The following is a 118,669-nucleotide window of genomic DNA, read 5'->3' as shown; positions in this document are numbered from 1 at the left end:
TGAGGAGTCCGTGTGGTTCGGGGATAGGGACTTTTGGAGGCAGGGCCTGCCCCTAACTGTGCTGCTCTGGAGTGAGAGGGGGGCACCAGAGAAGGGGCTGCAAAGAAGGGGGTAGGAGAAAAGAGACGAAGCAGGGATTTCTTCCTTTGCTTCTGTCACTTAACTCACCTTTTGTGCCTTCGGCGTTTAACAAAAACCAACTGAGCGCTCATTCTTGCAACATACACTTATTACCTGCAGGGCACTGGTGTCAGCACTGGGGGTGAAAACCAAGAAGGAAGACAGTGCTGCTCCCTGGGGAGCAGAAAGTCGAGGGCGGCAGACATGGGGCATGGTGGTGCTCTGATCTGTGTGGGCCCCTGGGGACAAGAGGATGTCAGGAGGCCAAGTCAGAAGCAGGAATGCATTTCCTTTCTTCTAACGGTCTATATAGAACATTGTCCGATAGAACATCGGTGATGCTGGAAATGTTTTATATTGTCTGTACTGTCCGATGCTGTAGCCACTAGCCACATGTGGCTATTATCGAGCACTTGAAATCTGCCTAGGGCAACTGAAGAACTGAATTTTACATTTTATTGAAGTTTAATTAAATGTAATTAGCCTCATGTGGTTAGTGGCTACGTTATGGGACAGTGCTGGCCAAGGCTCTTTATTTCCCCTCCGTTACACAGTATAGACCAAAGGCCCCTTTGGGTCAAGAACATGTTAATACTCAGCTCTTTCCTTCACCATATAAACCCCAATCTACTCTTCTAGTTACCCTATTCCCTGCCCCCTATAACTATGCTGAACCATCTCCTCCTGGAGAGTTCTAATGTCCAGTCAATAAAACAAACCTGTTTTGAGTACCTACTATGCGCAAGCAGCCCTGCCCTAAGTCTGACCATCCAGCAGTTGTTTCAGCCAATGCTAGGGGGAAGGGCCCCATATCTCTGTTGGAGTCCTAGTTAATACGACCTATTGCCTCTGGATACTATCTTTGCCCAGGGCAGAGATCCAGGGGCTTGGGTGGGAAAAGCCCAAGATTTGGAGCAAGAAGCTCTGAGCTGGAATCAGGTTTGGTTCCTGCACCAGCTCAGTGACATAGTCATTCAGCCTGTACTTATTGAGCATCTCCACCATGCACTGTGCCCAGTGCTGCGGAGACAGCTGGGAATGGGACAAGTTCCTCCCTTCATGGAGCTGACGTTCAGGTGGCGGCTGGGAGAAAGAGAAACAAGTAAACACATACATAACAGCTTCAGATGGTGATTGGTACTATGAAAAAAATAATGCTTCGATGATAAACAATATCATCAAACAGATGATATTGTCCTGGAGATGCGGGCCGCTTCCTATGAATACAATCTTGAAGATGTCACAGAAGCAGGGGGAAGGTTGAAGAGGACTGAGACACTAACGTAAAAACCATGAGAAGCATCCTCCGCCTACCTCCTTGGAGGCAGCAGGTGGTTGGGTCGTGGTGTGTGGGAAGGAAGCAGAAGCCCCTTGCAGATGAAGACTGGGTGCCATGTATGAGAACAGGCTGAGTAAACACCTTGTCATGTGCTCTTTTCTCTGCCCACATTGGCCTTCATAGATCATTGCCCAGCCCCAGCTCATTCCCACCTCCACCCCCACCACCATTGCCATGATGCTGGGAGGCAGAAAACAGCTGTGCCAGCCAGTGATGTTAACATCAGGCTGAGGAAGAGGAAGGAGGAATCATTATTTCCCCTTCACAGCTTCATGATCTAAGGTGGCAGCTAAAGCTCCAGCCATCACATCTGTTTTCCAGGCAGCTGGATAGTAGAAGATTGAGAAAGAAACAAAAATCAAATTGACTTCAGATTTCTTAATAGCAACACTGGCTTTAAGAAGACAGTTAAATAACATTTTCAAAGTATCAAAAGAAAGAACTTTGAAACTAGATTTTTATTTCGAGCTAAATTGTCAGGTATGTAAGAGATCAGAGGGTCCATCATATATAGCCCTTCTTTGAAAACACTGTGAAAGGAGACACTCCAACCAGAAGCAAAATAAAAATAGGCGTGCTCAACAGCAGCCAGTAAGAGGGATGAAATCACCTGTATAAATTATTCTCGTCTAAGTGAATGGCACAGGGCAATGCCAGCAAATCACAGCCGGCGTGGGCATAAGCTGAGGGGGTGGCAGAGCTAGTGGGAGTCCTACCAAGTGAATGGAAAGGAAATTTACCTCATCTAGGGCATCTCTTTGAGGAAAACATAGCAGCTGACTAGAGAAGAACCCTCAGATGGCTGGTATTTTTGTACTTTCTTACAAGGCTTGCCTGAAAGTGACATGCTCTGCCTCTTGACCTATTTATTCCGGGGCTCTAAATTTCCAGGTAACAATTCCAAACTTTCCAGTGATGGGCTGGAGGATGGATCAGAGAGGGGGCGGGTGTTAAACAAAGGTCAGAGTCCAGGGCCAGTGAAGTTTATCTTTACCTGTGTTATTTACATGGCAAAGGTTCAGGTATTAAATTAACAGGAAACTACGAAGACCATAAAAAAAGGCAGGGTATCAAAATCTTTCTTCCTCTTCTCTGTCCACACCCTAGAAAATATCATAAAACAAGTAGGCTTTTTCTTATTTCCCTGGTTTTCTATGGAGATATAAAGTGAAACTAGGATTTCTGAAACTATTTGCTTCTTCACGTTCGCTCAAAGCCCAACTTGGTAGAAAGAGTGACAGAAAAGTGCTGATTTGGAAAATAAGGAGTAAACCTGGTCTAGTTGCTGGTACGCCCTTTCTCTTCTTTTCTCCTTCTCTTTCATCCTATTCTCCTTTCTTTCTCTTCTCTCCTCCCCTCTCCCCTCTCTTCCCTTTCCCTTCCTCCACTGACCTCTTCCCTTCCCCTCCCCTCCCCTCCACTTCCCCACCTCTCCCCTTTCCCTTCCTCCCTCATCTCTTCCGGTCCCCTCCCCTCCCAGCACTTTTCCATTCTCCTCCCCTCCCCCACCCCTTCCCTTCCCTGTTCCCCTCCCCTCCTCCATCCCTTCCCTCCCCTGACCCTGACCCCACCTTGGGCTTTTTTCCTTTTCCATCACTCTTTTCTCCCTTCTTTCCTTCCTCTCTTGTCTCCCTCCACACTCTCTCTTCTCCCCTAAGACAATCGTTTTGGGGGCGACGAGGAAGGTGGGATCTGGGGAGATTTTATGGGCTTCCTGGGGAGCCAGATAGAGAGAAAAAGATCTTAAATGTTAGGAAGACTATGGAGGGGAAGGAAATTGGGGGAGCCCCCCAGGACCCACAGAGCAATGAGGTTAGGGTGGGAGGAAGTTTTAAAGACTGGGTCTGACCAGGGGCTGTTATGTCTAATAATTAAATAGACATAAGACAAATTCACAGGAGAAAAACAAATTTAATTGTGTACATATGGGAGCCCCACAAAGACATGAGACTCAAAGCAGTTGGGCAATTGAGGATCCCATGCTCTCCTGAGCTGAGGAAAGGGATAGGGGCCTGGGGCTTCTAAGGGGAGGAGAGCCTTTCACTGGAAGACAGAAGAGCAGATGTTCTGTAATCAGATGTTTACCCTGCCTTGCAGGCAAAGTCTTTCAGATAAAAAAAAAAAGTTATTTTTGGTAATAGCTCTCTATCTGGTACAGGCCCCTTATCTAAATTCCTTTGGGCAGCTAAGGGATGAGGTAAAAAGCTTTTCCTAAATTTGCTACAGCTTGACTGCCTTCTGCTCAAAATAATCCTCATGCCAAAGTAACGCATTTTGGGGTGGCATATTCTGTTTCCCCTCATCATCTACTTGGCCGGGGCTGGTTCCCACCAGGACACTGGGAATGCAGATGTCCGTGACAGCGGTCTTCTTATGAGGGTCAAGGATCTCAGTTTCACCTGCATTTTAGGGGGTCTAATGAAGATTTGTTAAGAAGGCTGGGAGGAAATGCTGTGAGCCAGAGGCATTGGCTTGAACCCCTATAGTACCCCTGCTGGGCCAGGATGGGTCAGCAGTGTTGGGAGGAGCAGAGGGCAGGTCCCCCAAGGCCAAGGGAATCCTCCATCAGCAGAAACTTGTACTCAGATTGCCCTTGAGCCATCCCGCCAATATCGCAACCCCACCGTCCACTGAGGGCCACACAGGGGAGGACCTGGGAGGATGAACTGAAGGAGCATCTGTGTGAAGCAGGGGCCCCAGCCAGCTGTGCTTGGCATCCAGGAGCAGGTGACAAGCTCACCTGAGGAGAGCCAGCACATCTGCATCTTCAGTCCAGTGCAATATTGGCAAAGTACAGCTTCAGTATGCACCTCGGAGAGAGTGTCTACACCTGCTGTGCCAGCCATGGCTTCCAGGTGACTTCATGAGATCTGTCAGCATCTGAGCCTCCAGCAGGGCAGGGAGGGGAAGAGCAGCTGATCTGTCCTGTAAGGACATATGGTGACTTTGAAGCCATTCAACTTGGTCATCCTTTAAAATCCACCTGGCCGGATCAAGTAACGCTTGAGCACGAGTCTCCCAAGATCCACCCTCGCTGGAGAATGGCGCTGGCCAAGAGGAGCCAGGAAGTGGCCAGGATCTTTAAGAGCTGGATGGGGCCTTTACTGCCCCCAGGACATGAATGTACCAACCTCACCCAACTAGGCACCCTTAGCTGTCCGATCCCTCGAAGTTAGAGTGGGTCAAAGGACAGCTATCGTGGGATGCATCCCCATCCATCAGGCAAGGCTCAGAGCAAGCACCCCTTTATAGACTATCAGATACAATGTCGGCTGTGTCCATGGGGGGAGCTGAGAGCCAGTGCTCACCATGGACTCCCCGGCCCTGTACCTAAATGTCTCATTCTGTGCCCTTTCTGCAGTCCCTTAGTCCCCGGCTGATGAGATGCAGGAAGTGTGTTTGGAGAATATGGGCAGTGGGTGACGTCATGATCGCTGTTCACAGGGGGCCTGGTACAGGATAAGGTGGCCATTAAATATTAATCTTATGATAGCATTTCTTGCTCAGTCCAGCTCCCGGCCGGCACTTCTCCTGCCCAGAAGGATGGATCAAGGATTTAGTCAGGATGGGCTTAGTGAGTGCATGGAAACACAGGTTTCATTGCCAGATCTGTGTGTTCAGTGGCCCCCACAGGTCAGAAGGCTTCTGGGATCTCTGGCTTGGAGGCTGCTCAGCTCACCAATCTCAGGCTGTGCTGGGTGAAGGCCATGGCAGCGTTGCCAATGACGTGATGGTGGCATGGCACTGAGAGGACAGTGACACTCTCACCTCATAACTTTCGGAGAAGCCTCTTAACCCTGGTAGTGGCAGCTGGAGAAGCAGTGCACGCCAATAGAACTTTCTGTGCTGATGGAAATGTTTTCTGTCTGTGCTGCCCAAATCGTAGCCACTAGCCACATGTGGCTGTTGAGCACTTGAAATATGAGCAATTGTATTTAAAATTTTATTTAATTTTAAATTAAATTTAAATAGCCACATGTAGAAGATACACTATCACCATTTCGTATAAGGATGATTTCCATGGCTTTATTGACAACTGGACTTAGATTGGTTTTCAACATTGGACGGTGAATGGATGGGGTACTGGCTGTGACAGACACTGTTCGTTCCCTCCTCACTGACACTCATGCTTATTGAGCCCTGATTTTGTTACAAAGGCAATGGGCCCAGCCTCAGAGGTTGAATCACAAGTAGATTAAACCACCTAGGACACTCCTGTTCCTATTTGCCAGTAATTGGTCTCGGGGTGGGCATGTGACTCAATTCTAGCCAATCCAACACAAGAGGAAGTCCCCTGCGGAGACTTCTGGGAATGATTTTCTTCCCTGACTGTGGAAGGTGAATAGTCCTTTTTGGCCCCTCATCTTCCTCCTTGCTTGGGACACTGTTGCGTGGATTTCATATTTGGAGCTGTGGCAGCCATCTTGTCATCACAAGATGATCCACATCTTTCTAAAAGTTGTTGATGATCTTTCTATGAACTGTTGATGATCTCTCTATGAATTGTCGATGACTGACAACATTGTAGTCAATGGTTGATGACAATATTTGGCAAAACTCAGTGAATCCATGTACTCAGGGTGTCTGAGGCACCTCACCAAGTCTAGGCATGCAGCGGGCCAGCATGATGTCCTGTAGGATGGTGAGGTGGTCAAGGTCCATGCAGCACAGAGGTCAGAAGCAAACCAGAGGAGATGTGCTGCTGTCATTTCCCTCCCCACCCTGCTTCTGCACAGGCCCAGTGGGAGAGTTACATAGGGCACACACACAACTTCACCTTGCTCACAGCAACACTAACACCTGGGCTCCCTCCTGGGACGTGGTTTTGCTTTAGATTTGCTCTTTGTTGGGGAGGGGGGCTCGGAGGGCTTCCCCCTCACCTTTCCTGTCCTAACAGCCTTTACTGTGTTGGGTCACAGAGCCAGTGTGGGGATTCTGCCTGAGGTTTAGGGTATCTGTTCCAACCACACCCAGGCCCTGGAGAAGAAGTGGGTTCAGGAGTCTGCCACTCCTACACTACCAGCAGGACTCCAATCACAGCTCCGTTTATCTCCCAACCGGTGGTGTTCTGTCCCCCAGGGATGAGAGTTAGTTCAGAGCTAGTATCTCAAATCCTCCTAAAGGTCTGGATCATCCCTTTCCCCAGGGCACAGTTTCCCTGACACATGGTCACATCCCCTGCTGGAAAAGCAGGAGTGAAACAGACAGAATATATGATGTTATCAACTGGTCCTTTCCTAAGGGGACCCAGTCTCCATTCACTGCAAGGGGCTGTGAACTGACACATCACAGAAGCCACTCTGCCGCTCTGGGATCTTCTGCTGAAATCAGAGAGATCATTTTGAGGGTAGTGTCTCCCCAGGAACATTCGGCTTAGGACGCTGGCCCTGGCATCATTGCTGCTGGCCCCCCAGGATTAAGCTGTTGGACTCTTGACTCTGCTGCAGCCACTGTGTATATTCTCTGATTGACCACAGGGCCTTTGTATCACTTCTTCACGATTTGAAGTTCTTGGCAAGAGCACCTAATTAGCTAAGTTTAGGTACCTGACCACTACGAGTTATAAAGAAGCTGGGAAAGAAAACATTTGATTCTCTTTTGGCTTCCACAGAGGGGACTAGATAAGAGCCTTGCCTTCCACCTGCCCTAGGGGCTGGGCAGCCAAAACATTGGTGACTTTTACCTTCATTTTTTGCTTATCTACATGGTTGGGTTTTCCTTCTTTTATTGAGGTATAATTGATATATAACATTATATTAATTTCAGTTGTACAACATAATGATTCAACATTTGCATATATTGCAAAATGATCACCACAATAAGTCTAGTTAACATCCATCACCATACATGGTCACAAAACTTTTTTTTCCCTTCAATGAGCATTTATGATGTGTAATTTTTAGAAAGGAGTCTGCCATTTTGTATATTTTTCAATCAACCAGTCCTAAAGTTACAATCATTATACACGTTTGGGAAGGGGGCATTAAAAGTGGTTCTTGGACCTGAAAAGGTCAGAAATACTAGCCTAAGAATTTGGAGCCTCAGGGCCGGCCCTGTGGCCGGGTGGTTAAGTTTGCATGCTCTGCTTTGGCGGCCCAGGATTTCGCCGGTTTGAATCCTGGGCGCCGACACGGCACCGCTCATCGAGTCATGCTGAGGTGGTGTCCCATATGCCACAACTAGAAGGACCCACAACTGAAAATATACAACTATGTACTGTGGGGGGGTTGGGGAGAAAAAGGAAAAAATAATATCTTAAAAAAAAAGAAGAATTTTGAGCCTCAGTCATTTGTGTGTGGGGGGGTGAAATTGAAGTGGCCTGCATGGGTCCTGCCTGACCCCCCTCTGGGGGGCCTTCTGGTAGCTTCTATTCAGGTTTCTTGACTAGAAGGGGTTGTTAACCCAGCTCCCAGCTGGGCTGCCTGTTCAAACTTTGGGGTCTGCACTTAACCAGCAACATAGAATATTCTGGGTTCTTGTCAGCTGGAGCCACAACCTCAAACTCACTCTTGTTTGATACTTAGCAAACATTAGGTTGAACTAAAGAATATTTAGGAAGACTTGTCTGAATGGCAGTCACACATTCATCCATGCTGAGAGCTCTAGTCCTTGTCAGCATTTATTTTGGGATTGAATGCTACATCTTGGATGATCACACGCTTTCTGCCCCATTGGATTGTTTTATTTGAACCCAGGTGGAGTCATGCCGTTGACTTAAAGAAGGGAGATTATCAACACCAACCCTCTGGCACTCATTGTTTTATTTGCTATAAGAATGTTTTTAGGGCCTTGTTCATTATATTACACAGGCCCTTTGGATGAAAACACATGGAAGAACTTCCTTTCTGGTCTTGGAATTAAGCACTTGATTTGTTTTTATCTAATGGACCTTGTGAGTAATACAGCTGGTCTTGTTTCTTTCTTTGCATGGGCTGCTAGGAAGCTCAAAGTCAAATTGTGGCCCATATCTAGCAACTATGGAGAACTTTCATGTATATTAATCTCATTGTGTATTGTATAAACTTTTTGTGTATTAATCTTATTCCTGGCTTCGCACCATTTCTCCTGACCTAATTTTCCCTTCTTCCTAATGTCCTCTGGGACTTTTTAGAAAGTATTTTATTGGTATATTTTGTAAGCAAGCTTAAATATTTTTTCTTTATTTTTTTAGGCAGGGCGAGATAAAAGTAAAGATACACACAAAATATTTAAAATGTTATATTTTCACTTGGACTCTTGAACTCTATGCTATTCTCTAATCTGGGAAGCTTGAGGGTTTTATTGGGTTTAAAGTTTTCACTTCAGTCTTTGGGAATAATCATTTTGTCACCACTTCTGTGATTATTGTGGTGGAAAGAGTTTGCATCCACTTGCATTCTTTCAAAACTCCTCTTCTGCCGTCTAACGTTTCTTTGATACTTGACGCAATAGTTGTGGACTTATCTTTATTCTCTGGACAGTGGAATGAGACTCAGAAACTCATAACCTTGCACAGTTTTAGAATCCTCTAAGAAGAATTCTAAGAATTTTGAGTTTTTAAGCTTGTTTTTTTCCTTTTGGGCATGGATCTGGGACATCAGAAAGTCACTAGTTTGTCTTAGAGGCAAAACTGAGAAGACCATCTACAGTCAACGTGGCTCAACAGAGCCTTCATTGGCCTCCAGCTCCCTCAGCCACCAACAGATACAATAGGGACCTAAAAATCCAGTGCTTGCTTACAGAAGAATTTATGCATTCATTGTGGTGTAATTCTGAAGGCAGCATCATAATCCTCTTCTCAACACATTTCTTGTAGACAAAAAAGAAAATATAAACAACAACAAAAAAGAAAAAATATTACCCATCTTCCTATTGTTAGCAACCAAGGGGTTAACCTTCTGGGTTTTAAACAAAGTATTTATTATATTCAACAAATCCTTGTCGAGAGTCTACGAGGTGTGAAATTGCTGTGTTATGTCCTGAAATAGAGCAGAGTTCAAAACCAGACACAGTCCCCGCTCTATGCCTCCTACATAGATCTCACAGCCCACAACACATTTACAAAGGGCACCACTCAGTACATAGTGTTCTGACACCTGCTTCTCTCCCTGGACCATATATTCTGGATATCTTTCCAATGTCAACACCTACAGACTGACATCGTCATTTCGAAAGGCCAAATAGTATTGTGTATATGATTAACCCTACTTTATTTGAAGGTACCCTAATGTTGTGAACTTTTATGCAATTATAAAAGGCACTTCTGTGCACAACCTTACCCATACAGACTTGGGTACCGGTCTTATGATGTCAGGATGTTCTTAAATCATCCTCAGATGCACCAGTGTGGAAAATTGGTCCCAAGTCTCCCATAATCTTTCTGGCTTTTCTAGTTCAATGACTTCAGCTGTCCCTGGGTAATCTTTTTGTGCAAGAAGCCCGACTTGCTCACATTCAGGTCTAGCTGACCAGGACTGATTGTGAGATGATTGGAGAGAGTATCTGGCTTCATCTCTACAATGACCTTCCTTTCTACAGTGGCAGCATCATCTCACTTTGGTCTTATAGTTAACGATTGCATTGCCTCGTTGCTTCTGGTGGTGGAAGAAGCTGACTCCCTTTCTATTTATGCCATGCTTGAGACCTGGCACCCTCTTCCTGCATTATCCTGGTGCTCATTAAGTGTGTATCTGATAGATGAAAGCAAGAATGAACAGAGTCCAGGACTGGAGAAACCATGTGGGTGAGGGACAGACAATTCACAGGTGGGAGGTGACATGTGGGGGTGGTAGACAGTCTTGAATGTAATAACATGGATAAGCTAAAGATGCATGTTTCAATTTCTAGAAAAAAACAAAACACACTAGAAACAACACCAAGAAGCTTAGCTAAAAAGCTAATAGATGAGGGGCTGGCCCGGTGGTGTAGTGGTTAAGTTCGCATGCTCTGCTTTGGTGGCCTGGGGTTCGCTGATTTGAATCTTGGGCACGAACCTACACACCACTCATCAAGCCATGCTGTGGTGGCATCCCACATACAAAATAGAGGAGGACTGGCACAGATGTTAGCTCAGCGACAGTCTTCCTCACCAAAAAGAAAAAAAAGTTAATGGATGAAATAAATGACATACTAAATGATATTCAATTCACCCAAAATATAGCAAAGAAGGATGAACAGAGAAAAAAACCATATGGGACAAAAAGAAAACTAAACCAAGATGGTGGACTTAAACCTAACTACCTTAATAGTTATTTAATATCAATGAACTAAATACTTTTATATAAAAAGCAGAGACTGCCAGATTGTATAAAAACGCATATGGAATATTCAGCAAGATAGACCATGTGCTGGGCCATAAAACAAGTCTCAATACATTTCAAAGGATTGAAAACATAAAGGCACTTTATCTGAGGTATTAAATTAGTCATCAGTCACAGGTGTTAAATTAGTAATAACAATAAGATATACAGAAATTCCTCAAATATGTGGGAATTGAGCCAAACACTTTCTAAATAATCCGTGGGACAAATGAAAACATCACAAGTGAAATCGGGAAATGTTTTTAATTGAATAAAAGTGAAAATAAAACACAAAAATTGGTGAGATGCAACAAAATCAAGATGTAGGAAGATTTGTTTGTTATCACTATGGACTAAAGATTATTCTGTGCCCCCCTTTGCCCTCAAAGCTTTGAATGAGAGAGTGTGTATTGCTTTTTCTGTCTCTGTCTCCCTAGTATTTGTCACCGTTCACAGGCCTCTGCACCTAAGGAACCATACCCCAGCAGGTGCATCTGAGTAACCACGCCTGGAGAGCATCATGCCCACCTGGATCCGGTTTTGATGGTGAGATCCTGGACTTCAAGCCTGAGTGTGATGCTAGAGTGGAAAGATACTTTGGAAGTTTTCTTTTCTTTTGAGGGGCGACTCTATTTTGCAAGTGGATATGAATCCTTAGGAGTTAGAAGGCAGACTGTGGCAGATCGTTACACTGACGGCCCCCAGTGAGCCATGCCTTCTGGTATTCACCTCCTTGTGGAGTTCCCTATTGACTCAGGGCTTGGCTAATGTGACATTAGCAAGAATGATGCAAGCAGAGACTTGATGCGTGCCTGCGCAGTGGCGCTTGTCCTCGGGGAAGGCTCCTTGGATTCAGCTGTCACGTGTAAAGAAGCCCATATTAGACTCCTGAAGGGGGAAGGCAGTGTGGAGAGAGACCCAGAGGATGAGAGGCAGTCTTGGTGCTCTAGCTCCCACCGAGCTCCCCGCTGAATGCACCTGCATGAGTGACCTCAGCTATACCACGAACCACCCAGCTGAGCTCCGTCAACCAGAGATTCATGAGAAATAACAATCATTGTTTTAAGCCACTTTGTTGTAGAGAGGTTTGTTACGTGGTAATAGATGACTGGAACACATAGGAAGCTTTGAAGCTGGGATGGTCTTTCAGAGTTGTCTCAAAATGAAACAGGAGTCCAGGTCCTTTTACCCCCGCATGGACCTGAGTGGGAACAGAATATGCTACCCCAAAGTGTGCCACTTTAGCATGTGGATTATTTTGAGCTGAAGGCAATCAAGACCCAGTGGACTCAGGAAAAGGTTTTCCCCTCACTCCTTAGCTACCCAAAAAAATACAGATAAGGAACCTGTACCAGAAAGAGAGCTATAACCAGAGAGAAGTTTTTTTTTTAACTGAGAGACTTATCCACCAGGCAGGGCAAACATCTAATTGTCAAACATCTGCTCTTCTCATTTTCCTGTGAATGGCCCTCCTCCCCTTAAGCCCCAGGCCTCTCTCCCTTTCTGTATCTCAGGATAGTATATAATCCTCAATTGCCTGACCATTTTTGAGTCATATTTTTATGGGGAATCCATTAAGCACAAAATTAAATATGCTTTTCTCTTGTTAATCTGTCTTATGTCAGTTTAATGATTAGACCAGCCAAAGAACCTAGAAGGAAAGAAGGGAAAATTTTTCTGCCCTTACGGACCTGTCATCAGGTTTATGTTGCCTCTTGGGAGGTGATATGATCTTGGTTGAGGCAGCATTTTTTTAGCCAAGGGCAATTCCTGGAGATGGATACAGCTGTGAGCAGCCAGCAGCCAACACCTCTGAAATCTGGGGAAATGAGTGTTTGGATATGGGTAGCAGAGAAGAGCATTTACTACAGTCATATTTCTATAGACTTCCACTGTTTTCCCACTGGTGGGATACAGGAAGGGGGCTACAGATAATTTATTTGATGCCAAGACAACCTCCTGGCAGGATGTGCCTGGCTTAAAAGAAGGAGTAAAGAATTAATCTAAAGACACATGACAGGTGGGCCAGTGAAGGTATCCGACCAGGATTTCTGGCCCTAGGGGAATATTCTCCAGCTGTAATTGGCTGCTGCGCAGTGAGAATTGAGTATCATATTTCCCAACCCTAGAAGGCCATCCTGACTCATTTTTATCTTCATTATTTTGGCTGTTGAGGTCATGATAAGTGACAATGTCAGGCAGCTTGTTCTTGGGACCCCAAATATGGAGAGAGAGGTGTAGGGCAAGTCTGAAGAGGGGATTGCGGGCCTTGGAAATCAGAGAATGGCATTGAGAAGCAATCCTATGTAAAAAGGTGTGTATGTTTAAGGATGTTCATTGCAGCACTGTTTTTTTGTGTTTATTTTTTAGGAAGATTAGCCCTGAGCTAACATCTGCTGCCACTCTTCCTCTTTGCGCTGAGGAAGACTGGCCCTGAGCTGACATCTGTGCCCATCCTCCTCTATTTTATATGTGTGACACCTGCCACAGCATAGCTTGCCAATCGGTGCCATGTCCGCACCGGGGATCCGAATCAGTGAACCCCGGGGCACCGAAGCAGAACGTGCGCACTTAACGGCTGCACCAACCGGGCCGGCCTTGTAGCACTGTTTATAAAAAGTGAAAGATTGGAGAAACTTATATATCCATCAGTAGGCAAACTTTGAAAAAGGAAAAACCAAAAACTTTAAAAAAGGAAAACCATCAAGGATGCAAGTGTTGATCACCTTCCCAGCATTCCATGCTTCCTTAGTAAAATTACCTAATTTTCATTTAGATATTCTGCCTCCCTCAGGCAGCCTACTCAGGGGAAGCTAACCCTAACCCAACTCATGCATGGGCCCTGGGTGGTATAAGCCAATCAGCACACTCCACTCCCCTGGTCTTAATCATTGGTGGTCATGTGACCTGGGATGGTCCAATCAGAGTGAATCAGAGGACTCTTGCTTGGAATGCTGGGAAATGCACAGATTTGTGGGCACTCTCTCTGGACGTGGACAAAGACTCATTGCAACTCTAGGGGAGGAAACATTTGCCTTCTGTCCTCGTAGGGTTTTTCAGCTGGGCCTGAGAATTAAACTGACATAAGACAGATTAACAAGAGAAAAGCATACCAATTTATATCAATTTTACATAACATGGGAGCCCTCATAAGGAAATGAAGACCCCCCCCTAAGAAATGGCAAAACCTACATGCTTTTATATTAAGTTGAACAAAGAGAGGCAATTGGGGGAAAGTTACTAAACTGTGTGGGGAGGCTAAAGAAGAGGAGAATTATTTTAACAAGGTCTGCTTGTATAGAATTCTCTTACTCTCAGCTTCTTGCCCTTGGTGATAAGAATTTACTTTCCTCCTGGTACAGGGAAGGCATCTTCCACATGAGAGTGTTTATCATGAAGAAAGGAGGAGATTAGAATGCCCTTCTTTCATCTGCTGTTTTTAAAGTGCTGTTAGCTCAAAATAATCCTTGGGCCAAGTAGCATATTCTGGGGTGGCACATGCTGCTACTCTTCATAGCCCTGGGTGCTGTTGGCAGGCATCTTACACCACAAGCAGAGTCAGTCTTAGTGATACCAGCTCAATTAAAGGTTGACATAAGGGAAGCCATATTGTAGGAAAGAAACTATATTGTAACTTTGAGTGACCTCTGATTAACCAACCCTGACATGCTTTGTAGATTTTATGGCCCTTCCCAGCTGCTATAAGTTGATAATTTTGTTGTTTTGAGTTCCTTAGGAATGTGATGACCCCCAGGCAGAGAGTCTATGCTGGTAGCCATCATCAATGACAACTGAAAGATCAGGGTGTGGGGCATTGCTCCAGTCTCTGATGCATATCCAGTAAAACAAAAGACTATCAGGAACTGAGACCAGATGTCTGCCCCCTCCTGGAGATCAGATAAGGCCCCACTGGGATTAGGCCTATTTTTCAGGGACTGTTAAAATTTGGGTTGTCTGTACTTCTTATCCTTCTGGTTGGATACTTGGTTATAAAATGTGCCTTTAGATGTTGTTCCAAAGCTGTTGAGCAAGGTACAAAATTCTAATAATGCAAAATGTCAACCTGAAGCCAGGAACAAGAGAAGATTTCCAAATGAGTGCTAAATGGTTTTATTCCTCTAACCCAGATCTACACTCCAATTCAGGAGGAAGTAGCTAGATCAGTCATCACCCTGAATCCCTCAAGAATGAGGAATGACCAAAGAATTGGGGGATTGCAACTGGAAAACAGCCATTGATGATTAAGCAGCTAGGAACTAAAGTTTTTTTTCCTTTTTGCAATTATCAATTTATAGCTTTTAGCTGTTTACCCACCAATTGTTAACTGCGCTGTTTAGGCAATATGCTATCTGACTCCCACTAGGTTCCTATAGATGACACCTCCCTGGAGCCTGGATCACCATGGTGATGGGTTATGAGCTGTTTTTCAGGAATTAGAAACCCTTGTCCACTTCAGGCCAGTTGAGACCACCAACTCATCAACTGGGCCTATGCAGATGTCCAATAAGTGACCTTTTGACATCAAGAGGCTAAAAACTCCACACTCAGATCATATTAACATCACCATTTTGTGAGCATGTGCCTTATAAGAGCCAGGAAGTCTGACTGCACTTGCACAGATCATCGATTACTTTACCTCTCCTCACCTCCAATCACCTATCTCCACATCTCAGACCACCTTGTCCCCTATCCCACAAATATCTCTGAGTCCCTATTTTCAGGGAAGCGCATTTGAGACTCATGCTCTTGTTTCCTCACTTGGCTGCCTTGTGAGTATACCCTCTCTTTGCTGCAATCTTGTCATCTTGGTGTTTGGCTTTTCTGGCAGTGGGCAAAATGGAACCTGGTGCAGTAACACCTGCAGAGACTCATTTGACCAACTATGAAACAGTCACATGATGTGACATTACGCAGCTATTAAAAAATGAGATCTCATGTGGAAAGATTTCCATGAGAAGTGAAAAGGGCGGGTATCAAACACATGGCATGAAATCCCATATAATCAGGGGAAAAAATATGCTTTTTAAACAAGTGATCTCTTGGCGGGGGCTGGGGTCAGTAGTGGCAGGAGAGAAGGAATCCTGTTGTCCTCAGTTATCTCACCTTGAATCCCACCTGATGCCTGGGGGGGAAGACCACCTCTTCCTCCAGGGAAATCTGACTGGAGGTTGAGCTGGAAGCATGGGGAAGGGACCTAGTCTTTGAAATGCCAAGGTAGGGGAAGCATAGGTAGAAATACAAGGCTTAAAATGCCCAACACTTATGGACACAATGTTCATTCCCCTGGGGATCTGCTTCTCCGGGGAGGGGTTGAGACCAGAACCTCCTGGTTCTATGGGGTGGAAAGGAGCAGGCAGGCCCAGGGCCACTGCAGAGGGGAGAGTTGGCTCATTTAGAGGCTGGTCCAGCACCCTGGATTTGAGCCTGCGGTGGGCAACAGCTCTCTTGCTGAGTCCCCAGTCACCCGGGACTAACGGGGGCACTGGCACAGGGCAGTAATGAATGAGGAGGCAAGGCCAAGGTGGGGGTGGGGCACAGACAGCAAAAGTGAGGGTCTTCACACCTTTGCACTCCTCAGTGAGATGAGCAGACTCCTGCCTTTTGTGGTCAAACCCACAGTTTCAGAAGTTTTTAAGGAGCCTCCTGCCACATGGAAGTCTGCTTAACTGCTCTCAGTGGGAATATGCAACTTTAAAGTGCTTGAAAAGAATCCGCTTCTGAGGAATTTGCATTTTCAGAAAGCTTTCAATAGAGGGCCAAGCCACAGAGCCTGTGAATAAAGTCTTTCTGTGTTTGCAGCTCCATGTGAACAGTACAGGAGGAGTAAGAGAAAGGAGGCACATTGCATTTCCCCCAGCGGCTGTGGCTGAGGGGGTGGGGGAAGGCGCATTCACGGAGAGCTTGCGAGGATTCTGGAATGCGTGTTGAGTCACCTCTCCCCTGCAGGTTTCCAGGGAGCTGGTTTGCATGAGGTAGACACGCGACCTGATTCCCAGTTCCAAGGGCCACTGTTCATGCTCTGCAGCCTCCTCTTGCCTCAAGGATATGGCCTTGAGGGGAGGGGCAGGGCAGCCCAATGGGCAGCGCTGAGGGGGATGGAGCTGGGCTGTATGATATTTGTATGGGATTCAGCCCCACACTCAGAAGGGGTCCTTTTCCATCCCTTCTCACTTCAGTGAGGTCCTGTGATGGCCACAGCAGTCATGAGATTGCGCCTGTGTGGTTTGCTAATGCTTTTTTTGGCCCCATCTCTCATTTGCCTTCAGGCTCAGGAGGTGGAGAAAGCCTTGAGAAGGAAGGAAGCTTTAAAGCCCCACCCCGCAAGAGTTGGCCAAAGCCTTCAGGTCCTGGTACAGGAGCCCAATGTGGCTCCTTGGCTCACCCCAGGGAGCTCCCCCTAGAGGTCACAGTGAGAAAGATGGAGGTGTTTCATCTGTTCCTCCATCTCCTGCCTCCCTGATATCACATCATTTCATCCATGAGGGTTTCTGTATGTATCTCTGAATGATAAGCACTTCTTTCAAGCCTAACATAAAATCATTTTCACACCTAAAAATTACAAGAATTCCTTAATACAATGAACTATCCAGTCATTAGGTCATTAGAGGGTTTTGTAACCGCAGGCCCTCCAGGACCAGTGCAACTGACCCCATCTTATCAACAGAGAAATTCAGAGTGGTTTCTCAGGAACTGAGACCCCTTGTCCAGTTCAGGCCAGTTGAGACCACCAACCCATCAATTGGACCTGCGCAAATGCTCGGTAAGTGAGCTTATTGACGTCAAGGAGCTAAAAACTCCACCCTCAGGTCATGGTAGCACGCCATTTTGTGACCATGCGTCCTAGAAGAGGCATGAAGCTTGACTGTGCTTGCACAGATCATCAATTACCTCACCTCTCCTCACCTCCCATCATCTATCTCCACACTTCAGACCACCTACCCTTTATCCCATAAGTTGTGCTGCAAGCCCTGGATCGGTGAGACAGATCTGAGATCATATGGCCCTGTCTCCTTGCAGATGGGTTTCGCAAAAAAAAAAGCTGATTTCTTTTCCCAAAAGCTGATGCCATAATTATTGGCTTTTTTAAGCGCATCAGGCAAGAGAACCCCAATTTTGTGCAGTAACAGTTTCTTGCAGAGGAGTGACATGCTCTGATTTTCTTCTTCAAATGGTCAGATTGTGTGGCGCACCTGGAACTCTCACCCTCTGGTGCAGGAGGGTCAGATGGTGCAACCGCTTTGGAAACCAGCGTGTCACTTTCTTATCAAGGTACACATATGCCTGATGACGCAGCAATCCTCTTCCTAGGTATTGACCAAAGAGAAATGAAAGCTTCAGTCCACAACATGAATCACACAAATATACTCAATAGCAGCTTTATTTAAAGATTCCCAAACTGGAAACAATCTGAATATCCATTAACAGGCAAGTAGACAAACACATGAAGGCATGGTCACACAAGGAAACACCATTCAGAAAGAAAAAGGTATAAATGGTAGATATTTATGGGAATAAGAATTAGGTTCAAAACGTTATGTTGAGCAAAAGAAGCCAGACACAAGAGTGCATGCTGGTTGATTCCACTTCTGTGAGTTTCCAGAGCAGGCAAAACTTTGTGTCTATCTGTCTACTCCGACAGAAATCAAACCAGTGGTTGTCTTGGGTGTGGATATTGACTAGAGAGGGGCTGGTAGGTGGGGAGACTTGGTGGTGAGTCTTGGAAGTCTTGGGCGGTGTGTGGGAGGTTTGAGGACAGAGAGGAGTCCTGATGAATGCCAGGTGATTCGACTCCCGCCAGCATTGAGGCCCCCTTAGAGTTCGAGGTCATGAATTTAGAGTGAGGCCATGGCCATGGCATGCATGGCTGTGCTTCCCCAAGTTCAGCTGCACAAGTGCACAGGCGTAGGATGCAGGATTTAACCAGGGTGTGGTTTTGCCAAGTGAGTAAGAGGAAGGGAGATGGGCGAAGGAGTTGAAGTTTCTTATACCAAATTATTCCTTATTCCCATCAGAAGGAAGACTTTCCTTTTGCTGCCATAGAGAAAGCAATGTCCCCGAATATGTACGAAACACTAATAGACCCCTAACAATCTTTCACCCCACTTCTCCTAGTCAGCTCTGTCCAGCTCCAGGGGTTCAGCTGGGGCCGCCGGGAGCCCTGGGCTCTTTGAGCAACTGGAGCCTCTGGGAATCTTCATACACACTACCTCCTTGAAGATAGCTCAGCAGCACATTTAAAGCACCTCCTACCACACCCACAGCATAGAGCACCGTGAGATAAAACTAAACCCCAGTGCTGTTCTGCAGCCGACTGCAATCCAAACATCAATGTCTCAGCTACATGCGGATTCCCCAGAATATGGCACAAGCAGTTCACTCTTGACCACTGGAGGCGAGCAGGCAAGAAAAGGGTGGAAAAAGTGCAGGGAGAAGAGGAGGAGGGGATAAAGAGCAGTCCTAGGGGTTCAGCGTCTCCATGGGTTTTCCTACTTGACAGTCAATGATGTTACATTCCTAGCAAGGAGATGCCTCAAGGCTCCTCGGTCCCAGTCCTTTTGCCAGCTCATGGCTCAGTTCCTCCAGGCTTTGGCCAGCAATGCATCTTGGGATGCTGACAAGGGCACTTTACCAGTTCAAATCCCTGCTCTGACTCTCTGTGACTGGCCATGTGAGGTGTGACAATGTATATTACCTGCATATTATTAATGCATATACTGTCCCTATATACAGACAGGAGGAGTTGTCTGGGGACAGATGGTCTTCCTGAGTCTCCTGGTGAAGCCAGAACTTGCAACAGCAGCAGGAAGAGCTGTCCTACCTCTGATGGGTTACCAGTGGCTGCAGGCCTGGTTTACTGCCCTGCCCAATATGGCACGGAGCCTGGGACCCAGGCAGGAGACAGAAGAGGCTGCACTTAGGTGTTCCACCTGAGTTTTATGACTAGATTTGTCAGCTCAGTTCCCTGAATCCTGGTTACTCAGTCTACCTGTAACCCACCAGCCTTCATGGTCAGTGGGAGAGTGGTTGTCCTCTGGAGGTGGGGTTAGGAAGGATGGAGACCAGCATCATATCTGAAAAGCTCAAGACCTTTCAGCTGGTCCTAGGCTCCCAGCACCATTGGGCTGGGTGGACCAGATGGGCAACTGCAGGAGGATGGGGCATCCTGGACTTGGCTCTGCCCTTTGTCTCTTGTACCCTCATCCTGTGTACCTCTCCCACGCTTGGATGGACTGCTCCAGTGGGACAGACCTGACTTTCTCAAGAATAACCAATCTATGGTCTGGAGACCACGTTCAGAGGCAAGGTTGTAGTCCAGCCTGATGAAGATGCTAGACATGCAGGCTCAGCCAGTCTGTCGCCAAACTCACAGCCATGGAAGATTTAGTTATTGTAAGGTGTTCTGAAACATACTTGGTCATGCTTCTTTCTAGCTCTAAACTTTCCCTCAAAATCACCTATTGGGCTATAGCTTGAAATTGGTTGAAATCAAAATAGTTCAATCCAATGATCACATTTATAAATCATTCTGAATACAGCAGCCCAACCTAAATCTCAACTTATCCAAAAATCATCTCCATGGTGGCAGGCCTATTCATTCCTAAGATTCCATTATGTGCTGGGAAGGATTCGAGAAAGGAAAAACACCTGGTCTCTGCCTCTGGGACCTAACAACAGAGGGGAGAGGGGGACACGCCAACAGAACTGCACACAGCAGGATGAAGAATGATGAGGGACTCTCGGCATGTGACCCTTTAGCATGCACGGTTTCCACTCTGCAAGAGGGATGCCTGTGGTCCATGACAACTACTGTGAGACCTGCTGCAAGGCCAGTGTAGCAGAGTATCCACAGAAGAACCCAACAGCAGTGGTTACTAACCAGGATGCTATTGGCATTTGGGGTGGGATGATTCTTTGTGTGGGACCGTCCTGTGCATTGCATTCTAGGCCTTCACCACTAACAGCCCATGGTAACTCTCAGTCTCTGTGACAACCAGCACCGCCTACACACTTCCCTGGGGGTGGGAAGGTAGTACTGACGAGGTCACCACTGCCCTGGGGAATCCAACCACCAGGGGTCCATGGCTCAAGGCAATTGTGAATTCTCGGCTCCTAGCTACTCGGGCTTTCATTCTGGTGAAGTGGTGGGGGTGGAGAGGAAGGGGGCAGAAGTGGAGGACAGCACCCAGGCCCTGGTTGCAGGCCCAAACCCACCTGGAGTGGACCTCTGCTGTCTTTAGCCGCCTAGCCATGCACTCTCATTTCCTCTAGCAACAGGTTACCAAAATTGCCGTTTGTCTCTTCCCTGCTCTCAGTCCTCACACCTTCCGTGGACTTGACCCTCAATTCCAAAGATGGTTGTGCAAGCCAAAAGTGGCCAATCAGAGCTGCATTCCCCTGCACAGAGCCTGAGCTCCGGGAGGGACACAGCACCTAATCAGAGCCCCATCAGAGGCCTTTCACCGCTGGGAGACAAGCCGCCTTCCCTGCCAGACTTGACCTTCAGAGGCTGGAGGGCTGTTGCTGCCGCAGCGATCTGGTGGGAAGAGCCTGAGTGAGAAGGGAACCTGGGCTGCAGAAGCAGATGGAGAGAAACAGGTTCTGGGGGCGTGGCCTGCGCCCCGGAGCAAGCCGCGTCTGAACCGGAACTTTCTCTTGACTCTTACAGGAATCAAGACATTCTCCCTTCGCTCAGGCCGGTTTGGTTTAGGCTGTCCAACATTTACAACAAAAGGGGACTTGCTATGCCGGAAAAAGGAGCTAAGCGTCTTCAGTCAGAGGAGCCGGGCTGACGGGAGGCAGCAGCCATGGCCTGCCCCGTCCCCTCGGCTGTGTCTACGGACCCCATGCCGCGCCGGAGGTCAACACTTTTCCTCAGAAGGCTGGCTTCCCAGAGAAGGTTCCTGTCAAGCCTGTTTAGGAAATTCTGGGATTGGGAGGTGATAGGTGGGCACTGGGGTTCCTGGTGACTGATCTGGCCCGCCCTGCCCAAGCCCGCCTGCCCTATTGCAGGTAGGCCAGCTCCCTGCCTCCCCAGGGGCTGTCCTGCTGGGTCCTAGCCTGACCAGCTCTTGCAGGCACAGCAGGTCACCTGGGCATGGCTCTGTGCACTCTACTGCGTGAGTTCAGGGCTGTCTTCACCCCCCTGTGACCCGCCCCCTCTTATCCTCTGGCCATTACTGCTGCGTCAGTGCCTTCTGGACTCCCAGGCTCTGCCATCTGCACTTCTTTGCCTGGGGGCTTTCTCTCTAGAGTGGACAAAAGTGCAAGGGAATTAACCACCTCCCTCCCAGCAGCCCTTAACCCATGACTGACAGGCTGGGTGTATAAACACCCAGCTTTCCCCCTTCAAGTAGGATTACTCTGAGATGTGTATTCTGTTTCCCAGAGTTGTCCCAGCAGGATTAAACTTCAGTTGCCCTGGGTGGCCACTGGACCCGTATTGACTGTGCTCCTTTCCCTGTTTCATACCTCGTTCCTCTACTGGTGTTTCCTGGAATCACTTGGAGTTAGGATCTTGGCTGCTCAGGAGCTAGATGTCAAAACCTACGAGGCTCTGGCTGGGTGAAGCTAAGTCATCGAGGCAGACCACAAGCTTGCAAGCCATGCCTTGCCCTGCCCCTCCTCCATCACAGGTGAAGCTAAATGAAGCCATTTCCCAGAGCCAGAGTGTTCCTGGGCACACGGCCTCAGTCCTCCAAGGTGCAGGCCTGGAAAGGAGCCAGCGTGTGCCTCTTGTTCCCACTAACTGGGATCGCCACCTGATGGAAGTGCAGTTGACTAGTCATGTTAGGTAATGAATTACGTTGTATAATTCCTGCTTTTAAAGTGGGAAAATCTGAAACAATTTGTTCTGCGAGCATGTGTGGAGAACTTTGCCCCCACCTTGGATCCCAACAGGAACCAGGGCAGGCTCCCACCCTGGTTGACCTGGGGCTCACAAAGTCACCAAGGTCCCCCACACTTACCTCCCAACCCATTTGCCAAGTCCAACTTTTGTGTCTCTGGGTAAAACACATTAAAGAAACAGAATTCTTTTTTTTTTTTTTTTTTCTATTTTGGTGACAAGAGAGATCCTTGATGGAAACTGGATCTGTAAAAAAAAAACGAAGACGGAGTCATTAGTTCAGACAATACTTCACAACCCCCGAATTCTGGTGGCTATGCAGTTTTATGGCCTCAGGGGTGAGGGTTCAGCAACTAACATCCTCCTGTGGAAAAATAAATTATTTAGGATTCAAATTTCTCCTATTCTCATGTCTGCTCTTCCTTTCTCCCCAACACAGCCAGACAGAAGCTGTTTTTTCCCTTCAGGCTGTACTGCGTTTATGCAAAGTGCCTGGCTTGTACTTGGCTCAGTCAGTGTTGGCATCTTCTGCTTCCTCTCCCTCCTCCAGGGCCCCCGGCAGCTAAGATGGAGCCTCGCTCCCCAAGAGCTAGGCTGTGGGGGTGAGTTTTATCAGTTCAGTGCCCAAAAGGAGAGGGGAAGCAGCCTTTTCCTTTTAGTGTCTTCTCATTTGCTGGTAGGATGCTGGGAAACCACGTTTTAGAAAAGAAAATTCTAGAAACGTCTTTTCCCAGAGAGGAGGCTTTGCCATTGTCATCAGATGGTTCTTCCCTCTCTGAACTGAGGACACCTATCTGTCTGTTTCCCTTCCACAGGGTCTAATTTCTGAGCCTATGAAACTCAAGATGACCTGGCATACCCCCACAGTGTGTACCCCCGCAGCGTGCACGCACACGGACCCACACACACCCTCAGGGAGGCTTTCAGTGGCTAAAGCACTTCACAAACCTACAGGTCTGTGTATTGGAGCTCATCCTGCACACAGCTACCATATCCCCTTCTAAACCCATTCCTGCCCGTTGTAGTGGGTGCTACTGGCTGCTCCCCGCAAGTCCACTCTCATTTCTTCCTTACTTGCAGGGGCCCCATTTGGTTTGGATGCCCCCACTCCTTTGCCCAGCAAAGGGAAGCAACCTCAGCCCCAGCCCTGGGGGAGAACATAGGGATAGGTCTGGAAAGGTCTGATCCAGTCATGATAATTTAACCCCCCTATGCTATTAATTTGCTTCGGAAGGCCCATGAGACCCAATTCAGGGGCATGTCACCCAAGTGAGAGGGCAAGTATGCCAGGGGAGGGGGCTTCTGGGAAAAGTTTCTTAACTCAAGAAGAGACACAGGAGGAGGTGGGCTTTTCTGTGCTTCTGGCTGTCAGGGTCTGAGGGTGTGACTCTGGGAGCTCCTCCAGTCATCCACCCAAGAAGGCAACTAGCCTCCCCCATCTGCTGAGGATGGCAGAGCTGAACACTGGAAAACTCTCCAGGTCTCTGATGACTCTGTTGAGTGAACCAGCCCTGACACTTCCCAACTGTTCTGTTGTCACGTGAGATAATCTCCTTATTGCCATTTTGAGTTAGGTTTTCTGAAATTTGCAGCACCAGGTAGTCTAACTCATAATCCACTTATCAGATCAAGTCTTCAAGTGCCTGTGGCGTTTGGAAACCTACCAATTCATTCTTTCATGTTACAACTGAATTAAAAAGACAGGAATCAGAGTAAAACACTTTCCAGTTTACAAAGCACCTTAACCATGGGAGGGAGGTAAATTTCATTCAGCTGTCAAGCTAAAGACTGTTTCTCAGGAAGCAGTGAAAACTCTGTGCACCCGGAAGGGTTGGCATTGAGAGCAGTGATCGCAAAGGCAGGATGCCTGGGAAGGGGGAGCTCAGTAAGCACCTGGATCTGCCCATCCAGTCAAAAGCTGATGAGGCCATGAACCTGGGTGCTGGTGCAGGGTCCTTCCTCTGTTCACTTTACAGATGGGTATGAGTTCTGGCACCAGGAAGGGGAAGCACACATCTGTCTGTCCACACTCAGCTGGAAACAGAACAACAAGCAGAAAGGAAGCAGCTGGATCCTTATGTTCAGAGGCCACAGCCCTGCTCACCAGCCCTTACCACTGAGATACTTGTCTCTGGGTGGCCTTTCCCTACCTGTGGACGCCACCTGTTGACCTGAGCCTATCTGTTCTCATCACCTCCGGGAATTTCCTGGGACCCCGTGTGCTCACCTAGACCCAGAGTGGACCCACAGTAGGTGTCTTCTCTGCATGCACCTTCCTTCACTACCAGAATTCTCAACACTGGCACCTTCCAGGCCTGGGTTCCTGGCCCTTTGCTCTATCCATGCTCTCCCCGTAAGTCATCTCAGCCACTGCCTAGGGCTTTAAAGCTCAGCTATTGCTAATGACTTCTATGTTTATAGCTAAGACCTGGCCTGTCCTGTGAGCTCCATATATCCACCTGCCTATTTGACATCTCTGTCTGACTAACATCCCAATATTAACAACAAAACAGAATGCTTGATTTCCATCCTTTCATGTATCTTGCTCCTCCAGCAATGAGGCTTCCCTTTCTCTCATCTGTCTCATCCAATCTATCAGCAAGCCTTGCTGGTTCTACCCCCACAGTATACTGTTCACTGTCCCCTCCACTGCCATCACGTGTTCCCAGCACCATCTTTGCCGGCCTAGATAGAGCAAACCATTCCTTACCCCTTACCCTGTTGTCCTCCCCACCTTCCCATTCTCAGCCTCCTGTGATTGTTTTGAAATCTAAACCAGCAGTTGGAGATACTCCCCCGAGGCGGGGATGAAGGAGTTCATTTATGTGAAGCACCAAGAACAGCGCCTCCACACAGGAAGTGCTGTGTAGGAATTTTCTATTGCCCTGCTCCAGTGGCTTCCCACTGCAACTAGAACACAATGGGACCCCCAAAGCCCTACCTTACCTGACCTTGCCCTCCCCTCCAGTGACATCCCGATGACCCCAGCTCTAGCCATATTGGCTGCTTCTCTGGCCTCCAAACATGTTAGGCTCCTTCTTGCCTCAGGGCTTTTGGATTTGCTGTTCCCTCTGCATAGAACACTCTTCCCCCAGATTTGCACCGTCTGGCTCCTTCTGCCACCTGTGCCTCAGTTCAGAGAGGCCTTTGCAGACCAGCCTGTCTCCTGCAGCATCCCCTCCTGATCCCCCCTCCCCCCTGCCTGGTTGCTCTTTATCAGATCAACGTTATATCGTTATTTCCTTGATCACTTTTACCACCAAATCAAATGATCCCATTTATTTGTGGACTTGCCAGTTGTCTATCTGTGCCCACTAGAACCTAGGCTCCCTCGGGGGAGGGCGCTTGTCTGTCTTGATTTACTCCTGTAGCGCAAGGGAGGTGCCCAAGAAATATTTAAGGAATGAGTGCATAATTTAATCAACAAACACTCCCCATCTGGATTCTGCCTCCTGGCTTCGCTGTCAGGTAAGTGTTTATGTCTCCATCGGGGTTATTACCCCATTCCTGTGCCTGGGAGCCTTGGCTACCCTAGATCCACAGACTCAACCAGACCTCAAAGTCCCAGCCTAGCCTCAGCCTGTCGGTGGACTTGGCCGTCCACTCCCCACTGGCCACCATGTCTCACAGAGTCTATTGTGGTGTGGTTGGTACTGACATGTGGCAGCTGGGCTGACCCGCTTGTCCATTTACATCTTCACAGGGGTGTGGGGAGATGGGGGAGTTGGGGTGGGAGACACCAGACTGACCAGTGTCCAGGAACTGCGACTAAAACTTCTGGGCTTCCAGAAAGGTCTTCACTGACCCCTGCTGGTGGTGCCTTAATTAGACCTCAGACCCACAGGGTCCACTGAATGACGTGGGGAGATGACACAGCAGCCTGGGCTCTGGCAAAAGCAAGTCTGGAAGAAGTAGGGCCTGGTCACTTAAGACACATCCAAGCACCTGGATGTCAACGAGCATCCATCCCCACACTGGTTCCCACACAGTCTCCAGAACAGCCATTCAACAAAAGCAGTGGGTCACGTGGGGAAAGGCCATCTCATCAGAATCTCCGGGTGTGGGCTGTGGGGCCTGGGAAGGACCCTGCCTCAGGCCACAACATGGGGGCGGGGTGGGTGGCACAGTCTCCCTCTCCTTCCAGGGAAACCAGAGCGGTTAGAGGACAGCTCGGTGTGGAGAGGCAGTCTGTTCTGGAATGACCCGCCTGTCAGGATGAAGTTCTGTCCCTGGGTGTTTTCGTTTGGCCCTGAGAAAGCTGCACCCTAACCCTGCAGCAGGCAAGGGGTCCACCCTAAGGAGACAGAAGGGGTCACCCCCAGCGCAGAAGAAAGAATCGGAGCTGCGTGAAATCCGCATAATGCACGGGTTTGTAAGCGGTGTCAGCGATGCTGAGGCCCCAGAACAAGCCCCACCGGCCACTTGAACTGCCACCCCCAACACACACAGCTTTGGGGGATGTAGTGAAGACTGGATTCAGTCTCTGGGGAGCCTTGTTGACTTAGCCACCAATTCAGACTCTCAGCTAGTCCCTGAGAAGCAACCTACTCCAGGCCCAGGGCTTTCTGGACACAGAGAAAGTTCAAGGAAAGGCCCTGAGATGAGTAGCAACCTCTGGCCCCACTGCTCCCACTGCCTCCTGTCTGGTACCCATGACTAGGGGAACCTCCCAGGTCAGTGGGGGTTTGGGGAACTCTGGGTTGACAATCCCAATAATGAGTCTGGCATTGTCTAAGAGCGTCCAGGGATGCCCGAGAGAGCCATGCCGGATGACCCTGCATCCAGGAAGGAGTCACTCAGTTCTCAAGCTTTCCCTGAGAGGCTGGGGGGCTTGGTCCACCAGGAAGACCTCTTCCGTTCAGAGAAGGGACAGACACTCCATCTGCCCTGCGCTGCAGGGATGGCACGTCAGTGGGCTTGAGGATGGCTTCCGCAAAGGGCAGTGGGCACGAAGCGGGGCCACATACCTGCCGGGCTGCGGGCCTGGGGGTTGTTCACAAGGATTCAGTGATGTAGTAGGCAGCTCCCAGGGCCCCCAGAGCCACAGCAACAGTCCCGAGGGCTTGGAGCACGTGAATTGCGGTGAATGGAGAGTTTTCTTGTAGGTCTCCTATAAAGCAAAGCAGAAAGCCCAGAGCTTGGGAGAAGTTGAGTTGCAGTGCCTATCTACAGGCAGGGGAAAGCAGAAATTGTGGGGTCCCCTCAGGATGGCAGGAATACCCATCTCCCCCTACCAATCCTTCTCTCAAGGGAACACAACTCCCACCACCCCTTCCAATAAAGCTCTCCCACAAGACCCCTCGAGATCTGAGAATGGGCCAGCCTGAGATGCCCGCTCCCCTGGACAGTCAGGGAGCAGGTTACCAAGGTGGTCAGGGCCACTGTGAGCCAGGCCCTGTGCTAAACACCTCCCACTCAGTGTCTTCCTCAAGCCTCACCACAACCCCGTGAAGGAGGGTCTATCACATAGTGCCATTTTGGAGATGAGGAATCTGAAGAAATGACATATTAAACCCCCGACAAAGGCAAGGAAAAGATATGATTGTGTTAATAATTGTGGAGGCGGCTTTCACAAAATGTAATATCCATTTTGACAAAAATTCTACTAAAGTAGGGATTCTTATTTAATGTGAACGTGTATTTAAAGCCAAGAGCCAACATGCCACTCCACTGAGAAATGTAAAATTATGGAAGCAGGAGCTAAAATTTGAACAGAAGGAAGACTACAGGTCTTACCCTGGCCACACTGGATCTCTGCACCTTCCCCCCGACTTTCTGAATTCTGAGTCTTGCTTTTGCCATCTCCTCCACCTAGAATGTTCTTTCTTTTCGTGTTAAGCCATGGAGGGTCACAAGATCTTTCAGACTCAGCACGGATACCACTGACACTCTAAAGTTTACCTGGACCCCAATTTAGGAGACAGCACTCTCCTTGTCTGAAGCTCTGTGAACATCCCCTACAGCAACATCACCTTCTGGCTTACATCTTAGTTTCTAAATGTACATGTTTTAGCTTACCACATAGCCTACACTTTTTAAGGGTAAATTTCCCTGTTCTGGTTTCCCTCACAGCGTCCTAGGCAGAGTAGGGTTTCCCACTTGCTGGTTTTAAAGTCATACGAATCCATGGCACAATTTGGTACAGATGGATGGATACACTAAGCGCGTGGAAGGACAGTCGGCAACGGTGAGTGGCGGGCAGGCCCTTCCTTGATGGGACTTACCAGGTAGTGGAGTATTTTTAGCTCTAAGTATGTTCTCCCAACACACCTGGGTATCTGTTTCTCTTCCTTTGTCTGAGAGATGGTGCTTTTCAAGGATGGACAGGAGAGGAGATTTGGTGGGGGAGGGGCCGGGAAGAGGAGCAAGATGGGTTTGGGGGATGGGTGGGCTCTGTTCCTGGGTTAGGGGTCTGAGATCCCCAAGTGGAAGGCCTCTTCCGTGGACCTTGTGAGACCCCGAGTGCAGGTGGAGCTGCTCTGGGGCCCAGAGCTGGGGGTGGGCGGAGGCCCCTCTCCCACACTTGCCCCTAGCCCTGCCCCCCTGCATAAATGGAGCAACATCTTCACTCCAGTTCCCCCAAAAAGAGGTCTTCTTATGAGGGGAAGTAGCAGCCACCAGGTTTCTCCTGGTGGCTTTGTGGAAGAGAAAAAGAAGGACAGATAGTGGGGATGATTCTGTGGGGGGCTGCCCTGCCGTGGACAGACCAGCCTGGGGACATCCTTGGTGGGGACTGCCAGAAATAGCCTGAGACCCTCTGAAGGGGGTGGAGGTCTTGCTATCACCAGGGGGCATGTGAGTTACAACCACATTTATCACTAAATTCTGAGGGAAATTCACATGCAGGTCAAGAAGCTAAAGCGCATAGCTCCAGGATGGGCCCCAGAAGGAGCCCAAAGAGAGCGTTTCAACACAGAGCTTCCGAGTGACTCAGAATTTCTGAAGGCAGTGTGCTCTAAGGAAGGAGGGTGCCTACAGAGAAGAGTAAAGTGGAGCCCCTGAAGAAGCAATTCCCCATAAGGAAGAAAACCGGCACCTCTCTGTGCAGGTAGGGACCGTGGGGGGTGGGTCTGGCCAGAAAGGGCCAGGCACCAAATCCCAGGAAGTGGCCTCCCCGAGGGAAAGCCTTTCCTTTCAGCCCAGGATTCCCAAGAGGAAGTTACACACAACTGCTAACGGTGTCTCGAGCAGAGCCTGGCCCTGGGAACCGCGTGCCCTGAGCGTCCAGCCCTCCACTCGCTCCAGAACCTGTAGAACGTGAGGAGGTTTGGGAGTTCTCTTCCTGGGATGGTGGGCCAGGCCCGAGGCAGAAGGACATCAAAGATGTGGCTGTGACACAGGCCCAGACGACGCCAGCAAGCAGACCTGCTGGGGCAAGCAGCACAGGAACAGAAGGGGTGCGGGCCCGCACGAGTCAGAGGCCCTGGGAGAAGAGAAAAAGAGAGAGATGAGGGACCCAGCTGCCCCCAGGAGGTGTCGACAGGAGAGGAGGCGTGTCTACAGGAGAGAAGACTAACTGCCTGCAAAACTAGTTGTTTGATAGGCTGGTGCTACCTGAGAGTCATAAAAATCATCATGATGTCATAGCTCACGCTTGTGCGGTTCTCCAGGCTTCACGTCATTATCCAGCTTATTTGTCAGAACAATCCTGTGAAGTGGAACATTGTTATTCTCAGTTTACAAAAGAAGGAAACTGAGGCTCAGAGAATATAAAGGATATGCCCTGAGAGCAAGTAGATTGAAGAAGCCAGCTTCAACTCAGGATTTTTTTTTTAAAAGATGGGCACCTGAGCTAACAACTGTTGCCAATCTTCTTCTTCTTTTTTTTTTTTTATTGCTTTTTCTCTTCAAATCCCCCCAGTGCATAGTTGCATATTTTTTTCAGTTGTGGGTCCTTCTACTTGTGGCACAACTCGGGACTTCTGTCAATTTGGTGCTCTTTCCATGGAATTCTCAGGAAGCGATGGCAGCAGGTGACTGTCTGCCCAAAGAGGCGACAAGGAGATTCCTGCTACTGGATCTGCCACGTTCCATTTTTCCGGGATTCACTGATTCATTCGGAAGACAACCATTGCTCCAGGTTACAGTCCTTGAAATACTTTCCCAAACTTATCTCCCATTTCTGCCCTCCTGTGCTGTGGATCCCAGCAGAACTCGCAGATGGCGCCCTCTGCTGCTACACGAGAGGACATCTTGCTGGATGATTCGCTCTTCATGCAGCCTCTTCTGTCCTGGCTTCTTGAGAGAGCTCTAGATTCTTTTCCTTTATTTTTTTAAAGTATGCTTTTTTTTTTGTTTTTGGTAAGGAAGATTGGCCCTGAGCTAACGTCTGTTGCCATAATCTTCCTTTTTTTTTTTCCTCCCCAAAGCCCCAGTACATAGTTGTGTATCCTAGTTGTAGGTCATTCTAGTTCTTCTATGTGGGATGCTGCCACAGCATGGCTTGATGAGTGGTGTTAGGTCTGGGCCCAGGATCCAAACCAGTGAACCCCAGGCCATAGAAGTGGAATGCGCAAACTTAACCACTCGGCTACAGGTCTGGCCCCAGAGCTATATATAGATTCTTCAACCAAAGCTCCATGAAGCCAGTGACCAACCTTGGCAGACTCAGTACACTTCCTGCTTACACCGACCCATGACAAATATTCTTCTTGAAATGGGGAAAGAGGAAATTCTAAAGGCAAGACACTTTTTTGTTTTAATTAAAAAAGTGTTTTTAAATGGACATGTAATTTCCATACCATAAAATTCACCCCTTTAAAGTGCTCAGTGGTTTCTGGTATATCCTCAAAGGTGTGCAACCATTATCACTCTCTAGTTCCAGAACCTTTTCATCTCTCCCCAAAAGAAACTCCATACCCTTTAGGAGTCACTGCCTCTTTCCCCCTCCTCCCAGTTGCTGGAAATAGATTAGCCTACTCTGGACATTTCATAAATGGAATCATACAATATGTGGGCTTTTTTGGGAGTGCCTTTATTCAGCCTAATGTTTTTAGGGTTCGCCCATGTTGTAGCATATGTCATCTCTCTTTATTGCCAAATAGTATTTCCTTGGGTGGATGTATCATATGTTGTTTATCCATTCATTGGTTGATGGACATTGAGTTGTTTCCACTTTCTTTTTTCCCCCTAACATCTGTGCCAATCTTCTTCTACTTTGTCGCTGCCACAGCATGGCTGACAAGTGGTGTAGGTCTGTGCCCAGGATCCAAACCCACAAACCCAGGCCGCTGAAGTGGGGTGTGCCAAACTTAACCACTATGCTATGAGGCTGGCCCCCAATGCTTCTAGTTTTTGGCTATGATGACTAATGCTGCTGTGAACATTTGTGTACAAGTTTCTGTGTGGATGTATGTTTTCAGTACTCTTGGGTATATACTCAGGAGTAGAATTGCTGGGTCATATGGTATTTTCATGTTTCACCCTTTGAGGAGCTGCCAGACTGTCTTCCATGGCAGCTGCACCATTTGACATTCCCACCAGCGGTGTATGAAGTTTCGATTTCTCCACAGCCTCACCAACACTTGCTAGCCTCCGTCTTTTTGATTATAGCCATTCTAGTGGAAATCATGTATTTTCTTGAGCTAGAATATTTTCTGCGTACAAAAGGGTTTGGATTTTAGAACACGGTGTCCTTTATTTAAAGGCCCTCATCCCTTATCTCCAACATTCCTTCCCATTCTGGCTCAAAGAAAGAAAGGTCCTTTGGAAGAAGAAGAGTAGGGTCACCATTGATGAGCCACCACTGTTTTCCTGTCTTGTTTCCTCAGTAAGCAGAGCTCCTCCCCATGGTGGGAGCCGCATGCGTTCATTAAAAGATTTGGGAAGGAAAGTTTTGCATTCTTTAGATGTCAGTTCTGAAGGCCATAATCCAGAAATGTTTATCTCAGTGGTTGATAAACATAATATACATAATATATAGTAAAACACTCGAATCCATTGCCGTATATTAATAACAGATTGATTCCTAGCCGCAGAAATATGGTTGTCACTGCGATAGCATGGATTTAACACTCATGCTCACACCTCTCATTTATTTTATGTCCATACCATCCCAGAGAAATAAGCTATGGCCTGGGGAGTGTGGCCGGCTCCAGACCACAGAGCCGCGGGTACCGGCTCACGGTGGATCCAGGAGAAGCTCAGAGAAGGGTGTTCTCCTCCTGGGGAGACCCCCAGACCTCTCGGGATGGGAAGGTCAGTGCTGCAGTTAAGAGCAAGGATTCTGGAGTCAGAATAGACTGAAGATCCCCTCTTCACGCTACAGTGCCTGCTTGAGAGGGAGCTGTTTGACTTTGAGCCTCAGTTTCCCCATCTATAAAATGGAGATGATGAGACTAGTACCTCCTTCACAGGAGTGTTACATGAGCTCAACCTAGATGGCTGAGTCGGAGGCTGGGGGTGCAGCAGAGGCTCGGTGATAAATGTTGGTTAGCTATGCCCACCATTATTGGTAGGAGGATTAACCAGCCCTCCACTCTAATTTCCTCTACACAACCCAATGCTCATTCAGACTGCCTACCTGAGGAGATGGGACCACTTTTCCTGGACAGCCATTCCATTTTCAGACAGAGCTAATTGTTGGCAATTTTTTAATGTTGAGCACAAATCTGCCTGTCTATAGAGTCTTCCATGGGTAAGGTTGCCAGATTTAGCAAATAAAAATACACGACATCTATGCAATATTCAGGACACACTTATACTAACAAAGTATTTATTGTTTACCTGAAATTCAAATTTAACTGGGTGTCCTGTATTTTATCTATCCATGGCCCCTAGTCAGACATCTGAGTACAACATGGAACAAACCTATTCACATCTTCCAACTGATAGACAGATATCCTTCAGTTCCCTTGACCAATTTTCATACACCAGATGGTTATTGCCTCTCCTCACCCCTCTCATCCCCCATTAACCTGGACTATCTTCTTTGGACTAGATTGTTTGGCATCTTTTACAGCACACAAGAATGGCCTGATGAGGACAGACTATGGCAGTATGATCACCTCCCTTGTCCTAAACCACATTCTTCTATTAATGCATCCTTTTTTTTTTTTTTTTTTAGGAGCAGCCACATGGCACTTCTGACTCCTAATGAGCTAGTATTACCACTGAGCCAAGTTAAATGTTAATATGTATGTGTGGCTGTCTTCTTCAGTGAGACTCAGGATGGTGAGGAGTGACAAAACCCAGGAATCCTGGTCTCTTGGGTAAAAACAAAATTCTCCCACGCCACAAGCACGGTTCCAGAATACACATTAACCACGCATCACTACCCGATGAGATCCAGCCACTGCGGTAGCCCTGGGACTCCGTCAGCAAGAAGGCTGGAACCGCTTGAGCTAGAAGATGCCAGCCCACCTGTTTTCCTGGACCGAGAGGATGCTTTTGCGTCAGTGTCCTGAGGCACTGGGCCCCGAGCCGAGGTGTTGACTTCAGGGGCTGGGATAGCCTGGGGTGCAGGCTGCGCTGGGGTGGATTCAGAGCTGGGCTGCGGAGCAGATGCACTGACGGGCTGCTGCTGCTGGGGGGCGGCCCCGGGGGCGGGCTGTTGCAGCGTGGCTGCAGAGCTGGGCTGTCGGGGGCTGGATTCAGAGCTCAGCTGCTGCGGGCTGGATTCAGAGGAGTGGCTGGTATGGTGGGAAGTGGAGCCATGACGCTTGGTCTCTGTCTTCTTCCTCTTGCCCTTCTTCATGGTGGACCCTCCCTACCTAAAGCTGGACCTACATGGAGCTGCCTGATCTCCCGGCTCCCTCCTGGAGGAGCCGTCTGCCCCTGCCCTGGGGGAAGGCTCCGGCCTCTGGCTGGACCCAGGCCCCCAGAGAACAGTCACTCACACCCCTCCTGTGAGGTCACAAAAGCCAGGTGGCTCCCATGGTGGGGCTCTGGGGACAGTCTCTGCCAACCCCAGCCTGCTCCTCCCTCCTCCCCAGCTACTGGGATGGGCAGAGGGCCGCTGCCGGCCCCTCACGGACCTGGTTAAGCCCGGCCATGGAGCCTGTGACAACCTGGACCCCCGTGATTCTGCGACCGGAGCGCCTGCTTCAGGCACCTCTCCGCTGGTGTGTTCCTGGGTCCCTGTGTGCCATCTCTTTCACTCTAAGACACCCTGGTTGTGACACTCAGCTGTGTCACCGGTTTCCACATGCAAAAACCAAAAAACCCACAAGAAACTGCTTCACCATGTGTTCTGTGAGTTTTAGGTAACTTTACTGAAGATTTAGGGGTCCATGGAAGACCCAGAAGCCTTCTGCCATCTCAGCTGTCCCCCGAATCTGGTTATCTTATATAGAGTGGCTTCCCCCTTCTCCCAAAGCCTGCCCTCCTCCACTGTGGGAAGGGACTTGGGGGGCCCCCACTTTGATAAGAACCCTTGCATTTCACAAAAGAACTTCCCCCCAAAATATAACAGCTCTTTGCAAAGCTATACTTTTTCTCAGACTCATTACACTGGCAACAACAGACCACCTCTCCAACCCCAAACTCTTCGGGTCAATTAGGGGACTATGCGTCTTTCTCAAAGTTAACCAGGTGATTTTCCTTTTAGGATGGAAGAGGAAAAAGCATTTGTAAAAGACAACCTTAACCTTCACGCTTGGATTATGACATAAAATGTTCACCTTAGAAGACTCCACTTCCGCCACCGCTGCCTCACGAGGTGGGTGAGTATTAGACTGTTAGCCCCATGCGCCTGGGAGGTGATACTCCTGCCCTAGGATAAGATTTAGGGCAGACCCAGCTAGAAGGAACCCCCATGCAAGGCTAGACGTGATGTGAATTGTGAAATGACAGAAAACATTTTAGGGATCCTAGAGCCCGGAAAGACCTAAATGATTCTCTTTTTCCAGAGCAGAAACAGGTTCAGAGAAGTTAAATTACTTTTCCAAGGTTACACAGCTGGTTGGAGGCATGGACAGGGTTAAGTTCCAGTTCAGGGCTCTTTTTTTTTTCCATGACTCCAGAAGGCAACTGGGAGTCAGATCGTTATACAGGCCTTAAAATGAATGAATTAAAAAAAAATCCCTCCTGGGGCTGGCCCTGTGGCCGAGTGGTTAAGTTCACCCGCTCCACTTCAGCGGCCCGGGCTCGCAGGTTGGGATCCTGGGTGGGGACCTACGTACCGCTCATCAAGCCATGCTGTGGTGGCATCCCACATACAAAATGGAGGAAGGTTAGCACAGACGTTAGCTCAGCGACAATCTTACACACACACACACACAAATTCCTTGAGTGAGAGGACTGAAGAAAAAAAAGGCATGCAGGATTAGAAGCGAAAGGAAGCTCAGCTCAATAAAGTCAGATTGAAGTTGGTTAAGCCCTGGAGTCAGGAGGTTCAGGGAGGAGGTGAATCTATGAGAAGGTGGTCATTCCACGAAGTCAAGAGCAACAGACCCCTCGGGGGATTCAATTTAGAATCAAAGAGACTGGAAATCGGGTCAGGAACGCGGTCCAGAGTCAGCAGTCGGGTCAGGAACCCCTAAGACGTTTGTCTTTGCAAAATCAGATTTTCAGGCACCAATGGGCTTTTGACTGAGGGCCTCAGGATTTAAATCAGAGTTTCTCAACCTCAGCCCTATGGACATTTTGGGCCGGATGATTCTTAGTTGTGGGGCTGTCCTGTGCACTGTGGGAAGTTTAGCAGCCTCTCTGGCCTCTGCCCACTAGAGGCAGTAGCAACTACCCCTCCCCTCAAGTTGTGACAACCAAAAATATCTACAGACATTGTCCGTGTGTGTGTGTGCGCACGCGCTTCTGTGTGTGAAAATTGCCCCTGGTTGAGCACCACTGGTTTAAATGAATTAGATGAGGCAGACACACATGGGTAGGATTTCCTGGTAGCAATGAAGGAAACATTCCTTTTCACACCAAGGAGCCAAACAAGGCACAGAAAACAGGTCCCGGTCCCCGGGAGAGCGATGGAGGAAACACAGAAGGTCAGGCTTCGGGAGGAGTGAGTTTTCTACGGCAGTGGAGAAAATATGTGTGGGTCCTTTAGTAAGGATGGTCCTAAGAAGCACAGAAGGGCACTCGTGGAGTGAGAGCTTGGCCCAGAAGGATGAGGAAGAATGGACTGCAATGGTTCTTGGCTAGAACATCTTACCTCTGCCTTCTGGCTTGAGCACAAGTTCCTAGCCTGGCAGTCAGACCCCTCAATTACACTTCAGAGCCCGCTGTCCCAGCTTCTCAGCCAGCTCACTGCTCCCCATGCCCAGCTCCAGCCAATGGTGAGCCCCGGAGGTCTGAACATGCCTCACTTTCCTACATTTGTGGAAGCCCTTCCCCTCAATCAAGCCTCTCTCCTCCCTGTCAAAACACATCCCATCATCAAGATCCATGTCATGTGGAGCCATCTCCTCATGGAGCCTTTCTTGAGATCCCCAAGTGGAAGCGATCTCTCCCCTCGGAGCCCCGGATCACACTCGGCATGGCATTAGAACGATTTCTATCCTGGTCTTCTCTCGAGTTCCCCACTCCCAGACTGTGGGCGCCATGGAGGCCCAAGTCTAGAGAAGGGGCCACACAGAAGATGCTTGACGGGGAGGGTGGGAGGACAAGGAAACCAGGAAACTGTTGGAGGTGGGGTGGGTGTGGATGATGGGGACAAGGATCCTTGGAGACTGCGTCACTAGAAGTTTCAAAGAGGAACTGAGATTTTTCTGGCCTTTGCTGAGGATTGTGGTTGGAACAGTCCATAGCCAAGAGGCTTTCCTAACCAGGCATGCCAGCCGCGGGCAAATTTCATGGACTATTTAGAAGAGCAAGGAGAATGAGTCTAAGGGGATGCAAACTCAGGTAGTCAGGATAAGGGCCTGAGGGTGTTAATAGCCACACCTAGAAGGTCCCTGGTGGTTCTGGCCCTCTGGATGTGTCCTGGGCACCCAGAACAAGTGTGTCAACCTTTGCCCTGAAGCTAGCATCTTAGAGCCGGATGGCGCCTCAGACACTAGCTGGCCCTTGGCCACCACATGTCGGGAGGGCTATTAGTCCGCAGAGGGGACAACTTGCTCTGGTCACCAGCAGGAGGGTGGCAGTGCCCAGAGTGACTAGCCTTTGAGTTACCTGGCCCAGAGCACTTTCTTCTTCCTCACTGCCGCCCCAGGAGACAGAAGGCACTGGGTGCTCATTTAGAGCCCACTGCCCGGAGCCCTAAGACCCATGGATTTACCCTCTGCAGCCACAGGCCTGGATTCCCCCAGGAAGGGTCTCAAGGGCTGTGAATAAGAATTCTGCAGTGGGCCAGCTGCTTGAACACAGTCCCTCCCTCCCAGGGTTGTTGTGAGGATGGGATGTGAAAAGCCCTTAGGACAGTGCCTGGCTCACAGTAGGCAAGTTTTTATTACAATTATGATTCCCTTGCAGGAGAAGAGTAAACAATGAAGCAAGGAATAAGTTGGTGAGGAGAGGAGGGGGTGGGCCCCGGTCCTACAAACTCCCAAATCTGTCCCTTGCAAAAGCTGATTCCGAGTAGTGGGCAAAGGGGAAGAGGTCAGGTGGCTGGGGGGAAGGGTAACCCTCCGAATTAAGTTAGCTCGAACACTTCTGACCCTAGATTGCCCCAGTGAGCACCCCTGGGGGGAAGAATCTAGTTCATTTTCACCCAAAACGGTGTGAGAGGAGGCGCTAGGGGAGGGGTCCTGACATCAGGGATTTGTCCCCTACTCGGGACCAGCAGGGCCAGGGCAGAGGACTCCCTCCGTACTTGACGTTTCCCCACCTGGGGACGCCCCCGGCAGCCTGGCGTTCCCACACCCCGCCCTGGGGCCCCTCACCATCCGTCTGGGTCTCCCGATCCACGAAGGGGACGCAGCCCCGCGCCGCGCCCTTAAGCCCTCGGCAGGTGGCGCGCTGGACGTCCAGGGTGCCCTCGGGGCGGCTGGGGCAGAACACGGCCGTGTGCACCTCCACGGTGGGGCTGTGCGGCGCGAAGGCGCTGCAGAGCAGGCTCTCCATGCGGCGGCGCGCGTCGGCCTCCTCGTCGCGCCGCGGCTGCACGATGATCCCGACCAGCGCGGCGGGCGGGCTGCGGCCCCGGGCGTGCACCTGCTGCAGGAGCAGCTGCAGCCGCGGCAGCTGGGAGCGCAGCGCCGACGCGCGGCACAGCACCAGGAGCAGGCGCGCGCCCTGCTCCGGAGGCGCCGCGCATCCCGCCGCCGGGTCCTCTGCCGCCCCGAGGCCGGGAGTCCCGGCCGGAGCCGGAGACACCTCGCGCTCGCGCTCGCGCTCGGGCGGGTCTGCAGCCTTGCCCCTGTCGCACGGCCGCCTCTGGGTGGAGCGCTTGGACTTGGCGGCCGGGCAGTCAGCGTTGTCCGACGAGATGTCGCCGGAGCGCTTGGGCCGCCGCCTGGCGCGGTTGCTGGTGCTGCTGTGGCTGCTCGTGGCTCGGATGGACGAGGGCCCGGCGGGCTGATCGGTCGAGGCCTGCTCCAGAATGTTCTGCAGGGTCAGGCAGCACTCCTCCTGCTTCCAGAGCTCGCCCAGCAGCAGCACCTGGCCATGTCCCTCTGCGCACTGGGTCGGAGCCTGTTGCTGTGGCTCGGCCTCCCCGTCCTGCGGGGCCACGAAGGGCTCGGCCCCAGGCTCCATGCCCGGTCCGGTTCTCTTGCCCCTCTGGGCCTGAGCCTCCGTTGGCCAAGGGAAAAGCTGCCCTTCCCTGAAACATGTCACAATACCCCTGCGCCCTACCTCTTCCTGTCCTGACCAAAGGCCTCCATGCCGGTTATTCCTTGGAACTCTTCCAACATAGGGAAGTTGCTGGTGGGCGCTGGTGTTTAGTTTCTCTATCATTTTGAATGTCTTTGGTGTTAAAAGGACAAATCCTTTTATCCCAACGATGGACCATTATGCCCAAGCCTCCAAGTAAACTGGATTTTTGTGTTCCCCAGAGCATTTAAAAAGGAGTGGACCCAGATGCTCATTGCACCTGGGACCTTTGGAAATCAGTGAGGAAAAGAGAGGCTGGTCCCAGACGGCTGCTGTGGGATGCAGGCCTTACCCAGCTCAGGCGTCTGCTCCCTGGGTGGTCTGGGAGCCAGAGTCCTGGGCTGTTCTAAACTGATGGGGCTTCAGGAGACTGTCTGGGGTGCCTTCAGTTCCAGACTTTCATGAGCGTGGGTGTGAAAAATCGCTGCATCCTCTGTGTCTTCTTTACTACTCAGGCAGACCACTTCACTTCTGACGCTTCTGGTCACCAAATGTGGGCGGGTTTCCCCCACACCAAGCAACTCTGTGACACCAGCTGGGTGTCCTACAATCTCTACCTGGCTAAGGGCAGTGTCCCATAAGACTGCCAATTGGCTATAAACCTGAGGTTCCCATGACCGCCTCCTAGGGTTTGATTAATTTGCCAGAGCAGCTCACAGAACTGAGGAAAACAGTTTACTTACTGTTTATTAGTGCATCGTAGAAGGATAGGATAAAGGATACAGAGGAACATGCAGATGGAAGAGATGCAGAGGGCAAGGTGTGTGGGAAGGGACATGGAGCTTCCATGCCCTCTCTGGGCACCCCACTCTCCCCCAGCCTTCACGTGTTCACTAGCCTGGAAGCTCTTGGAACCCCATCCTAGTGAGGTTTTATGGAGGCTTCCTCACGTAGACTGATCAATTATTAACTCCATTTCCAGCCCCTGTCCCCTCTCCGGAAATGGGGGATGGCGCTGAAAATTCCAAGCTTCTTATCCTGTCTTGGTTTTTCTGGTGACCAGCCCCCATCCAGGAGCCCAGCCAGAGTTGCCTCGTAAAACAAAACATACTCTTATCATCTGGGAAACCTGAAGGGGTTTAGGGGCTCAGTGTCAGGAACTGGGGGCAGAGGCCAAACATTAGAACAAAAGATGCTCCTAGTGCTCTTATCACTCAGGAAATTACGAGGGTTTCAGGAGCTCTGTGCCAGGAACCAGAGGCAGAGAGACCAATATATATATTTTCTGTTATTTCATAGGATACCGGAGGTCTGTCAAAGTGCCAGAAAGATCCTCAGGAAAACAAAATGAAACAAAAACATAAAAAAACATAAAAACTCCTTATCTTCCTGGCACACAAGATGTGCAAAGAGAGCTCTGTGGAGGGGGGACAGAGGTACCCAGGACAGCCACAGTAACTGGGAACTCAATGGTGGGGAAGATTTCTCCCTTTGTTATTATTGTTTTTTTAATGAGCTGTAGCAGGTTGTTTAAAATGATTTTGAAAAATACAAAATTTAAAGACTCTGGAAAGCAAGCCGTGAAGCAGAAATCCCCGTGTTGGAATCCCGCTAAAAGCTCCAGGAGCCCCAGGCCAGGGAGCCTCAGGAAGACCAGGTAAAGGCAGAAGGTCCCAGTGGCTTTGCAGAGCCAGGATGGACAGTGGTGGGGGACTCTGTTCCTCTGTCCTGGTTTTTCATCCTTGGCCCAAAGAGACTCAGCTCACCCTCCATCTGGACCGTGTCGCTGGGAACACTTCCAGCCAGCTCCCCCTTTCTCAGCAAGTCTGAAAGGTCAGAGTCAGAATTCATTGGTGGACTTTCTCTTGGGCACAGGGTCACTGTATTGAAAAATGATGCTAATTTCATCCAGGATGAATGAGACCTGCCAACCCCACCGCAAAGGTGGACCCGAGTGTAGGAGTCTCGATTTAGATTACCTTGGGAAGTAGGGACCCCTACCTGGGCCTGGGCTTGACCTGTGCTTTCTACAGCAGCTTTTATCAACAAGTCTTGAACTGGCGAGTACCAGTTTAGGAAGGACTAGAGGTTCCACACTCCCCAAACACAGATGAACTGACCTGTAAGGAGGGCGGGGTGCTTCCCTCTCCTGCTCTGTCCCCACTGACTGGGGGCAAAAATGGCTCAAAGCCCGCCAGTGGTCAGCACCGTGTTCTTCATCGTCAGTTCTATCTGATCTGGACAGCGCTATCAGAGGACCCTCGTATTAAACTGTGTGACATAGTGGACTGCTCTTCATCAGAGGGATAATTCAAGTGCCATGGACAAAGCATCCCACTGAGGCCACGCCCCTGGGCACAGTGAAGCCACAGCATGGGGAGAGGAGCAGGGAGGTGGCAGAGCTACCAGCTTCCGTGGGACCTTACGGAGTGGGAGGACAGAGGCTGGAGTCAAGCCATCTCTAGGTTCTTTGAGCTTTTTGTTGGGAGAGAGAAACTTAGGGCAAGAAGTGGCCCTAAAGTCAGGAGCTCTATGAGCTGGTATTCAAAAGTGAGTGCTGACTCCTGAGCATATACTTTGAAGGGGAGCAGAATATGCCACCCCAAAATGTGCCTTTTTTGCATGTGGATTATTTTGAGCGGAAGTCAATGAAGATCCAACAGACTTAGGAAAAGCCTTTTTTCCTCTCTCTTAACATCCGTGAAGAATTTAGAAAAGGGACCTGTACCAGAAAGAGAGCTATCACCAGAGATAACTTTTTTTTTTAATCTGAGAGACTTGTCTGCAAGGCAGGGCAAACATCTGATTGTCAAACATCCTCTCCTCTCATCTCCCTGTGAATGGCTCACCTCCCCTTAGAAGCCCCAGGCCCCTATCCGTGTCCTTAGCTCAGGACGGGATCTAAGCCTCAATTGCCTGACTGCCTTAGAGTCTCATGTTTTCATGGGGCTCCTGTATGTGTGAAATTAAATTTGTTTTTCTCCTGTTAATTGTTCTTATGTCAATTTAAGTATTAGACCAACCAAAGAACCTAGAAGGGAAGAAGGGAAAATTTTTCCTCCTTGAAAACTTTAAACTCCTTCGCAGCTCATCTAAGTTGATTTAATTAAGAGACTCAGATATATTGGCTTAGAAATGGCATTTATTTCTTCTGAGGTCAGTGATCCAGGTGTGGTGGGGAGGCTCTGCCACCCTCAACAGGTGGCTTCCTTTCCTACCTCCAGGGCAGCTGGCCCAGGACCCTTCATCTCCTAGCCAGAGGGAGGACGGAAAGGCAGAAGGGAGGGGAAGGCAGTGTCTTTTCTTGACTTGGAAGTTGGGCACGTCATTTCCACTTACATTCCATTGGCCAGAAGTAGCTATGTGACCACCTTGGCTGCAGAAGAGGCTGGGAAATGTGGCCTCTGCTTGGGTGGCCAGGCACCCAGTTAATCCTATTACAACGAGGAAGAAGAGGTGAGCAGATATTGAGGGACATTTAACACTCTCTTTTGTGTCTAATAATAATCACTCCCACTAACTGAGGTCCTTCTGTGTGCTGGGTCTTTACATATGTCATCTTTACTGCAACCCAGCAACAGAGAGGGCACCATCCCCAAGTTATAGCTGCAGAAACTGAGGCTCAGAGAGGTTAAGTAAGCTGTCCAAATTCAATTAGCTAGTGAGTGGTGGTTTGGGATCTAAACCCAGGCCTGACTGGCTGCAAATTGTAGGTGTCTGCCAGGACTCAGTAAGTACCACCATATCCTGAGGCCGAGAGGTGGGGCTCATGCTCAGTCATACCAGCTTCTGGAGGCTAATCCTGGCTGGGATTGGGGTGGGGGTGGGGGATAGAGAGGGAAGCGGAAAGGTGGGTGAGGGGAGAAGGGAGAACCTGGGACGAGCCCCTCACCTGTTTTAGGCTCTTGGGTTGCAAATCTTTCTGGGTACAATTTTTTTGTTTTTATTGCGGTCATGATAGTTTATAGCATTGTGAAATTTCAGTTGTACATTATTATTTGTCAGTCACCATATATATGTGCTCCTTTCCCCCTTATGCCCACCCCTCCCCTTCCCCTCTGGTAACCACTAATCTGTTCTTTGTCCATGCGTTTGTTTATCTTCCACATATGAGTGAAATCATATGATGTTTGTCCTTTTCTGTCTGGCTTATTTTGCTTAACATAATACCCTCCTCCATAATACCAGCTCTCAGCTACGACTCCAGATTTTTCTTTCTCTCATTCATTGTGTTTTTCATCTCCAATATTTCTGATTGGTTTTTCTTTATAGTTGCAGTCTCTTTTGTGAAGAATTCTCTCATCCCTTAGTTTTATTCATGATTTCATTGAACTGCATTTCTGAATTCTCTTGTAACTCGTTGAGTTTTTTTTTTAATGATAGCTATTTTGAATTCTCTGTCATTTAGATTGTAAATTTCTGTGCCTTCGGGATGAATTTCTGGGTGTTTGTCTTTTTCCTTCTGGTCTGGCGTATTAATATACTTTTTCCTATTATTTGATGGGGTGGATTCATGCTTTTGCCTAGTGATAGTATGTGGTTGCAGATTCCAGTTTCCGCCATCGGGGGTTGGGCAGAAGCTGTGTATTCTGAGCCCACTGTGACCCCTGTCAGTTGTGCCTGTCCAAGCCTGGGTCACTCCTTGGGACCACAGTGGTCCTGTGGGCTGCCCAACCAAATGGGGAAGCCATCATGCGGGGGCTCATGGCTGCCACTGCCTGCTCCCACAGTCCTGCTGAGACACACTCCCCCTGCAGGGCTGCAGTGGTAGTATGGGTGTTTGTGGCATCTTGGAACTCATTTGCCTTGGGGCACAGATCTGCTGCCATCTCCTCCTAGGTCACACCAGCCATTGTGCTTGGTGGGTGGGGCCTCCCCACTGAATCTGACCCTGGATCACTCCCCGGGGGCTGTGGTGGCACTGTGGGCTCTCCAACCAGGTGGGAAAGTGACCATGTGGGGGCTCATGGCTGCTGCTGCCTGCTCCCACAGTCCTACTGAGACACGCTAACTCCTTCAGGGCCACAGAAGTGCTATGGGCATTTGCAGCAGCTGGGAACTCTTTTACCCAGGCATGCAGATCTGCCACCATCTCCTCCTGGGTCATACCAGCCACTGTACTTGGTGAGCAGGGTCTCCCCACTGAGTCTGAGCCTGGGCTGCTCCCTGGGTTCTTTGGTGCTACTGTGGGCTCTCCCACCAGATGGGAAAGTAATCACACGGGGGCTCAGGTCTGCCATCACCTGTTCCCACAGTACAGCAGAGGCGTGCTCCCATCCTTGGGGTTGCAGTGGTGCTGTGGGCGCTCCAGCTGGGAAAGCAGTTGCATGCATGCACAGGGCTGCCAGGGGGCTGGAGAGTGCTCACCCAGCTCCACCACCTCCCCAGGGGTAGTCCATCCTCCTTCAGATGTATAGCTGCCTGGGTCTCTCAGGCGTCCTGTTGTGCTGTGTGGGTGTCCTCCATTGATCCACGAATATCTGCTTAGTTGTAGTTTGGAGGGGGAGAGATAAAGGGAACAGCTCACTCCACCACGGTGCTGATATCACTGGGTACACAGTTTTAAGGGCACTGTGAGAAAAAGTTGAGAATTTCTGTTCTAACCAAATGACTAATTCTTCCTTCCTTCCTCTGAAGGTTGGTAACTCTCTGACTAAAAAATTTATAAAATGCAATGTTTTCATAATAAAGGGACATTGAGAAGAAAAGACTACAGGCAGAGGAGAAAATAGTCTTTTTACCGTTTCAAATCTCACGAAAGCTCTTATTTCCAGCTTTGAAAAGTCAGGAAGATCCAGCTCAGAGAAATGCTTAAATCGAGAGGTTTGTAAACTGAGGAGTGAGAGGTGCATAGACGGTCCTCAGGCCTTGCCCCCATTGGAGACACTTGCCCTTGTATCTGGCTGCTATATTGAGATTCCCTGTAAAATTTCAGCTCGGGAAAAGATTCTGCTGATACTGTTTGGAAACTTCAGAACTAGACCAAACTGAGTAATGTTGTGGGCAATTTTTATTTATTTTGAAAAATTAGCTAATTACTTTAAAGATTTTATTTTTCCTTTTTCTCCCCAAAGCCCCCCTGGTACATGGTTGTACCATTTTTACTTGTGGGTCCTTCTAGTTGTGGCATGTGGGATGCCTCCTCAGCATGGCCTGATGAGTGGTGCCATGTCTGCGCCCAGGATACGAACCTATGAAACCCTGGGCCACTGAAGCAGAGCGTGCAAACTTAACCACTCAGCCACGGGGTTGGCCCCAGTTAATTATTTTAAATAGGTAATGTATGTACATGGCTAGGTAAGACACTGTGGCTTCTGTTTTCCTCTCTTGGATCACTCTCTCTAGGGGATGCCAGCTGCCACATCATGAGGACACACAAGCAGCCCTGTGGAGAGGTCCACGTGCGAGGAACTGAGGCCTCCTGCCAACAGCCACTGAGGGAACCATCTTGGAAGCTTTTCAGCCCTGGCCAATCTTTCCAATGACTGGAGCCTTGGCTGGTATCTTGACTGAACCTTACGACAGTCCCCGCACTAGACTACTCAGCTAAGCTGCTCACTAATTTCTGACCCTCAGAAGGGGTGTGAGATAATAGCGTTTTATGCCACTAAGTTTTGGGGCAATTTGTTACACAGCAATAGATGACTAATATAATCACTGGCCCTGATCCCTGCTCCCAACATTGAAGGAATTCAGCTTTATAAAGAAATGGACTCTTGGGGGTTATATAACTACTCTGGATTTGTGGTAGGCAGCATAATGGCCTCCCAAAGGTGCCCATGTCCTAATACCTGCAACCTGTGACTTTGTTAGGTCACCTGGTGGAGGTGAATTAATGTTTCAGAGGGGATTATGGTTGCTAATCCCTGACTTTAAAATAGGGAGATTATCCTGGATTATCCAGGTAGGCCCAACACAATGATAAGTTCCTTAAAAGGGAGGGGAAGGAGTGAGCCAGAGGGAGATGTGACTGTAGAAGCGCGTCAGAGTGTTGGCTCTAAGGATGGAGGGAAGGAAAGCGGCTGTGAATCGAGGAACGTGGGCAGCTTCCGGAAGCTGGAAAAGGCAAGGGAACTGTTTTAGTCGGCTTGGGCTGTGATAACAAAATGCCATAGACTGGGGGCCTTACAAACAACAGACAGTTGCTTCTCACAGTTCTGGGGCTGGGAAGTCCAAGATCAAGGCGCATGCAGATTCAGTGCCTGGTGAGGCCTTACTTCCTGGTTCGTAGATGGCCATCTTCTCGCTATGTCTTCACGTGGTGGTGGGAGAGGTTGAGGGTATCTCTTATAAGGGCACTAGTTCCATTCGTGAGGATTCCACCTTCATGACCTAATCACCTCCAAAGGCCCCACCTCCTAACACTATCACCTTGGGGATTAGGTTTCCACATGTGAATTTTGGGGGACACAAACATTCAGTTGATAGCAGAAATGGGTTTTCCCCTCGAGCCTTCAGAAAGGAACACAGCTCTGCCAACACCTTGATTTTAGCCCAGTGACAGCTGTGTTGGACTTCCAACCTTCAGAACTGTGAGATAACCCATTTGCATTGTTTTAATTTGCAGCAATAAGAAACTAATACAAGGTCAACAGCCAGAAAATGGCAGAGCAAGGATTCAAGTCTGGTCTGTCTGACCGGAAGCTCATCCTCTCCCCTCCACCCCACCCCCGCTTCACCCTGGCTCCCAGATATCGGAGAGACTTATCTTTGTTGCTGCTCATGACGCTAATGACTGAATTCCCAGAGCAGCAAGTGTGGGGAGCTGTGTTACTGTGGGGAGAGGGCAGGCAGGCTGATCTGGCTGCTTAGGAGCATGTGGTTAGAACCCAGATCGGATCTGGTAAATTAATTAAACAAGGAAACCATTAGATGAGGTGGCTGTAACTGTGGTGGCCTACGTAAGCAAACCAAAATCTAAGCCCACAAATGCCCCAGGGTTACAAAATCAAAATGCTAAGGACATGCAGTCACAAGCAGCTAACTAGGCTTTAAGCTACAGTCAACCAATGATTTCCTTTCTCTGCTTCCACACGGCCTCCATGTGTCTTTCCCCTGGCTCCTACTGGCTGAGCTCTCCTAAGCACTTCCAGTTTGGGGCAGCCCAACTAGAATCCATTTTCGCTCAAATGAACTCTTAAAATCTTTAATATACCTCAATTTATTTGAACAGATCCTGACAGCGCTGCGCTATCTCCGCCAAAGTGGGCAGTCTGTGGAAAAGCATCCATCATTTGGTCATTTCGTCAACAAGTATTTCTGAGTGCCAGTGATGTGCAAGCATTGAGCATCTTCTATAAGGATTTAATGGCGACCGTGATAGACATGGAAGCTTCTTGCCCACGTGGAGGTTGCAATCTAGCAGGGAAGAGAAAGTCTAATCCTCACAATAGCTCTGCCATGATCGCCAGCCCCATTTGCAATCAAGAAGGCTGCGGGTGAGCAGTTACAGGCCATGTCCAAGGCCATGAAGCTAGGGAGCGAGGAGCAGCAGAGAAGGTGTTTGACCATGCAATCTAATTCCTGGGCTGGAGCCGTAGTGCTTCTCCGAAGAAAGTCTCAGTCATTGCTTACTAGTGTTGCAGAATTCAGAGTGGTACCTGCTCCATGTGCTACCAATGGCCTGCCTGGTGGAGAAGCACCGGAAGCCATGAAGGATTCCAGGCAGTCAGGCCTGGAAAAAAAGAATAGGGGATCAGGAAGCTGTAATAATCTCCAGATGTTTAAGAGTCTTACATGATGTCGGCATGGAAAACGAGGCTATAAAAGAACATTCGATGCCATGAAAAGATGTTCATGGGATGTGGTTAAATGGAGAAATCGGGTTGCAAAAGAGTCTACCTTATGAGCCTCTCCTCCTTTTTGGGTAAAAAATATACATGCAGGGATAAGAAAAAAAAAGCCTATATAAATACACTTCAATGTGTTAACTAGAGTGTAACTAGGTTGTGGGTATAGAGTTGCCAGATTTAGCAAATAAGAAGACAGGACTTCCAGTTACATTTGAATTTCAGATAAACTGCGAATAATTTCTTAGAACAAGCAGTTATTCGTTGTTTATCTGAAATCCAAATTTAACGGGATGTCCTGTATTTTATCTCGCAACCCGATATGGAGGATTTTTCTTTTTGTTTGTGTTTTTGATAATAAATGTATGTTAGTTTTGAAATAAAAAGGGGCACCAACTGGAGTCCTGCCTTGTGTAAGAAGGATTAGTTATTGGTGTGCACGGTGGTCCCACCGGCCAAGTCAGCTAAAGTGGAGCATAAGTCTGCCCTCCCACTGGGACCCTGGCCCGGGCCGTGATTCCCGGCGCTGGCTGAGCGACGCTGGCTGCCAGGTGGCGCTGCCGGGCTGCTGGTCCTAGTCGCCAAGGCTCGCAGCGTCAGGGGAGAGGGACAACAGTGCCCCTCTGGGATCCAGCTGGCTTTCGGATCCAGATGGCCCTCAGCAGTCCCCAAGGCCAGAGCCAGAGGTGCAGGAAGAGCTGGGTGCAGAGTTGGAACTCTACCTCTAAAACACACCCCAGGCCCCTTTCCTCTGCAAAGCTCTGCAGCTGCTGGGACTGTGCATGAGTCCGCACAGGGCTGAACAGCGTGTCCACTTCCCTTTCCTCCACCTAGACCCCAGGCATCTCCTCTTTGACTCAGCGCATACTCCTCCCGGGACTGAAAGAGACTCAGTTCCTGCTCTGGGACGCTCAATTGTGGGCAGACTCCGGGAGCGAGGAGGGAAGGTGACTCCTGTCCTCGTGGAAGGGAGGGTCTAGCTCCCAAGGAGAGAGAAGTGAAGTGTATTCGGCAGGTGTTTGGAGATGCTCTGAAATTGTAAATTGCCCGCTGAGTTTATGCCCACAGCTTGGCACAGCACGTGCTGAGCAAAGGAGAAGTTCCATAAATGTTTTTCATCCAGTCAACAAATTCTCTGAGCCCCTCTGTGCCAGACGCTGGGCTAGGCTCTGGGGATGAAGTCCCTGTCCTTCTGGAGCTTATGATTTGGTGGTAGAGAGACAAACAATAAACAGGTAGAATAATGCTATAATTTCACATGGTGTTAAACTCTAGAAGAAAATAAAACGAGGTATTAAGCTCCTAATCTTGTTTCCTGCTGGTCCAGGCTGGCTGTGATGCAGGGGAGGGAGGAACAGGAGGAGGGGGCCAGGGAGAGCCACTCCCATCCTCTGGGCACAGCCGTCAACCCTTGATTCCATCTGGAGGGACTCTTGGGGAGAATATTCTGGGAGCTGCCAAAGTGGGGGGGGGGGTGGGGGGGAGGGCTGCCTGGCTGGAAAGAGAAAGATCCAGGAAAGAGGAGTTCAGGTTGCTGGGGCCTCTTTGGGTAGAACAGGGCAGGGGAGAACCACAGGGTCAGCCCAGCCTGGAAGGGAGCTGGCAGAGCAAATGCGAGGGAGAACCTGACTCTTCAAAGAGCCCCAGAGGGCCTTGGTTGGGCAGGGGTGGGGGAGTGTGATGGCTAATTTTATTTGTCAACTTGGCTGGGCCATGGTACCCAGATGTTTAGTCAAATAGTACCTTAGATGCTTCTTTGAAGGTATTTTTTTGGATAGGCTTGAGTTTAAATCGGTAGACTTTAAACAAAGCAGATTGCTCTCTACAATGTGGGTGGGTCTCGTCCAATCAGTTGAGGACCTTAAGAACAAGACTGACCTCCCTCAAGAGAGGGGGAATTTGTCAGCAGACTGCCTTTGGACTCCAACTGCAGCATCAACTTTTCCTTGGGTCTCCAGCTTACTCTGTGGATTTTGGACTTGCCAGTCTCCAAAATCATATGAGCTAATTCCTTAAAATAAATCTCTCTCTATATATACACATCCTATTGGTTCTGTTCCTCTGGAGAACTCTGACTAATACAGGAAGCCCCAGGGCCCCGGCTGAGATTGGCAGACCTGAGAATTCTCTGAGGCAGTCAACATTGAGTGAACATCTACCACGTGTTGAGCTGTGTCAGGCACTGGGCACAATGACTCTCTGCACATGGCTGCCACCTGAGACTTCAGAAGTGGACGGTGTGGCCCTTTGTCCCTGTTGTGGCTTTGGATGGATATTTGGCCCAGAGGAAGTCACTGGACCTGTGCAATGAGGTGAGAAAGTCCTGTCTTAATAGCTCTGCCCAGAATTCCTCTTCTTGGGAACAATCTCTTAGAGTCACTTGGAGGAGTGAGACCCCCGTCACTACTCGGTTGATGGCATCACTCCCCCTTCCAACCCTACTTTCCCTCAGCGACTTCATTTGGCACCTGCTCTGCCCAGCCTTGCGCAGCCTGCCCTGTGGCCCCCTCAACGGGAGGTGAGGGCATTTCCTTCTGCTGTCAAGTAGCTTGTTGTCAGGGTGGCTCGTCCACGAGGAGAACAACACACAATAGGTTGGCACACACGTGCCCATAATTTAGGAAAGCCAACTATACAATCTGGAGATGGAGAAAGAAAAGAGGAAAGCCTCGATAACTCATTTCCCTCTCCTCCCCAACCCACGTTTTCACACTGACTCTGCCGCAGGGCAGGGACACCTCCCTACATGTGAGGGAGCAGGCGGAGTTTTGCTTTTGAGCCTCAAGACCTGCCTCTTGGTGCTTTAACGGGGATCTTTGAGGGCGATTTTGGCTTTAGGGAATTTAGCTTCTTTACTGCTTTTGAGCCTCCCACTCACCCCCCAGGAATCTGGGATGTCCCAGAACCAGTCCAAGGCTAGCATCCCAAAGCAATTAGCAGGATTAATTGCCAGATGTGTTTCCCCATAAGCCTGGGGTCCAGCATAGAGTAGGCAGGCAGCAAATGCTTGTCGAGGGGTTTAAACAACATCAACATCCAAGGTTGCTGAGTCTGATGGAGGGTGGGATAGTGGGGGCCTGGGGTGGCCAGCCAAGGGACCTCAAAGCAGGGGGCTTGGAACTTGGCCGTGAAGAGAGGTATCATTTGCATAGCTGGGAAGGGGTTTGGGGCCCTCCAGCATTTCCCAGAATGCCTTCTGTTTTCTTGTTGAGAAGCGGTGAGTGCCTGCGGGACCGATGGGTTTCTCAGCGCAGTTCTGGTATGAGTGGCCCTCACCACAAGGAGCCAGCGCCGAGTCAGAAGGAAAGAGAGCTGAACCGCTGCCTCTGTCCCCCATGTTCTGTGAAAGTTGCATCCTGCAGTGGGTTGAAAGGTGGCTCCCCCCAAAAGATATGTCCATATAAGAATTCTTGGGACCTGTGAATGTGCCTTATTGAAAAAAGCAGTCTTTGTAGACATAGCTGAGAATCTTGAGATGAAGACATTTGTGGGATCATTATCTGGGTGGACTCTAAATCCAGTGACAAGGGTCCTTAAGAGAGACACACAGAAGAGGAGAAAGCCGCGGTAAGACGGAGGCAGAGGCTGGAGTGAAGCAGCCACGAGCCAGGGGACAGCTGGAGCCACAGAAGCTGGAGGATTCAGAGAACACAATGTCCCCTAGAGCTTCTGGAGGGAGTGAGACCCTGCTGACACCTTGACCTTGGACTTCTGGCCTTAGAGCAGTGACAGAGTAAGTGTCCATTGTTTTGGGCCACGAAGTTTGCGGTAATTCATTGCAGGAGCACCGGGAAATGAATGCACATCCAACCCACATTTTCTACTAATTCCCAAGGGTTTACACTCCTGGAACTTCTTCCACACATGCCCTGTCTTGCTCAATGTTCATCTGGAAGTGAGGCTTAGTCCCCTTGTCTCGTTCCACGTAAAATGCACTTGCACCAAGAATTTCTTGTTTTTAGGAAATTGTGGGTGATGGCGGTGGGGGGAGAAGGGTAGCAGAGAAGGGCTCCATTCTCCAGCACAAATACTGGGTTTTCCCCTAACCAAACCCTGGCAAATAAAATGATCTTCAGTCTTTACAGAGCTAATCAAACACCTGAGAGACAGAATCGTGCTTATGAGTGTGTGTTTGTGTGTGTAAGAGAGACGGAGAGAATGTTCGTGCTTGCATGTGTGTGCATGTGAGCTGCTTCCCTCCTCCACACCGCCCCCTCCTTGATTTCAGGGGTGAAAGGAAATGCACCATCCGCTCCAGCAAGCCAGAGGAGCCTTGTGTCCTGGGATGTGAGATGCTGCCCAGAATCATCTTCTGAGAACAAAGAAGAGCAAAGTAGAAGGAGACTGCCCAGGATTGAAGACTTTCATGGGTGGCCTTCTGGGAGTGATGGAAGCTTCCAGAGGAGATGGGCAGGTTCTGGCCACGTATGGCCTCTGTGACGACTCAGAGACCCACAGCACAGCGCAGGCCTCTCCTCTGTGTGCCTGACTGTCATGCAGTGGCCTGTGTGGATTTCTGTCACCCCCTCCACTGCAGGCCTCTTCCAGGATGTCCCGCTGAAGGCCAACACTGTCTATCCAGTGACACAAGCCAGAATCCTGGCAGCATCCCTTGACACCCCCCTTCTCATCGCCCCTCAAATCCACCCATCCCCAGAGCCTGTCGATTGTATTTCCTGCTTGTCACTCATATGTCACTCCAGCAGTTTCCTCCGCTACCAGCTCTGTTGGCACCTTGTTCCTCCCCTTCGTGGCACTTGTCACGGTTGCAATGTGCCCATGGGCTCCGCAAGGGCAGAAACCACGGCTGCTTGTTCATCAAGGTGCCCCTACTGCCCAAAACAGTGCCTGGGACTCAAGAAATACTGGTCACATAATTGAGTCACAGTTTTGAGTCAGGATGGTGCTGGAAAGGAATAGGGGGCCTTCCTCACCAGAGCCCAAGGTCCACTTAGAAATAGCCCCCCGTGTCCTAGAGGATAAGAAAGGAGAAACCTTGGTATGGTAGGTGGACCACTCCTCCCAGTCGAGCATAGGCCTGGGATCAGCCAGAGGCCTCACCAGCCAGGAACCTGGCCGGGGCAGGGGGTGGAACCCCGTCCCAGAGCTTGGGATACAGGAAGACTCTTCCTCTCCACCTGTGTGGTGTTTGCAAGGTGTGTTTTCCATTGATTACACTTTTCCAGTGGGTGTTTGGTTCAGAGTGTCTGCAAGTGACGGGGGTTTTACCAGGGGCTGAATGGGGGCCCGGGGGTCCAGGGAATGCGAAACGTAGGCCTTCCCCTCTTTTAGGAAGACTCAAAGGAGGTTAGTCTAGTGTAACGTGGGGAGCCGTTCTGAACTTCCTGTGTGGGTGGCGGACTGCCTCGGGCCTGGCAGCAAGCTCCATCACACCTTCTCTGTCCACCCTGCAATGACCCGCTCCCCACGTTTTATTCTGAAATTGTCAAACCTACAGAAAAGTTGAAAGAGGAGTGCAATGAACACCCCTATACCTTCCCCTAGATTCTCCAACTGTTGGCGTTTTTGCCATGTTTGCTTTCTCTTTCTCTCTCCCTCTCTCTGTATATTTTAGATACTTTTATTTTGCTGAATGATTTGAAAACAAGTTGCTGACATCTTGACGCTTCGCTTCGAAATATCTCAGCATCTCCTGATAAGGATGTTCTCCCACAAAACCACAAGACCATTATTATAACCATAACAGCATCCAGCATACCAACTGTACTCAAATCTCTAAATTGTCCCCTCAATGTCTTTTATAGCTGGATTTTTTTTTCCTATCCAGGATCCAATCAAAGTTCATATATGATCATTGGTTATGTCTCTCTAGTCTCTCTTAATTTAAAACAATCTCTCACCTTTTTGTTGTTTTCATTGCTATTTGTTTTCGTGACATTGGCTTTTTTGAAGAGTCCAGGCCAGTTGTCTTGTAAGATGTCCCACGTGCTGGATTAATCTGGTTGTTCATTCATGATTAGATTCAAGGTTAATATTTTTGGCACGAGGACTACCTGGTGAAATTGGGTACTTCTCGCTGTGTCACCTCAGGGCAAATGATGGCAGGTCGTGGTCCTCTTGGTGACGTAGTTTGATCACCAAGCCTCTCTACATTTTCCCCTTTGTAATTAGTAAGTCATTTGTAGGATCGTTACATGGTCACAGGATCAGCTGCCTATCCAGTTCACCCAGCAGCTTTAGCAATCATTGATGAGATTTGCCTGAATCAAGGACTACATTGGGGGTTGCAAAGTGGTGGGTTTTCATTCTTTTATTTCTTCCACACTTACTAGCTGGCATTTTTCTGTAAGAATTTGCCCCACTCACCTTTTTTTTTCTTTCTAAAAATCACTGTGGATTCATGGATTTTTTAAAAGTGTGCTATAATCTGATACTATCATTATTCATTTGGATGTTCACATTGTCCCACGTTGAGCAGTGGGAGCTCCTTAAGTCACCTCCTGTGTCCCTTTGACATGGTCACATTTATCTTTGTGTGCCTTTTTGCTTTGTGGTGTGACAGATAGTCCAGGCTCATGCTGTACACTTTCAGCCCCAGCCTGAGAATGAACCATTTCTCCAAGGAGTCCTGGTTCCCTTAGTGGTGAATGATATCTAGAAACAAGAACCCAGTGTTACATATGTTCATTGCTACCGGGGTGCAGCTGCTTCTAGACTCTTCAGGGAACAGAACTAGGAGACTCAGTTTTTAAAAAAAGAATCATGTGTTCAAACTGATATTTCCACCTCAAATTTAACATTATAGGGTTTTTCTTAACTCCTTTTACATATTACTAGTATTGTTTTTCTTTTACAGTAAACTATGTATTTGCTTAATTCTACATTATACATAAAAGAGTTTCAGAATTACAAGGCCAATATTACTACTAACGGCATACCTACAAAGTCAAGAATAAGATTCTTTTTTGGAGTTGTTTTTGTTCTCAGAACAGATCTCATTAGGGATGTACAATCAGAATACCGGATTAATTCCTTGTTCTGTGTGGTTGTGTTATCAGTGTGATATGTAATCAATTTGTTTTGCTCCCGTTTGTACTCTATTGTAGGGTTTGCTTTATCCTATCCTTTTAAAATTTAAATTTTTTTTTTTTTTTTTTGCTGAGGAAGATTTGCCCTGAGCTAACATCTGGAGCCCTGTTGCTAATCTTCCTGTTTTTTTCTTTTTGTTTTTTTTCATGTGGGCCACTGTCACAGCATGGCTGCTAACAGATGAGTGGTGTAGGTCTGCACCCGGGATCCGAAACCTGGGCTGCCGAAGCAGAGCATGCCGAACTTAACCACTAGGCCACCAGGGCTGGCCCCTAAAATTTAATTTAATTTTTTTAATGCATAAAACATTCATGCGGCTCAAAGTTAAAAGGATATAAAAAGGTATACAGGAGAAGTCTCACTGCCACCCCATTCCTTCAGGGCTGTCCCTCCCACCTCCATAGTTAACCCTTTTCATTAATTTCTATTATCTTTCCTGTATTTCTTTGCATGAAAATAACACACTCATATTCTCATTTTCTCTTCTTCCTTATATAAAAGACAGCATAATGTATATCCTCCTTTTCACATTATGCTGTGCTTTATTACCCATTTAATCGGATCTCTGGTGCTCACTTTCATTTCTTCCTGTTTCACATTCTGCCTTCACGTGAAATCTGTTCAGTGTTGGCTTTTGTCTAATCTATGGATGCTGGCTATTTGGGAGGACCATGGGACACTCTGGATGCCAGGGCATCGGGAATACCCGGGTCCTTCTGGGGCTGGCGTGACCTCCAGATGCGAGAGCGATGAGAAGGCCATAGGACTAAGGTCCCAATTAGGGGGAAGATCACACTGCAGGCTGTCCTCTCCTGTCTGGCTTCTAGTCCGTGGGCATCTCTTGGGATGCGGGTGACTTTGGAGACGGGTTTTGGAGGAGGGGCTTTGACGCCGGAGGGTTATGAAATGCTGCAAGGAGAGAAGCAGTTTCTGTGACAAACATTTTCCTAAGTCAAAGCACACAATTTTTAAAAAATTCAGGTAAAATTCACATAACACAGTTTAACACTTTAACCATTTTAAAGTGTACATTTAGCGGCTTTTAGCACCTTCGCAATGCTGTGTAACCACATTTTCATCACCCCAAGAGGAAACCTCAGGTGCATTAAGCAGTCACTGTCAATGTCCCCTCCCCCCAGCCCCTGGCAATCACTAATCTGCTCTCTGTCTCCGTGGATTTGCTTATTCTTGACATTTCAGGTAAATGGAATCATACAATATGTGCCCTTTGTGTCTGGCTTCTTTCGCTTGGCGTATGTTTTTGAGGTTCATCCGTGTTGCAGAGGTATCAGTATTTCCTTCCTTTTTATGATGAGATATTCCGGTGGAGGGATACGCCACAGCTCACGTATCCGTTGATCAGCTGATGGACAGCTCGGCTCTTCCTCCTTTTGGCCACTGTGAACGGTGCTGCTGCAAACATTTGTATACAAGTCTTTGTTCAACACCTGTTTTCTATTCTCTTGGTCACAGACCTAGGAGTGGACTTACTGGGCCGTGTGTAACTCTACGTTTAAACTTTTTGAAGAACCCCCAAACTGTTCTCCACATCAGCTGCACCCATTTGCATTCTCGCCAGCCATGTATGAGGGTTCCAACTTCTCTGCATCCTCGCCAACACCTGTTATTTTCCATGTTTTGATTATAGCCATCCTAGTGAGTGTGACGTGGCCGAAGTTTATACCTTTTGACACAAGCTTCAGATGTCAGGTTAAATGTTCTAATGTTGCCCTGTGGTTTTATGAGGCTACTTAAGGCTTCCATTTTCCTATCAATAAGATTAGCCTTCGTTGTGTTTGCCTCGAGTTGGTGACCCCAGGGCTTCACGGCCATAAGAGGGGAATCCTGGTATACTAAGCGTGATGTTAGTTGAATGTTTGCAAAAAACCTCAAAGAAATCAGCTTCTTATAGCAGGTAGCCGCATTCACAATGCACTAGGGAGTTTAGAAAAACAGAGGAGATATTATTAACTGGGGGAGGGGTGTGAAACACTTAACGAGACAGGCGACCTTTAGGACTCTTTTTAAATCTACGATGGTGTGTGTGATCAAGAGAACATGGCCCAGGCCTACGGCCTTCAGTCATCCTGACGAAACCACATGAATGGGAGAGTGGTCCTTCTCACGATTAGCCCCCTAGGGGAATTTTCCAGCCACGTACCTCATTGAGTTGCTCAGAGACTTAGCAGCACAGAGGCCAGGCCCTGGGGTGTGGGGACCCCAGTGAGTCAAAACCTGAGACCAGAGAGGTTGAGAATTACCACTTCCTGTATATGAAAAACATTGAGAGGAATGTCGATTCCCACCACGTTCAAGAGGCAAATCAGACTCTTTCTCCACGCCTCAGCCTTAAGACCCCCAGAAAGTCCTGGAAAACCCAAGACATTGCCCCTGGAGTTTACATGTGGAGGTCCAAGGGAATTTTTTTATGGCTGGTTAATGATTTTAATTTGGTTATTTTTCAGAGTTAGCAGCTAAGCAGATGTCAGTAACATTCATTCAATAATCGAGGTCTTATTCAAGTTATCCTCACGTCAAGTAAAGTACCACTGAAGTTTGGAAGTGGAGGAATTCCACTTGGCGGATCAGAAAAGGCTGGACAGAGGAGGGGGCATTTGTAGGAGACCTACTTGAAAGGATGGATACGATTGAAATGGAAGTACATAGGGAAGAAAGATGGGGACAGAGGCGGGAAGGTAAAGATGCATCCCACGTATACGTACTGACGGCTGAGCCTGGAAACCAAAGGTGACTGTCCCAGCATAGAATGGACTTCTGAGATAAACCCATAAATCTGAAAAGTATCCAGAAATTATCATGATAATTTTATCTAAAAAGTTTGAACCATCAACAAAATGAAAAGACAACCTAAGAATTGGGAGAAGATATTTGCAAATCATAGATCTGATAAGGGGTTAATATCCAAAATATATAAAGAACTCATACAACTCAACAACAACAACAAAACAACCTTATTAAAAAATGGGTGGAGGACCTGAACAAATATTTTTCCAAGGATGATATACAGATGGCCAAAAGGCACGTGAAAAGATGTTCAGCATCACTAATTACTAGGGGAATGCAAATCAAAACAATGAGATATCACCTCACGCCCGCGAGAATAGCTATTATTAAGAAGACAAGAGGGGCTGGTCTCATGGCGTAGTGGTTAAGCACGTGTGCTCCGCTTCAGTGCCCCGGGGTTCGCAGGTTTGGATCCCAGGGGCGGACTTACATACCACTCATCAAGCCACACTGCGGCGGCATCCCACATAAAATAGAGGAAGATTGGCACAGATGTTAGCTCAGGGTCAATCTTCTTCACACACACACAAAAAGACAAGAAATAAATAAGTATTGGAGAGGATGTGGAGAAAAGGGAACTCTCGTACATCTCATACACTGCTGGTGGGAATGTAAACTGGTGCAGCCACTATGGAAAACAGTATGGAGATTCCTCAAAAAATTAAAAATAGGACTACCATATGACCCAGCTATTTCACTTCTGGATATTCATCCAAAGAACATGAAAGCACTAATTTGAAAAGATATATGCACCCCTATGTTCATGGTGGCATTATTCACAATAGCCAAGACTTGGAGACAACCTAAGTGCCCATCAAGGGATGAATGGATAAAGAAGATGTGGTATATATATATACAATGGAATGCTACTTAGCCATAAAAAAGATGAAATCTTGCCATTTGAGACACCGTGGATGGACTTTGAGGGCATTAGGCTAAATGAAACAGGTCAGACAGAGAAAGCCAAATACTGTATGATTTCACTCATATGTGGAAGATAAAACAACAACAACAAACAAACACATAGAGACAGAGAACAGATTGGTGGTTACCAGAGGGAAAGTGGGGAGAGGGGAGGGTGAAAGGAGTAAAAGGGCAAAGGTGTACAGTGACAGATGGCAACTAGGCTTGGGGTGGTTAACACGATGTGGTCCACACAGGAGCTGAAATACAATGATGTACACCATCTTTTAAAACTGTTTTAGCTTGCGAAATTCAAATTCTGTGCTCATTAAACCTAATTCCCCATTCCCCCCTCCCTCCCAGCCCCTGGAAACCACCATTCTACTTTCAGTCTCTATGAATTTGACTACTTACCGCATGTAAGTGGAATCATAGAGTATTTATCTTTTTGTGACCCACTTATTTCACTTAGTGTACATAACGTCCTCAAGGGTCATTCGTGTTGTGGCATGTGTCAGAATTTCCATCTTTTTTATGGCTTCTATCCCTTTAATCTATCTGTATCTTTTATATTTAATAACTTACAGTTGGATCTTGGTTTGTATCCTCTATGACAGTCTCTATCTTCTAATTGGTCTATATAGACCATTGACCTTTAAAATAATTAGTGCTATAGTTGGGTCAATATCTGCTGTGTCCGTAACTGTTTTCTATTCATTGCACTTTCTCTTTGTTTCTTTTCAAAATCTTCTGCTCTTTTTCTACCTTCTCTGGTTTTACTTGAGCATTTTAAATGATTTCATTTTCTTTCCTCTTTGAATGTACATCATACTTTTTTAGCGGTTGCCCAAGAGTTTTCAATAGATGTTTATAATTAACCTACGTCCACTTTCACACAGCGTTATATGCCTCACTAGCAGTGCAGATGTCTTATAACACAGTAGTTGTGCGTCGCTTAACGACAAGGATACATTCTGAGAAATCTGTTGTTAGGTGATTTCATCGTGCAAACATCATAGAGTGCACTTGCACAAACCTAGATGGCATAACCTACTACACACTCAGGCTATATGGAACTAGTCTTATGGGACCACTGTCGCATCCGTCACTGACTGAAACGTCGTTCTGCAGAGCATGACTGCATTCCCAATTCCTCCCTCTTGTCCGGTAATAACATCTGTCGTTCATTTCACTTACCCACAAGCTATAACCACCCAATACATTGTTGCTGTTATTACTTTGAACAATGATCTACTGGATCAATTTAGAATAAGAAAAATAAAAGATTTTATATGTCTGTCATTTATTCCTTCTCTAACTCTCTTCCCTTCTTTACATAAGTCTGAGTTTTGACCTGTATCATTTTCCTTTTCTCTGAAGAACTCCTTTTAACAGTTCTCGCAAGGCACGTCTCCTGGCAACAAATTTCCTCAGTTTTTCTTTGTCTGAGAAAGTTTTTATTTCTCTTTTTTGCGTGTGTGTGCTTTTTCTTCCTGAATCCCCCCAGCACATAGTTGTATATTTTAGTTGTGGGTCCTTCTAGTTGTGGCATGTGGGACGCCACCTCAACGTGACCTGATGAGCGGTGCCATGTCTGCGCCCAGGATTCGAACTGGCAAAACCCTAGGCTGCCAAAGTGGAGTGCATGAACTTAACCACTCGGCCCTCTCCTTAGCTTTTGAAGGATAATTTCACAGTATATAGAACTCTAGGTTGGTGGGGTTTTTTCTTTCAACATCTTAAATATTTTGTTTCACTTGCTTCTTGTTTGAATGGATTCTGACCAGAAGTCCAATGTAATTCTGATTCTTCTTCCTCTCTTGTTAAGGTATTTTTCCCTCTGGCTTTTTTCTCAAGATTTTCTCTTTGTCTTTGGTTTCTGGCAGTTTGAATACAATATGCCTAGGTTTAGATTATTTGGTATTTCTCCAGCTTGTTCTCTGAGCTTCCTGGATCTGTGGTTTGGTGTCTATCATTAATTCTGGAAAATTCTCAATCATTAATACATCAAATATTTCTTCTGCTGCTTTCTCTCTTCCTTCTCTTTCCAATAGTCCCATTATGCATATGGCACACCTTTTGCAATTATCTTTTTGTTCTTGGATATTCTGCCCCATTGTCTTTATTCTCTTTTCTCTTTGCATTTCAGTTTTGATTTCTTTTATTTTTTTAATTAATTAATTTTTTTTTTAAAGATTGGCACGTGGGCTAACAACTGTTGCCAATCTTCCTTTTTTTTTTTTAAGGATTGGCACCTGAGCTAACAACTGTTGCCAATCTCTCTTTTTTTTTTTTTTCTGCTTTATCTCCCCAAACCCCCCTGTACACAGTTGTATGTCTTAGTTGCAGGTCCTTCTAGTTGTGGGTTGTTGTGGGATGCCGCCTCAACGTGGCCTGATGAGCGGTGCCATGTCTGTGCCCAGGATCCGAACCCTGGGCCGCCGTAGTGGAGCGCATGAACTTAACCACTCGGCCACGGAGCCAGCCCCTTATTTTTTTAATTTTTATTTATTTATTTATTGAGAAAGATTAGCCCTGAGCTAACATCTGCTGCCAACCCTCCTCTTTTTGCTGAGGAAGACTGGCCCTGAGCTAACATCCATGCCCATCTTCCTCTATTTTATAGATGGGATGCCTGCCAGGGCATAGATTGACAAACAGTGGGTAAGTCCTCACCTGGGATCCAAACTAGTGAACCCTGGACCACTGAAGTGGAACTTGTGAACATTACTGCTGTGCCACCCGGTAAGCCCCTCAGTTTTGATTTCTAGTATCTCCTTTTGATTCCTAGTTAGAATTTCCATCTCTCTGCTTTCATCACCCATCTGTTCTTGCATGTATGTACTTTTTCCATTGGAGCCCTTAACGTATTAATCATAGTTATTTTCAGTTCCCTATCTGATAATTCCAAAATCTGTGTCACATCTGAGTCTGGTTCTGCTGGTTGCTTTGTCTCTTCAGACTGAGTGCTGCCTTTTAGCATGCCTTGTAATTTTTTTTTTTTTTTGGTGAGGAAGATTGACCCTGAGCTAATGTCTGTGCCAGTCTTCCTCTATTTTGTATGTGGGATGCCGTCATAGCATGGCTTGATGAGCAGTGTGTAGGTCCACACCCGGGATCCAAATCGGCAAACCCCAGGCTGCCAGAGCGAAGCACACAAACTTAACCACTATGCCATTGGGCTGACACCTGCCTTGTAATTTTTTGTTGAACCCTAGATATGATGTATGTGATAGTAGGACTTGAGCTAAACAGACTTTCAGTGTGAAGTTCTATGTTAAGTTGACTAGGATCTGGGCTGTGTTTAATGTTTGCTGTAGCTGTAGGTGCCAGAGACTTCAGTTTCCTCATTTTATTTTTTTCTGTTTGGTTGTCTTGAGTTTTTCCTAAGAGCTCCACCTTAAATGGCTTCTGTGCCTTGCAGCTCTCTCACTTGTAACCTACTTTTGGTGGAATCTATTGATGTGGTGGTAAGTGTAGTGGGTTGAATAAAGTCCCCCCAAAATTCACGTTCACCTGGAACCTCAGAATGTGACCTTACTTGGAAATAGGGTCTTTGCAGATGTAGTTAGTTACATTGACATGAGGTCGTCCTGGATTAGGGTGGGCCCTAAATCCAATGACTGATGTCCTTATGAGAAAAGGAGAGGACAGACAGGGATACACACAGACACACAGAAAGGCCACTCAATGATTGAGGCAGAGATTGTGTCTGAGTAATCGCCCCAAGGAGCTCAAGGGAGGTTTGCGAAACATTTGACTGTTTAAAAGATGCAATCTGCAACCACTCTGAGCCAGACCAAGCCCCACCACAACAGCAGCACCTCCGGCCTTGGCCTTATTTGTAATGCTAAGATCTCCTCCCTGGGAGGAGCTTAGGCCTTATTACCAACACCTGCAGTGTATGTGGAAGCGTGTTTTCCAGCTGAGTCTGCACAAGCAAATGCCCACCTCTCCCTTTTGAATATTCATTCCCCATCCCAAATGAAAGGCCCCTGCTTGCCCGTGTTTGGGGACACCAGGACTTTGGCAATGATTTCACGTGGCCTCCTATTTGCTGCAAATAAGTTCTGCTTTGTGTGACAACTACTTCTGGTCAAGAGTCTGAGTTTTAGCTCTTCTAGGAGACGAACCCACCTTTGGTTCAGTAACCATCGGAGGGAGGCAGTCACAAGCCAAGGAATGCCAAGGATTGCTGGCGACCACCAGAAACTAGAAAGAGAAGGAAGCCTTCTTCCCTCATGCCTTCAGAGAGAGCACAACCCTGCTAACACCTTGATTTTGGACTTCTATCCTGCAGAACTGTGAAAGAATAAATTTCTGTCGTTTAAGCCACTCAGTTTGTGGTGCCTGCTTACTGCAGCCCCAGGAAACTAACACAGTAAGGTGTTGGGAAGGGGAAGTATTCCATAATCTTATGATTAAATCTCAGTGGGCCTGAGACCCTGGGCCTGGCCTTCAACAGTTTTCTTGGCCTTTCTTCTTCTCCCCTACAGGCGACCAGAAGCTGGAGAGGTTTGGAGTTGGGTGGCCGCCCTTCCCCCACAGCAGATAAGGTTCTGGTGAAACAGCTTTCCTTGCAACAGGCCTTGACGACAGGTCTTCGGTAAGGGGAACACAATGCTCTGGGCTTTTAAAATGGTTACATTCCCCCAAACTTATTTTTAAATGGTTACTTTTCCCCCTCCCCTTCTCTGAAGCGTGGGGATTTTTTTTCCCACCTCACAGTAAGAACCTGGTGGGGCTCCTGGAGGTAAACTCCAGGAAAGTGTGGGGCCTCCCCAAGACTGAGACCCCAGGAGTTTTAACTCAAGCTCGGCCGCCCTCAGCCTCCAGCAATCCATCACACTGTGTCAGTGTTCCCACCAGTTGCTGGCTTCAATGGCGGCTCCTGCTCCCGGTAAGTTGTGATTTCTCCGTGCTCCCGTCTCTCCAGATTTCAGGGTGGTGGTTTGCTCTGTGACCTCAATTCTCCAATGGATTTAAGAAAAGTTGCTGATTTTTGGTTTGTTCAGCTTTTTCTTGTGAGGATGGAAGTAATGGCTTCTGAGCTCTTTACATGTAGGAGCTGTCTGATGGTGACTTTTGATTTTTGATCAGAATTATGTTTGGTTTGGTATTGTGATTCAATCTCCCTACTATTTCTTCTTTTTCCTTTTTTTTCTTTTGTGAGGAAGATGGTCCCTGAGCTAACATCTGTTCCCACCCTCCTCTACTTTGTATATGGGTCACCACCACAGCATGGCTTGATGAGTGGTATGTATGTCTGTGCCTAGGATCCGAACCTCTGAACCCTGGGCCGCTGAAGTGGAGCACATGAACGTAATCACTATACCACGGGGCCGGCCCCTTCTTTTCCTTTTTAGAGGCATTTTTTTCTTTCTCTGCTGAAGACTATTGGGAAACAGACATGGAAAAACAAAAATAAGAAACATGGAAAAGTTACCAAGGTCCAAAATCTTATAAAATCTCTTGGAGCAATGACTTTCTGGTCTGTAATTCTTACTTCCCTTCTAGAAATTTCTTTTTTTTTTTTTTTTTTTTTTTTTTAAAGATTTTATTTTTTCCTTTTTCTCCCCAAAGCCCCCCGGTACATAGCTGTGTATTCTTCGTTGTGGGTTCCTCTAGTTGTGGCATGTGGGACGCTGCCTCAGCGTGGTCTGACGAGCAGTGCCATGTCCGCGCCCAGGATTCGAACCGACGAAACACTGGGCCGCCTGCAGCGGAGCGCGCGAACTTAACCACTCGGCCACGGGGCCAGCCCCTGCTTCTAGAAATTTCTTGAAGCCTCATAACCTCTCCTGTATCTGACCTTCACAGATGATGGTCACTCTTACTCTGCCACCAAGCATTCCTTATCTTGTCATTCTCAGAAATTGTTTCTTGTGTGTTTCCATGTCTTGCTGTTACTTTGGAAACAATTTGAGGTCCAAGGCTCGGCCTCCTCTGTCCTTGATAGCTACCCGCAATCTTGCACAAACCAGTCTGCGATTAGGACTCTGGGAAGATGGACCATTAGTTGAACTGGATTCTTTCCCCTGTTGGTTTGGTATAGAATGAATCATATGTATCACTAAATGGCCACTTAGTAGCACATAGCCCAGGCATGTGCCCATGTGTCCATCATTATAAGCCTGGCTCTAATAGGGACAGACAAACCACAGGAAGGGCCTCTCTGAATCTGACAACTGGAAATTTGCCCAAACCATCAATGCATGTTCATTGTAGAATACTTGGGAAATACAGGTAAGTATAAAGAGGCAAATAAAAATGATCCACGATCCCATAGTTACTATTTTAGTTCAGTTCCTTTGGGTTTTTCACTATGCACTGCTCATACTCAGGGGGAAGAATGAAAGCTCTCTAGGGATCCATAAAAATTCAAAGATTACTATCGCTGTGATTGGTATATATATCCACAAAAAGGGATAACACAGGGGTTTAGGAACGTGATTGGGCAGGAACGTAGCCTCTTCTGTCAAATGTGTCTGTGTTCAAATCCCAGGTCTGTCCCTTACTGGATGATCTTGTGGAGGTTGCTTCTCTGCATTTCAGTCTCCTCCTATGCAAAATGAGACTAGTACCACCCACCTGCTAGAGTGGTTGGGAGTAGCTGAATGATCCGATGTACATAAAGCCCTTAATGCTGTGCGGAGAAGACAGTGCTCAATAAGGGGGGCAGTTGGAGGGAGAGAAGCATGCGAAGCAAGTAGAGACCACATAGGGCATTGTGCTCCCCATTGTACTGCTAGTGGACGATTCCTGCTGTTGTAAATGTGATTTATGACAGTTCAAAGCCCAGGTTCCAGCTTGTCTTCACAGAAGAATGCCAGCTAGTAATTAAAGAAGGAGTGATTAAATTGGATCATCACGGTTTTGCAAAGACCCCCATAATAACTATTTCAGTCAATGTCATCAACAGAGGCTCAAGTCATTGGTTGGAAGGTTGTTGAGTACAAAATATTCATATAGTATCAAAGGATCACTTTGCAGATGGTGTATTAATTAGAGTGGAGACATCTGTCAGACATCACCCTAACTAAATGATCAAAATTAGACTCATAAATAACAGGACAAACTAACATTATGTGTCTCCTGATGTGACATATTAGGAAGGACACATCACTGACTAGTATTCTTGCCAAAAAGAGTTAATCTGAATTACCTCATGAGGAAGCAATTAGGCAAATAGAGATTGAAGAATAGTCATAAGACTCTTAAAAAATGTCAGTGTTGGGGCTGGCCCCGTGGCCGAGCGGTTAAGTTCGCGCACTCTGCTGCAGGCGGCCCAGTGTTTCGTCGGTTCGAATCCTGGGCGCGGACATGGCACTGCTCATCAGACCATGCTGAGGCAGCGTCCCACATGCCACAACTAGAGGAACCCACAACGAAGAATGCACAACTATGTACCGGGGGGGCTTTGGGGAGAAAAAGGAAAAAATAAAATCTTTAAAAAAAAAAAAAAAAAAAAAAAAAAAAAAAAAAAAAAAAAATGTCAGTGTCATGAAAGACAAAAAAAGGTGGGGGGGACAGCTCTAGATGAAAATATATTAAACAGTCAAATACAATGTGTGAACCCTGATTGGCAGGGTAACAATTTTTTTAAAAAAGGATATAAAGGATACTTTGGAGATAATTGGAGAAATTTGAATAAGGACTGCATATTAGATAATATTATTGTGTCTGTGTTAAATTTCATGGGTGTGATGGTGGTATTGTGGTTATATAAGACAATCTTCTTTCTTTTAGTAGATGCAGGTCAACTATTTAGGGGTGGAAGTGACCTTATGTCTGCAACTGACTTTCAAATGTCTCAGCAAAAAAGATGTGTATATACGTAGATATACACAGGTATACGTATATACATAGAAATATATAAATATACACATGCATTTATAATTGGTAAAGGGTAAATGAGTATTTATTTAATTGTCTTTCAACTTTTCTGCAAGTTTGATATTTCAAAAAATGGAAAGTTGGAGATAAAACCCAGCTTTCAGATGAAAGCTAAGACAAGACCTCCACCAGCCTACGCACTGGGACTCCCTCCCAGGGAGAATTAGAGAGCCTCTGGCTTAAAGGCACTGGCGTATTCTTTTCTGGCTGCATTTTACTGTCTGGGTCTCCATTATGGACAGTTGGCCTACCAAGGGGAAGTGTAATTATTTTCTACACTTCAATTGTATTTGGTTTCGCTTTACAGTTCTATGAAAGTGTCCACTGAGCTGATGTTTAATAGGCCCCTGAGTAGTGATACTACTAATGTGAGACTAAATTTAGACTCTGGGTCTGTCTTGAATAGGCTCAAGAGAAAGTGCAGTGAGAAAGAGCTTGTGTTCAGGTTGTTGGAATTTCACAATTATGTAAGGAGAACAAGTGACTTTCTGTGTGCAAGCCACTTTCTTTCCTAAGAACATCTGATCCATTGTCACACATGTCCACAACACAGACCCAGACCTGTTGTCACATCAAAGAAGTATAGACAGGAGGAAGTTAAGATCTTTTTACTGGGTGATCCCTAAAGAAATAATGTGTGATCATTAGACAACTAACAGTGCAGGATGGTTTGCATCACCTTACATAGTCTTGGTAGAGGACCGTGAATTATTCTTTTCTTTGCCACTCAAAGCAGATGGAGATTATCATTTCACAGAAGGATGAATGAGTTAGGATGCCAGCTCTTGCTAACAGAGCAAGTTACTGTCACATAGTAAATGGATGAGAACAGTGGGGGGAGTTGAAAAGATGAATCTGCCCTTAATAGCAATTATATCAAGGGATGGCATATAAGTTTCTTTTCTCCTGCCACTTCCAATTGTTTGATGCGTACTGCCTAGAGGACTGTCTCTCGGCTCAGGGAGAGAGTGCAGTAATTGATTAGTGATGTCTGTTACAGTTTTTGGAGAGAGCACAATAGCATGCACGCCACATTTGCCGTCTTTGAGTTCCCAACACAAACTAAACTGGATGCTTGAAAAACAGTAGGGCCTTCAAAAAAGCATTTATTAAAGTAATGATTATAACAATAACTAATATTAATTAAGCACTTACAATGGGCCAGACAGTAGCCCAAGTGATTTTTATGTATTAACTCACTGAATCCTCACAACAATTCCATGAGGTAAATAATATTATTATTGTCCCCACGTTACAAGCGAGGAACTGACGTCATCTTCCTCAGGTCTTTGCTCACCTTCTCCCTATGGCTGTTTCAGGCTATTTCAAATATTCTGGCGTTGCAGATTTCATCCCTGTCCCTGTTCCTCCTGGTCCCCCTTCCCTGCTTTAATTTCCTCCTGGGTACCTGTCACAACCTGGCCTTCTGCGTATGTTAGTTATCTGTTTATTGCCTGTCTCCTCCCACTAGCGTGTAAGCTCCGAGGGGCAGGGATTTTGTTCATTTTGCTTACCGCTATATTTCTAGCAACTTTCCCAAGTCACGGCTTGGCACTTAGTTGGTGCATAGTAAATACTCGTGGAATGAAAGCACGAGGCTTAGAGGAATCAAATGTGTCACCAAAGATCAGACAGCTACTTAGTGGTGGAAGGCGGGTGTGGAGGATCTCGTGGTTGTCTTTCTGTTGGGAAGTTGAAAGGATGTCAAATATGACAAAGTGCCCCAGAAGCCACAGAGAATCTGAGGGTTACAGATTTTGAGAGTGAAACGGAAAGGGAGGAACTGGTCTTCAAGGCAAATAGCCTTCCAAACTGACAAAGTAGATGCAACCTGGGTCTGAGGTGCCAGGTCATCCACACTCGTGGGACTCCCATTGATGGGGGATGAGGTGGGTAATTGCAGCCTGCTGGAATGGAGACAAAGAACCAAAGGCTGCCTCCCAGAGGGGTACCCAGACCTATTTCGGGGCCCAGGCTGGTCACAGTCACACCCTTATCTCCAAGGATGTTTGGTCTCGTGAACAAATAAGTTGCAAGATGTTGTAGAACGTCTACCAAGATGTAGAGATGTTTGTTTTCAAGAACAAATAAGTTGGTAGCACAGAAGCTCCTGGAAGCTTTTGCCAATGACATGGAAAGAGGGGACATAAGACTGTTGTCTGAAAGCTAAGCTTTAAAATCAACAGATAATGGACCAGAAGATTGATAAGCTGAGTCCCCTTCAGGAGACAGAATGGCTCCCGGGCCAGAGTAAGGGCTTGGTTGTCATTGTGGAAACACTGAAAAAGAATTGTCAGGGACGGGGCATTGGCAGTGCCATCTATACTGTGTCAGGGGCTGGGGCTGGGGAGGACAGGCCCCAGGACACAGGCAGCCTACCTGGTGCTGGGAGCAGCTGTTGTGGACACAAGTTGGGGACTGTGTAGCAGGGGCTGTGAAATATTCGAGTCACAGAACTTGCTCTGAAGCCTTCTGGTTACGATTTGGCTCCCTGGGTATCTAAGCTCAAGTGAGACAAGGTCCTGTTGATAAGAAGCTGGCAGGCCTGCAGCTGTGGTTCTCAGAATGAGCTTGGCGAATGGGAGATCTCTCCACGAGACCCACCCATGAGATCTCTGAGCCTCCAAGACGAGGACCTGCCCTGGGAATCCCCCGAGGGCACGTGGTTCTGGGAGTCCTGGGGGACTGCCAGCACTCTCTTCCTGCTCCTGTGCAGATTCATACTCATCTCCTCATGGTCTTTGACAAGGTCTACACTGGACGTATGTATCCTGGATGTTCCCAGCGTCTACAGCTTCCTGGGTGCTCCTTCCCTTTAATGTCCTCGTTACGATCGTCTGAGGCCCCATCCCAGGGTGCCAGGATGTGCAGACTTTTACCAGGTTCTCTTCCCCTGATAGCATCTGGGAAACTATATTAGTTTCCTGTGGTTGCTGTAATAAGTGACCACATATTCAGAGGCTTAAAATACCACAAATTTATTAGCTTACGGTTCTGTAGGTGAGAAGTCTGACATGGTCGCACCGGGCTAGAATCATAATGTTGGCAGGGCTGCGTGCCTCCTGGATCTCCAGGGGGGATCCTGTTTCCTTGCCTTTTCCGGCTTCCAGAGGCTGCTCTGCCAGCAGCCCTTGGCTCCTGGCCCCTTCCTTCATCTTCAAAGCCAGTTACAGTGGGTGAGTCCTTCTCACATCGGATCCCTCTGACTTTCTCTTCTGCGTCTCTCTTCTACTTTTAAGAACTCAGGTGATTGCATCCGGTCCACCTGGATAATCCAGGATTATCTCCCCCCTCCTTTTTTTTTTTGAGGAAAATTAGCCCTGAGCTAACATTGGCTGCCAATCCTCCTCTTTTTTGCTGAGGAAGATTGGCCCTGAGCTAACATCCATGCCCATCTTCCTCTGCTTTGTGTGTAGGATGCCTACCACAGCATGGCTTGATAAGCAGTGCGTAGGTCTGTGCCCAGGATCTGAATTGGCAAACCCCAGGCCACCAAAGCAGAGTGCACGAACTTAACCGCTGTGCCACTGGACCAGCCCCTTTCCCTATTTTGAGAGCAGCTGATTAGCAAGCTTGGTTCCACATGTAACCTTAATTCCCCTTGTCATGTAACTTAACACATTCACAGGTTCTGGGGATCAGTACGTGGACATCCTTCGGGGGGTGGCTGTTATCCTGCCCATGCTAGAAGCCCTGAGGAATGTTCCAGGATCCACAAAACCTTACTGGTTGCTTCTGGTCACCTGGTCACTGACTGATTGCCCTGTGGAGCTCAAGGGTGGGATCAGAAGCATTTAACTGTCTAAGAGATGCAGTCATCACCACCCTGAACCAGACCAAGCCTCACCACAAGAGCGACACTTCTGACATTCGCTTCATCTTTAATGCTAAGGTCTCCTGTCTGGGAGGAGCTTAGGCCTTGTTACCATAACCTACAGTGTATGTGGAAGCATGTTTTCCAACTGAGTCTGCGCAAGCAGGTGCCCGCCTCTCCCTTTTGAATATTCATTCCCCATCCGAAATAAAAGGCCCCCGCTTCCCTTTGGCAATGATTCCACATGGCATCCTCTTTGCTGCAAATAAGTTTTACGTTGTGTGACAACTCCTTCTGGTCGAGAGTCTGATTTTAACTCTGCCAGGAGACGAATCCACTTGTGGTTTGGTAGCAAAAATGGCGACCACGAAGGGACATAACCTCTTCTTGGTGCTTGTGCCGCCGGCCTGGTGTCGTCGCTGCCCCATCAGGAGACCCAGCGGCCACCCTGAGGACTTTGCTTGGAGGATCTTGATGGAAGTGAGTGGTGCCAACCCTCCGGCACAGCTATAAGAGTTATTTTTTTAAAGTTGTCTCACAAAATATGTTTAAGCCTGGCTCTGTCTTTTAGGGGTTCGAGTCCCCTCTGGTGTCATTAAGGGATTGCACGACCTGGCCATTGGAGAGGCCCAATGCTTTGGGTCTGGCGAAACTGGAGCAATCCAACCTTTGGCTAGTCGTTAATGGGGTTTGAGTCCCACACAGAGTCACTGAGTCTGTCTTTTGAGGGTTCAAGGCCCCTCTGGAGTCACTGAGTCTGTCTTATGTGGGCTTGAGGCCCTTCTGGAACGTCTCAATTTGTGTAGTCGTCTGTGTCTGTGGGAAAAGGAGGGGTACCCGTAGGTGGGGTTAGAGTCTCTGTGGCATTGCTGAGTCTGTCTTTGTGGTTGGGGACACCTGACATTTATCTCTGAGTGTGAGTTCGAGCCCCTTTTGTGTTTGTGTTGTGTAGCACGGAATGTGAGTTTGAGACAGATGGAGGGGTCCCCTAGGTGGGGTTAAATTCCCTCTGGAGATGTAGCTGCATGGCTTGGGTCTAGTTTCAGGCTACTAGGTGCTAAACCTTCTCTGGGCAAAATCTTGATGAGCTGCCCCTGGGAGGTTGGAAACAGACCCTAAGAAAAGACCTTAGAATATGGGGGAGGATTTCAGCCTTTCTCCAGACTCTCTCTGGCCGTGGTGCTCTTGGTTGGGGGTGGTGGCAGCAGCAGAGACTCAGCACCCAGTCGCTTTGCTGTGGGCTGGACGCCGAGACCAGGCTGGAGCCAGAAGAGCAGTGGGCATTGTGCCAGTGCATACAGGCTTCTAAGCCAGGGATGGTGCTGGCTCTTTCATTTACAGTTGGAAAGCACACCCTGGAGGATTGAGGGCTGACCCAGAGGCCTGTTATCTACCCTCCTCACAGTCGAGGAAAAGCCAGCCATTCCGTTAAAAGCCAGGAAACAAGCGGATGATGAACAAATGCCCAGGTCAGAACTTTGCAGGCCTAGTGCACCGGCTGTGCTGGGCACTGACCCTGGATGGAATCCCAGTGACCCTGATGATCGAGAAAAGCTGGGATATTTTCAGGGTCTCCTTTTGAAAGCCATGCAAATAGTAAGCCAGTCACCTCTTAACTGGTCTAAATTCAGAGAGATCTAACAAGGCCCTGAGGAAAACCCCTCTGGTTTTTTTTAGAGGCTACAACTGCCTCATGATATACAAATTGGGACCCTGAGGCCCAGGACAGTACAGGGGTTCCTAACACCTATTTCATATCTCAAAGTGCTCCAGACATCCTCAGGAAGCTCCAAAAGTTGGCCACAGGTCCTGATACTAATTCTGCACAGCTAGTAGAGGCTGCCTTTAGGGTACTTAACAACTAGGATGTAACTGAGGATGAAAGAGAAGACAAAAAGATGAAAAGGCAAACCGCCCTGCCAGCTGTGGCCCTCTAGACTGCTCAAGGGAAAGGAAGACACCATGGGTTAGTGACCCTGGTCACCACCAAGGGACCAGAAAGCCACCAACAGAACTAGGGGCTAATCAGTGTGCATACTGCAAACAGGAAGGGCATTGGCGGTGGGACTGTCTGATCTTTCCCCAGAGAGGGAGGGGATGGAGCAGGACCAAGCCATGGCAACTTCCCTTGACTACAGATGAGATGTGACAGGGCCATGGTGCTCCCCATTGGCTCTAGGAGCCCTGGGTGATCTTGGCAGTAGGAGGAGAGCATGTTGCAGTCTTGCTTGATCCTGGCACCACAGTCTCTGTGCTGAACACTCAAAAGGGAAACATTTCTAAAGGAAAGCGTGACATGAAAGAGGTATCAGGAAGAGGAGAAACCAAAAGGCTTCTGGACCCCTTGATCTGTGAAATAGGATCAAAAATGCTGAAGCGTTCTTTTCTTATGTCCCAGAACGTCCTGTTCCCCTTCTAGGGAGCGACGTGCTGCCAATGCTTATTGAGGGGCCTCAGTAAGCTGAGAACAAGATAAAACAGAGATGTAAGTCCCCAAAAGTCGAGGAGTTGAGCTCATGGCACTAGGCTCTAGGCATGTGTGAGGTACCAGGCTGCCGAGATGAACACAGACAACACGTGTTCAGAGCCAGAGCTTCAAGGTTATTTGGGGTGCATGGCCGTGTGCAGATGTACACATGGCCTGCTTGTCTGGGATAGTCCTGACTTATGCCTCTCATTCCAGAACGATTACTAGTAGCAGCCTGTCCTTCTGTTCACTCTTAAGCATGCAAGCTTTGGAGTAAATTAAACAATCAACTTGTTTAGGGCGAGTAGAGAGAAATTAGGCTGGGAAGGTCCCAGGGGCTTGACCCTGAAGTGCCTGGGGTGAGGGGGGGGGGGGTTCTCCCTACAGTTGGAAGGGCTGACTTAGAATGGAAGGAAGGGAGCTAACAATTTAAAGAGAAAGAAAGAAGAGAAAGGCAGAGACAGAGACAGAGAGAAGATAATGATGCATGCACGTCATTGTACATTTATCCAAAAGCATAGCGTGTGCAACATCAAGAGTGAACCCTAATGTAAACTGTGGACTTTGGGTGATTATGATGTGTCAATGGAGGTCGTCAGTTACAGCAAATGTACCCTCTGCGTGGGGATGTTGATAGTGGGGGAGGCTGTGCGTGGGGGGGGACAGTGGGTGTATGGGATACATCAGTTATCTTCCTCTCAATTTTTCTGTGAATCTAAAACTGCTCTAAGAAATATAAAGTAAAAGATGCTTTTTGATCCTCATCCCCCACCCCCACCCCCAGGCGGTGTCTGATCACCCTGCCCTGCCTTCAGCAGGAATCCTGTTAGGTTGGTATAATATTGTGATTTAAATATCTTCATTTTGTTTAGGCACAGAGCTCCTAAAACCCTTGCAATTTCCGATAGAAAAACCATAGGACCATCTTTTGTTATAATTACTTTTGTCCTCAGTTCCTGAAATAACTCCAGACCAATAAAGGTGAAATAGACCTCTTTCTTTATTAGTAACAAGCTCCTTACAACTACACCTGAATTTATGTGAATAAAGTGACTTTTGGAAAGCCCCTATGGGTGGGGGCTGGTTGCCAGGGAAACCAATTGTGTGATTTGAGGATTGGAACTTTCAGCCCCGTCCCGTTCCCATACCGCTGGGGTGGGGAGAGGGGCTGAAGATGTAGTTCAATATGTTATATGTGTGTGATATTTTACCTCCGGATGGTATAATTTCCAAAAAAAAAAAAAAAGAGCTATGTTCAGTTGGCTTAAAGTAAACGCTTATATAAATTATTACCACATGTAATAGAAACTAACCCAGATGTCTTTCAAGTTGGCATGACGAAAACTTGTTTAGGTTTATTGGTTTGATTGAAATGGGCGTGTCCTCATGTTACCGAAACCAAAGTGGGTTCCCTCTTGGTGAGTTAAATCTGTCCTCTCCACCAGAAGTAGTTGTCTCACAAAGTAAAGTATATTTGCAGCAAATAGGAGGCCATGTGGAATCATTTCCAGAATCACGGCGTCCCTGAACAAAGGGAAGCAGAGACCTTTTGTTTCCCACGATGGTAATAAGGCCTAAGCTCCTCCTGGAGAAGAGATCTTAGCATTAGAAATAAGGCAAAGGTCATAGGCATAGCTCTTGTGGTGAGGCCTGGTCTGGTTCAGGGTGCTTGGTGATTGCATCTCCTTAACGTAACAAAAGGAAACAAAAACAATTTGGAAAAACAGTTAAATGCTTCCAAACCCATCCTTGAGTTTCTTGGGGCAAGTAGTCGGTGACACTCGGAGTTATCAACATTGTGTATAACACAGACATGCAGAAACATAATTATTGGGAGCAAATGATTTAGATGTAAGTGAGAGGAGAGTTTGTAGATATACTTTTAGCAATTATTATGTTTTGTAGCATGTGTTTCTGAAGCGACTCCCAGAATCAATTTGGTGACTTGAAACTTTGAAATTTTACTAGGTTAAAAACGATGAAGGATTCATTGAGTATCTGCATCATCTCTAAATAAGGTAGAACATTGGATAATAGTTGATAGATATGGGTTTGTCTACTTTTGGCTTCTTATTACAGAGAAGCTAAAAGACGTTTGGTTCTATTGGTAAACATGTCTTATATTCTATTAAAAGATTGTACTATGAAGTAGCATGTTTCTAGAAATTTATGAAAAGTATTTAAAATTTGCCAAGCCACAGAATGCTAATGTAAAAGATAGTTTATAATTGCTTACTTCTTAGTTTTCACTGAAAATTAAGGAGTTAAGAATTATGATTAATATATGTGATTAAAGCTACTAAAAATTAATAAGGAAAACATCTTTGTATTCAAGAAAAGTAAGATGTATGTTTTCAGTAAAAAAGGTATAAAGAATGGGAATATTTTTGTTTGTTAAGAAAGATAAATTCATCTTAAAGCACTAGAAGGGAAGAAAGAAGGCATGGGACCAGATTCTGATTGCAAAAAGAAAATTATAGAAGGTTTGTGAAAGAGAAACCCTGAGGAGTTTTGTGCATGGCCAAGTTGGCCAAGATTAAAATGAATTTAATTAAGTGAATGAGTTTAAATGTCAAAAGGAAGCTGGTAAAAATTAGAATTTGGTTTCTCCCCTCTCTTAAAAGGATAATTTTCTTAAACTTTTAGTCTGCTCTTGACAAAGAGATCATGATAAGTCGCTCCTACTCCCAGTAGGAACGTTAAAAGTTAGAATGGCTAGCTTACTGAGAATGTTAGAGATAGCTATGCAGTCATCGGTGCTGTGTGTCCTTCTGTCCCCTCATGGCAGACCAGGGAAGAGTCTGTGCCTTGGCCAATACATCTTGCCATCTCTGTGTTAATGCTAGTGGCACTATAGAAGAGAGTGCAACCAGGGGAGTGGAAAAGGCCACTTGGCCAACGGAAAGGAGCCAGCCGGACCTCCTGCTCTTGGGCTTCTTAATAGCCATTCTTCTTCTCTTGCTCTTGGGATCCTGCACGTTTAACTGTCTGGTACAGTTTGTGACTAAACACATTGAGGCTACAAAATTGTAGATGGTTGTTACACGAGGACACGAACAACTCGGAGCTGTGTGCCTGGTGACCCACAGACCTATCTTAGATCAGCTGGGGAAAAATTCTGCTTCTCTCCTGGTCCCTGTGATGATAACCATGCTCACCAGGAAGCAGCCACAGAAGATGGACTTTCAACCTTTGCCTCACAAGAAGGAGGAGCAGGAGGAAACTAGAGCGGGGATGTTGTCACCGATGGATTGCCCCGAGGAACTCCAGGGTGGGTTTGGAAGCATTTAACAGTTTAAGAGATGCAGCCACCAACCACCCTGAACCAGACCAAACCCCACCACGAGAGCTACGCCTGTGACCTTAGCCTTGTTTTCAATGCTAAGATCGCCTCTCTAGGAGGAGCTTAGGCTTTAGTACTGTAACCCGCAGTGTATGTGGAAGCATGTTTTCCAGCTGAGCCTGTGCAAGCAAATGCCCACCTCTCCCTCTTGAATATTCATTCCCTGTCCAAAATAAAAGGCCCCTGCTTGCCCATGTTCAAGGACACCAGGACTTTGGAAATGACTCCACATGGCCTCCTGTTTGCTGCAAATAAGTTCTACGTTGTGTGACAACTGCCTCTGGTGGAGAGTCTGATTTCCCCTCTGCCAGGAGGGAGCCCACTCTTGGTCTGGTAACGGCCTCAGCCAGCATCTCTCCTTCCTCACCTCAGAACTAGCCTCCCTGGGTGCGCATTCTCCCTGAGCCACCGCGCTCCAAGCCTGGGCCGCGGTATCACACTTATTCCCCAAGGCCAAGTCGAAACAGGATGAAGGCATCATTGTCACACCTGGCAGTGGAAGTCCTCTTAGCCGGGGAAACATCTCGGTAATTGTTAGGGCAGAAGGCGGAACTGAAGGCTGTGGGCGTCACCATGAACCTGGGCCACATCTCAGAGGCTTCAAGTGCTCTGTGAGAGGTAAGAGGAGAGGAGAGAGAAGGGTCGGGAAAGCAGTGGGGTGAGAGGAGCCTGCCCGGAAAAGACTAGACTCCATGTGGGGTCAGGCCAGGCTGTTCCCTAGGGACAGGGTAGCTGTGGAGATGCCTGACTGACAAGCCGAAGTTTGTGTTTCTGTGATGTGAATCTTCTTGTCTCCCTGTAGCCCCCTAACTTCAAAACTGCCCAGGACACTCTTGACTGCCTGTGGGCAGGGGGTCCTGGTGGAACTCTGGGAAGAGGCTAACGTGCAGGGTGGCCAGAGGGAGCCAAGGAGATATCAGCCAGCCCTGCCCTGGGAACTCGCAGGAAATTTGGGAGGGCTTTGGCCGTCCCCGGTCCATGGAACAGAACATCCCAGGAAGGGCTTTGTCCTTCTCCAGCCCCTTGAGGTCCAGATAAGCCATCTTGTCTAGAGCTCAAGGGATGGCAAGACTCCAGCTAACTTCTGGATCTCAGAGCTAAGACCAGGCTGTACCTTTTAATCATAAATTGCTAGAGGCTTGGGGATAACAGGGGAGCATTCCAACATGGAGAACACTCAAAGTGGTCCCCATGTTCGCATGCTTCCAGTACCCAAGCTGTGCCTCCCTTGGGATCCCCCTCCCTCAGGCCCTGGCCTACTGCCCACTGGAGGATTGGCCTTTGACTGTGTCACCTGCAGTCCAGTAACCCCGTCGTCCCCAATTTAATCTTCCCTGGGCCCAAAAAAAGGGAAACAAAATTCCTTCTTAGTCTCTATTCTCAGGATCCCAGGCAACTCCAAGTGGAACTCACAGACATGTCCCTTCCTCTGGTCAAAGGGTAGGCTATTTTTAAGCCTCTTCATTGATGGTGCCAAATTGCCTTCTAGAAACCGCACGAGGATGTCCTTCTCCCTAGACTTCTGCCAGCACTAAGAATTACCATTTAATAAATCTCTGCCAGTTTGATATGAAAAAAATCTCATTTTCATTTTCAGTTCTTTGATTACATGTGAAGATATGTTTTAAAAATATACATGTTACCTCTTTTCAAGGAGATGAGTAATAACAGAAAGCCCATTTCAAATGTCACTAAGTCTCTGTTTAGAGAAAAAATTTCAATTTTTATGACTAAGGGAAGGCATCATCATCTGTGTAACTTTTGTTATGAGAGTTGAGGCTGGGGGAGGGGAAAGGAGAAAAACAAGAGAAAAGCTAGGAAGAGGAGAAACGGAAGAGCAGAAGAAATAAAGCAAGAAAGAAGAGAAACAAAGGAAGAAAATGAACACTTGCTTTGCATCTTGTTCCAGGTGGCTCTCCTGGGAGACAGACTGGTAGGTGATGGTCAAAATGAGCCCCACTCAGCTGACCTTGCCCTCTGCCACATCACATCCCAGCCAGCAGTTCTGAAACTATGTGACCTCAGGACCCCTTTACGCTATTAAAAATTCTTAAGGACCCCCCCCCAAAGCTTTTATTTATGTAGATGATATCTATCAGTATTTACTGTGTTCGAAATTAAAACACAGAATCTTAAAATATTTACATAAATAACATTTTTACGAAAAACAATTACATTTTCCAAAGCAAAAAAAAAAATTGTAGTGAGAAGAGAGGCATTATTTTTACAGTTTCACAAATGTCTGATGTCTGGCTTAATAAAAGATGGCTGGCCTTTCCTTTCTGCTGCTGTACTCAATCTGTCGTGATACCCCATGTCATGTAGGCTCCGGAATACTCCCCTGTACGCTCATGAGAGGAAGACTATGGATTTCCTAAAAGTGTCCTGGGAACCCCCCCAGGGGTGCCTGGACCACACTTTGAGAACCACTGATCCAGACAGGGGAGATGGATACAAACCTGCTCTCCCTTCCCCAGGAAGGGATATCTCACAATATGTATCAAGGGCCATAAAACACTAATGCCCTTTGACACAGTGATTCTCCTTTAGGGGACATTTTTTTTTTTTTTTTTTTTTAAAGATTTTATTTTTTCCTTTTTCTCCCCAAAGCCCCCCGGTACATAGTTGTGTATTCTTCGTTGTGGGTTCTTCTAGTTGTGACATGTGGGACGCTGCCTCAGCGTGGTCTGATGAGCAGTGCCATGTCCGCGCCCAGGATTCGAACCAACGAAACACTGGGCCGCCTGCAGCGGAGCGCGCGAACTTAACCACTCGGCCACGGGGCCAGCCCCTAGGGGACATGTTTTAAAACAATAATCACCCAAGAAGGAAAAGCTGCCCAAATGGTCTACAGCTGGGGAATGATTAAATAAGTGCTGGTATATCCACATAATAGACTCTTTTGTGGTTCAAAAATTGTAATTATGAAGACTATGTGCTAGCATGGAAAGAATATATATAGCCCTAAGTGAAAAAGCAATTATCAAACGGACTCTTCACTCTGCCTACCAATCTCGGAAGACTTTGGCTGCCTGGAGGCAAAGCCTGGAAGGAAGAAAGGGAAAGTCAGGTCTGTCCCGCGTCTGGGGCAGGGATTATGGGGGAATTTATTCTTTTCTTTTTTGTCTTTTTTTGGTCCTTTTTTACAACCTTTGGTTATCAAAGGCCTGCGGGGAGGTGACAGAGGACCGGCTGTGGGGGGCAGTGCTTCACTTCACAAAGGGAAGGAAGAAGCTCGTGAGGGCAACTTCAGAGCCTGAGACATATTGGAGAGAACCACGGTCCGGGGGCCACACATGACTGAAGGAGCTGGGTGAGGCCAGCTGGAAGGCCGCCAATGCTGGGCGGGTCTTGGCCTGGAAGGCGCATGGATTACAGGGCCTGTGAACCGCAGGTGTGACGGACACCAAAGCTGCCTGGGCCGGAGAGCTAGGATGCAGAGACTCCGTGTGGGCAGAACCAGGGCCAGGTCTGTATTTTTGGAAGCCCTCGCTGGTAGCTGTGTCCGGGCTGTGTTAGGCCTGGAGAAACTAGTTGAAGTTGAACATAACGGTTCTTAAAAGGCAGCACTGAAGTCATCATGTCTAGCAACAGACTCAGCGTTAGTGGGAAAGGGGTAGGGAGCCTGGAATGGGTTCTATTCCCCAGAGCTGAATATACAACAAAATCCCTAATTACACCTTGTAACTGACGAGCGATGCCATGTCCACGCCCAGGATCCGAACCAGCGGAACCCCGGGCCGCTGAAGCGGAGCCCGCGAACTCAACCACTCAGCCACGGGGCCGGCCTCACCCCTTGTAACTTAGACCCACTCTTCTGTGATCGTGTGTGGGCTCTCTGTGTTCTTGGCCTTCCCAGTGGAGCCCGATTGGCCCGTGTAGGTCCAAGGAGCAGCTGACGGAGCCTCAAGGTCGGCTGCTTCGGCACACCTCCCCATTTCCATCTTTGTCTCACCTGCACGGTGTTAAGGTCATTTCCTAGGGCTAGTATCAACACTTTCATTTTTCTGTTTTCTATTCACAGTCATAAAATAGTAAGGACTAAACTCAGTAAAACAGTCCCATGACCAGCAAAACTATGGTGCAACAGACCAAGAGGGGCAGGTGTACAAACAGCTGTTGGCTGCCAGGCAGGTGCTGGAGGCCATAGTTCAGAATGTCAATTTAACAGCCAATGGATCTCTCTAGATTGGGGGTGTGAAAAGGGTGGAGGGTGTGGGTCTTTATTGTGGCCAAGGTGATGGGTATGCTGGAAAGTTGAATACACTAAAGTCAAGCGTGGGGAAGTTGACAATGGGTTAGGTCAACTCAGGTTCAGCACGAACCTATGACAATTCTTACTTACTTTTTGGGGTTCACTAGCATGTGATATGGCTAAGATGTTCTGCTCTCCAGTTTGGGGGCGTGTCTCAAAGAATCTCAGTAGTGTCCAAAAGAACCACATTGAGTACCCACCTGCCATGGCCCTGGTATGCCACGTGGTCTCCAAGGGTCCGATGGGCCAGTCTTGCATGCTTCTATCTCTGTCAGAGCAGACTCGGCCCCAGCTGCAGCCTGGTCCAGGTGTGGACCACTGCCCCACTGGGACCCCCTGCCCAGCTACCACCACAATCAACTCCTGCCAACCTTGTTTCGTGGATCTCTGCCTCATGCCCTCTCCCACTGACCTCATGGCATCAGCCTAATCCTTCAGGGTGGATCTCTTCTGTTAAGGACACTTTTTAATGCAACCCCCACGCCATCATCACAGCTAACATAATTAAAAGTCAATCTTTAATATCATCTACCACCCAATCCATACCCAGATTTCCTCAATTGTCTCAAACCTTTCTTTTTACAACTGGTTTGTTCGAATTAGATCAGGATTCAAATGAGGGCACACGTTGCATTTTATAACAGACTGGCATCCTTTTTTTTTACCTTTCCTTTTCACGGCATTGTTTTGTTGAGGAAACTGAGTCATTTGTCTGGGAGTACATTCTTAATGCACAGCAAATAATTGAAGTCTTCTCCCCAGCACCCCCCTTGAAATATACTCCATACAGAAGCAGCTGCCTCCCTGAGCTCACTCTCTTTCAGTCTTTCTCTCTTTCTCAAATCCCAGCCACCTGATCCTTTCTCCCCCTGGTTTGGTCTGTAGGACTTTCCTCTCCTACCCCCACCGTCTTTTGCACAGATCACCTGAGCTTTCTGGTCTTCTTTAGTGTTCTCTCTGCTTTGCCCATGACCAGGATTTGTTATCACAAAGGACAACCTGAGACCTGAGCCAGCGGGCACACATCCTTCCCCCAAGGGGCTGGAGGAGGAAGGCATGCAGTTTCCAGGGACACAGAGAGAATCCCTGCCCCTGCCTCGCGGAGGGGGATCTGGGGGCATTGTCATCTGTTCACGTCTCTGCCTTCTTCAGCAGACAGCACCTGTGGTTGGGAATGACATCTTAATTCATTGTTGCACTTGCAGGGCCTAGCGCAGTGTCTGTCACTTGCAGGACATCCAGAAGGATTCCCTGTCGTGAGCACAGGCAGTGGGCCTTCTTTGTTGTCCTTGGGACAGTGGCCTGTGCCTGGTGGTGATGAACAAGCTCAGTGTCACATTGTGACAGAACGTTCAGTTACAGTCCTTCCACTCCTGAAAGACTGTCTCATCCTCCCGCTCAAGCCTTGCATGACATCAGTGTTGAGTCATCCTCGGGTCCTCCCACACACACGGCATTCTCATTTTCACTCTGAGAATTAACTCTCGTGCCGTGTCACAGTCATCTCGCTGCGGATCTTTCCCTCTGAACTGACTGGCAATGGTTACTGGAATCCAGTCCCCTCCAACCTCCTCCGCAAGCTTTCTTCCCTTCCCCTCCAGACTTGTGGGGTTTGCCCCGGGATCCGAGTCTTCACGCCGATGAGGCTGGTACACATCTCAGTTCATAAACTCAGGTGTGAAGGGACCGTAGCTGCTTCACTTCTTCCAGGACTTAATTGCTGGTTGGAGGCCCCCTAGGCTTGGTGAGCTCAGGATTCTCCTCTTTTCCAGGATTGCACGTGCATGGCGAGTGGGGCCATGTAGGAAGTGGGGGCGGGGTCGGCATCAAGTCCTCCTGGGCTTCTTTGATCCGCACTGAGTGACATCTGCCGAGAAGCCCTGGCCTGACATGGCCTGGGCCATCAGCCCCCGCAGGCTGCTCTCACTTCTCCACGGGCCTTCCTGTGGTGCAGCTGCTTCCTCTCCCCTCACAGGCTCAGGGATCAGTCTGTGGCCCCTGATGTAGAACCCTCCGGGGCTGACTGGAGGAGCTACCTCATGGTTTCCCACCACGCTTAGGTGTGCAGGGGTCAGACGAGTGCTCCCATGACAGGCTGGTCACTGGGGTCTCTGGGAGGCACTGTGTCATTGCTCTGGTCTCCACCTGGGCAGGGGGAGCAGTACCACCCCTCTCCTCGCTTTCTGATCCCACATCCTGTCTAGGGCTCTGTCATACTCTTGTCATGCCTCCCTCGCCATGGGGCTGTGAGAGGCAGCACAGGGCCCTCTCTTAACAACCCACCAGCATCTTGGGGTGTTTGCAAGGGAGCCAGTATAATGAGGGTAAGTAAGGACAGGAAGGGAGTGGAGGACGGCGAAGAGCTGGCAGAGTGACGGATGGTGGCCCCAGGGCCTTGAGAATTGTTGGAAGGGAGCACTAGGGGGAATGTATGAGGTGATGCTCAGAGAGAGGAAGCGGAGATAAGGGAGTGCTGTAATAGGATATGACCCCGGATGGCTTGATGGGGTTCAGGATTTCTTGGGCGTTTGCTTGGAGACAATGGAGCATCTACAGGAGAAGTTTGAGGGTCAGGTGGACTTGCAAGGTGAGTCCATTAGAACCCAGAAACCCCAGAAACTCAGGTTCCTTAGCCCCGTTTGCTAAGCTCATGGAAGTTCTAGGGAAAGTCATTGTCACACGTGGGAGGGAAGTGAATTTGCCCTTTTCCACGTCAGGTTTGCCCCAGTCTGGTGTCCAGTCTTAGGTAATTTCCATCACTGTCCTAGGAAGTGTCCTCAAGGCCCTTCCCGGGATCCAGAGAGCACAGGGATGTTACTGAGAGAATGACGATGACAGAAGGTGTGTTCACGGAAAGGTTTCTTATCTGACTATTCTCACTGGTTGTTACTCCTGGGCCTGGGAGAGGAAGCCGGGGAAAACAGGGGCAGCCCTGGGGCCCCGTGGCTGACTCACCCCGTCCTAGCAGAGCCCTAAGAGGACTCTTAGCTCTCCAGGCAGATGCTTCTTGACCACCATGCCAGGGTCCGGCTCTCTGCCCACTGGCAATGATGAAGAAAAAGCAGCCCTACTGTTATTCTGCAGCCCCCCGCCCACCCCTCCTGTTCCTTCCCTTTCTCTTCCGCCTTACCTGCTGCCCTCCACCCCTGCCTTCTGCAGCCCCCACTCTGGGCCCTCGGCTGGGCCCCCTCCTGCTCGCCCACCTCACCCAGCCAGGCTCTCCTCTCTCACCAGCGGGCCCCCTCCTCACTTTGGAGCCCTCGAGGGCCCCTGGAGTCCCCTGCCCCCTCCTCCACCCTTTCTGCCTGGCCTCCCTCTCCGCCCCTCGCTCTTCCTCTGCCCTGGACCTCCCCCTGGCCCTTCTCTGGCCTCCAGCCACCTGTCCCTACTCCCCTCCCTCCCAGTCACCTCCTCCCGCCATCTCCCCTCCCTTGGGCCAGCCTGCGAACCATCCCCCGGGCCTGGTGCCCCTGCCCGTGGGCACATGGACCTCTCAGAGCTTCGTGAGTGAGGCACCTGCTGGGTGCAGGGAGCAGTACATGGTGGGCAGCTGAGGGCCAGCCTGGTGAGCCCTTGAATGCTCCAGGAAGCCCCCATCTCCACAGTGAGCTCTCAGCCATCTGGGGGTCTGGCCTGTGTCACTGGGTGGGTGCCCCTCCTTGGGATTGGTCCGCAGGCCAAAGAAAGTGGAACAAGCTCCTCTGTGTCCATACTCAGGCCCCTCCTGGCTCTCCAAGCCGCCATTGGAAGGGGGTGGCTGGGCTTTGTGGACCCAGGGCATCTTTCCCTGCAGGCCCGTTGCCATGTGTGGCTCCCCCCACTCAGAAGGAGCAACAGTGTCCTGTGCCTGGTACATACCCCACTCTCCAAACCAGCTTCCCCTGGGGACAGCACCTGGGGCTCCCTTTGGCAGAGCAAAGGCCGCCTGGGTTGGGGAGGCTGGGCGGGTGGAGGGTGAAACCCTGCTGTGAGGGACTGGGGCATGGAGGCTGGGGGAGGGCTGGGACCCCTCTGGGGCAAAGCGTCCTGCTCACTGTGGGTCCTGGGCCCTCAGACAGCAGCTGCTTAGCTCTGTAGTTGTGACTGACCATCAGCGTCCAGCTGGGTCAGGATCTGTTCCTACAGCCTCCCTGGGGGCAGCTGTGGGCTGCTGGGGGGCGTGAGAGAGACTTCCGGCTGGAGGTGCAGGCTGCCAGGAGGGGCCTCTCTGAGCCTGGAGGCTCCTGGACCTCGAGACCTTCACAACCTCCTTAACTCCCTTCCCCACAGGCCCCACTGCAGCCAGGTTCCCACCCATGATGGAAGCAGAGCAGGACTGGACCAGCCAGAAATAGGGGCACCCACGTTTATTCTCTTCTGTCTGCCCAGCTGGGCTAGACAGCTCGAGTTGGGGTGGCCAACCATCGACAGCCTGTCCCCCTAGGAAGGTGAGTCCTGGAGTGCTGACTGCGTGTCGGGAGGGGTGACCCCTGAGAACTCACAAACAGAGCACAGGCTCCCTGCCCCCTCCAAGGCAGGGGCACATCCTGGGCTGGCTCTTTCTGACCACAGCCTGGTGTGGTCAGGGTCCAGAATGATGCTTTCTTTTGGCCCCTGTAGACCTCTCAGCCTTGGTATCCACCTTCCTGCAGGGCGAGAGTTCATGCTCTGAGACATACCCTCCGATCGATACCTCTTCTCCAAGGGTCACTGCATTTGTGGGCTGCGGAGCCCAGATTCTTCCTGCTGATGGCTTCGAGTTTGCAAATGATTATGAAGTGAATGCAGTCTGCCAGGAAACCCCAACCTCGAGCTCTGAATTCTAATGCCAAGATCAGGTGGGGAGGTGGAAAGGGTGTGAGGACGCCCTCCGCAAGACCCTTGCTGAGAAGTTCCTTCCTCTCTCCCTCCATCTGCTCGGGGGGTAGGCCCTACCCCGAGTGGAGCCTCAGCTGGGCCCTGGTCCAGGCACAGGCCCAGGAGCCAGCAAGAAGCTGCTCCTGGAGGTTCCAGCTTCTTCAGGGCATTTGCATGCCCCAGGCCCAGCGTGGCAGGACTCCAGAGGTGCCATCCAGATTGAGGGTAGGAGGACTGGCTCTTTCTGCAGCCCAGCAGGGCACTTTGGCCCTGGGCCTGCTGGACATAGCTCTGAGTGCTGCTGGGAGCGGGGTGGCAGGCCAAGGAGATGTCTGGTATGGGGGGAGTGGTATACCCTCCCCAGACCCACCCCCACCCCACAAAGACCTGATGTCCCTTCAGCGTGTGGGCTGCCTCAGTCTCCAGAGTCTCTTAGCTGCCTGGACGGGGGCTGAATCATGGCAATGACCCTGCTCTCAGAACAAGGGTCTGGCCTGCCCACTGTGCCTAGGCTGGGCTGTGTTCAACTTCCACACTCACCCCTTCACCTGGCTCTTGAGCCCCAAATTCATCCTGTCCGTTCTCTCTCTTTGCACACACACACACACGCACACACACACACACAGCAGTCAGACACAGAGTCCTCTTTGCTCACTTCAGAACACACTCTGGTCTGCACCCCTGTCCTTCCCTCTTCCTCTTGGCTAACTGGACACATTTGGGCCCCGTCAATGCCAGAGACCCTCAGACATCTTTACTTTGAGGTCAAGGGGCCTTCTAGCCTCCTGCTCAGGTGCCCTAGAAGATACTCCCCTGAATGTCTATGGAGCCAGCGGTGGGAGGCCAGACTTCTGCAGCCTGGGGGAGAGAGGCAGCCCGGAGGATACCGTCCTCTCAGGGCAACTGAAGTGAACCGCTTCTATGAAAAACACCCTGGAGCACCTCCACCGTTTTGGGTTTGGAAACTTCTCTGGGAAACATTTGGGACTCGTCATTCCCAGGCCCCAAATTGCCCCTGAGGACTCTCCCTCCTGTCCATGACCTGTGACACCTCCGGGCTCCCCCAGGCACCAGCGTCTCAGACAGGGCTGACCCAGGACGGAGCTTGCAATGTCCACCCAAGTAAGGAAACCAATGAGTCGGCTCCTTCGAGCCATGGGACAGGAACCCCGACCCTTAGAGTCCCCTAGCCTACCCAGGTAAACACTGGGTCTCGGGGGCTCGGCCTGGGCCCTTTGGCTGCAGGACGATGGAGAGGTGTGGGGAGGAAGGTTGCGGGGAGTGTTCCTTGTTAGCCAGGCCATCGCTCTCCATCTTGCGTACTTGCCTTCTCAAGAGAAGCCTTGGTGCATGATGCTCCCCGCCCCCAGGTGGGGAGGTGGGAGCCACGTTGTAGCTAAGTTTCCTCCCCAAGTGCTACTTGGAGGCAACTTTTAACGAGCTCTTAAGAAAGTCCAGGCCTTCCTACTTTACCTGGGAGTTGTTTCCTGAGACCAGAAGAGATGCAGCTGGAATCAAGCTTCTCACTAATAAACAATTGGACTTGGAGGCCTTATTCCCTCCCACCCAAAATGGCATCCTTCAATTTCCTGAGGGCCATGAAGAAGAGGTAGGGTCATGAGACCCATGAACAGCTTGGGGCTGCCCCAGTGCCGTGGAGAGTGGCTGGTGCGAGGACCCAGGGCGCCAGGAGCCTTGTCTGAGCCCTTCCTTTTGCCTGCTGCTTGGCCTTCCTGGAGAGTCCGTATTTCCCAGAGCTAGTAGAATTAAGCCAAAAGAGAACCTGGAATCTTCCTCCCCCATCTTCCTGATCCCAGATTCCTCAGCACCAGTCAAGCTGTCCTAGCCTTTCCTTCAAGTGAGAAGCCATCAGGAAATAGCAAATACTTCTCAAAGTAATATAGAATACTTGTTAACAACCATTTCACGGAAAACAGGGCAAAAGACCAGGCTATGTAGGGCTGGCTCAATTACTTTTTGGTCATCTGGTTACAGAAAGAGAACTTTGATTATACCTCATATATTTTAGAGGAACCAAGTGGTATTACATAGTCTTTTGTAAAGAAAATCAATTTTGTGGGAAGCCCATCCTGATGGCCTCTCTTCCTCAAGTGGCAGTTCAGGGGGTCTTTGCCTGGCCAGGTTTTTATGCGACATTTTACACGACTCCACAATTATTCATATGAGAACTACTAACTAAATTTTAAGGGATTCAAATATCTTGCTGTCCTTGGTAAATTTTCTCTATTCTATTTGGTGATTCTGACAGCATCTGTGCCACAGAGTTTATAGATTTTGAGAAATTATCATTAATGTTCTCCTACATGAGGCCTTCACTGCGTGATTTTTTTTGAATGAGGCAGGGCAAGGGTTTTTTCAATGGCTTACATTTATACCCAGAATCCACAAAACAAGTAATTGCAAATTATTATACACTACTTTTTTTTTTATTTTTGCTGAGGAAGATTAGCCCTGAACTAAATCTGTCACCAATCTTCTTCTTTTTTTTGCTTGAGGAAGATTAGCCCTGAGCTAACATCTGTCACCAATCTTCCTCTTTTTTTTGCTTGAGAAAGATTAGCCCTGAGCTAATGTCGGTTGCCAATCTTCCTCTATTTTGTATGTGGCCTGCCACCACAACATGGTCACTGTTGAGTGGCATAGGTCCACACCCAGGAACCAAACCTGGGCCACCGAAGTGGAACACGCCCAACTTAACCACTAGGCCATGGGGCCAGCCCTATTATATACGACACTTTTTTTTAATGTTTCCAGTATATGTCATAAGGCCCAACCTAAAATCAGAGCCATCTTATTCAAGGAAACCAATTTAAATTTTGTTAAGTTTGTGTTTAATTTGTTAACATGTGTTTTAAAATTTATTAATAAACTTAGGAGACTAGGGAGGCAAAAGGAAGACAAGGGAAACATTTTTTGGCGCAGGAGATCTGGCTTGGTTTAGACAGAAAGAGTCACTACTCGTATTCCTTTACATAGAAGCATAAGGAATCATCACAAACATCGATTACTTGCCACTTGTTCCTCAGCCAAATAACTTAATAAGCCTATGATAACTTGCGTGATAACTCAAATAATATTCTAGTAATTTATTTTGTATTATGACAAGCTTCCACAAGTTACCTTTGGGGATTATCCTGGACTCGAAGTTTTTCGTAGACAAGTGATTTCCATGAGGTGCAATCCATGTCTCTGTGCTCTCCTGGTCCTCTGAACCACTCCTGTGGGGTGGCATCTGCAGAAATTGCTGCTGTCAACAAGGTGCTCTTTGTTTTCCCTCACTGGCCACTGGCCCCCTTCAAGGCTCCATCACGTATCGGCTTGAACCTTCCTTTGGTGGCTTGTGGCTCTCCTGCCCCTGGCCAGCTCCTCTCCGTCTTCATGGGTTCCAGTCTTTCTGCCAGTGCTTTGATTGTGCTCTTCCTGAGTTACCTCCTTGAGTATTTTCTCACTCCATGCATTATTTCCTATGGAGCCACAAGCCTCCTCCACTATCCTTATGGTGAGGACTCCCCACTCTCTGTCTTCTGTCTCTGGGACATCATCTTTGGGGCCTCCAAACCCTTGGGTCCAAAATGGAACCACTTCCCTTCCAGCCCTATCCTGGAGCCTTTCGCTGCCTCTCCTTTTGAATTCCACTGTGATCCATCTAGTCCCAGCATCAGAAACCTTGGAGTCACTGTTGACCCCACAACACTCTTCCTCTCACCATACTTCAGGTGGTCCCTTAGCCCGTCAGTCCCCCAGTCACCCACGGAGCACACATTTCCTTCTCTGCGTCTCCTCCACCCTCAGTTCAGGCAGCATCTCCTCCAAGAAGCCTTAGAGTATAAAGAATGTTTTATTCATCCTTGTGTCCCAAATGCTTTGCTCCTAGCAGGTCCTCAATAAGTGTTTCTTATTAGTGAACTGAAACATAATACTTAAAGTTGAACTCTTCTGAGATGGCAAATGAGCAAGAGTGGATCCTCAGTGTTGAACTCAATAAACCTGACTCATTCTGCTTCTACAAAATTCCACCTGCTTCTACAAAGAAGATACTAAATTCTTGAGGTAGCAACTTCATTCTCTGTGGCCAGGTAGGTTTTGATTATAATATACCTACCTGGTTATAATTTGAATTTTTATTTGCCCATTTTACAGAAGTATTGGAAAAGAGAATTTCCCACGATGCCATTTTCCTCTTTCCACAGCATTTTCTTTCCTGTGTATTTCCCATTAACGTGTCAAATGCGTGTTTATTGGCATAGTTGTAATCAGAGTAAAAAATTCCCTCCAAATTAATTTTCTTAAAGTTATGTTATAACTTATGTATTACTCCACATAGCTAAACATCTAAACAGTTCTTTCTCGCGGGATACACATAGTTAACCAAATGTTTTACTTTTGTAAGCAGTGTGTCTTTCATTTCTCATACATCATTCTCCATAAAATTCATTCCTTAGTTGTTTTTATTGGGTTTGGGACTCTGAAAACCTTTTAGCTTAATGACTTGCTGCATGCAAACTGCAAGAATAATTTTCAAATTCTTCCTCAATTGCATGCGGAAGTGGTCAAGAGGACAGAGGCCCTGGCCCGTGGGCGGCCATGAACACAAGGACTGTGCCATTTAGTAGGAAGGTGACCCTGCTGTGTGTCACTGCCAAGTTTGCCCACACCCTGGCTCCGTCCTCTCTGAGTGTCTCTCTTGAACAACCTGCCACCATCTCTCCCGCTAAGGGCTCTTGGTGAGGAGTGCTGGGGAGCCCAGGACTGAGCCTGCAGGGAGGGCAGGAGGTCAGGTACCAGACAGGAGGCAAGGGAGCTGCACAGGACCTGTGGGAGTTCCAGGGGTGTGCCTGTCTGAGAGTGTGTGGCTGTGTGTGTTTGTGCAAGTATGTATAGCTTTCTGACTTTAGATCTGTGAGTGTGTCTCCTTATGCATTTGTGTGATTTGTCTGTATTATAAATACCTGTGTCTTTGGGTGTGAGTGTGTCTCTGTGTGTGTGTGTCTGTGGGAGCATAAGAGTGTGTGAGTGTCCTTGGGTGTGTGTGTGGGTGCATGAGCATGTGCGTGTGTGTATGTGAGTGCTTGTGCCTCCATATGTGTATCTTTGGGTGACTGTGTGTGTGTGTGTGTGTTTCTAGGTTAGGGTATGTCTCTGGGTGTGTATGTACGTGTGTGTTTAGGTACATGTGCAGGACTGTGTGTGTGTGTATTCCTTTCTCTGTGTGTCTTTGGAGGGGTGTGTGTGTGTATGTGTGACTCTGAATGTGTTTCTGGGTTAGAATACATGTCCCTGGCTGTGTATGTGTGTGTATGTACATGTCCACATACGAGTATGTCTCTGAGTTTGTCTATGCACGTTGACGTCTAGGTGTGTGTGCATCTCAGGGGGGTGTGCACGCTTCTGGCTGTGAGCCCATGAAGGCCTAACAAAAGACCACAACACGTGGCACAAGTATTCCGGACCCTGGGGCTGAACTAATTGGGCAAAGCCCCTTTATGGCAAGGTGGTCTGGTACCCATTTGAGGCACCCTGGAGCCAGTTAAGAAGGGAAGACTGCCTGATGGAGAAAATAATGAGTAGACCTGGAGTCCGGTCATCGTCATCTGTCGCTCCCTGGGCCCCTCATCCGGACAGGAGGCTGGGGCCGGGGGTAGCTGCTGGGCCCGGGACCACACACTCTAGTTTCCTGAGACGAGCCTGCTTCGTGTAACCTGAAGCCCCTTCTCTGATATGTTCCAGACGTTTCCCGCTTGCTGGCCACCAAGAGCAGCCCAGTAACACACAGCTCCTTTGTCTGACCATGGTGCTGGGAGCCTGTCCTTGGAAACATGGTCACTGTGGTGTTGAAACCAGGGTGCGTGCCAGCCATCCCTGAGGGAGAGAGGAAAAGTACCCGCCCCACCCCCGGGTGTTTGCTCTGAGGCCCAGACGTCTCCGCAATGAAGGAGGCTGTGTTTGCCCTTTTGTCCAGGTGGAGGGAAACAGGGGGACCGTGTGCACCCCGAGAGCCAAGGAGGATCTGTGCATCTTGGGCACAGCCAGCTGGAAGCAGGGACTCTGGGCCAAAAACCCAACAGGACAGTGTCCTTCTCTGTGGGCTGGACTCAGGAAGAGAAACCCTCAGGCTGAAGACAGGGGCCAGTTCCCAAAGCCCCCTCACCCGCCAGCAGCTGCCAGCTTACCCACGTTTGTCAGGGACTGTCCTGGCTTTAACACTGAAAGCCCAGTGTCTCAGGAGTCTCCGCAGCCCTGGGCACCAGGACAGTTGGCCACCCGAACCCCACTCCAGGTAGCCACTGGGGCCTCCTGAGGGGAAGCTGCCTCCTGCCCAGGAAGTGACCTCGGGCCCCTGAGTGCATTGTCTGGGGGCCAGGGGGAGTCTGGGGATTTTGCTCAGCACCCTCGGAGTGGCCAGGCTGGGTTTTCCCATGGCTGCTGGCCTGCGTCCACCTTCCCTGCCACCAAGAGCTCGGGGCTGGGGCTTTCTGCGGAGATTCGCTCTGTTAACAGCTGTTGCTCACCTCACATTTGGTCTCCAGATGCCCCTCCCTGAGGTCCTGGGGAGGAAAAAGCTGGCACAGACAGGGAGCTGCGAGTGCAGCTGGGGCCCCTTAAACCTTTCATTCCAGCTCCTTCCACTGCTTCTGGTGAGAGAGGTCCGGAGAGGTCATGGCCCTCATGCAAATGGAGGTTTTGTGATTCCAGAGCCAGGACTGGGTTCTGTCATCCAAGGAGGGAGGCAATCAGCCCTTTGTGTTAAAGGATGCAGAGGAGAAACAGCCAGAGCAGTGAGGGGTCCCCTACATGGGCAGGGTGAATGCCAAGGCCAGTGCCCTGTGGAGGTAACTGAAGTGTTAGCATTGAAAGGGAGCGTTTACAAGGTGGACAAGGAAAACACCTGAGCCCAGGTGACAATATGGGCAGAGCAGGTGGGTGGGGGCGAGACAGGCTGACTGGAGCCTGGCCCAGCACCTCTGGGGTCGCAGGGTGCTTTCGGGGAGCTGTAGATGTGACCTGGGAAACCTAAGTTGGGGACTTCTGAGGCCAGGCTTGATATGGAGGGCCTGGTAATGCCCCCCTTGAAAGACCCCAGCCCCGCCTTCCCTCCCTGCTCCCTCCAAGCTTCCATGCCCAACCTCACAGCAGGGCTTTACCCTCCTCATCCTGCCACATCCTGCCCCACCCAGCGGCCTTTGCTCTGCCAAGGGAGCCCCAGGTGCTGTCTCCGGGGGAAGCTGGTTTGGAGAGTGGGGTATGTACCAGGCATAGGGCACCGTTGCTCCTTCTGAGTGAGGGGGGCCGTGCTTGGCCACGTGGAGGGAAACAGGCCTGCAGGGAAAGATGCCCTGGGTCCACAAAGCCCAGCCACCCCCTTCCGATGGCAACTTGGAGAGCCTGGAGGGGCCCGAGTGTGGACGCAGAGGAGCTTGTTCCATTTTCTTTGGCCTGTGGACCAATCCCGAGGAGGGGCACCCACCCAGTGACACAGGCCAGACTCCCTGATGGCTGAGAACTCACTGTGGAGATGGGGGCTTCCAGGCTCCCCTTCAGCTGCCCACCATGTGCTGCTCCCTGCACCCAGCAGGTGCCTCACTCACGAAGCTCTGAGAGGTCCATGTGCCCACGGGCAGGGGCACCAGGCCCAGGGGGTGGTTTGCAGGCTGGCCCAAGGGAGGGGAGATGGCAGGAGGAGGTGACTGGGAGGGAGGGGAGTAGGGGCAGGTGAGCAGTCTGCCCAGGTGGCTGGAGGCCAGAGAAGGGCCAAGGGGAGGCCCAGGGCAGAGGAAGAGTGAGGGGCGGAGAGGGAGGCCAGGCAGAAAGGGTGGAGGAGGGGGGAGGGGACTCCAGGGGCCCTTGAGGGCTCCAAAGTGAGGAGGGAGCCGCTGGTGAGAGAGGAGAGCCTGGCTGGGTGAGGTGGGCGAGCAGGAGGGGGCCCAGCCGAGGGCCCAGAGTGGGGGCTGCAGAAGGCAGGGGTGGAGGGCAGCAGGTAAGGGGGAAGAGAAAGGGAAAGGAGGGGTGGCGGAGGGGCTGGGGGCCACAGGATAGCAGCAAGGCTGCTTTTTCTTCATCGTGGGCAGTGAACAGAGAGCCGGACCCCGGGGTTGTGTTCTGCCTCTGTTCCCTCAGACCTTAGGATCAGGTAATTCTAGAGAGAGAGCAAGGTCGGTGGAAACTCTGCCTGCAGCACAGCTGTGCCCACTGTAGAGATGAGAAAACTGAGGTCCACATGGAGCCGGTCAGAGGAGGTGCTTGGGCCGAAACCAGGTGTACTCTTCCGCAGGAGAGCAGAAAGTGATGGGATCAGGCAATGGGATCCAGAGGAGTCCTGGATCAGGGTGGAGGGCCGGACGAAGCCAGAGACCCAGGCTGCAGAGGCACGCGGACAGCTGGAAGACGCAGGACCCACACGCAAACCTTCCTGTGACGAATGCCGTCTTGAGTTCAGAACTTGGAGGGTGTTTAGTCAAGAGGCCTCGGGGCTTTCAGCTTATAAATATTCACACCATGTTCTTTTGATTTAGAAGAGGTGTAGATCCAAATATTGTAATGAACACTGAGAACTTTTCCTTCCGTGATAGCTTTCCCTTCATATAACGTCGTGTGCATGATGTAACAGAACTTAATGTACCATTAGAGAAATCTAATTTTAAAATTATATAATACATAAGTTAAGATTTCTGGTTAAGCTTATAGAATAGTATCCATCCAATTTGTGAGTAATTTTCTACCTTCAAAACCAATAAGTAGGCAACAAAGTTTTGGTCTTGTGACATCCTCCAACATTTTCCCTGCCCCATGGACATCCCTCATAAACACCAGTGATAACTCGATAGAGCAGGTTCCCCAAAAGCAGGTGGGATGGGCTGAAGGTGGGAGGTGAGTTTGTTGGGGCAGGAGAAACACCTTGTGGTCGTTGGCTGGGTGCCGACAGTGGTTTGAGGACAAGGAGCCAGAGATTCACACCTGATAAGCCATATTTTCTCTGTGCATTTGGAGGCAAAGGCATCTGGATGGTGGGGAGCTGCGGAGGACCCTGAATGAGACGTGGAAGAGGCTGGGGTGGGCTGAGCTCACACCAGGAAGGGATGCTGGCACTCCAAGACCGCCATTTTGAGCAGCTCGGTTTGGCCCGTTGGAGCCTTTTCCATGGCTCAGTGGCCTGGGAGGGAGTGGGGGAGGGGTGGGGGCTGACCCAGGCTGGGGATGAACTGGGCAGGGGAGAGGTAGGGAGTAGGGGGTGGGGGCACCACCCAGAGGGTGTATAGGGAGGGCTGGAGTCGGGGGAGCTTTCAGGGGCTGAGGGATTCCACCATGTTCCTGTGGGGATGGGGGGTCCAAGGGCAGGAAGTGAGAGTAGGAGGAGGTCACGTTGTGAGGCCAGAACGTGGAGGGTGGAGTCTCTGGGGAAAAACAAAGACCCGTCTGGAGTCAGGTGTGGTTTGTGTTGCTGTGCAGCTTCCTAATAACTGGGTCATCTCGGGTAGGCTGTTTAACCTCTCAAAGTCTCCGTGTCCACACCCATGAAGTGGAGGCGCTGCCGGGCCCTAACCCGTGGGGCTTTGTGAGGACTCGATGACGGGGGCAAGGTTGTGCTCAGCGCCAGGCCCGGCGGGTTCAAATCTGGACTCGCAGCGCCATCGCCCACCCAAGCCCAGCTCTGCTGTGTGCCCCTGGTGCACACATGGGCGTGCGACTCAACCTTGCTGGACTTCAGTTTCCTCGTCGGTAAATGAGGTTGATGGTAGAAGGGGCCTCAGAGGTTGTTTGGAGGATGAACCGATTTTATTTATAAGGTGCCTAGCCCACCGTCTGGTCCTTAGGACCCTGGGTACAAATGGGGCAGGATGCCATTGCTCAATGATGAAGTCTCCATGAAGGGTTGGGGTGTCCAGGGGTGGAGACTCAGCCAGGAGTGGGGTGTGACAGCAAAGATATTTGATGACAATAAGGAGCAAAGATGGAGGACTCCAAATCTGGAACAAGAGGCTCTGGGGATAAAGAGTTTTTGCATGAGAATAGGAATGCTGGCCTCACCGTTAGTGGGGGTGATGGACAGACAGACACAGACGGACAGGACAGGGGGACCTCCCCTAGCCCTGACCTGCCAGGTCTTGTGTATTGAAGAAGCTTTTTATTCTCCAACCCAGGATTTAAAAAAAAAAAAATCAGAATTAATTCGAAGGCTTCCAGGAAGGCGGTATCAGCCTTGCTCTGTGGCGGGGTGGGGACGCTCCTGGTGTTAAGGTGCTACAAGACAGTTCATGGGAACAAAAGGACGCACTGTGACTCTCAAATTAACAATTTCCGTGCAACAGAACAAAGACGAAAATGCGTGCCTGTCGGGGAGGGGTGGGAAGGGATGAAGTGGGGAGAAAATGCTCACAAAAAAGAAGTAGGACAGACATTTAATAACTAAAGTGTGGAGGAGACCATTAGGCTCCCACTGGAGCTGTGGGCTGAGGACACTACACTTCTGGCAACAGGAAACATGATGAGAAAAGAAATATCCTGAAAAGGCCCACCATTCCCCCACTGTGTAAGTACACAAGTGTAGCTCAGTAGCTGTGACCTCTGGCAGGTGTCAAGAAGCTGGGGAGACCAGAGGTGACAGCCCCCGGGACTCAGGCAGGAGGGGCCCCAGAGCCCTAGTTGCCAGGCTGGAGTGGAGAAAAGGCCAGGAAGCTCCCTTGATGGTTCAGCCCAGGACGCTGCCCCCTGGAGGGCCGGATCTCGAAAGGGCCTTGGAGACCTGGACAAGACAAGCCAGGTGTGTCAACTTGGGGCATTTCCTTAGAGTTCTGAATACGTTCTGCAGCTCGCTGAAAGAGCTGGCCCCCTTCAATGATTACAGAACCTTTCTTCCCTGGCACTCAGCAGGAGGGGACGTTATGGAAGTGCATCTTTTCCAGAACCTTGTGGTCTTGATAACCTCCATACTGAAGGGCCCCCTCTGCACGTTGGGGAATTTCAGCATCCACTTTGGTCTGACTCCTGCACGCTCAGGGCCACCCCAGGCCCCACTGGGGCCATGAGAGGCTGCAGTCAGGGCGATTGTGGGGAGCAAGGAGCTCTGAAAGAATGACCAGGGTCATGGCAGGAGCCAAAGGAAAGCCCACTCCCAGATGTCTGAGCATCCAGAACTTTCTGCCTTAACCTCACTGTTACATTTCCAGTGAGAGCTGGAGGGGGCATGTGGGAGGGGAAGAGGTGACTTCTAAAGCTTGCTGCCCCCTTGCGTATTTTACTCCATCCTGCCTTGGTATGAAGGCTCCTGAGTTTGAGGCTGTCAGCCGCCCATGTGCCCACTTCCAGGGGGGCTGGACATTGAAGGTGTCTGCAGGTGGCTCAGTGGACAGCTAGGGGTCAGTCCTTGGGGACCTGGTTTGGATCCCAGGAAAGGGCCTCGTCTGTGCTCAAGTGGAGTCATGCAGGCTCAATGCGCAGGTGGAGCTTGGGGACAGAACCGCGGCGGAGCCTGGCAGGTTCAGAGCAGAGCGTGGGAGGGCACAAAGGGGACTGGGCCTGTCTCCCTCCCCGTGCCTTTCCTTTCTCTTCCTCTCTTCTCTTATTTCTGGAACCCCACCCCTTCAATCAGGAAGTTTCCATTCTCCAAGGTCCTCCTTTTCCTTTCTTCTTCAAGGCAGACATCGCGGGGACTAGGAATCTCAGTGCCATCCAGTATCAGACACTTGCTGGGTGCTGTTACCCCTGTTGTCACCCCAGCTCCTGAAAACAGTGTTTTTGAGACAAGTCCTCTTGTCTGTCTTGACCACCACTGCCTGTACAGGGTAGATGATCAATGGACATTTGTTGATTGAGTGAATGTGTGACCCCCAATTCACAGAAGTTAGGCAACGAGCCAGGTTTACAGAGTGGCTACATGAAGGAGTGGGTGCCTGCACCCGGCTGGCCTGGGGCTCTCATTGGAATCAGGCTGCCTCAGATCACAGCGGCCCTTCTCTGAGACACCCCGACACCCCCTTCCTGTCCTGATTCCTTCCATTATAGCTGTTGCCCTCATCCCACGCTGACCCTGCCAATTGAGTCTGTCCTGTGTCCAGTCCTTGAACTGCCCCATCCCACTGCAGCTGGTCCTGATTTGGATGGTGTTAGAAGAAAGACACTATACTGTCTGAGGTTTCTCTTTTATGGGATGGCTTCCTGTCCCAGGTAGGTTCCCAGGGACTTCTGAGCACCCCTGATGCTGCTCCTGTCTGGCCAGCCCTCCAGCCTCAGCTCTTGCTATCCCACACATACCCTGGCCTTTGGCTGCACAGTGAGACCCCCGGGCCCCCCCTCAAAATGCTGAGCTCCTCCTTCCTTGTGTCTGCACTTAGGCTGTTCTCTGTGCCTCTTGTCTCTTCTGTCCTCACCTTGTCCCTTGCCCCTGTGCCCTGAGCAGCTCCCCCAGGCTGGGTTGGGGGCATCCCGCATGGCTCTGGTCAGTGCTTACACTCTGCAATGCCCATGGTGGGCAGGTCTTCCCTTCTGGAGGTGATGCTAAACGAGCAAATTTCAGGAGCATCAGGAGAGGGTGTGGGGAGCCCCTGCGTGCTGGGGAGCCGCTTTTTGGCAAATACGATCAGAATGGCTTGTTCCTCACCCTACGGGGAGCTGGCTCCCGGAGCGCAGATGCTGCCCAGAACGCTGGTGGGATTTTAGGTTTGAGCTCCACTGCCGCCCACTCTGAGCTCCCCAGCCAGCAGGCAGGAACCCACCCAGGTTCCCAAAGCCTCTGATTTGTGCTGGATGCTGGGACGGTGGGCAGCACCATAGTGGCCAGTTTGAGGAGGTTTATGGGAAATTCTCTGAGAAAAAAATCTTGATATTTATGACTCCCCAGGGCTGTGGCAGAGACAGGAGAGGAGGAAGCTGGATGGACAGGCCTGACCCATGGGCGGGGCCTTGGGCAAGTCCCTGCCTAGCCTGCCTCTTATTCGTGAGCACAGCGCTCTGAGTCTGGACCACACATTCCTCTGCCAGGGGTCTACCATTACTCCCTTGATAAGGGTTATTGGCAAAGCTCTTCCAGAAAGGGAGGTAGGAGACGATTTGTATGCAGAACAGCCCATGTAGGACTCAATCTTTTGTATCAAAAAAGGGAGAAAACAGAACACCTATGTATATATGTTGGTATAGAAACTCTGGAAGAAGCTATTGTCAGTGGTACCCTGAGGAGTAGGTGGGTACTGGATTTGGGGGGCAGTGGTGGGACAGAGACGTTTTACTGTATGTGTTTACATATGTATTTGAATCGTGTGCATGTATTTGAAATTTTAAATAAAAAGCAACAGCAATAAAACAAATTTTTTTTTTTTTTTTTTTGGTGAGGAAGGTTTTTCCGGAGCTAACGTCTGTTGCCAGTCTTCCTCTTTTTGCTTGAGGAAGATTATCCCTGAGCTAACATCTGTGCCCATCTTCCTCTATTTCATATGTGGGTCACCACCACAGCATGGCTTGACAAGCATGGTTGTAGGTCCACACCCAGGATCCAAACCTGCAAAACCGCGGGCCACCGAGGTAGAGTGCAGGACTTCACCACCACATCACCAGGCCAGCCCCAGAATATTCATTTGAAAAAAGAAGATAGCCAGAATCGGAGGTGGGCGAGGCTCCCTTGGAGGAGGGAGGGGCTGAGCCCCAGTCACTCTCTGCAGGCCCCTCCATGCTGACTGTTTCCCGGGGCTCCCATGCCACAGGCCCTGGACACCTGCGTGTCTTGTTTCTGCTGCTGTCCTGACAGTCTCCTGACCTCTTGCACCTGCACCCAGGATGCCCTGGCCTGGCCGCCTCACCTTGGCTTAGGTGGGGCCAGGGGTGTGGGGGGGTGGGTCTTGCTTGGGGAGGGACTGCCCAGAACCCTGTCTTCAGGCCCAGGCCAGCTTGGACCCCATGTCCCGGAGCAGGGACTGAACTTGCATCCCCACAAGCACAGGTGTGATCAGGTGAAGATGGTGAGAGCTGAAAAGGCTGTCCCTGTTCCATCAACCTCTTCACTGAGCTGGGAGAGCCCATGCTCTGGAGGGCCAGGTGACTTCCCCACAGTCACCCACAAGCTGTTATTTGTACCGAGATGACCTGTACGCTGGGACGAACCACCCAGATCCATCTCGGGGAGTTTCTATTCCTGTAGACACCTGCAAGTCCCAGCATGCCTGGCCTGTCAGAATAGCCCGTGCCTCAGTCTCTCACAGGATCTCCTAGTCACTCCAGGCTGCAGTTCAGCCCCAACTTTCCTGAATGGCCGGAATCTGCAGGGGGTCCCCGCTGAGAGCCGCCCAGGGCCCATGGGTGAGTCTCAGCTCTCCTGGCCCTGGAGATGGGAGGATGTGGGGAAATCTCTTCTCGCAAGGCCTTCCGGAGCTATTTGGCCCAAGGCTGACCCAAACCGCTATGGAGAAGCCAGAGCTGGCGAGTGGCATGGGGCCCAGCATAGCGGGGTAGGGGGTGGGGGAGGCCCTCCTGCTGCCCATCCTCGAAGACACTCTGCATGAGTGCCCCCTGCATGGGGCTGAGGCATCCCCCAGGCTGGGCCCTGAGGCCTTCCCAGCCCATGAGTCCTAAATATGAATGTGCCAGCATCACGCTTTTTTCTGTGGGTGGTAGTTCTGAATCCTAAACCCCAGGAGCGCTGGAAGTCTTGGTGGCTTCTTTCAGATGCTGGTGGCCCCTGTGTGACACCCAGCCTAGAACATCTAGTGTGTGACCTGCTTCCCTCTCGTCCAAAGGCGTCTCCTGCCTCTGCTCATGCGCTGGTTCTTGTGCAGTGCGCAACTTCCAAGAGGGCACGGAATGCAAATCCCCTTCCTGGAGAATGTTCCCCACTTAGACAGAGGGGACCCCCACAGAACCCCTCTCTAGACCTGATAGAAAGAGCCCCCTCTGCCAGATCAGGCTGACACTAGAGCCATTTGAAGAACGTCTGGTCCCACCCCCTCATTTCACCGATGAGGAAGCTGAGCCCCAGAGAGGGAAGTGACTCTCTCCAGAGCAGGTTGGTGAACAAGCTGGGAGGAGAAATGACATCTCACAGCTCGCTCAGCTGTGCCACACCACCAACAGGTAACAGCCCCCGGGCCACTTAGAAAACCCAAGGCACAGAGCCATGGACTGACCTGGCTCTCGTGAACTGCAGGTGACTTTCCTGAGGTCAGCAGGGCCTTCACGGCCGGGGCTCTATCCACACCTGCCCCGACTCTGTCCACACCGTCCCAGATGGCAGGGGCAGCGGCAGCCTCCGGCAGCCTCCGTGACAACAGCAGCAGCAGACGGAAAGCTGGTTTGTCCCTGATTATCGGTGACATTTTCTACGAACCTCAACTTCCTCCTGGTTTGACTCAAGTTTGAGCATCTTGCCGGGGTGGGGAAACCTCACCATAGGCAGCCCAAGAACCTTCTCCAGGGGAGCTTGGCTTGCGTGCCACCACCCTCGCTGGCCCGGCTCCCTGCTCCCCCAGAATCTGGCTGGGAAAGCACCAAGAGCCCAAGATGACACATTCTCAGGAATCGCCTTGCAGCCCCTGAGCAAGGTGCTGGCGGCAGACCAGGGCCACGCTTGGGAGCCCAAGCTAGCCGCTTGCCAACTGCATAACTTCCTGGCCTCAATGTACCTCTCTGGGGAATGGGAGCAATAATGATTTCTTCCTCACAGGGCTCTTGGGAGCAGTAAGTAATGGGGATTGCTTGCCCCCAGTAAGTACCAGGGAAGCTTGGTTGTTATATATTATACCTGGATTATTCTCGAACCCCAACCAAGTGTCTCTTGGATAGGCTGGGAGGGAAGATACAGTAGCATGGAGAACCCTAAGAATTCTAGATTCTTTCTTGAGAGTGGAGGTGGAGAACAGGAGGTCAGGAAATGTCCCAGGATCAGCCTGGGTGAGGTTGGTCTGCCCAAGGTGGTGGGGCTGGGGGGCGGGGTGTGCAAGGTGCTGCCCAAGGCTCCGTGGAAGGCTCGGGGCTCCTCCAGTTCTGACCAGTTGTCCCCACACCAAAGGGAAACGCCTGTCACTCTGGAGCTGCTACAGACCAGGTCCTTCCCTCGTTCCTCCTTTCATTTAATAAGATCTTCCCCAGGGCCTTTTGATGAGAGACATGGTGATCTAAGGGTGCAGGAGACCTGGTCCTTGTCCTGGGGTTGCTAAAGGACAGCAGGGACACTCCCCCCCGGTACACAGATGTCCTCCACTTGGCCACGGCAGGGAAATCACATCGGATGATGTAGGTGGATCAGGAAAGTGGACATTTGAAGAAAGGGATGGGTTTCTAGGAGGGGAAGTGACAGGCTGAGGGAAAAGAGTATGTCAAGCAGCGCCAGGCACGCAAAGGAGTGAGGAAGCGGGGCTGGGAGCTCCTGGATACACCGGGTGCTCTTGCTGGTGATGCTTGTGGCAGCCTGGAGTGGGGAGAAGATGAAGGCGAGACTCAGAATGTGAGTTCCAGCGAGGCCCCTTGCTACCTGTTTAACCTCGGGTAGACTTGCTGCTTTCCCTGAGCCTCACTCTCCTTCTCTGTAAAATGGGCGTAATTATCACAACATCCCAGGGATGTACTGAGGTCCCTCCTGCAGGGCACTCGGCACCAAGCTGGCCACATCTCAAGTCCCTGAGCTGGCCTTCCCTACTCCCCCAGCTCCACTCTAGCACGACCAAGCTTAGGATGCAGCTCCAGCAAAATTCTGCGGTCAGGGAGATTCTGTCTACGTGCTCTGTCACTGCTGTGTCCAGTTCCTTCTTGCATCACATCCCCCAGAAGCCCAGCTCAGGTGCAGACTGATGAATTTATTGGCATTATGGTGTTAGTGGCAGATAACTACAACCAAGCAACTATTTATGTTCCAACTATGGCCTTCAACCCAGCCCCTCAGAGGAGACCGGGATTTTAGGTGAGGAGCCTGGATGGGGACGACACTGGTCTGGGGATTGGGGACCACTCCTCCTCAACCTACGCCCCTCAGGCTGTGCCAACTCTGCTCAGCCATGGGCTGGCCCTCTCATGTCTGGGTGGCACAGACCACAGAGTTTCGTGCGAGTGAGGGGTTTGGCAGCACACGAGAGGGGAGCGCCTTCTTAGTCTGCAAACCTTCCAAGGTTGCATTCTTTCTGTTGCTTGTGTTGTCTGGAAAGTCCAGTCCTTCCACTGGAGGAAGGTTGGCTTGGTCTAATCGACAAGGAGTTTAGATGCCCCGGTTGTGCAGGCACAGGCTCAGGGCTGCCCGAGAAGGAGGCTGGATCCTTGAGGGCATGGAAGGGGAGGGTACCAGGGGGCGCAGGCAGCTGCAGGAATTACAGCCCAGAACGAGGTCAAGTTGGCAGTAAGAAAGCCAGCTCCGTGAGGCCCTGGGCTCCCCATTCACAGGGCTGAGCAGGGCTATTCAGATGAGAGAGCCCAGAGAGAGGCCCTACAGCCAGCGACAGCCAGGAGCAGAGCTGCCGCCTCTGGACACCCTGCCCTGTCTTTTTTCACATATGGGACATTTTCTCTCCTCTTCATAAAACACTAAAAAATATTAATATATTGACAGAAAGTTCCATTTCAGGGCTAAAAAAAAAAAGAAAGCCCTCCAGTTGCGTGAATTCCCTTGACAACATTCTGGATAAGTGGCTCTCCTGCTTTTGCTTGCATACTTCTGGTGACAGAGAGCTCACTATATGGCATAGCTGCTGTGTCTGCTTTCAGACCCTCCAGTGGCAAGACAGGTCTGCTTTCTGCAGCATCTGGAACCCATTCCTTTTACAGGCCCGCGGAGTCACAGTGGAGCAGGTCTTGAGCACTGGAGGATGCTAATACATCTATTCTTTTTCTGGCTTCCTAGCCCCTCCACATGCAGCCCCAGCGGACAGACAGCCTCTGGTGCGCGGGTGACAGAGCAGTGCAGGGCCACTGTCACGCCATGTTCCTCTTCTAGATTCTCCAAACGCAGAATTGGGTGCACCTCAATTCTCATCTTCTCTCCTGTTTACAAGACTCCTTAGGCATTCCCATTTTCCTTGCAGCTGTGACTGCATCCGTGTTTTGTGTGTAAATATTTGTTCCTTTCCAATATTTCAGGAGTGCACTTCTGATCTTATCTCTGACTCACACATTGTTCAAGAGACTATTGAAGAGAATGCACAGTAATGTCTATCATACATTTTTAATACCACTGTGCTGCCGCAGAGCTGTGATTTCTTTGTGGTCTGAGAACAGGAGGGTAGAACCGCCATTGCCTTGCAGTCCTTTGCTGTGCCCAGGGTGGGATAAATTTAGTGAAAAACTCTTTCCTGTCCCAAAGAGACTGTGTTCCTTTGATTTACGGCATAGCCCTCAATGATCTGCTAGTTCTACCTTATTAATAGGGCTGTGTAGAGCTCTCAATTTCTCTGTCTACTTGATGGATGCTATTCTAAGAAGCGAGCATTAAGATCTCTACAATTATATTTCCATTTCGACTTCTCTTTGCAGTTCTGGTGTGTTCCCATTATGTACTTCTTTGCTATGCTCATTGGAACATAAATTGAGTGTTTTATGTTTTAATTATGGTTTGTTAACTTTTACGTTGGTAGAGTTTCTGTGTTTCTCTCTTAATTCTTTTCACTAAAAAAAATTACTTTGTTATATTTCCTTCTTTTCCAGGGTTCCGTGTGCCTGATAAACTGTAGATAATCCTATCATTTTACTGTCTACGCCTATTTTCTCTGGGTTTCTTATCCGCAAAAGATGATTGGGTTTTGAGTTTTTAATGGATGCCCCTTTTTATGGGGAGTATTAGAATTATACTATAGTTGTTACATCTGTGCAAGCCTCCGGGGTTGCCCTCTCCTTTCTATATTGAGACATTACAATTTTTCACTTTCAGTTTCCATCGTGAATTTTCTCTTCCTTTTTGTCCCTTTAAAATAGACAAGATAATTTAACCTAAATGTGCAATTTAGAACATGGTCAAGTTTTAACATCTACGTTTATTTCTATTAATAGCTCTCCAAACTGCCCGTGAATTATTCTTAAATATCTTCCCTTCCTTCACCCACTCTTCATTGTTAATGTGGCATTTTGGCTTTCTTTTATATTCATCTTTACTCTTTATGTTATGCACACTTTTTATGATGTGATGGTTGACCTGTGAACTCATGAAATTTTTCTGTTTATCCTGGATCAGGGTCTTGTCATCCTGCTCTCATCTCTTAGGGGCACCTGCTTTCTCAGCTGTCACTTCCAATTCTCTGTCACTTCATGCTTTGTTCCCAAGTCCCTCAGATGCTACATGTTGAAGTGTTTATCTTTGACCTGGCAAGATTTATGCCTCATCAGCTGAACACTGGTTAGCTTATGCGTTTCTTTAAATTCGGTGTAAACTTGCCTCTTACCCACACAGTGCCTCAAACACGCTCCTAAACTTTTCTTCTTTTAAGGGAAAGTCAAAAGCTATTCTCATTTTTCTCCTTTTTTCTCTAGCATTTAATACAATTTTTTTTAAAAAAATTAAATTGTTTTTATATTGTCATTAATTAATTGGAAAAATATACCAAAAGAAGAGAGAGAGAGAAATAAAAATAAATGATTTAAAAATCTGCCACCATCTAACTGTTAGAATGCAACCGAGGTTTGGAATATGGAAATTTTTTCTAGGTTTTTTTTCCCTAAGCGTGGGCTTTTGAAAATCATAGTTGAAATCGTTGTGAATGTATAATCCTGTAGTTTGTGGGGTTTTTACTTAACATAGTCAGCATAAGCATAACATAGTCAGATAGAAAAATTTTCCATTGAGTAGATTTACCGTAGTGAAATTAAGCTCTTGTTGGCATTTTAATGCATGTATTTTTTGCAATGAGAAAAAACGTGTTAAAGTGAATATATTTCTGTACACAACTTTTTTTTCATAATTTACTTAAGCTAAATTTTCAGAATCACTGGATGAAAGACCAATAAGATTTCTGTGGCTTGTAATATAAGCTACAAATCTCCAAAGTTGTGTACTAATTTGTGTGTTCACCAGCATAGCGGTGACTGTTTCACGGAACCCTTGCCAGCTTCTTCATTAAATCTGATGAGCAAAAATTTTATCTCTTTGTAAATCTTCTTCTGGGAACTGCCATCTATTCGTGTCCTTTGCCTGGTTATCTATTACGGGTCTTGATTATACATTTTTAAATATTCTTCGTAAGAGAGATTATCATTTATCTAACTATATGTTGCATTTTCTTTCCTCCAGTGTATTATTTGATATTAAAATTTTTTAACAAAAAGAATTTTCTAATTTTGTGCTGTCAAACCTGTCCTATTTTCTGATTTTTGTGCTTTTCAGTCATTCTAAGTTGAAAAGAGCTTTTCCTTCCACTGGCTTTTATAAGTTCTCTACTAAATTTTCATCTAGTTTGTCTATGGTTTGACTTTTTTGAAGTTTAATTCATTCATAAATTTGGAATTTCTTTTGCTATACGGCATGAGATGAGGATCTAAGTTGGTTTTTACCCCCAAATTGTTCACTGATGTCTCAACATCATTTCTTGATGAAGGCTTCTGTTTGTATTATTGGTTTTTGGGAATGTCTCATTTAGTCTTATTTCTGTTAATTGTCTTAGTGTAGTATCTGGACCTTCTGTGTATTGACAAGTATCTGATTTCAACAAAGTTCCCTTTATTTTTTTATCATTAAATACAAAGTTAGCCGTTGATGTCAACAAGTTACTCCATATCATGTGTAAGAAATATCCTTCTATTCTTTCATTTAAGTGACTTTTGTGGAAAAACTATTGATACAATCAAATGGCTTTTCATTTTTGCTTTACACGATATCAATAGATTTCCTAACCCTGAAATGGTCTTACATCTCTATAGTAAGCCTGATTTGGTCAATGATGATTTATAATTTTAGTATACTGAGTTCTACCTGGTAATATCCTAATTAGGATGTTTGCATCTATATTCATAAGTGCATTTGAGCAGTAGTTTTTCTCTTTTGTGCTACTTATGTCAAGTTTTGGTGTTTGGGTAAGTTAGTTTCATAACAGAAATTCACTAATATTATCTTATGTTCTGAAATTGTTTGTAGAGCATGGGAGTTATCTGTTTCTTGAAATTTTAAATAAACCAGAGCCTGTTTGAGTAATTCTTTGATCGCATCCTCAGTTTCTTTCATGGTTGTTGGTCTAATCAATACTTCTTGTGTCAACTCTTGTATTAATTGTGGTAAATTATGTTTTGCTCCTGAGTCGTCAATTACATCAAGCTTTTTAAATGGATTAGCCCACAGGTGATAAAGTAGTGGTTTCTTATTTTTTTCCTCTCCTTTCCATCTAAGTTTAATGCCTTGTTATGATCAATGAGTCTTTCTTCTCAATAATAGTTCTTAGAGATACATGTATTGTTTTGTTTACTGTTTACCATCCCCCCTCCCCGCCCCCGCCCCCTCCGCAAGGAACCAACTATTAAATTTATTGATTCTGGCATTTTCTTCTTTTCTAATTCATGTATTTCTGCTTTTATCTTTATAAATGTTTCCCTGATTTCTCTATGACCTTTTTGTTCTTTTTTTCTAAATACTCAAGGTGAGTGCTTAGTTCATTTGCTTAGTTGCCTTTTTAAAAAAAAGATTAAAGCTGTTAAGGCTGTTTATCTCTGAGAATAGTTTTGGCAGCAGCCTGTGAATTTTTTTTTAAACAACCAATCCAGAAAGGTCTTGTCATTCTTGATTATATCCTGTGTATTTTGTTTTGTAGTTCTGACTTCACTTATTTTTAAATAGATAATTCTATTTTTCATTTCCTAGCTTTCTGTGTATTGTGGCCAGAGAATAGACCCAACATAATTTCTGCTTTTTTTTAAGTGGAAAGTTTTGTTCTTACTAGGCAGATAATTCATTTTGGCAAATGTTTCTTGGATATTTGAGAAAAAAAGTGATGACTTATTTGTCTAAAACCAAATCCTAAAGCTATTAATTAAATCGTATTCATTGTATTGTTTACATAATTCTGTATCATGATTTATATTTTGCCTACTTGATCTGTTCAAATCTATAGTATATTAAAGTCTGCCCTACAATGCGAGTGGCTCTTTGAATTCTAACAATTTTACTTTATGTATTTTTGTGCAATGCCATTTGGTGCATAAGATTACTATATTTGCCTTTACAATTTTTCTTTTATTGATATACAATGACCTTCTTAATCCTGATGTGTGGCTTTATTCTTAATTTCTACAATGCTAGGTCTGAATATTTTCACTTTGACTTTCTTTTCATGTATATTTATTTCGATATCATTGAAGGACTTGTACATTGAACATTTCTCTATCATTGTGTCCTTCATAAACAACAAAGAGTTGAATGTATTTCATAACTGAACTGAAAAGGTTAGTTAATAGAGGAAAGTTGGAATTTTTCGTATTTATTGCTCTAATGTCTATGCATAGTTTCTTTTTCCATTCTGTTTACTTCTCTGCTATATAGTATGATTTGTTTGTTTGTTTCTTTTTGTCTTCGGCGATTTTGAAGATAGACATCCTGCTTTCAATAGTCAGTGGTTACTTCAAGGTTTAAAAAACTATGTTACAGTTTCCGTAGTTATTAAAGTAAAAAAGAACCCAGCGCAATAACTTACTTTTCTTTTATGGACCGTCTGCTCCGTCCACGTCCTGTTACTCTGCACCATCCTCCCCCCTGCAACCCGAGAACATTCTTCCTTCTGTGTTCATTTATCTAAAGTGTTATATCTTTTTTTTTAAAAGGACAGGAATGATCTCTTATTTGTTTTGTAATTTTAAATTTGTAACTACATTCATTATAACTTAAGTCCTTTTCCATGCTTTTCTTGCTTTTAATGCTCAGCTCCAAGCTTTTCCACCTTGATGTTTTCAGTTTTCATTGTTGCTGTCTCTCGGAGGTCTAAATTTTTGCCTCTTGGAGACGATTCTTTTTCTGGAAGCCACACATACCTGAGGGTAGCTTTCCCTGCTCTTCACACCTGAACAGCACCCAACTGGGCATAATATTCATCATCCAGATTTTCTTCATCCAGATTTTCTTCCTCAAACCTCTTCTGGTGTTAATTATTTTTTTTCAGAGACATTTCCAAGGAACTTGGTGTGTTTATTCACAGATGTTTGTAAGGTTCTGTATTAATGACATTTAAAGATGAAAGTGGAACGTCTAGGAGAGGCTCTGTCTCCATAAATTTTGCATGAAACTTGGCTCCTTTAATCCAACTTCTCGTCTGCTCTGTTGTTCAGTTCAGCCCTGCCTCTCGGGCATCAAGCTTCTGATGACCAACAAAGGTCATCCTCGTCCCTTCTGGTCTGTTCACAGACACCATTTGCTTGACCCATAACCTACCCCCATTCAATTCTATTTCCTTCCTGGTACGAGACTGGGACCAAGGCCCATTCAAATCCTCTGTGAGGCAAAGGGACCCACCATCCCTGCCGAAGAAAGATAACACACTACAGATGGGCCTGCTGGGAATGGGAATCAGGAATGGCCCCACTGTTGCCTGTGACACACTCCCCAGATTCCAACGTAAGTGGAGGCGTCGGGACAGCCTCTGCGCTGGCTATCAGGTGCAGCTGGGGGCTCCAACCTGCCTTCAGGAGAACCTGGTACCTGCCGGGAGCGCTGGTGACTGACAGCCCAGCTCTGCCCTTTCAGCTCTAGAGTGATGTTGATGCCGGGGCCACACTTTCCTTGGGCTGCTTCCAGCTAATGACTAAGCTCGGCAGAGGTACCAGCCCTGGGTGATTCCTGCCCCCCCAGTGGGCAGCCTGTGCTTAGGAACTCCCCATCGGCCTGGCTAAGACGTTCTTAGAGCTGCACTGTGGTCTGAAGCTCTTCCTACCAGGTCCTTCCTTCCTGCTCTCCTTCCACGGGTGTCAGACCTGCTTTGTGGTTTGAAGGCTCTCCCTATCTACTCCTGCTCCCTCTCCCCTTCATTGAAGACATTTCCTCCAATAAATCTCTCAAACGTCTAACACCATCTTAGCATGTGTTTCTCAGGCTCTCACCCACCCACCTTACAGTGCCACCGATGGACTGGTTTGGATCCTGGGTTGGCCAGAACAGGAGACATCAATGGCCCCAGGCAACAGGTCAAGTGTGGGGGAATCGCTGGCCCCCACTACAATTGGACTGGTCTTTATTGGCAACCCATCTTTGAGAAAAGTGACCGTTTCAACCCTTACTGCAGGCTGGAGCCTTTTTATCTTAATCCAGTGAAGTTCCTGATCTTTTCTTTAAAAAGATTTTTAAAAAGATGATTTCCTTGAACTTTCAGAGGGAATTCAGAGGATTAATTTTTCAAATGCTCTGCTCACTGTGCCATGAGCTGGAAGCACTTTTTTTCAGCCTAATTTCTTTTTTGCCAGCCGATAGAGTGCTTCCTCTGGCTTCAAAGATTGCCATTTGAAAAGTTCCCATTTGAAGTCTGTCAGTGTTCCAGATGTGACCTTTAGGATCAACCAACTGGAGAACACTGATAGCTGAATGGTGTCTATTTCCCACACATACACCTGGGACTGTCAGTTCAGACAAGCCCCGGCATCCTAGACTGTGTGCTTTCCGCCAGACCATTTTTATCCCTTTGTTTTTCATTGGTTTGTTCAATTCAGCCATATTTGGGTTTGAGTTTATCTTTGAGCACGACTGACTTTTTTTCTTTTTGCCTACTTTAGTTCTGTCTTTGATCATCAGCAGTGTGCTGGGTCCATCCATGGAGTATGCCTGAGTGATACCTAGCCCCAAACGGATGCCTTAAGTTCCTTTTTTGAAGCTCTTTAAATACAAACACGTCTTCGCTGTTATCTTTGTGGTTCTTGGTTTTCTGCTGTTTCTGATGTTGGAGGTGACTTCCGTAAGCCAATTAATTGAGTCCTCCCCTTTACTGTTGCGGCACTTCTCAGTCAGAAATGGATTGGGTTTTTGCCTGCTTTTCTTATCATTTCTGAAATTGATCTTGGTTCCAAGAAATTATCTTGTTGGTTATTCTGGCTATTTTTTTAGACAGGCCTGTGGATACGCTGGCATAGTCAGGAGGAGACAGCCTGCCAGCTTGCACGTGTTCTAGGCATTTTTGGGTAGAAAGAGTTATACCCGGGGCTCTACACTGTGCAACTCCAGCAGGCGCCATTCACACAGACCACAGGAATCTAAAGCTTTGACTATGAGCAAATACATTTTCCTAGATCTCTTATGACATAAACCAGTACGGAAAGTTGACACATAGGAAAGCCACCAAATCAAGTAATGTATGTTTAATGTTTATTACATGGCGCTCAATGGGTGATATATATATATATATATATTTTTTTTTTCTTTCCCCCTCTCTTTCCCTAGCAGTTAGAGAGGATTTGGGAATGACATTCTATATAGAGTCTTAAAAATATCCAAATCCTTCCTTCCAAAGACTCCCAAGGGGACTGCAGTGATGAGAAACAGTAGCAGAACAGGAATTCTCTCAGCAATAGCGGTGCAGCAAAGAAATAAATCACAGTGATTTTTTTGTGGAATTTTTTTGTTTTCCAGTAAAACTCTAGGAAATCTAAGTGTTCATCAAGAGGCTACCAGCTGGATGAATTATGGCCTATCCATGCAATAGGCTGCAATGGCGCCATTGCAGTGTTAGAAAGAAAAAGTCAATTCATAGATGCTGACGTGGAACAATTTCCAAGAAGCACTGTAAAGTGAAAAAGCAAGAACAGAGCTGTGGGTATAATATTTTCCAAATTTAAAGAAGAGTCATGCATACGTATGTATGTACATATATATATATATATGCATATACTTAGAAATTTTCTGGAAAATGTATGGACAAAACTGTTAACCATGGTTACCTCTGGAAAGGACATCTGAGACCCTGGGGTACCATGAAATCTCCTTTCTTTTGTTATTTTGTACTGTTTGAATCTTATTGAGTGCATGGAATACTTTTTTAATTAAAAAAACGAACTATGGGCTGGCCCTGTGCCGAGTGGTTAAGTTCGCATGCTCTGCTTTTGCGGCCCGGGGTTTCCCCGGTCTGGATCCTGGGCACAGACCTAGCATCACTCATCAGGCCATGCTGAGGCAGCACCCCACATGCCACAACTAGCAGGACCTACAACTAGAATATACAACTATGTCCTGGGGGGCTTTGGGGAGAAAAAGAAAAAGAAAAAAAAAAGAAGATTGGCAACAGATGTTAGCTCAGGGCCAATCATTAAAAAAAAACAAACAACTAGTAGAATAACATAAGCTCAAGGAGTAGCTGCACTGGTCACAGCACGGGATTCTCTGTGAAAGACTGTGTTCGTGCCTTCTCCCTGCCACGTCTGCGTCTTGGATCTCAGCCCCCGCTGCTGGGACGTCTCTGAGGGTGGGAACTCGCTCACCCAGCTGCCTGCTGGCGAGGCGGGGAAGGAAGAAGCCAAGTGTGAGTGATCTCTCATACGCAGGACCCTGTGTCCTCGTGGACGTGGCATGCTCAGTGTCTAGGACTAGTCACGCCAGCAGATGGGCCTCATCTGGGCGGAGGAAGCATGGGTGAGAAAGGAGGGAGGTGGGTGGAGGTTTGATCATATGTGAATTCTCTGCCCAGCAGCACTGGTTCTGGAGGCCTGGGTTGAACATCTCCTGGTTTTGATCTGCTCCAGGGCCGCTGCTATGGACTGAATGTTTGGGTCCTCTCCCAGGTTCACACACTGAAATCTAACCCCCAACTGACGGTGTGAGGAGGTGTGGCCTTTGGGAAGTGATTAGGTCTTGTGAGTGGAACCCTCACAAATGGCATTAGTGCCCTTAGAAGAGAGACCCCTGAGAGCTCTCTTGCCCTCTTTCTGCCATGTGAGGACAGAGTGAGAAGTCAGCCACCTGCAACCTGGAAGAGGGCCCTTGCCAGACCATGTTGGCCCCTGATCTTGGACTTCCAGCCTCCAGAACTGTGAGAAACAAATGTCTGCTGTTTATGAGCCACTCAGTCTATGGTATTCTGTAATAGCAGCCCAAACGAAGACAGCCCCCTATCTTGGTATAGAACTCCACCATAACATGCACCCCCCAACCCCCAAATTGGCCAGGCTCTTAAGTAAGACCCGGCCAGGGCCTGCCTCAGACTCTCATCTTGGCCTGACTTGTGACCCCCTCCTTGTCTGCCGGCACCCAGCCTCCCTGTGCAGCCACACCTGCGGCCTTGGTCCTCTTTTTCCTGAGACCAGTTCTAGCTTTCTACCTGTCTGAAGGCCTTTCTTTGCCCTGTGGAGACCTCAAGCCCTCACTTCCTTTCCTCTGCAAATGTCTTTTCTTCCATGTTTCTCCATTTTCTGTCTGGTTTTCTCCTCGGGGTAGCACAAGGCTGCAGCAGCTCCAGACTTTCTGTCTTTCCAACTTCAAATCCACAGAAAGAGCCCCAACCCGCTTCCTGGTAACCCAAGCAAGAGTTTTGTTGCCTTTCATTGCCTCTGGGTGGTCAAATGTCCATCCTTGAACCAATGAACGAACCAATCACCAGATACAGGGGAATGTTATGTGCTGATTGCCGCCAGCCCTTCAGTCAGGGGTGGGGCAACTCTGTCCAGTCTTCAGGAATGTAGGTGGGGGAGGGGAGAAGGACAATGTATAAGGAGGAGCTGGGTCCTGGAAACAGCGTTTGAATCCCTGATGGAGCGGCAGCTCAAGTCAGCCCTGCCCTAGTTTTCAGTTACAAGAAATTCTCTCTTTGCTTAAACTGGTTTGGGTCAGGATTTGTGTTTTTGTTACTACTTTTGACAGAAGGCGTTCTGATTGAAAAAAAGGGGCAGATGTTCATACGCAGTTCTTTTTTGTAAAAGAAAAAGGCACACGTGTGTGTGTGTGTGTGTGTGTCCAGAAAGAGAGGGAGAGTGCGTTTGGAATGAGACACATAAAAAACTAACAGTGGTTATATCTGGGCAGCATTAGAGTAATTTTTCTTTCCTGTGTTTTCTAATTGTTATTCAATGAGCACGAATTGCTGTGTGATAAAGGGGAGGTGTTTATTATTCTTGACAAAGTCGTTTGAAACCATCACTTTCAGAGAGTGAGAAGAACTCCAGCTAATTTATTTTTGACTTTGTAGGAAAGAACATGAGCCAGGGCAACAAAAGTGAAGACTGCTCCTTCAGTGACGTGGATGAGCTGATGAAAAGCGTGCAGCTGGCAGTCTATGTCCCCACCTTCCTCCTGGGCCTGCTCCTCAACGTGCTAGCCATCCGAGGCTTCTGCACCTTCCTGCAGAAGAGGTGTCTGGATTACGCTGCCACCTCCATCTACATGATCAACCTAGCGGTCTTTGACCTGCTGCTGGTGCTTTCCCTGCCATTCAAGACGGTCCTGAACCACGTGCCGACACCCTTCCCTTCCTTCTGTACCTTGGCGGAATGCCTCTATTTCATCAGCATGTATGGCAGTGTCTTCACGATCTGCTTCATCAGCCTGGACAGATTCTTGGCCATCCAGTACCCCATCCAGGTCAGCCACCTCCGGTCCCCCAGGAAGATCTTTGGGATCTGCTTCGTCATCTGGGTCCTGGTGTGGGCTGGGAGTATCCCTATCTACAACTTCCACGGGCAAGTGGAAACCTACAAATGCTTCCACAATATGTCTGATAGCACCTGGAGTGCCAAGGTCGTCTTCCCCCTTGAGGTGTTCGGCTTCCTTCTTCCCATGGCCGTTATGGGTTTCTGCTCCTCCAGGAGCATCCGCATTCTGATTGGCCGTCGGGATCATAACCAGGACTGGGTCCAGCGTAAGGCTTGCATCTGGACTATCGCGGCCAATCTGGCTGTGTTCGTGGTCTCCTTTCTTCCAGTCCACCTGGCATTCTTCTTGCAGTTCCTGGTGAGGAATGGCTTTATTGTGGAGTGCAGAGCTAAGCAGAACATCAGCTTGTTCGTGCAGTTGTCCATGTGTTTCTCCAACGTCAACTGCTGCCTGGATGTTTTCTGCTACTACTTTGTCATCAAAGAATTCCGCATGGGCATCATGGCCCACCGGCCTTCCAGGGCCCAGCTAATCCTCCAGGATACCCTGACCACAGGGGCTACCAAGAAAGACCTGATCAAAGAAAGCAAACCCTAGCCCTGAATTCCAGCAGCGGATATCCTGTTCCAAGGTTTGGGATGTGACAGGATGATATATGGCACATTTACTAATGCGCTTTCCATTTTGATGCTCATTAAATGCTGTCTTTGCTAGTTACGCCCCAAAGACCTTTCCGCAGCACCCAGACAGCTTGACATAAATCACGCAGTGTTTGGGGATCTCTGAAGAACCTAAGAACCAGGTGAATTCTTGATTTTTAAGTCCAAAATCATGAGGCAGAAGAATTGAGAAAGACAATGAGACCATCTGAACAAGGCTGTTTCCCAGCTCTCCCTGTCCTTCTGTAGACTAGAAGATTCTGGAAGGGACGAGAGGAAGGAGTTAGGAACGAGAACTAAGAGGGTTGGTCATGGTGGAGTGTCTCCTGGGTAGAGATGGAGCCGTAGAATGGATCAAGCTCCTTTTTAGTTTGGGGATGCCGGGTGGAGCAGACTCACACTTTGCTATCCCTCTGGGCTCTGTTGGCCAACAACCTCACAGAGATGACAGCAAGTGGGGGTAATCGAGGCAGAGCAAGTACACACAGAGAGCCCCAAGTTTCCTATTGGCCTTAGAAAGGTCTGGGAAGCCAGCCAAACCTTTATTTGCTCACAAGAAGGCTACAGAAGGATGAGGGGGGCTGCGGTGAAGCTGTGGACACTTTGTGGAAGCAGTGAGGACAGTGTGGAAAGATGTTGGTGACACCTGAGAGCCATGAGGGGACAGGATACACCCGGGGAGGGAAGAAGGCCAAGGGCTGGAAGTGGACTGCCCCTCCCCCAGTGCCATCAGGATGTCACAGCATGGAGTTTTAGTGCTCGCCCAGAGGGAGGTGAGGCGGTGGAGAAGGGAAATTCCTAGACGTGATCAGCTTGCTGTCTTGAACAGCCTGGGAAGTTGTTAATTAGACTTGGTTTCCTTGAGAACCGGGAGAAAGAATCAGGTCTAATTTAGTTCAGCGAGAGAAGAATAAGGAACATGTGTTTGTGTTGCCCACCTGAATCCTGGCTGGGCATCTGGCCAGGGAGGCACTGTCCACAGAGCTGTCCCCCTCCAGTGGTGACAGGGAGAAACTGAGTCAGGCAGGAATGGAGCCACCATCTCAATGGCACAGGGCTCTTGGCACTTCCTGGTTGGAAACTCTGAACAATTGAATCACGGCTTCGATTGGGCTCCTCAATGATCCAGAGAAGGAGCGGCAGCGACAGCCGAAAGCTTCCGGTGACTCAGCTGCTCCAGAGAGTAAAATGATTATAAGGATAAACGTGGGGCAGTTTTGCAAGACAGAATGAGTGGGATGAGACGTAACAGATGAGACTTACTGTAAACAAGGGGAAGGTGTTTGGGAAGAAAAGCAGCCACCTTCTACCTGTAGGATAAGAGGCTTCCATGGCCAAGTGGTGGATGGAAGGGAGGGGTGACTGTGTGGCGGGGGAAGGGACCTATTTAGATAAAACCCTGAAGGGAGGAAGAGGTGGAGGTTGGGCCATTGCCCAAGGCTTGAAGCGATGGGGCTCTGTGAGGAGGTGGGGGACGGGCAGGAAGGATGGAGGGCAGAGCTGCTTCCTGCCCGAGAATCCCCAGCTTGACTGAGAGCCATCAAAGGGCAGGAGCCCCGCCTTCTCCTCCTTCCTCTCAGCTGACTCAGTGGTCAAGTGGTGTTCTGTGGGGCTGGAGGGAAGGGTGAGGAAGAAGGTGTCAATGAAGGGGTAGAAATGGGTGTGGAGGAGTGATCATGACCAGGACCAGAGGCTCTTGTCCCTCAGACTGGCCTCCAGGAACCAGCAGCCAGAGTCAGGGGCTCTGCAGACCAGAGATGAGTCCTGCCCGTCTGCCCCAAGCCCTGGACATCCTCCCCCCTACCTATGGGCTGGCTACACTGTCCCATGGCCATCCTAGACAGAAGCACACCTGTGTTACTGTTGGAAAGCCAGAAAGCTGCCATATGCAGCAGGACATTTGGGCTGAATTGGGGTCAGAGTCCATGGGTGGGTGGAGATATGGACCACCCCTCCTCCAATTTCTCTCTTTGCATGAGTCTAGACTCATGAGCTGTGTGACTATAAGGTGTATGTCCTTGGAGGGGTAGAGCAGTCCTGGGTGGATGTGACAACTGTGGACCTGTCTGTGGGTGAGTCTTGGAAGCCTGACCAATCCCAACACACTAGGGGGAGGAGAGGTACCTCTTCTCTCTCCCCACAGGGACCCATCCTGGCCTTCGAGTCACAGGGGACTCATCAGGGTCTGTGGGAGTGGCTACAGGCCCAGTGCAGCAGGCCAGGCTGCTCTGCAGAGGATCCAGCCTCTGGGCCCAAGCCCAGCCCACAGTCAGCGGTCAGGCATGGAAAGGGCAGAGGGTCAGGGACACAGGGTCAGGGTCAGGGTTAGGGTGCTGATGCATGCAAGTGCCAATGCCCACAGCAAGTGGCAGCCAGTGAGTTGGGGAACGCTGAACTTTGTCACGGAAAAGGCTGAAATTCCTGCTACTAAAGCCGGTGGAGGCTTGGAGACATTGTTTGGCCATAAACGTGACCTTATTTGTACTCCTAGTCTGGAAAAACCCGAGACATAGCTGTGATGTGTACCTGCATGAAACTGGCACAATTAATTGGAAAAAATGATTTGATTAAGCTGACCTGTCAAATAAATAGACTCCTATGATGCTGTGTGACCTTGTCTTAGGCTACACTTACTGGTTCCAGAGAAGAGCTGGCTCCCGATGGCCCTGGCCAAGTGATCTAACAATCTTGGTCAAAGGGACCAAGAAAGGACCAGGTCAAAGTAGCCACCTGGACACTGAGTGTGAGAGCCCAGGGAGCTGCCCTAGGCCTGTCCCAGGAGCACAGCTGGGGCCTGTCCCAAGCGGCTGGGAGCCAGACCCTGCATGGTCTACTTGAGACTCCCCACATCCACACAGGTACTTGGTTCTCTGTGGTCCCTCCAGCACTGAATCCACCTCACCCTGCTCCCTCCATCTTGTCCCACCACCACCATGACACTGGAGTTGCTTCCAGAGGCCCTGGCTCTTCTGCACACCCCATGTGGTCCAGCATAGAGACCTGCTTACGGCTGATGTGCTGAAGACACAGGGCCAGTTCTCTGGAAGTCCTCCACTGGTGACTCCTCTGTCTCTGACCACCTATGGAGTGAGTCCAACTCTCCCAGGTGAGATCTGGGTTCTTCTTCATAGCTCCTCGCACGTGAATCCTGCTAACTTATCCAGAGCTCCTGGACAATGTGAACTGCTGGCTGCTGGCCCAGCCACCCCTTTCTCCTGAGTTCCCCACAATCTGGGCAAAGACCAGTCATGGCCTGGGTGCTAAGGGCTGATGGGGACATCCTTGTTCCTTGATGGTTGCTATGGACTGAATTGTGTCCTCCCCAAATCCATGTGTTGAACCCTACCTGCCAGTGTGATGATGTTTGGAGGTGGGGCCTTCGGGAGATGCTTAGGTTTAGATGAGGTCCTGAGGGTAGAGCCCTCGTGATGGGATCAACTCCATAAGAACAGACACCAAAGCACTTGCTTCCTCTCTCTCTCCACGTGCACACAGAGGAAAGGCCACATGAGGGCACAGGGAGAAGGTGGCCATCAGCAACCCAAGGAGAGAGCCCTCAGCAATCATCAACCCTGCTGGCGTCTTCATCTTGGGCTTCCAGTCTCCAGAACGATGAGAAATAAATTCCTTTTGCTAAAGCCATCCAATCTGTGGACTTTTCTTATGGCAGCCCGAGAAGGGTAATACAGCCAGCTCTTGCTAAGCCGGGAGCCGCTTCATATCTGGGCCATGTCTCCTCAGGGCCAAGGACTGACCCTCCTTTGGGATACTGGCCCCCAGGGAGACTTCGATGTAGAGAATGCTAGTCCACAAACTGCATTTGTCAACTATATTCCTCTTGAGTCCCTCTCTGGGGACTCTATGGAGCTGAAAGTCATTATTTTAATGCTGTGTAGCTGCCACGGGATACTAACGACATTTGGAATAGTAAGATAGCAGCCTCGTAGCAAGTTGCCTCAAATAAACAGTAATTGCAAAGACGCTTGAAATGGCTGAGACCTGGTAGGTGACTGTGGAGACTAATAGAGGTTCAAAAGGATTTTGTTAATAGATCAGTGAGGAGAGAAATTGAGAAGAGCAATCTGTGTGGGAGTGAGGAGAGCCTGGTGTGCAGAACAGTCAGGAGGCAGGGACAGAGGCGTCCCCGCATAGGAACCATGTGGAGATGGTGGAGATGCCCAC

At 48.6% G+C, this 118,669-nt stretch overlaps 2 protein-coding genes and 1 long non-coding RNA gene across 16 annotated transcripts; 2 read left to right on the top strand and 1 right to left on the bottom strand.

The window, feature by feature from the left end:
* Nucleotides 1-18,099: 18,099 nt before the first annotated feature.
* On the bottom strand, nucleotides 18,100-39,218 carry SPATA3 (spermatogenesis associated 3). Of its 4 annotated transcripts, XR_011439862.1 has the most exons (5): nucleotides 33,944-34,406; nucleotides 29,831-30,005; nucleotides 27,550-27,692; nucleotides 24,476-24,616; nucleotides 22,725-22,828 (listed from the first exon to the last, which is right to left on the bottom strand). XR_011439862.1 is itself a non-coding variant. In XM_005610696.4 (4 exons), exons 1-3 carry the CDS (start codon nucleotides 34,275-34,277, stop codon nucleotides 27,587-27,589), a joined length of 615 nt encoding a protein of 204 aa, XP_005610753.1. In that variant the 5' UTR covers nucleotides 34,278-34,405; the 3' UTR covers nucleotides 21,623-22,828; nucleotides 27,550-27,586. The 4 variants fall into 4 exon arrangements, 2 of the variants coding, with proteins under 2 accessions (XP_023498303.1, XP_005610753.1); XM_005610696.4 differs by lacking the exon at nucleotides 24,476-24,616 and having other exon boundaries at nucleotides 21,623-22,828; nucleotides 33,944-34,405; XR_002808510.2 differs by lacking the exons at nucleotides 29,831-30,005; nucleotides 33,944-34,406 and adding an exon at nucleotides 38,353-39,218.
* Nucleotides 34,457-117,099, top strand: GPR55 (G protein-coupled receptor 55). Of its 11 annotated transcripts, XM_070270647.1 has the most exons (7): nucleotides 34,457-34,644; nucleotides 35,130-35,244; nucleotides 61,397-61,515; nucleotides 63,071-63,151; nucleotides 63,267-63,376; nucleotides 63,471-63,670; nucleotides 113,425-117,099. In XM_070270647.1, the coding sequence occupies exons 6-7, from the start codon at nucleotides 63,652-63,654 to the stop codon at nucleotides 114,423-114,425; spliced, it is 1,020 nt and encodes a 339-aa protein (XP_070126748.1). In that variant the 5' UTR covers nucleotides 34,457-34,644; nucleotides 35,130-35,244; nucleotides 61,397-61,515; nucleotides 63,071-63,151; nucleotides 63,267-63,376; nucleotides 63,471-63,651; the 3' UTR covers nucleotides 114,426-117,099. The 11 variants fall into 11 exon arrangements, 8 of the variants coding, with proteins under 8 accessions (XP_070126748.1, XP_023498302.2, XP_070126753.1 ...); XM_023642534.2 differs by lacking the exon at nucleotides 63,071-63,151 and having other exon boundaries at nucleotides 63,499-63,670; XR_011439861.1 differs by lacking the exons at nucleotides 61,397-61,515; nucleotides 63,071-63,151; nucleotides 63,267-63,376; nucleotides 63,471-63,670; nucleotides 113,425-117,099 and adding exons at nucleotides 45,569-45,723; nucleotides 47,397-48,124 and having other exon boundaries at nucleotides 35,130-35,240.
* Nucleotides 70,717-95,543, top strand: LOC138924745 (uncharacterized). Its single transcript, XR_011439863.1, has 3 exons — nucleotides 70,717-70,960; nucleotides 84,815-84,972; nucleotides 93,672-95,543. It is a non-coding gene; the product is annotated as an uncharacterized lncRNA (long non-coding RNA).
* Nucleotides 117,100-118,669: the final 1,570 nt, after the last annotated feature.

This window comes from Equus caballus, chromosome 6 (genome assembly GCF_041296265.1).
Source record: "Equus caballus isolate H_3958 breed thoroughbred chromosome 6, TB-T2T, whole genome shotgun sequence".
Classification (NCBI taxonomy): domain Eukaryota; kingdom Metazoa; phylum Chordata; class Mammalia; order Perissodactyla; family Equidae; genus Equus; species Equus caballus.
This window is presented reverse-complemented; position numbering and strand designations above follow the sequence as displayed.

What these genes read in the sequence shown, in the direction of transcription:
- GPR55 (XM_005610693.4), top strand. Translation starts at nt 100,339, where the DNA reads ATGAGGAAGCTGAGCCCCAGAGAGGGAAGTGACTCTCTCCAGAGCAGG. An exon ending in CTGTGCCACACCACCAACAG is followed by an intron (nt 100,454 to 113,424) that starts GTAACAGCCCCC and finishes TTGACTTTGTAG; the next exon opens with GAAAGAACATGAGCCAGGGC.
- SPATA3 (XM_023642535.2), bottom strand. Translation starts at nt 39,166, where the DNA reads ATGGAGCCTGGGGCCGAGCCCTTCGTGGCCCCGCAGGACGGGGAGGCC. An exon ending in TCGGGAGACCCAGACGGATG is followed by an intron (nt 27,693 to 38,352) that starts GTGAGGGGCCCC and finishes TTTGCTTTATAG; the next exon opens with GAGACCTACAAGAAAACTCT.